At 54.1% G+C, this 136,789-nt stretch overlaps 7 protein-coding genes across 26 annotated transcripts in view; 2 read left to right on the top strand and 5 right to left on the bottom strand.

The window, feature by feature from the left end:
- Window positions 1-13,449, top strand: part of CHAF1A (chromatin assembly factor 1 subunit A) — a 34,129-nt gene extending 20,680 nt beyond the window's left edge. The window contains exons 8-15 of one of the 2 annotated variants that reach the window (XM_059697128.1): window positions 259-485; window positions 1,028-1,196; window positions 1,372-1,452; window positions 1,959-2,048; window positions 2,794-3,046; window positions 3,636-3,906; window positions 12,208-12,304; window positions 12,965-13,449. In XM_059697128.1, coding sequence (XP_059553111.1) covers window positions 259-485; window positions 1,028-1,196; window positions 1,372-1,452; window positions 1,959-2,048; window positions 2,794-3,046; window positions 3,636-3,906; window positions 12,208-12,280 — 1,164 coding nt within the window. In that variant the 3' untranslated portion in view covers window positions 12,281-12,304; window positions 12,965-13,449. Of the gene's footprint in view, window positions 1-258; window positions 486-1,027; window positions 1,197-1,371; window positions 1,453-1,958; window positions 2,049-2,793; window positions 3,047-3,635; window positions 4,127-12,207; window positions 12,305-12,964 lie in introns of both variants that reach the window. The other variant, XM_059697127.1, reaches the window with a different exon arrangement.
- Window positions 13,450-15,504: 2,055 nt separating this feature from the next.
- Window positions 15,505-26,981, bottom strand: UBXN6 (UBX domain protein 6). 2 transcript variants are annotated; one of them, XM_059697130.1, is made up of 11 exons: window positions 26,821-26,960; window positions 24,882-25,009; window positions 22,137-22,300; window positions 21,649-21,713; window positions 20,235-20,363; window positions 19,046-19,143; window positions 18,106-18,181; window positions 17,381-17,465; window positions 16,908-17,258; window positions 16,579-16,727; window positions 15,505-16,061 (listed from the first exon to the last, which is right to left on the bottom strand). In XM_059697130.1, the coding sequence occupies exons 3-11, from the start codon at window positions 22,222-22,224 to the stop codon at window positions 15,933-15,935; spliced, it is 1,170 nt and encodes a 389-aa protein (XP_059553113.1). In that variant the 5' UTR covers window positions 22,225-22,300; window positions 24,882-25,009; window positions 26,821-26,960; the 3' UTR covers window positions 15,505-15,932. The 2 variants fall into 2 exon arrangements, with proteins under 2 accessions (XP_059553113.1, XP_059553112.1); XM_059697129.1 differs by lacking the exon at window positions 24,882-25,009 and having other exon boundaries at window positions 26,821-26,981.
- A 9,470-nt stretch (window positions 26,982-36,451) lies between these two features.
- On the top strand, window positions 36,452-53,923 carry HDGFL2 (HDGF like 2). 5 transcript variants are annotated; one of them, XM_059697120.1, is made up of 16 exons: window positions 36,453-36,632; window positions 39,052-39,128; window positions 39,220-39,358; window positions 45,721-45,912; window positions 46,384-46,500; window positions 46,607-46,678; window positions 47,765-47,930; window positions 48,070-48,145; window positions 48,245-48,560; window positions 49,774-49,877; window positions 50,878-50,951; window positions 51,112-51,182; window positions 51,535-51,636; window positions 51,842-52,055; window positions 52,779-52,911; window positions 53,361-53,923. In XM_059697120.1, exons 1-16 carry the CDS (start codon window positions 36,561-36,563, stop codon window positions 53,458-53,460), a joined length of 2,025 nt encoding a protein of 674 aa, XP_059553103.1. In that variant the 5' UTR covers window positions 36,453-36,560; the 3' UTR covers window positions 53,461-53,923. The 5 variants fall into 5 exon arrangements, 4 of the variants coding, with proteins under 4 accessions (XP_059553103.1, XP_059553101.1, XP_059553100.1 ...); XM_059697118.1 differs by having other exon boundaries at window positions 53,358-53,923; XM_059697117.1 differs by having other exon boundaries at window positions 46,607-46,684.
- Window positions 53,919-67,640, bottom strand: PLIN4 (perilipin 4). Of its 5 annotated transcripts, none has more exons than XM_059697111.1 (8): window positions 67,506-67,640; window positions 67,318-67,385; window positions 66,692-66,839; window positions 65,778-65,839; window positions 59,091-64,119; window positions 58,803-58,990; window positions 56,103-56,165; window positions 53,919-56,030 (listed from the first exon to the last, which is right to left on the bottom strand). In XM_059697111.1, the coding sequence occupies exons 2-8, from the start codon at window positions 67,366-67,368 to the stop codon at window positions 55,698-55,700; spliced, it is 5,874 nt and encodes a 1,957-aa protein (XP_059553094.1). In that variant the 5' UTR covers window positions 67,369-67,385; window positions 67,506-67,640; the 3' UTR covers window positions 53,919-55,697. The 5 variants fall into 5 exon arrangements, with proteins under 5 accessions (XP_059553094.1, XP_059553096.1, XP_059553097.1 ...); XM_059697113.1 differs by having other exon boundaries at window positions 65,778-65,836; window positions 67,506-67,639; XM_059697114.1 differs by having other exon boundaries at window positions 66,731-66,839; window positions 67,506-67,639.
- Window positions 67,641-70,574: 2,934 nt separating this feature from the next.
- On the bottom strand, window positions 70,575-78,722 carry PLIN5 (perilipin 5). 6 transcript variants are annotated; one of them, XM_059697121.1, is made up of 9 exons: window positions 78,641-78,722; window positions 78,170-78,302; window positions 77,800-77,880; window positions 76,832-77,027; window positions 75,835-75,917; window positions 75,051-75,231; window positions 73,520-73,719; window positions 72,123-72,239; window positions 70,575-71,599 (listed from the first exon to the last, which is right to left on the bottom strand). In XM_059697121.1, the coding sequence occupies exons 3-9, from the start codon at window positions 77,857-77,859 to the stop codon at window positions 71,072-71,074; spliced, it is 1,365 nt and encodes a 454-aa protein (XP_059553104.1). In that variant the 5' UTR covers window positions 77,860-77,880; window positions 78,170-78,302; window positions 78,641-78,722; the 3' UTR covers window positions 70,575-71,071. The 6 variants fall into 6 exon arrangements, with proteins under 6 accessions (XP_059553104.1, XP_059553106.1, XP_059553107.1 ...); XM_059697123.1 differs by having other exon boundaries at window positions 77,800-77,864; window positions 78,641-78,716; XM_059697124.1 differs by having other exon boundaries at window positions 77,800-77,861; window positions 78,641-78,716.
- Window positions 78,723-79,926: 1,204 nt separating this feature from the next.
- On the bottom strand, window positions 79,927-82,510 carry LRG1 (leucine rich alpha-2-glycoprotein 1). The gene is made up of 2 exons (XM_059697110.1): window positions 82,358-82,510; window positions 79,927-81,578 (listed from the first exon to the last, which is right to left on the bottom strand). Exons 1-2 carry the CDS (start codon window positions 82,408-82,410, stop codon window positions 80,489-80,491), a joined length of 1,143 nt encoding a protein of 380 aa, XP_059553093.1. The 5' UTR covers window positions 82,411-82,510; the 3' UTR covers window positions 79,927-80,488.
- Window positions 82,511-85,861: 3,351 nt separating this feature from the next.
- Window positions 85,862-109,767, bottom strand: SEMA6B (semaphorin 6B). Of its 5 annotated transcripts, none has more exons than XM_059697108.1 (17): window positions 109,649-109,767; window positions 96,601-96,742; window positions 96,343-96,466; window positions 94,789-94,849; window positions 94,562-94,624; window positions 94,014-94,115; window positions 93,528-93,618; window positions 93,039-93,158; window positions 92,281-92,369; window positions 91,484-91,701; window positions 90,566-90,697; window positions 90,192-90,341; window positions 89,570-89,752; window positions 89,341-89,487; window positions 88,277-88,354; window positions 88,106-88,164; window positions 85,862-87,708 (listed from the first exon to the last, which is right to left on the bottom strand). In XM_059697108.1, the coding sequence occupies exons 2-17, from the start codon at window positions 96,719-96,721 to the stop codon at window positions 86,825-86,827; spliced, it is 2,622 nt and encodes an 873-aa protein (XP_059553091.1). In that variant the 5' UTR covers window positions 96,722-96,742; window positions 109,649-109,767; the 3' UTR covers window positions 85,862-86,824. The 5 variants fall into 5 exon arrangements, with proteins under 5 accessions (XP_059553091.1, XP_059553089.1, XP_059553090.1 ...); XM_059697106.1 differs by lacking the exon at window positions 109,649-109,767 and adding an exon at window positions 109,093-109,474; XM_059697107.1 differs by lacking the exon at window positions 109,649-109,767 and adding an exon at window positions 109,188-109,474.
- Between the last annotated feature and the right edge of the window lie 27,022 nt (window positions 109,768-136,789).

Below are 136,789 nucleotides of genomic sequence, written 5' to 3'. Positions count from 1 at the left end.
AGATCTGCAGTGTTTCCATTATTCCTCATGGCTCCCTCATAGACAGTCTCCTCCTTCCCCCACCAGCCCCTGGCCACCACTCCTCTGCCCCTGGAATATTGCCTGTTCCAGAAACCTGTGTTAATGTCATCACACAGTATCTCTTCTTTGACTTGCCCACCTCAATGAATCTGAAATGCAACGTGCTGTGGCTCACCCATGCCTCTGCTGATGGCGTCCATCACCCAGGTGTGCCATCCCATATCATTTCCATTTCAGACGCTGGCCGGCTCCTGTGGGAAGTTTGCCCCTTTTGAAATTAAAGAGAACATGGTCCTCGCCCCTCTTTGTCGGACCACCTTTGACCCAGACCTCTGTGATCAGTTAGACCAGCTCCTGCAGCAACAGAGTGGCGACTTCTCCTTCCTAAAAGATCTAAAAGGCCGGCGGCCCCTCAGGTCTGGACCCACCGTGGATTCTAACCGGAATGCGGACATTTTTAACAGGTTAGTGCCCGAGAAGGCTGTCCTATGCTCGTTGGTGAAATCAGAGCACAGTTGGCCAAGCTCTAGATTCTGGTTCACTGCTGACCCATTGTGGCCTGGGCCAGTCGTCTCCCTTCCAGGCCTTAGACCCTAGTTTCAGTGCTTTGTCTCATCTCTCTCCTGGCTTCCTGTGAGCCTCCGAAATCTCGGGTGTGCTTTTGGAGGGCAGACTGCCTATTCCTGTGTTCCACTCTCTCCTGGGAGGGATCCATTTCCATACTGGCCTCCCTGGAGGGGTGTTTCCCTGTTCTTGCTGATTCACTTACTGCTCTCCATGGCCCTGCTCACAGACATGCCCTGGGGCAGCAACATGGTGGCACTTCCGTTTCCCCTGTTTTCTTTATGTCTCTGGAGTAAATGTTCCCTTAGCCTTCTTCAGGAGTAGGTGCTGCTGCTTCATGGTTACCTGCCTTTGTAGACTGTTGTGACCTGGTTCCGTGGGAAGATGGGGTGGCCGCATCACCTGGGAGGCATATGAGTGAGCGCAGTGTCTTACTCCTCAGTGACGTGGTGATAGTGGAAAGCAGCAAAGTAGACGGCATTCCTGAAAGGAAGAAGTTTGGCAGGATGAAGCTCCTGCAGTTTTCTGAGAACCACCGACCAGCCTATTGGGGGACATGGAATAAGACGACGACGGTCATCCATCCAAGGGACCCCTGGGCCCAAGACAGGGTGAGCATGCAAGCAGAAGTGCCAGTGGTCTAGACACACCTGTCTTTCTGTGTTTCCTTCTCAGTTTGCCTTTACACTGGTCTCTTTAATTCCGTAAGTATTCTATTTTCTGCTCTGCCCTTTCCTCCCAACCCTGAGAGGCGGCAATGACGCACTGCATGTCTTGTTTTCTCAGAAGCTCCTGGACTATGAGGTGGACAGTGATGATGAGTGGGAAGAGGAGGAGCCAGGAGAGTCTCTCTCTCACAGTGAAGGGGTGAGTGCAGACCTAGAATGATTGCCGCTTCCATCAGAGGACCGCAACAGCCCTAGGCTGGATTCCTTTACATAGTTTCTGTGTTACCTGCAGAGTTGTCTGAAAATGTCAGCCAACAGTTTACATCTGGATTCCCAACTTCTCTTGGAATACCTTATTTGGCAACACTAACCCGCTCGCCTAGCAGTTGTGGGTTGTTACTGAGCAGTGTTGCCCCTTCTAGATGGGGCACATCCATTCTCTAGTTCACCCAGGCCCCCACCACTGCCTCTTGCCTTATTGGGTGACTTGACTTGTTTGTGTTCTCCCCCTCACACACCTCATCCTCACACACTGCAATATAATCGGATTCCTTTATGGGGCTTTGGTTGATCCTCATGGTGTCCATAGGAACAGCAGCAGTTTGTGGCTTTTTTTTTTTCTTCCTTAGACATATACAGATTTAAATTTTTAATGAAGCATGTATTCTGTTTCCACATGTGAACATACTTTTTTTTTTCTTTGAGGATGATGATGATGAAGTAGAAGATGAAGATGAAGATGATGGTTTTTTCGTGCCTCATGGATACCTGTCTGAGGATGAGGGAGTAACTGAGGTGAGTGTATGCACAGGGAGGTGACTGGCTAGGAGAAGAGCCCAGTCAGGGGCTGGAGCTTGGTAGCTGCCTGGGGACAGTGCCCAAGGGTCGCAGTCCATCTATGGCCGGTCCCACATGTATCTCACTTCTCATAGCCATGAAGGTGAGCCCCAATGTGTGATTGGTTGTGGAAATGCTAGACCCTGAGCTGGAGTTTGTCTGGAAGGGTGGGAGAATTTGCAAAGGTGAGGGAAAATTCACTGACGGGAGCGCATGAGAAGAAACCCGGTCAGAGAGTTACTGTGGTTTGTGGGTCAGCTCACCAAACTTTTTAAAATATTTGTTTGGCTGAATGTAATTAGCGTACATTTATTCAGTTTAATGAGTTTTAATGATTGACAATATTTGTGGAACCACCACTGGATATAAAATACAGAAGTTTCCATTTTTCCAGAAGGTTCCCCCATTTCCCTTTAAGTTTACCCCACCAACAACAGCAGCAACAACTTGCTAAATTTTGCCACGTGGTTAAACTTTTGAGTAAGCCATTTTTAGGGCTCCAAAGGCCTATCAGTTGTGAAATGATTTTGTCTCAAAGTCATACTTGAAGGGCATATGTCTCATACACATTTCCAACCAATGAGGCAGGCTGGTGTGCCCATAAGCATATCTGCCTTAAAGAGTGGTATCCTCTGGTGTGGGAGATGCCCAGCCCTGTGGCTGTACTGGGCATGTAATTTCGACCTGTTCTCTCACCTGCAAGGAGTGTGCCGACCCTGAGAACCACAAGGTCCGCCAGAAGCTGAAGGCCAAGGAATGGGACGAGTTTTTAGCCAAGGGAAAGCGGTTCCGCGTGCTCCAGCCCGTGAAGATTGGCTGCATCTGGGCGGCCGACAAGGATGGCAGCGCTGACTTGAAGGTGCTAGAGCAGTTCACGGCATGCCTTCTAGAGACGGTTCTCCCCGAGGAGGAGCAGACACCTAAGGCCTCCAAGAAAAAGAAGAGGGACCAGCACAGTGAGTGCTGCTCGGGGCAGGGGTGGGCGTGGGGTGGGCTCCCCATTGCACCGAGGCCCAGATCTGTCCAGGGCCAAAGGCAGGCGACTTCTTAGGCAAATGAATTAATAATTTAGAAGTTGTTTCAACAAATCACAAAGGCTAGCACTCACTGGACACATCTGTTTCTTCTCTGATACTCACAACAGCAGCACAAGGCAGCTAGTTTAATTAGCCCATTTTACCAACAGGGACACAGACCCAGAGTGCTTGGCCCAGGGTCACTCTCATTCCTAACTCCTGGGCCTCCTCACTATTCAAAGCTGGGGAGGACCAGTGACTCAGAATGAGAGTACGATGGCCGTTACTAAGGAAACAGGTGCATAAAGTCAGTCGCAATGGTTTTATCTGAATGAATCTGCCTTGTGAAATTTGGGCTTCACAGAATCTCTTTCAGATCAAGTTCATATATCTAAAAGCTATCCTTAAAAGGCCATCTGAAACTGATTGTGTCCCTCAATCTTGGTGACAGGTTCAGGAACCATGTGCAGTATTTATTGCTATTTTCCCATGTCTGACACCCACTTGTGTCCTCTCCTCTCCCTGCCAGTCTTGGCCCAGTTGCTCCCGCTGCTACACGGGAATGTGAATGGAAGCAAAGTGATCATCCGGGAATTCCAGGAATGCTGCCGCCAAGGACTGCTTGGCAAGGACACTAGCAGTCTTGAGAGCAGCTCTGCCAGCCCTCCAAGCCCTGGCTCTTCCCGCCCGCAGACCCCCACCACCAGCGAGGACAATGCCGTCCCCTCCAAGGCCAGGCTCAAGCGTATTATTTCCGAGAACTCGGTGTACGAGAAGAGGCCTGATTTCAGGATGTGCTGGTACGTCCACTCACAGGTGCTGAAGAGCTTTGATCAGGAGCACCTGCCTGTGCCGTGCCAGTGGAGTTATGTCACTATGGTGCCCTCAGCCACCAGGGAGGACAGTGGCAGCATCCCCACCCCAGGGCCCAGCCAGGGGACACCCATCTCCCTAAAGAGGAAGTCAGCAGGAAGCATGTGCATCACTCAGTTCATGAAGAAGCGCAGGCATGATGGGCAGGTGAGCAGTGGGTGCTTGAGGGCCTGGGTGGGGCAGGGAGGCCTCCAACGTGGCTTTTTTATTCTTACATTCACAGCAAAATTGAGGCAACAAAATTGTTCAAAATTGAGGGGAAAGTACAGAGATTTTTCATATTTCCTACCCCTCATCACACACATGCACATCCTTTCTGGCATCAACATCCCCCACTAGAGCCCTATGCTCGTTAGAGTCGATGAACTCACGTTGACACATCATTAACATCCAAAGTCCAGGGTTGACATTAGGATTCACTCTTGGTGTGGTACATTCTGTGGGTTTGGAAAATATGTAAGATGTAACCACCATTACAGTATTATACTATACTAGGGGCCCAGTGCATGAAATTCGTGCACCGGGGGGGGGGGAGTGTCCCTCAGCCCATCCTGCCCCCTCTCACATACTGGGAGCCCTCAGGCATTGACCCCCATCACCCTCCAATCGCAGGATCGGCCCCTTGCCCAGGCCTGACACCTCTGAAAGAGGTGTCAGGCCTGGGCAGGGGACCCTCATTTCCCCCCATCACTGGTTCTGCCCCCAGCCCAGGCCTGATGCCTCGGCCAGAGGCGTAGACCCCCATCACCCTCCGATCGCCTGATCGGCCCCTTGCCCAGGCCTGATGCCTCCACCAGAGGTGTCAGGCATGGACAGGGGACCCCCATCTCCCCCCGATCACTGGCTCTGGCCCCGCCCAGGCCTGAGGCCTCTGGCCCAGGAATCATGCCTGGGCAGGGGACCCCCATCTCCCTCTGATCGCTTGCTCCACCCCCCACCCAAGCCTGACGCCTCTGACCCAGGCTTCAGGCCTGGGCAAGGGGACCATCATATCCCCCCAATCCCCGGCTCCACCCCCCACCCAGGCCTGATGCCTCAGCCAGAGGAGTTGACCCTCATCACCCTCCGATCACCAATCACCGGATCGGCCCCTTGACCAGGCCTGAGGCCTCTGGCAGAGGCATCCGGCCTGGGCAGCTGCAGCGGCCCCGTGATCATGGGCTTCGCTTTAGGCCCAGGCAAGGGACCCCTAGCTCCTGGGACTGCCAGCTTCAACCGTGCCCAGCTCCCATCGCTGGCTCCACCCCTACTTCCTGCTATCACTGGCCAGGGCGGAAAAGGCACCTGATTCTCTGATCATGGCTGGGGGGCAGGGCAAAGGCGGCCCCAGGGCCACCTTTGCCCTGCCCCCCAGCTCTTAGCTCCCCCCTGGGTTTCCGATCACTGTCAGTGGCAGGGGGCTTCTTCCTGCTTTCCCTTTTGCCTCCCTGCATTGTGCCTACATATGCAAATTAACCGCCATCTGGTTGGCAGTTAACTGCCAATCTTAGTTGGCAGTTAATTTGCATATAGCCCTGATTAGCCAATGAAAAGGGTAGCTCGTACGCCAATTACCATTTTTTTCTTTTATTAGTGTAGATAGTTTCATTGCCCTAAGAATCTCCTCTTCTGCCTATTCATTCTCCTCCCCTCCTAACCCTTGGCAACCACTGATCCTTTTACTATATCCAATGTTTTCTCTTTTCCAGAATCTCACATTGTTGGACTCATACAGTATATAGGCTTTTCAGATTGGCTATTTCACTTAGTTATTTGCATTTAAGCTTCCTCATATCTTTTCATTGGCACCTCAATATTTGGTCCTCACTTTAGGTCAGCATCTCACAGAGTTACAGATTTTAATGAAGGTGTGGTAAGAGCTGGGTCTCCCACTCAAATCAGAGCCCCTTTGAGGAGAGCGGTGCTGCTCTGGGAGCTGTGCTCTGAAGATATAGCTGTGGTGACAGAAGAGGAGAGTTGGTATACGCCCCCTTCACTCCCCGCTCCCACTCCCTGATCTGACATGAGTTACTCTGAGGCTTAGAAAATAAAATCAGGGCTTGGAGGCAAGAGAAATTGCTCCTGGAATGTGACAGTAAACTTTAAACTCACAGCAAGAGGGACTATCAGAACAGTACAGTGTCAGCTTGACATTCCTCAGAGCACCTACCCATTAGCATTTGTGTGCAAAGCTCTGCCTGCTTATGGATGCAGCTTGGTGCTGTTGGGAGCCCACTGGATGAGGAGGGGGCTCCAAACTGCCAAACACTTCCCTCTCTGGGCCTGGGCCCAAAATGATGGGCTTCATTAGATCCATTAGGTGTTTGAGCCACACAGTATCTTTTGTGGTTGATGTCATTGCTAACCCAGCCTTAGAAGGAACCCACATGTGGCTATTTTGGTTGAAACAAGCTGGGGATCCCAATTTGAAAATGGGTGGTAATGGAAGACACCTTTTGCGTGAACTCATAAGTAGCATTCGCAGGCCTCTGCCCCATCAGCCCTCCCTCGGTCACCTTTGTGCTGTTGTCTGCTTCATTGGGGTGGGGTAGAATCCCACACAGTGTGGGGGCTCAGCCGCATTTCTGAGCTTCGCTTCCCTTGTGGTCAACCTCGTTGTGTTCATAACCCATGTTTCCCTACATGAAAAACTGGTTTTGCCCCATTACATTCCAGGCACTGTGCTAGGCATCTTATGTGAATTCCTGTGTTCAATGGTGGTAAGAAGCTTCATTCTCTAACTGAACCTCCAGGATAGAGAAATTAAGCCAGGAAGTGCTCTCCCAGGGTAGAGATAGATATGGGAGAAAGCATGTGCCTGGGAATCAGTGAAATGAGGCATGTCACCCGATGATACACATGCAGCAGCAGCCCTGTGCAGTTGTATGGATTCCACTCCCTGTTACAGAAGCACTGCCCAGGAAAGGGGTTAAAAACCTTAGGAGATCTGGGTATGCTGGCCCCCATAACTGATTCATCAGGTGGTTAGGTGGTTAAAGTCTGCATTTCAAAGCCCCTTCTCACGGAGTCCTTTGGAAAGAATCTAAGACCATAGCGTGGGGCAGCATAGTGGGTGCTGGCTTTTTTTTTTTTTTTTTTTTAATATATTTTTATAGATTTCAGAGGGAAAGGGAGAGGGAGAGATAGAAACATCAATGAAGAGACCCATTGATTGGCTGGCTCCTGCACGCCCCCTACTGGGGATCAAGCCTACAACCCAGGCATGTGCCCTTGACCGGAATCAAACCCGGGAGCCTTCAGTCCGCAGGCTGATGCTCTATCCACTGAGCCAAACCAGCTAGGGTGGGTGCTGGTTCTTTGGAATGTTGTAGGAGTGGATTTGTGGACATTGAGCCTCACCCCTGCTCCTTGGAATGCTCAAGTTTAGACACCCTGCTTGACAGCCCTGAGTCACCAGGACTATGTCCGACCTCAGGTAACAGAGCTCCTATTTTTGTGGGGGTTTACCTCCAGCAACTAGTCCTGAGCTCATGTAACATCCTAGTCCAGTAGCCGGGTCCTCCTGCCCCCCCTCCCCCCCCCCTAGTCTGTGGCCAGCAGTAACTGGAAAGGAATGCTCAACCCATCCGACTTCCATTGGTGTCTTTCTGGACAAAATGCTTAGGCACAGCCACTGTGAGTTGCAAGAGAGACTGGGAAATGAGAACTGACCACCCTCCGCCCCTGCTTGGCGGGGGGGGATGCATGGGTAAGGCCTGCTACCACATAGCACCTACACAAAGTGGGAGACAGGCACAACTTTCTAGAAGGGAAGATTGGAGGGGCATGTAGAACACTTCCCCCTACATTTTGGCCAAAACTGGTTTGGCTCAGTGGATGGAGCGTCGGCCTGCAGACTGAAGGGTCCCGGGTTCGATTCCGGTCAAGGGCATGTACCTGGGTTGCGGGCACATCCCCAGTGGGGGATGTGCAGGAGGCGGCTGATCGATGTTTCTCTCTCATTGATGTTTCTGACTCTCTATCTCTCTCCCTTCCTCTCTGTAAAAAAATCAATAAAATATATTAAAAAAAAAAAAAAAAAGAACACTTCCCCCTACATTTTGGTAAAGCTTGCATATTTCTGCACCCTTGGAAGTAGTTGTAGCTAAACTATAAATGTGTGTGAGTGTTAAGAATATTTAAATCTTTATTTAGAGTTCAAAAATCATCATAAGCCCTGAGTTTACAAGGTATTATGATCTAGTTAGATAAACAGGCTAAGGTGAGACTCCAGCTCTGTCACCAAGTGTCTCTGGCACCAGAGCGACCCAGATTTGTGGGCCTTGGTTTTATTTTAAAATGGGGAGAGGTTCTGTTTCTCCTTTATTTATTTATTTATTTATTTATTTTTTTATTAAATCTTTATTGTTCAGATTATTACATTTGTTCCTCTTTTTCCCCCCCCCATAACTCCCCTCCTCCCAGTTCCCGCCCCACCCTCCACCCTCACTGCCCACCACTGTCCTCATCCATAGGTGTATGATTTTTGTCCAGTCTCTTCCCGCATCTCCCACACCCCTTTCCCCCCCAAGAATAGTCAGTCCATTCCCTTTCTATGTCCCTGATTCTATTATGATCACCAGATTATTTATTCACTAGATTCTTAGATTCACTTGTTGATAGATGCATGTTTGTTGTTCATAATTTGTATCTTTACCTTTTTCTTCTTCTTCCTCTTCTTAAAGGATACCTTTCAGCATTTCATATAATACTGGTTTGGTGGTGATGAACTCCTTTAGCTTTTCCTTATCTGTGAAGCTCTTTATCTGACCTTCAGTTCTGAATGATAGCTTTGCTGGATAAAGTAATCTTGGTTGTAGGTTCTTGGTATTCATCACTTTGAATATTTCTTGCCATTCCCTTCTGGCCTGCTAAGTTTCTGTTGAGAAATCAGCTGACAGTCGTATGGGTATTCCCTTGTAGGTAACTGAGTTTCTTTCTCTTGCTGCTTTTAAGATTCTCTCTTTGTCTTTTGCTCTTGGCATTTTAATTATGATGTGTCTTGGTGTGGTCCTCTTTGGATTCCTTTTGTTTGGGGTTCTCTGCGCTTCCTGGACCTGTAAGTCTATTTCTTTCACCAGGTGGGGGAAGTTTTCTGTCATTATTCTTCAAATAGGTTTTCAATATCTTGCTCTCTCTCATCTTCTGGCACCCCTATAATTCTGATGTTGGTACGCTTGAAGCTGTCCCAGAGGCTCCTTACACTATCTTCGTATTTTTGGATTCTTTTTTCATTTTGCTTTTCTGGTTGGGTGTTTTTTGCTTCTTCGCATTTCAAATCTTTGTCTTGATTCTTGCTCTCCTCTGGTCTGCTGTTGGGAGTCTGTATAGTATTCGTTATTTCAGTCCGTGTATGCTTAATTTCTAGTTGGTTCTTTATCATAACATCGAGGGTCTCATTAGATTTCTTGAGGATCTCACTACATTTATCGGCGGCTTCTAGACAGTTCTTAAGAGACCTTAAAAGTGTGGTTCTGAACTCAATATCCTCCATTGACAGTTTTGTCCTGTTTCTTTGTCTCCGCATTTTTTATGCTTTCTTGGTGCACCCCCTAGTGGTCTTTGCGCGCAGTCTTGTTGTAGTTAAGCCTTGATTGTTGTCGGCAATACAGGGGATGATTTGACCTCCAGGCTAACTGGCTATGAGAGTCTGCTGTGTCTGCAGTGGGAGAGCTTCTGTCTGTTTCTCCTTTCTAGTCAAATATATTCTATGATCAAAACAAAACTAAAACCCCAGCCGAAACCGGTTTGGCTCAGTGGATAGAGCGTCGGCCTGCGGACTGAAAGGTCCCGGGTTCGGTTCCGGTCAAGGGCATGTACCTGGGTTGCGGGCATATCCCCAGTAGGAGATGTGCAGGAGGCAGCTGATCGATGTTTCTCTCTCATCGATGTTTCTGACTCTCTATCTCTCTCCCTTCCTCTCTGTAAAAAATCAATAAAATATATTTAAAAAAAAAAAAAAAAAAAAAAAAAAAACTAAAACCCCAGCTGGTTTGGCTCAGTGGGAGTGTCGGCCTGTGGCCTGAAGGGTCCCTGGTTCGATTCCGGTCAAGGACACATGCCCAGGTTGCGGGCTTGATTCCCAGTATGGGGTGTGCAAGAGGCAGCCAATCAATGATTGCCTCTCATCATTGATATTTCTATCTCTCTTCTTCCTCCCTTCCTCTCTGAAATCAATCAAAATATATTTAAAATGAAACAAAAAACAAAACTAAAAGCTGTAGTTCTTGACAGTTGCCAAATATCTAATTCCTGCCCAGTTTACATGTTCCCCCTTTTCCATCTCTGCATCTACCACATGCAGCAGTGACAATGGGGTGACAGGCTTTCCCATTACAATCAGCTGCTGACAGCTCAGCACAGTGGATTCAGGTGTCATCCTAAATTCCCACTGTAGAATATTTTATAGCCTGTCCTGTGTCTGGAGAGTTATGGATAGTGGTTCCACTATAATTGTGTTTCCTGTCTTCTGTTGAGCCCAGTGACCAGGGGAGGCTATGAAGAAATCCCTCTGTTCCTTTTGCTTAACAGACCCAAACCAACATCCCCAAATCCACATAGTTGAGAGCTGAGCTGTCTGTTCTTGGTCAGTCAGTTGTTGTTTTTTAGTTCTCACCCAACAAAATTTTTGCATTGATTTTTAGAGAGAATGGAAGAGAGAGGGAAAGACAGAAACATCAATGTGAGAGAAACGCATCGATTAGTTGCCTCCTGCACTCACTCTGACCAGGGCCCGGGCAGGGGAGGAGCCTGCAACTGAGGTATGTGTCCTTGACCAGAATTGAACCCGGCACCTTCAGTCCACAAGCCGACGCTCTGTCCACTGAGCCAAACGAGCTAGGGCCGTCAATCAGTTCTTTAGAATAGGTAGTTAGAAATCGCCGTCAGCATCCTTAGGTGGCAGCTCCTGCTTTTGCTGTGGGACCATTCCTATCTTAGTGACGCTCCAGCCACCAAAGAGTCTGGGCATGGAGCGTGCACACCAGGAACTGTGATGTTGCAAACTTGAGCCCAGTCTGCCAGCCAGGCCAGGAACCCAATGTGCAAATCTTACTGCTCTGTCATTCTTTTTCCAGGCAAATGGAGATTTTTGTAGCAGAGGAATTTCAAAGTGTTTTCAGGAGTAGCCTCTCTGTTTAAATAAGTCTGTTCCTGCCTCCTCTGCCAGTTAGTTCCCTTTGTTCATTTACAGAGAAAGTGAGCCCTTGTGTGGATGGTTGGTGTTTAAAATCAGTCCTGCTACGTTCCTCCTTGTCTTTCTGTCCCCTCTGCTGAATGCCAATGAAAACGCACCAGGAATCTTTGTTGGAAAGTCTAGCCCCAGTAGAGGCCTTCCCGCTGTCCCCTGTCCTTCCTGACTTCTGTCCACAATTGCCCAGATGGTAGCCACACTGGCCAAACTGGTGTAAGCATAAATTGAGTTGTCAAGCATCAGGCAGAAGGTACAGAGAAAGCACTAACCAACTGGGCTCTCAATCGTTTATTTCAAATAATAAATTCAAAGAAACTGTATGCTTTATCAATTTCCCTTCCAAACCAACCCAGAAACCCAATTCTAATTCAAAAACAGTTCACAAGTTATTTTTGTGATAAGGTAAATATGATGATAGTTTTCGAAGCTCTGAATTAGTTCATTGAAAGGAACTTGCCAAGGTTTGCTTGGTCATCAGCTATCAAATGGACTCCTCCATGTGTTATTAAAACGGTAGAGGAGCCCTAGCTGGTTTGGCTCAGTGGATAGAGTGCCAGCCTGCATACTGTAGGGTCCCAGGATTGATTCCGGGCAAGGGCACATGCCCAGGTTGCAGGCTCGATTCCCAGTAGGGGGCATGCAGGAGGCAGCCGATGAATGATTCTCATCACTGATGTTTCTCTCCCTCTCCCTTCCTCTCTGAAATAATAAAAGTATATATATTTTTTTAAAATATTTTTTTATTGATTACAGAGAGGAAGGGAGATAGAAACATCATTGATGAGAGAGAACCATGGATCGGATGTCTCCTGCACGCCCCCCGTGGGGACCAAGCCTGCAACCCAGGCATGTGCCCTTGACCAGAATCGAACCCAGGACCCTTCAGTCCGCAGGCCGAAGCTTTATCCACTGAGCCAAACCGGCCAGGGCAAAAAGTATATATTTTTTTTAAAATGGTAGAGGAGGCCAGTAGTATAGACACGTGTAGCAGGAGCGGTTACACACTGGTCTGCCCAAAGTGCCCATGCTGATGGCCTGTGCTCCCTTGCCTGTTCAGGTCGGAGCTGGGGACCTGGATGGCTTCCAGGCAGACACGGAGGAGGAGGAGGAAGAGGATGGTGACTGTGTAGTGATGGACATCTCGGATATTGCTGGTGAGAACAGCCCCAGTCCCTCTTCTCATGCAGGCTGGCAGCAGGGGGAAGAGCACTTGCACTGTTACCTTTTCACTGGCTCTCTTTTGTACATAATGGGGGTTGAGTTAAAAGATTCTGAAAGGCACTGGGCAGGCTGGTTTAATGGTGTGGGTGGTCAGTTGGGTCCAATCCAGGCCCTGGAGGATCTGACTTTGTTTCCTAAGCTACATTTAGGAAACCAAAGAACTGAAGGTTGGTTGCCACCTTGGTGGGTGATGCATGGGCTGTGTTAGGAAGAGTCGTGGAGGTGGGGGTCCTGGCACAAGTGAGGTACCTCTGAACTAAGCTGCTCCAGGGAAAAAGAAGCAAGCAGTGATGCGAGGCTCGGGGAGCCTGATGTCCGGTGACCCTTGACAGAGCCACTTGGCTACCGTGTTCTAGTTTCTTCCCCTTTGCCATGGGGCTTCGGGCCTAGATTTGGCTTTTCCCCTGAGTGAGCTGAAGAGGGGACAGGGAGTACATGCGTCTAGAAAAGGGAGACGGGTCTGGGGGCTACAGCCATGCTTCTCTAATCACGGTCGGATTGGGAGATCTTACCCCAAGAAGGCTCTCAGAGTTGTTTCAGGCCCTGGTGACACAGGTACAGACACTAAAGCCCCTACCTCTCTTGCCTTGCAGAGGTCCAGGACCCTTGTGTAACCACTCCCAGTGCTGGAAGGCCTGTAGGAATGGACACCAGCGAGAGCCCCATGCCCTCCAACTCACTCAGCCCCTCCTGAGCACCCCAAACTGGCTGGCGTGTGTATGTAGAATGGTTAGGGTTTTCTCAGATGCTTCTCAGAGATACTTGAAAGTCCTATGATTCCTGTGTAAAGAGCACTTTGTCCTGCTTCGCATACGCCCCCTCAAGGGTTGGAAAGTATATAGGATGCTTGATTCATTCTTTTTTATATTGTAAAAATTTCCCCTCGAAGCTGCATACTAATCTGCCCTTTAATAAAGCATTATCGCAGTGTGTTAGCCTGTACGGGGAATCCCAATTGTGCCCTAAGGATCCTGAGCAGGCACTATGATGAAATGCTTATAAATGAACTGGAGCCCTGCCGGTGTCGTGTGGCACCAGGACTGACATGGATATGTATAAACTTATTGTCTAGCCCTGACCTGGTGTGTCTGTCATCTTTTCAACATATGGTTTCTGTACCTTCACCTGTGGCCTGAGCCCTATGTTGTGCTCGCAAGTGTCCATTCCTTCTACCCCACACGTGGTACTGTGGCATCTGTATCAAGCTTTCCACTTTGCAGAAGCACTGTCCCAACTTTGTTGTAAAGTCCTCCGCCTCCGCAATGACCTAGTTCAGGGTGTAGCTTCTCAGCGGGTGCTTGTGCCCGTCAGCTCTTCCTGCTCCTTGGGAAGTGAGCAGGGCATATTTTGGGCTTCTAAGCCCTGAATCCTGGCTTCCAGATGGACTTCAGGGTCAGGCCACGTCACAGGAGAGTATTGAAATAGTGGAGCCAACTAAAGATGCTGGAGGCTTGGTCCATGAGGCCCTGGAGCGGCCCCACATTGGGGCGGTGATAGTCCCACAGAGGCATTTGAGCATGTGTGAGCTGAGATTTTGGCTGAGTTCACATACTCCATCCAACCTGGACTCCTGCTGACCCCTCATATCTAGACAGTAGAGGGCTGATTTTGTTCCTACTGCCCCCACGGGAGAAGAGCCAGCAGGCATATCAGTGTGCAGAACAGTTCATATCAGCTGGATACAACCAGACAGGGCAACTGAACCCTGTGGCTGTGTGGTGGCCAAGACTCTTCAGGTTTTTCGCTCCCACAAACACCCTGATCCTCCTCCAGGAGCCCCATAAGGATTTGGCTGAGAAACACCCCAGTTGCGGGTGAGAACATGAGCCTTGGCCAGAACCTCCTACTGGAGGTAGGGTGCAGCTGAATACAGGCTTGTGCTCAGGATAGAGGCACATGTGTTAAACCTGTGGACACGACTACCTGTAAAGTATCCTTAAGCCTGTTTTAGTTGGGTATCTGACAACTGACAGTTGAATCCTAGCAGCAGTTGGGGACAGGGAAGGGATGGATCTAAGTGACAGAGTGAGACCATGCTGGGTTCCCAAGATATGGCAGCAAAGGAGACAGGCCTAGGTCCAACATCTGCTGGTGGCCTATGTGTGAGGCAAGGGCAGGCATGGGGGCAACTTGCTTGCTGAGGTTACAAGGGATTATTGCTTTTAAAGTCACATTCGGGGCCTTGAAGCTTCATGTCTGTCACATAGCTGGCAGTGGCCAGAGGACCAGCCACCAGGTCTCCATGTAGGGGAGAATCTAACAGAAACCGAGCCAGCAGCCCACCTGGGGCTGAGAGAGGAGGGGACGATCCAGGTGAGTGATTGAGGGGGCATCTCCCAGCCTGGCTATGACCAGGAGTACCTTTGACACTCCTGGCCTTGGTTTCCATTTTAGTTCCCTGTAGCTGTAACCCCGTGGTCGGCAAACTGCGGCTCGCGAGCCACATGTGGCTCTTTGGCCCCTTGAGTGTGGCTCTTCCTAAGCCTTAGGAGTACCCTAATTAAGTTAATAACAATGTACCTACCTATATAGCTTCAGTTTAAAAAATTTGGCTCTCAGAAGAAATTTCAATCGTACTGTTGATATTTGGCTCTGTTGACTGAGTTTGCCGACCACTGCTATAACCCATCACTACAAATGGTGGCTTAAAAAAAACCACAAAACTTGTTCTTACAGTTCTGGGTATCATCAGATATGGGTCTCACTACTTTAAAATACAGATGTGAACAGGGCTGGTTCCTTGCGGAAGCTCCAGGGGAGAATCCATTTCTGTGCCTTTTCCAGCTTCTAGAGGCCACTGCATTCCTTGGCTTGTGGCCTTATTCCATCTTTGAAAGCTGCAGTGTAGCATCTTCCCATCTCTTCTACCTCCTCCTCAACATATAAGAACCCTTCTGGAAAACCCAGGACAATCTCCCATCTCAAGGTCCTTAATCAACACAAAGTTCCTTTTGTCACATAAAGTAATATTCACAGGTTCCAGGGGTGAGGACGTGGACATCTACAGGAGCTGTTCTGCAGGGCCTAAGAGGCCCTAGCTCCACAGCCCAGGATCCCTGGGGCACCCTCCCTCAGCAAGGTGGGCTCATCCATGGGGTGCCCTACAACACATGGCTGGAATTCACCACCAGGAGACTAGTCAAACAGCCTGTTTATTTGGATTCAGAACTTAGTGTTACAGAACTCTGCCCAGGCCCAGCATCTCTATCTTATGCCACTATCACCAGCAGTTCCACAGGACAGCCTCAGGGCCAGCCATGGGGCAGCCCCAAGCTGCAGGCCTATTCCTATCCAGGGAGGTGCCCGGGTCTGTCATGCCTGGGGTTCCGTTAATTAGGTTAAATAGCAGCTGGAGAATGCTACCAAGGACAGCACAGCAGCTGTTGCTTGAAAGCCCTCAGTGGCAGTCACAGGCCAACCAGCGGCTCTCCCTTGCCCATGGGCTGGGCAGTCCCAGAGGAGGCTGGGAGGCCTTGAAGTGGAGGGAGAATGAGGACGTGAGCAGAGGTGGAGGAAGCAGGAGACAGACCCATGGGGGCTGAAGCCAACCCTGCTTTTATTTCACGAGAGCTGCTCGATGGCCAACAGGAGCTCGGGCTTCAGGATAGATGAGTCTGGCTTAGCCCCCGCGGCCTTAATGTCCTCTAGCACCGCCATGTCCCACGAGAAGGTCAGGAGGGCTGAGGGCACCTGTGGTGGGGAGAGAAATTTCAGCTTTGTTCTGGCCTTTACATGCCAAAGCTCATCTCTTCACCTTCACATCTTCGTGTTGGAATCAGGGCCACACACTCCCAGGACTACTCCCCGCTGGCGACACCAGGACGGCCTTCACACAGTCAGTCTGTTCCTGAACCAGTGGCTCCTCCTACAGAGGACCCGGGCCCAGGGACACCTCAGATTTGGCTAAGACTGTCTCAGTGCTAGGCGGCTGTCAGGAAATCCCCACATTTTCAATCCCATCTGGGTCCTGCTCCTCAGAGGACTCGAAATAACACACTTGCTTCCTTTCCATTTTAAAGGTGGGAAACTGAGGCACAGAGAAGTTAGGGTTACACTGCTAGTAAAGAGGAAGGTACGACTGAGGGAGCCTGGTTCTGGGACCCCTGCTCCTAGCACCACCCCGTACTGAAGAGGGCCACCCTCGTGGGGAACCTGTGCAGATTCAACAAGAACCTGGAGATCCAGCATGCAGGAACTCCTCACTCACCAGCCCACACTCATTGAAGGCCAAGTTCTCATCCTCCGACAACTTCTGCCCACACGAGGCCAGCAGCTCAAAGGGCAGCCAGTCGTTCTGCAGGGCCTCCCGGACAAAGCTGTACAGTGCTGCCACCCGCTCCCGGGCATAGAAGGTCCCTGAGGGGTGGAACAGTCAGCGTGGGGCAGGAGATCCTGGGAACCCCCAGCCCAGACCAGCTGCGCCCAGAGAAGCTCAGACCAGAAAGGCCTTCCACTCCTGGAGGCACAGCAACCCACAGCTGCAGTTGTACCACACCCAACTCGGCCCCATAGCAGACACCACCTCCCAGGCCTCACCCTGGAGGAGGCAGCCATCGGGGAGACGGACGCGCAGCAGTGTGTACGTGTACTTGCGCATCTCCCTCTGCTCCTCCTTCTCCCGCATGGCCTTGGTCCGCAGCATGCTCAGCCGCTCCACCGCCTCAGACCTGAGCTTCTGCTCCCGTTTGGCCTCCTCAGTCGTGAGGTTGAAGAAGTCGGGGGGCAGGTCAAACTGGGAGGCCATGGGTGAGGGCCGGAAGACACGGCGTTGGCGGATCAGTGTGGCCCGCACAGGCTCGCCGCACAGCAGCTGCTCCTTGTGTCTTTCCAGGCTCTCGGGTTTGGCCAAGGCGGCCTCGCTTAGCACGTAGAACTCTTCGGGGCCCTCTGGGATACGCAGGGATGTCATTGTGGTGTCACTGTGCCACAGCAGGAAGACCCCGCGCTGGCCCCCCCGCCCCCGACTCCCACCTCTCAACGTAGCCAAGGCCCTTCTCTACCCAGCTTACCCTGATCCGGAACTGGTAACAATGTCTTCTGGAAGCCAATGGCCTCGAAAAACTCGTGGGCCCCTTCCAGACAGTTAATGCGCTCCTGGGAGCAGAACCAGAAGTCATGCAGGGCCCTTGGGCCTCCTCAAGCCCAACCAGCCTTGCTGCCCAGCCCATTCCACCAGGCCCAGCATTCCCCACTTAGAGCAGCTGCTGCCTACTGGGCGGGATGAACCCTCCTCCTAAAACTGCCTAAGGACAGGCTCTCACAGCTGGTAACAGGATGTGGGACCCCAAAGGCCAACAACGGGAGAAGAGGAGCTAAAGAGCCAAAGAATAGCATGGGGGGGAGGGGCAGAAACTGGGGGAGGGCTGCATATGAGGGGGGGCAGTAGGTGTCCTGCCAGCAGCACAGGTAACATGGGCGAGGGTGGCGGAACCCCTTGATTTCTCCACAGAAGCCAGAAGTCTCTTTGTATAAGAAATCCCCCCAGTGCTGACGTGATCCCAACTAAAAAAAAGTCAAAACATGCCACGGGTGGTGGGGAATGCAGATTAAATATAGATGTGGTGTATGACCTATATTCATAAAACCCCCTCTCCACATGCCACCTCTGCCTACCTCAACCAGAAACCCCTGGAGGAGCGCTCCCACTGGCCCCACCGCCAGACTGGGCCCTATGTAACTGGAGGCCCGGCCACGCTGGCTACACAGGCTAAAAGTCACTCAGCACAGCCCTCACCTGGAACACCTTGTTCTGCAGCTTGATCTTCCGGTACTTCTCCTCCTCGGGGTGCAGATGGATATTGTCCAGGTACCTAGGACAGAATTGGGGATCCGAGACAGGCCAGGGTTGTCTGACTGGCTCCTCTGTACCTCCCACCCCCAGATGGATAGCAGCTCAGAGCCACACCCAGGCTTGTGGTAAGAGAGATGTTGCGGGGGGGGGGGGGGGGGGGGGGTGCCATCAACACCTCGGACACCTCATGGAGCCTGACCCCTGGTGCCAACAGCCTGGGCCTGCATAGGACACCGCTGCCCCCACCACCATTGCCACCTGGGTCCTATCACTGTTCCTGCCTCCCCTGGAGGACACCAATGGGGGACAGGGCCAATGGGCCACCGGTGTCGGCTTGGGGGCTCATGAGCAAAATGGACTTCCAGCCCTGGCTGGGTAGCTCAGTTGGTTAGAGAACCGTCCTAATACACCAAGGTTGTGGGTTTGATACCCAGTCAGAGCACATACAAGAATCAACCAATGAGTGCATGAATAAGTGGAACAACAAATCAATGTCTCTCTCTCCTCTCTCTCTGTTTCTCTCTCTATCCCTTCCTCTCTCTCTCTCTGTCTCCCTCTCTCTCTCTAATCAATAAAATTAAAAACAGACTTCCAGCACTCCCCGATCTACTCAGTCAGGGAAGTGGGGTGGGAACTCACCTACTTCCCATTCTTCTGATGATCCCAAAGGGAAGCCAGGGTTGGAAATCCCCAATTCTGTAAACCCTTTCGTTTTACAGACAAACAGAGGCCCCAAGAGGCCAAGCCCCTTTCTCATGGGCTCAGGGGCAGTGAAGGGTGGGGCCTGGCTCCCAGGGCCAGGATCCTTCTGGGCCCCCTCAGCAGGTTATGCTGGAAGCCCAAGAGGCTGGCCTCCCAGTGGGGGGAGAGGGCACCCACTCACTTGGCGATGGTGTCCACACCCAGCTTCACCCTGTCCCGGTCTTTGTTGAACGTGTGGATCTTCATGATGGAGGCAGCTACTGGGTCAGTGGAGAAGTGCTGGGAGGAGTGAGGAAAGCATGTCAAAAAGTGCTTACCTCATGGCCTGGAGGCCTCACTACTCAGGAGGCAGCAGTAACAATACTAACAGTCTCATGGTGGACCGGCCAGTAGTATTTAACTCAATTCTGTGGACTCAGCAGGAAAAAAGAAAAGCCCTTTGACAACTCCTTCCTGGGCCTCAGCTCTGCCCTCACCTCTAGGGAAGATGGGGTCGTCGGCAGCCCAGAATATGCAATAGAATTATGGCTGCTGACCAGCAGACCTTAAAGTGGGACATTAGCCTGGACAATCTGCTAGGCCAGGGTAATCATAAGAGTCCATCAGGAGAGAGAGCCAGAGAGATGGCAGCCGGACAAAGACTTTGCCTGGCATCGCTAGATGTGAAGGTGAAAGAAGGAGCCACATAATACAGGTGACCTAGAAGCTGGAAAAGGACAGGAAATGGACTGTCCACAGAGCTTCAGGAAGGAATGCAGCCCTCCTGCCACTGGTGAGAGCCATGTCACACTCTGACCAGAATTCTAAGAGACTAGACGTCTATTTGAAGTTCCCGAGTTTGTAGTAATCTGTTATGATGGTTCATGAGAAACTCAGACCCAGGGCAAGGATATTCGTGTGTTCTTTTTGTTCTTCTAAGTTTGAAATTACTTCCAAATTCAGTTTTAAAGAAAGAAAAGTAACGGAGTTCTTGTTGTACTGATATAATAGCTGGCAGTTCCTATGTTAAACGTGAGTGGTACGTTACCTTTTATGGAAAACAAAACAAGTGAAGGGGAGATACAAGTATGTCAGTAGTTTGTTCATATTTGAAATGTCTCTGAAAAGGAACTTCAACCACCCACAGAGGATGCATCCTGGAAGGGTAGCTGGGAGGTGGGGGAAGGTGGTTTTTGTCTGCCTACCCTTTTTGTATCCTGAATTCTTATCACAAGTAAGCTTACCTCTTTGAACAAGTGACAACAGACACAACATACACAGGTGAAGACACTGCGAAGGATCTGTACCACCCGGCCTTACTGGGGCTCACTGAAGGCAGCCCTGACCTGAAGCCTCTAGGTGAGGGATGGGGGCACGGGGCCTCTACTCACTGAGAGAATGGCCTCCTTGATTCGGGTGTCCCGCTGGTCCTTCCTCAGGATGGCCCCTGTGAGCGGGCAGGTGAAGTACACTCCAGGCGCCGCCAGGTGAGTTGAGCCTTCCTCTTTGGGCTCAGCTATCTAGGGCGATGGGGATGAAAGTGTCTGAGCCTAGACAGTGGACAGAAGCCACCTCAAGTCACTGAGTGCCACGGCCTTGAAAGCATGGCCCTGGGAGTCAGACATCCCTGGTCCCAGCGCTGTCCCCTCTACCATGAAACACCTTGGCCTGTGACCGAGCCCCTCTGAGACTGTTTTCTCATCTGTGAAATGTCTCTGCAGGACCAGCTCAGAATCCAACAGGGTAAGGAAGGAAAGAGGTGTGTAGCAGCCTTGGACACAGCACTCAATCAATGGCTTCTGCTGTTCCGGTCCCTGCTACCTGGTAGAGACGGGGCTTTGTGGTGAGGAGCTGAATGATGGTGCCCTGGATGAGTCCTGGCCCCTCTCTGAACCTCAAGTCCTAGGCAGTATCTAGAGCAGCCGTGGGCAAACTACGGCCCGCGGGCCGGATCCGGCCCATTTGAAATTAATAAAACTAAAAAAAAAAAAAAACCGTACCCTTTTATGTAATGATGTTTACTTTGAATTTATATTAGTTCACACAAACACTCCATCCATGCTTTTGTTCCGGCCCTCCGGTCCAGTTTAAGAACCCATTGTGGCCCTCAAGTCAAAAAGTTTGCCCACCCCTGCTCTAGAGTCTCTTCCACCCTAAAATCCAGTGAGAATTCAAGGGGTGAACTGCAGGACTATCCTTTCTGCAGCGCTCTCTCCTTCAGGAAGGCCTCTGATTCCACCAGTCTCCAGAGAGCCCTCCCACCTCCCAAGAAGGCTACAAAGGCCAGTGCTTTGGAGTCCCAGAGATGGGTCCCCATTCTGTCCCTGATGATTTTGAGGTGCAGGACTAAGGACAACTGCCTTCACCTCTCTGAACCTCAGTTTTCTCTTCTGAAAAGTATGAACTATAACAGCATCCACCCTCATGGGATTAGGAAGCCAGGGGCAGGGGGAGGAGTGAACCAACAAGCTAATAAGGTCCAATCCTACCCTCAACACCCAAGCCTGGCATCATTAGGTGCTGAGCGTGGAGGTCCCAGTCAATACTGCACTCAACCACAACCTGCCTCCACCTTTCAAAGCAGGGGTCCCCAAGGCCAGAGGTGACCTCTATCCACCCTGACATCTCTTCTGCCTCCCCACCGCTCCAGCACCAGGTGCTTACAGCCCTGGGCTGGGCACTTAGCTAGTGATGAGGAAATGGCCGATTAGACAAATGCAGGCAAGAACTTGGGGGGGCGGGATCCTAGCTCCCCTGCCCCAGGTCACCCCTTGAAGTATCATGCTGCCCTGTGGATGCTTTTACCATGTTAGTCCCTGAGGCTTGCGAACTCCCACTCACAGATGCTTCAGCTGGAAGTTCCTTTCTCACTGGAGGAAGAGGCAGAGAAGGGTCAGTGTGTGGCCCCACCGGGGCTGGCCCTCAAGTCCTAGTCCTTCTAGCTTAAGGTCCTTACCCATCTTCCTGCAACAATGCTCCATGCCCCAGGCTTCACCTGACCACCTGATGATGACTTTCAACCTCCTCCTCCTCCCTCCCTCCCTTCTTCAACTCCCTGACCTACATGGCACCCAGATGACATCGGACCGTTATTCCTTTCACCCTTAATTTCCCCACTCTCACAACTGTGATTTTAAAGCCCCTCAAAGTCATGGGGGTTATGTAATTATTTTCATCCAGGGCCAAGCACAGGATCTGAGGCCTGTGAACAGGCCTCAAGAACGAAGGGGCAGAGGCCTCCCTCCACCTCCACTCGCCTCCCCCCACTGCGACCCAAGGACGGCGCAGGTCACCCTGGTTCCGGATGAGGTCCTGTGACGTGGGGCCCCGAGCCCTGGGCTGCTTCTGCTCAAGTCGGGCCAGGGCTGCTGCTGCCGCCATCTGTGCCTCATTGGTGGGTCCCTGGCGGGGCTGCTGGCGTGCCGGCTGGCTGGTTTTTTCTTTGGGGGCCTTCTCCCTGGGGAGAGACATAGGGGAAGTGAGGTGATGTGGGGCCAGACAGAAGAGCCTCTGCCCCTCTCCCATTTCTACTCCTGCTCCATCAGACAGACATGTCCCTTTTTCCCAGGCCCCCACTCTGCCCCACCCCATGGTTCTAACACAGACAGCAGAACCACGGGGGCAGATTTCACTCCCAGCTCGGCCCCTTTGGGCAAGTCCTGCAGTGGCCTGGATCTCAGAGTCGTCATCTGTTAAATGGGGTAACAAGTAACAGCACCCACCCCCTACAGGAGGGCCATCCCGGTGAAGCGTGTGTGACAGCACCCTACTGTCTTCAGGAACTGATGAGACTCAGGTGTCACTCCTCTCCTTGCTCCCTCCTAAGCATCTCCACCCTTACTGTCTAAAACAGTGAGCAGTTGCAGGTTTTGTTTTGTTTTTTTAAGAATATTTTATTGCCCTAGCAATAAAATATTCCCCACTCTCACAACTGTTTGAGCTGGTTTGGCTTAGTGGATAGAGTGTTGGTCTCTGGACTGAAGGGTCCTAGGTTCAATTCCAACCAAGGGCACATGCCTGGATTGCGGGCTCAATCCCCGCCCCCAGTAAGGAGTGTGCAGGAGGCAGCCAATCAACGACTCTCATCATTGATGTTTCTATCTCTCTCACTCCCTTCTCCCTTCCTCTCTGAAATCAATAAATATATATCCTATATAATAAAAGAGAAACATGCATATTAACCATCCCTCCACTACACTCAAGCCACGCCCACAAGCCAATCAGGGGCAAGTATGCAAATTAACCCAACTAAGATGGCAGTGGCCATGGAGCTGGAACAAGCAGGAGGCTTGGTTGCCCCTAGCAATGGAGGAAGCCAAGCTTCCTGCCTGCCCTGGCCAGCCCTGCGCTCAGCTCAAGGCTACAAAGTTTCAATTATAGAAGATAACTAAATCCCACAAAAAAGAAAAAAAGGAGAGGCTGGGAGCTTGGGTCACCAGGGGGCATGGCCAGCCTGAAAACGGCCATCAGCCCCTCTTCCAGGCTGGCCAGGCACCCCAGTGGGACCCCCACCCTGATCCAGGACACCCTTCAGGGCAAACCAGCCAGTCCCCACCTGTGCACCAGGCTTCTATCCTATATAATAAAAGGGTTATAAGAAAATTGACTCCGACTAGGAATGGCTGGTCACTATGACACATACTGACCACCAGGGGGTAGACGCTCAATGCAGGAGCTGCCCCCTGGTGGTCAGTGCGCTCCCACAGGGGGAGCTCTGCTCAGCCACAAGCCAGGCTGATGGCTGCCAGCACAACGGTGGTGGCGGGAGCCTCTCCCGCCTCCTCAGCAGCACTAAGTCTGACTGCAGCTTAGGCCTGCTCCCCCCTGGCAAGTGGACATCCCCCGAGGGCTTCCGGGCTGCCAGAGGGATGTCTGACTGCCAGCTTAGGCCCAACCCCCGGGGAGCAGGCCTAAGTCAGCAGGTGGACATCGCCCAAGGGGTCCCAGACTACGAGAGGGCACAGGCCGGGCTGAGGGACCCCCCCGAGTGCACAAAGTTTTGTGCACCGGGCCTCTAGTGTGTGTGTGTGTGTGTGTGTGTGTGTGTGTGTGTGTGTATGTGTGTGTGTGTATAAAGACATCCTTTAAAAAAAGGAATATTTTATTGATTTTTGGAGAGGGAGATAGCGAAACATCAATTGGCTGCCTCCTGTATACCCCTCTACTGAGGATCGAGCCCAAAACTTGGGCATGTGCCCTGGCCTGGAATCAAACAGACAATCTTTTGGTGCACAGGACAAGGCCCAACCACCTGAGCCACACTGACTAGGGCGCAGTTGCAATTTCATTAACTGAGCACCTACTGTGTGCCAGGCAGCACACAGTACGTTTTCCTCATACCAACACCCCTCTGAGGGCAGTCTTAAGATCTTTTGCAAGTGCCAGCGGGACACAGAAGCTCAGACACCACGCAAGCCCTGGGTTAAGCAAGGTACAAAGATCTGGTTTAATCCTCCTCTACCCACTTAGGAAATAAGTGATGTGATGACCCCAGGGGATGGATGGCTTCTTAATCTACTTAGCAGGAAAATGAGCTTGTTTTGAATGTGCCAGCAGAGAAATCCTTCTTCCCACCCTGGTCTTATTCACCTACCTCACCAACCTTCTTCCTCAAGGGTTCTCCCCCAGCCCCAGTAACTGGGATCATCTGTGCTAAGTTTGTAACACCTTCCCAAGAGTTCACGGCCTCACTCCTCCCACTCTGCTCAGATATGAAGCCCCCTCTTCTTTGTTCCAAGGCTTCTGGGACCTGCTTCCTGCCCATCCCTGCCCTTCTCGCCAACCTTCCCCACAGCCGAGAATCTAATGTTGAAGAAAAAATGAGTCACATAGACCCACCCTAGTCCCATGTGATATTCCAATCTTTCTATAAAAATGCTACTTTTCAAAACACCTCACCCATTCCCTTCATGGCTCCACTGGGCAGCCAAAGGGATCCCTCTAAAACCTGTCAGTGCTATCACACCTCTGCACACAGTCCTCCCCACACCTGCACAACAGAATCCTAAAGCCACCATGTCCCCATGGGCCATGCACACCTGCCTCTCTCCCTGGTCTCCCTGCTGCTGTTCTCACAGGGCCAGCTGGTTCCTGCCACAAAGCCTTTGTGCTTCCTGTGGCGTCTGCCTGGAATGTTCCACTTGGGGGTGGGGTGAGGAAAGGAGGTCTGGGAGAGGGTAGAGAAGCTTCATTATATGCACGTGCAACCTCACTTCATCCAGCTCTCGGCTCCTATGTCACCTTCTCAGAGAGGCATTCCTGGGCGACCTAAAGGTTCCCCCCAGTACTCACTAGCCCCTGCCCCTGCTCATATTTTTCATGGCCCCAAGCACCACCCAATATTTATAAGCTAAACCATGCATGGGTTTCTTTTCCCATCTCCTCCCAATAGAAGGTGAGCCCTGAGAGAATGAGAATTTTGTCTCGTCTGTGCTGACAGTGCTTGACACACCCACCCTCCAGCACCCCGCGTCTCTCATCTCACTCCAGGCATGTCACAAAAGCCCGCACCTCCAATTACTTCCTTCCCTCTTCTCCCTGGCCCCCACTCTGGCCCAACAATCACCCACATCTTCTTCCTGTCACACAGACCCAGCTGCCCCAAGCCCCAGCTCTACCCCCCACTTGTCAAACAAATGAATGGACCCCCTTGTCTGGTCCACCACTCCCCCTGGCCCCCTCTTAAGCTGCCCTCCCCTCCCCGCTCAGGTTCCCAGGAACTGATTTTGTCTAATCCCTCCCTTACTCACGGACCTGGGCCTCATGGACCTTTTCTGTCCCATTCAGCACTCTCCCAAGAATCTCAGGAACCCCCAATCCTTACGACGGATGCCCCAAGGTCCTGGCCCTGTACCCACTCTCCCTCACCCACCTCATGATTCCCTCACCACCCTTCCTGCCCTCCTCCCTGCCTCTCCCGCTACCCCTCCCAGCCCCTACTTCTTCACAATCCCTTCCATTATTTCTCACAGCCCCCTGCCCGGGCTGGTCTCCTCGGCTACTCCCCACAGCCCCCTCTGCAGCTCCCCCAGCAGCCTCAGCACCGCCCAGGCTCCCTTTGCCAACCCCACCCCCAGCGGAGCCTCCTGCTCAGCCCACCAGCCCTGACAGTCTAGCATCCTCCCCTGCTCCACCATTTCACGCCCCCTCCCTGGCCCTGGCCCTCCACGCACAACCCCACTGAGGTTTCAGTCTTGCCCCAGGCCCTTCCCTTCTCCAAGTCCTCCCCAGAAAGCTCCCCGAGGCCTCAGGATGGGCACACCACCCCCTGTCCCTTCCAGATCTCCCAAGGCCCTCCAATTACCTCATCCACACCCACAAGGCCCTCATCTCCTCCCCCCATCTCTCTCTCTCTCTCTCTCCATACACACACACACACACACACACACACACACACACACACACACGGATTCTCACCCCCCACCCCGACTCCCTTCTCCTCCCACACATTCCTAGGCCCCTCGCAGCCCCCTCCAATTCACCCAGGCTTCCCAAATCCTTGCTGACCCTTCCAGCAATGCCCCAAGACCCCCTGGCCTCCCAGGCTCTTATCCAGGCCTCCCAGGCGCTCCAGAGCCGGGGCCCAGACCCCTCACGCCATAGACGCTAAGCCTCTCGATGCTGCTTCCCCAAGGTCAGCCCCCAACCCCCGTCACCTAGATCCCCCCAAATCTAAATGCTTCTTCAGGGGCCCTCCTCCGCTCCTGGCTTTTCCTTGATCACACTGCCTTCCTCCCTTCCCGGGACTCCGGGTTCCCCACCGGCTCCCTTCAGCCCCGCCCCGCCCCCGGCCCCGCCCCGCCCCTCCCGCCCCGCCCCCGGAGGCCTCCCCTCCCCCTGACCCCCGCCGCTCCCCGGGCCCCGGCCCGAGGCCTCTCCCCACTCCCCGACTCTCGGCCTCCCGTCCTCGCCCCTCGCCCTCTGTGGCCTCCCCCGACTCTCCGCCCCCGGGCCTCACGCCCCAGCCCCCGCACGCACGCCGCCGACTCCGTGAGCTTCTGTCCGGCACCCGCACTCTTAAACTTGATGTCAGCCTTGATCTCCTGGAAGAATTTCTTCATGGTGGTGGCAGGCTCCGCGGCGCGGGGCCGCGGGGGGGCGGGGGGCGCGGGGCCCGGTGGAGTTCGTAGCAGCCAACAACCGGAAAAAAATAAAATAAAAAAAATAGGCGCTTCCGGAAGTCCCGCCCACGTGACAATCGGCCCGGCACGCCTTTCTGGATTTCCTCGCTCCACGACCCAGCGGGGACCGCTCTGCACTCTCGGGCTGCGTCTCTGTGGTTTTTCCGGAGTCTGTTGCCAGGGGCGACGAGCGCGCTTCTAGCTGCAGGCTGTGCCCGGGCACCTTCTACCGCGCTCCTCTTGGAGAGGAGGGACAGGCCGACTTGGCCCCACGGAAGGATCGCGGGCCCTGCTCAGAAACCAGCGAATATGTGATAAAGTCCCAATTCAATTGTGGGCGCTTTCTAGACCCCCCCCCAACCCAGCCCCGTGGCCATCCCCAGTTTCTCGCCATCCCCCCTTAACCTTCCTGAGCTTCAGTTTCCTAGCTATGAAATGGGGCTAAGAATGGCACCCACTTCCTAGGAGGATTGTAAGCACGATAATGCAATTGGAAGGCTCAATAAGTGGCAGACTTTATATTTTACCTCTTTAATATTTCTTGAAAATCGGCAATGTATCAGCAATGAGAAAAACACAAAATTCTCTGACTTCGCAGAGCTCCTGTTTTTTTCCGATGGGATTGGGTTGGGACAGACAATATGATAAAATCTGTGGTATGGTAGATGTTATGCACTATGGGAAAAAAAGTGGAAAACAGGAATAGAGGAGGGCAGAGTGGGAGCAGTTTGCAACATCAAATAAGAGGGTCAGGCACAGGAAAAGGACAGTTTTGAGGCCACCACTGCCCAACCGTCCTGGTTCAGTAGTTGAGCTTCGACCTATGAACCAGGAGGTCACTGTTGGGTTTCTGGTCAGGGAGCATGCAGTGATTGCAGGCTCGATCCCCAGCGGGGGACCTGTAGGAGGCAGCCAATCAAAGATTCTCCTTTGTCATTGATGTCTCTATCTCTCCCTTCCTCTCTGAAATCAATAAAAATATTTTTTAAAGAAAACTTATCCTTAAGAGAGAGAGAGAGAGAGACACCACCACTGACATTTGAATGTGTCTGAACATTAGATGATACAAAGGAACTACTGTTAATTTTGCTAAGGGTAATAAGGTCATGGTAGTTATGTTTAAGTATATTTTTGTAAGAGATGTAGTCTGAGGTATTTATGGGTGGAATGACATCTAAGATATGCTTTTAAATACTCCAGAAAAAAAATTATACAAACGTACTCACACACACACACACACACTTTAGGTAGGAATGATCATGGCTGTATTTTTTCCAAGTGGTAGAATATGAGAGCAGTCATTCCCCAAACATTAACTGAGCACCTACTGTGTGTCAGGCCAGTAGAGTCATCGCAGGGAACAAGACAGGCAAGATCCTGCTCTTGAGGGGCTAACAGTCAAACGGAGACACAGCTATTAAACAAGTATATGGCACCAGACAGTGCTCACTTCTATTAAGAAAAATACAGTAGGAGAAAGGAATCAAGAGTTATGGGAGTCCTGTTTTAAATAAGCTAGTAAGTCTGACATTTGAATAGGAACCCCTGAAAGAGACAAGGGACCAAACTACAAGTATATCTAGATCATTCCAGGCCGAAGGAAGAGCGAAGGGTCCTGAGATGACAGCTTCTTCAGGGAACATGGTGAGTGAAGGGAGTAGGGTGAGTGAAGGGTCTGAGAGTAGATTCTCTGCTAAAATCAAATAATGTGTGGTCTGATCATACCCTCTATAGAATCTACACTAATAAAAGAGAAACATGGTAATTGGTGTACGACCGCTACCCTTTTCATTGGCTAATCAGCAAGATATGCAAATTAACTGTCAGCCAGGATGGCAGCCGGCAACCAGGCAGCTTGAAACTAACATGAGACTTGCTTGCCTCAGTGATGGAGGATCGTTGGAGGAAACCAACTTTCCCCGCCTGCGGCTGCAGGCCTCTGAGCGGGCAGTTTAAGAAACATTGTAACAGCCCTAACCCGTTTGGCTCAGTGGATAGAGCTTCGGCCTGAAGACTCAAAGAAACATTGTAACAAATACCCCCCCCCCACTTCAGCCAGCAGATTCGCAACATTGTAAGCAAAAGCCAGAAACCTACTTTCAGCCCGGAGGCCGAAGAGCTGGAGCCAAGCCTCAAGGTAAAGCTGGCCCAGAATAAAAAAAAAAAAGAAAAAAAGGAGCGGTTGGGAACTTCAGTCACTCCCAGCCTGAAAACAGCCCTCAGCCCCTCACCCAGACTGGCCAGGCACCCCAGTGGGGACCCCCACCCTGATCCAGGACACCCTTCAAGGCAAACCAGCCGGCCCCACCCATGCACCAGGCCTCTACCCTATATAGTAAAAGGGTAATATGCCTCCCGGCACCGGGATCAGCATGACAGGGGGCAGCGCCCAAACCCCCTGATCGCCCTGCGGCTCTGTGTGTGACAGGGGGCAGCGCCCAAACCCCCTGAGCAGCCCTGCTCTGTGCCTGATAGGGGGGAGCTCCCCAACACCCCCCCCCCACGGGCCCTGCTGTGTGTGTGATGGGGTAGAGCCATAACCTCCCCATCAGCCCTGCCCTGAGTGTGAGAGTGGCGGCACCCCAACCCCCTGATCCGTCCTGCTTTGTGGGTGATAGAGGGCGGTGCCCCAACCCCCTGATTGGCCCTGCTCTGTGCATGACGGGGCGGTGCCCCAACCCCCCAATCGGCCCTGCTCTGAGCTCGACCAGGGCCTCCACCTAGGGATTGGGCCTGCCCTCTGCCACCCGGGAGCAGGCCTAAGCCAGCAGGTCGTTATCTCCCGAGGGGTCCCAGACTGCGAGAGGGCACAGGCCTGGCTGAGGGACCCCCCTCTAGTATTCTAGTATTCTATAACCACCAGAAATTGTGAATATGGGAACTAAACAGCAGCAGTGATAATAGTAATTGCTGCATAGCCAATTATCTCCCAATTTATAATAACAACATCTCATAATTTCTGTGCTCAAGACTCTCATTATGTTGCAGTCAAGCTGTTGGCTGGGGTTATGGTTTCACCTAAAGCAGTGGTTCTCAACCTTCTGGCCCTTTAAATACAGTTCCTCATGTTGTGACCCAACCACTTCGTTGCTACTTCATAACCGTAATGTTGCTACTGTTATGAATCATAATGTAAGTATCTGATATGCAGGATGGTCTTAGGTGACCCCTGTGAAAGGGTCGTTCGACCCTCACTACCCAAAGGTTGAGAACCGCTGATTAAAGGCTTGACTGAGGGAGAGTCTGTTTCAAAGCTCACTCAAATGGTTATTGGCAGGCCCCAGTTCCTTGCTGGATTTTTTTTTTTTTAATCCCCATCCAAGGATATTTTTTCCATTGATTTTTATTTTTATTTTTTAAAATATATTTCTTTATTGGTTTCAGAGAGGAAGGGAGAAGGAGAGAGAGATAGAAACATCAATGCTGAGAGAGAATCATTGATCGGCTGCCTCCTGCACACCCCCACTGGGGATGGAGCCCGCAACCCAGGCATATGCCCTTGGCTGGAATCGAACCTGGGACCCTTCAGTCCGCAGGCGGACGCTCTATCCACTGAGCCAAACCAGCTAGGGCTCCATTGATTTTTGGAGAGAGTGAAATTGAGGAAGGAAGGGGAGAGAGAAAGGAGAAACATCGATGTGAAAGAGATACATCAATTGGTTGCTTCCGGCTCATACCCCAAGACTGGAGTAGGGATCAAACCTGAAATGCAGCCAAAACCCGTTTGGCTCAGTGGATAGAGCGTCGGCCTGCGGACTGAAGGGTCCCAGGTTCGATTCCGGTCAAGGGCATGTACCTGGGTTGCGGGCACATCCCCAGTGGGAGATGTGCAGGAGGCAGCTGATCGATGTTTCTCGCTCATCGATGTTTCTAACTCTCTATCTCTCTCCCTTCCTCTCTGTAAAAAATCAATAAAATATATTAAAAAAAAACAAACCCTGAAATGCAGGTACCTGCCCTCGAGCAGAAATTGAACTCATGACCTTCCCGTGCACAGGCAGACGTTCTAATGGTTAGAGTCTAACTACTGAGCACACCGGCCCAGGCTAACATAATATTTTTGAGGTTCATCCACATTGCAGTGTGTATTAGTGCATTTCCTTTCATTGTTGGGTAGTATTCATCAAAGGATATACAAGGTTTGATTTATCCATTCAGCCATTGATGCACATCTGGGTTATTTCCTCCTTTGGGCTGTTAAATAATGCTACTATGACTGTGAGTGTTGAAGTTTTTGTGTAAATATTTATTTTTATTTCTCTTGGGTAAAGAGTGATTTGGCGTTCCATCACCTTTCTTTTTTTCTTTCTTCCTTCTATATTTTAAAATTTATTTCAGAGAGAAAGGGAGAGGGAGAGAGAGAGCTAGAAACTTCAATGATGAAAATCATTAATCAGCTGCCTCATGCACGCCCCCAACTGGAGATTGAGCCCACAACCACAACCAGAGCATAGGCCCTGAACAAAATTAAACCGGGACCTCCTGGTTCATAGGTCAATGCTCAACCACTGAGCCACACCGACAGGGCTGCCTTTCTTTTTTTGCTTTATTTATTTATATATTCATTTTTTTATTTTTTTTAGTTATTTATAGAAGCGTCAATTTGTTGTTCTACTTATTGATGCATTCATTGCTTGATTCTTTTTTTAAAAAAATATATTTTTATTGATTTTTCACAGAGAGGAAGGGAGAGGGATAGAGAGTTAGAAAAAGCAGTGAGAGAGAAACATCGATCAGCTGCCTCCTGCACACTCCCCACTGGGTATGTGCCCGCAACCAAGGTACATGCCCTTGACCGGAATCGAACCCGGGACCCCTGAGTCCCCAAGCCGCTCTATCCGCTGAGCCAAACCGGTTAGGGTGGTTGATTCTTACATGTGCCCTGATCTGGGATGGAACCCAAAACCTTGGTGTAATGGGAGGACTCTCTAACCAACTCACATGCCTTTCTTGATTCAAAGGAACCTAGCAGGGCTGGATCCAGGGAGCCCCATTTGCCTGTTTATTTTCTTCTTGAGCGTTTCAAGATATAGAAGACTTATCTGGAGAAGGGAAAGATGCAACCGCCCTTTGTTCCAACAACATCCCAGCCCCAGCCCCAGCCCTCAGTGTTTGTTGATGTCGAAGAGATGAACCCCTTAGAACGGAGGCAATTTAGGCATCAGTACGCTGAGTGATGAGGCTGTGTTGATGAGGAAGTGAGCTGCATCATACTCAGTGTGGAAGCTGGCCAGGAGGTACAGGACAACAGGAACTGTGGGCAGAGGTAAACTGGAGGCAGCAGTCCACCAGTTCCCGGTGTACCACTAGCGGAGCCTGTCCCTGGAAAGGGGTTTCAAAGGGTGTCCCTTTCGCTGTATGTAGGAAGACACACATAGGCTGCCAGCTTCAGAAGCCTCCCAGCTTGGGGTGCAGCACTTGCTTCTAACCATAAAGATATTTTTTGAGGCTAAAGTAATTTCTTTGTATCTTGTGATCAAATCCCTCCAATATTTTCCCAAGAAGGTAAAATAAAACCTAAAATTCTCTGTACCTAGGCTGTAAGCTCAATCCCTGGCCCTGGTTGGGGGACATGCAGGGGGCAACCAATTGATGTGTCTCTCTTACATCGATGTTTCTCTCTCTCTCTCTGTCTCTCCCCCTCCATTCCACTCTTTCTAAAAATCATAGGTCTGGCCGGCTTGGCTCAGTGGTTGAGCACTGACCTATGAACCAGGAGGTCACAGTTTGATTCCTGGTCAGGGCACATACCCAGGTTGTGGGTTCATGGGGCGTGCAGGAGGCAGCCTATTAATAATTCTCTCTCATCATTGATGTTTCTCTCTCTCTCTCTTCCTTTCTGAAATCAATAAAAATATTTTTTAAAAAAATCAATGGAGCCAAAACCGGTTTGGCTCAGTGGATAGAGCGTCGGCCTGCGGACTGAAAGGTCCCAGGTTAGATTCCGGTCAAAGGCATGTACCTGGGTTACGGGCACATCCCCAGTGGGGGGTGTGCAGGAGGCAGCTGATCGATGTTTCTCTCTCATCGATGTTTCTGACTATCTCTCTCCCTTCCTCTCTGTAAAAAATCAATAAAATATATTTAAAAAAATCAATGGAAAAATATCCTTGGGTGAGGATTAACAAAACAAACAAACAAAGCCCTAAAATTCTTATAAGGCACTATGATGGGTCCTTAATGGATCCCTCTAGCATTACCACTCTCCCCACTCTTACTCCTTCATCCTAAACTCAGATGTTTGCAATATCTTGCACCCATCTCCTATATATGCCTATTTCTATTTATCTTTTAAAATGTTTTTCTTAATTGATTTTAGAGAAACAGAAAAGAGAGAAAGAAAGAAACACCGACTTGTTATTCCACCCATTGATGCAGTCATTGGTTCATTCTTGGATTCTTCCTCACCAGGGATTGAACCTGCAACCTTGAAATATTGGGATGACACTCTAACCAATGGAGCTGCCCCACCAGGGCTCCATTTATCTTTGAAGTCTCTGGTTAAACCACCTCCTCCAGAAAGCTCTCCTGGTCCCTAGGATAGACGAAGTCTCCCTCAGTATTCAACTTTTTCTTAAACACTCTGGCTTTTTGTTTTTTTTAACCTTCACCTGAGGATAATTTTCCATTGGTTTTTAGAGAGAGTAGAAGAGAGAGGGAAAGACAAACATTAATGTGAGAGAAACGCATCAATTGGTTGCCTCCTGACCTCGACCCAGGCCAGGGAGGAGCCTGCAACCAAGGTACGTGGCCTTGACCAGAATTGAACCCAGGACTCTTTGGTCCACAGGCCGACACTCTGTCCACTGAGCCAAGCCGGCTAGGGGCAACACTCTGGCTTTTTCTTTTTATTTGTTAAATGTATTTTTATTGATTTCAGAGAGGAAGGGAGAGGGAGAGAAAGATAAAAATATCAACGATGAGAATCATTGATCAGCTGCCTCCTGCAGCATGTGCCCTTGACAGGAATCAAACCCGGGACCGTTCAGTCCTCAGGCTGACACTCTATCCACTGAGCCAACCCGGCTAGGGCAACACTCTGGCTTTTTCACTCTGAGTTCTTACCAGGTGAAAATTCTAAGATGTCTTAAATTACAGTAGTCCAGAGGGTGGAAAGAAGAGACCAAAGGGGTTCATCAGAAAACAACTGCAGTGCAAAACGAAGGATTACACATATTCTTTAGTGCAGTGGTTCTCAACCTTCTGGCCCTTTAAATACATTTCCTCATGTTGTGACCCAACCATAAAATTATTTTCGTTGCTACTTCATAACTGTAATGTTGCTACTGTTATGAATCGTAATGTAAATATCTGATATGCAGGATGGTCTTAGGCGGCCCCTGTGAAAGGGTCGTTCAACCGCCAAAGGGGTCGCGACCCACAGGTTGAGAACCGCTGCCTTAGTGTATGTTGAAATTATTAAATTAACTTCCAGGCAGATATTTCTCAGATTAGCTAAAAAGAGAGAACAGCCCCTGGAACCCTAGGAGCCTCTGCTTCATGTTTACATATGAGATTTAAGCACTCTGCTGCGTCTATCCTAGAACTAGCCCCTAGCTCCACTTCACTTTCTCCCACCCCTTTGCCTATAACTAATGTAAATTTTTTTTTATTTTTTTAAAATATATTTTATTGATTTTTTACAGAGAGGAAGGGAGAGAGAGAGAAACATCGATGAGAGAGAAACATCGATCAGCCGCCTCCTGCACATCACCTGCTGGGGATGTGCCCGCAACTCAGGTACATGCCCTTGACCGGAATCGAACCCAGGACCTTTCAGTCCGCAGGCTGACGCTCTATCCACTGAGCCAAACCAGTTTCGGCGTAAATTCTTTTTTTAAAAAATATACTTTTATTGTTTTCAGAGAGGAAGGGAGAGGGAGATAGAAACATCAATGATGAGAATCATTGATTGGCCGCCTTCTGTACGTCCACACTGGGGATTGAGCCCAGTATTGATTGAACCGTGACCTCCTGTTCACAGGTCGATGCTCAACCACTGAGCCATGCCAGCTGGGCAACTAATGTAAGTTCTTTCATCAGACTGCTTACATCTTTCTTTCCCCTTTTCCCTACTTGATGTGTAAAAATGCTTGCAAGCTCCAAGATGTATGGTCATGTCTTTCCTACCAAGCTATGCTGCTGGTGGTTTACACTCCATACCCCAAAATGGGTCTCTTCTTCCTTTTCCTTTCCTACTCCTTCTCCTTCTTCTTTCTCCTCCTCCCCCTAATTCTTCTAATTATTATTATTATTACTAGCTAAGGCCTTAAAAAAAAGATTTTAAAAAAATGATTTTTAGAGAGAAAGGAAGAAAGAGAAACATCCATCGGCTGCCTCCTGCACGCCCCCTACCGGGATCGAGCCCCCAACCAGGGCATGTGCACGGACTGGGAATCGAACAGGCAACCTTTTCGTGCTCCAGAAGATGCCCAACCACACAGGCCAAAGCTAAACCATTTCTCTTAAAAAGACATTGAGCTGTGGAAGTTAAATTCTTTTATTTAACATTGAGTTCTTGGAGGGCAGGCTAACAATACCAATGCTGCCAGTATTTCCTAATGCCGGGCACAGTTGCCAGCGCCTTAGGCGTGAAGTTATTTAATCCTCGTGCCCTTATCAGATCAGTACATTATGAGTTCCATTTTACAGGTGGGTAGGCTGAGACACAGAGCCATTAAGTAACTTGGCCACGCAGTGCTAAAAACATTTTTCTTGAATGAATCAATATAGATTGGGTACTTTGTAGCTCTGGCACATGGTGTTCAATAAACTTTTTCTAAGTGTTTTGTGCATTTTCTGGGTGTCTGACCTAAGGACCCACTCAATGGTCCGCTCCTTCTAAGCCCCGCCCCCTGGGGGGTAGGCCAAGGCACCTCCCTATTTTGCACTTCCTCTCTTACGATATCCAATGGCGGACAGATGCATAAGCCACGCCTTCTGTGGTAGTCAATGGCCGCTCCCTACCTTGAGAGACTTCTTGTTTGGCATCCAACGGCCTGCAACTCTCTTTTAAGCCCCGCCTCTGGGAGTGGAGGCTATCAAACAACCCGCCGCCTACATTGATTGGGCCTTCTTTTCTGTGGTATCCAATGGCTTGCCTCCCTCATAAAGCCCCTCCTACTATGGCGACCCATGGCCCGCCCCTCTACCCTAAGCTCCGCCCCGAAGAAGTCTGGCCCCTCTCCACCCGGCTCCTGACCGCCTCCGTTTCCCTCCTTCCCCCTTTGCCCTTTCACCTCCCATAACCTCCTCTCCCTTCAATTAGGCCTCTGGGTCACGCCCCTCTGCTCTACCCGTTATCCAATCCCGTTAACGTGTTCTCCAACCCCCCTCTTCTCATTGGTCTCTGCGCTCCTCTATCCCGGCACGTGGTTCTGAGCGACCTTGTCTCCCGCCGGTGACGGCAGGAAGGTGGGACATCCGGCGGCGGCGCGCGGTCCAATGAGCACGCGCCGGTCGCTGCCCAAGCGACCGACTCCGCCCCCTGGGTTCCCTGCTCCCGCCCCCGGCTTCGCCTCCCGCTGCCGCCTCCACCGCTGCCGCCGCTGCCGCCGCTGCCGCCGCTTCCCGCGGCCTGGGCTTCCCGCCGCCAGCATGCCGCACGCCTTCAAGCCCGGGGACTTGGTGTTTGCCAAGATGAAGGGCTACCCGCACTGGCCGGCCCGGGTGAGGCCGCGCGGGAGATGTGCCAGGCGGAGGGTGGGGGGGCTGGGGGTGGGGCAGTAGACGGCCAGGGCCGGAGAGACTCGTGCGCCCGGGTTCTGGGGGGCGGGGGGGGGTCCCTGGTCCGAGGAACCCGCGTTCTTGGAAGTCTGGGGGTCCCGGGCCTGAAATACCACACGCCTGGTGTCTGGGAGCTGGGGGCCTGGGGAGCCTCGGGCCTTGTGCACTCGAGAGGTCTGGGGGACCCTGATTCTGGGGCACACACGCGCCGGGGGTCTGGGGAGGTCCCAGGCCTGAGGATCTCGCGCGCCGTGTTTTTATGGGCTCCCGGACCTGAGGAAAGCAAGCCGCGGGCCTGGGGGTCCCGGGCTGAGGTACCTGTGCTTCGGGGAGTCCCAGAGCCGAGGGAGGTTGGGTTTGAGCGATCTGGGCCCTGAGCGGACATGGTTCGAGTTGGAGGGAGACCCGTGAGTCTGCGGGGAACTGAGGAACGTGGAGTTTGAGGAGAGTGATCAAATTGATGGAAAGGGGACGTCCCGCCGAAGGACTTCCTGGGGGAAGCCAGAGAAGCCAAGTCCTGAGGGCTCTGGGGCCTTGTGTGAGGGTGGCTAGGGATGAGGGGTGCAGTAAGGGAGGAAGGCTTGAGGGTCAAGGCTGAGGGTGGCGAGGTCTGGAAACAGGGCTGGAGGCTCTGTTCCTGAGGTCACTGGAGCTGAGAGGGCTTGATCGGATCACGTCTGGGACATGAGAGGTTGGAGTAAGACTTGCTTGGGGAGACTCCCCCCCCCCACTCCCAGAGCCTGGTGGAGGAAGCTGGAGGGAGGGCTTGGGGTGTGGCTGTCCTCCCAAGGTGCTTGAATCAGAGACCAGCCCCTTGCAAAGGGAGATCGGTTCCAAAAGAGAGCGTATGAGGGAAGGGGGCTGGGCCAAGGGGACTTTGGGGGACCCCCTTTGCAGGAAGCTGTGATCCAAAGAACCCTTGTGGTCGAAGGATTCCATCCAGGTCTGAAAGGTAGTCCTGAGCCCAGGGTCCCTTATCAGGTCTGCAGAGTGAAGTTCTGGGCACTCTTCAGGGCAGGTCCGTGTGGAAGAGGACCTGGAGGTTATGGTCAACCCCAGGTCTTAGGGCCAGAGTTGCCCCCGGGCTGAGATTGGTGGACTGTGCTTGGTAGGACTGAAGGAATTTGGGGGTTGGGAGGACGAGGCTCAGGCAGCAGCCGGGGACAGTGAAAGGATGAGGTGGAAGATTTGACTAGAATAGAAGGAGTGCAGGGAGTCGCCAGAACAGTGCTGTGAGACTGCTGGAGTTTTCAGACTGGACCTTCCCTCCCTGTGGGTGGAAGTAAGCAGACGGTCAGCACTTGGAGCTGGGGGTTGGGGTGCAGGGAGGACACCATAGGATGTCAGGAGAGGCTCGGGGACCCCTGCCCAGAGACCAGTCTGGAGCTGGTGCTGTTACTAGGATGTCTGGGCTGTGAGCTCAGAGGCGGGCCCTGGGTGAGGCCAGAGCAGAAGATGGCCTGGAAGGCATGTTGGGCTGGGCCTCAGCTCAGGGTGCTGGAGTTTGGGGATGCTTCTGTGTGGGAGTGTGATGCTTGAGATGGATGCCAGAGATCCACAACCCAGGGCCAAGGATTTGAAAAGTAGCCTATAAAACAGGAAGGAAGCTGAGTGAGGGGAGCAGGGAAGATCTCAGCAGTCCCCGGGTATTGAGAATGTTAAGGAATTAACGGGGACCAGAGAACCCATTTTAACCTGATTGGCTCACTGTTATTTTCTTGGGGGGCACCAGAGCAATGAAACTTTATGGGCACTTCCCTTCTTTCCAGAGTACCAGCTTCTCCCTCTCCAACCCCCTTCCAGCTGGCTCTCTTCAGCCCTGAACATTTCCAAGCACCTGATTGGAAGTGCAGGGGCTGCTAACCTCCTGTGGGATGTGACTGACAGCTGCTAGAGCCCATGGGCCTGTAGGGGAGGGTGGGACTTCCTGGATGCTCAGGGCCTGTCTCCTGCAGCCCACCCCCCACCCTCTGCATCCTTGGAGCTGCCTGCTGCAGCCTCTGGGAGACCAACCACCCCACCACCCGATCCCCTCTTTGAGGGAGGGGTTCTTGTGGGAGGGTCCTGGTAGTTCATAGAAGCTGAGCTTGGCCCCACCCCCGGCTGATCAGAGGACTATTTTTGGCTTTGCTCAGGTATCTACCTTGGGGGCAACCCTGTGTGTGGAGGAGGGGATAAATATGCAATTGGGGGGCGGGGTACACAGGAATGCAGATGCCTAACTGGAAGGTGATGCATCTTCCTAGGTTGAAGGCTTCCCTTCTCCCAGCATGCTTTCCCTTAAGTAACTTGGCTAATTTCTGGGTTAGTGGGTGAACTTGCCCTGCCCCTCAGCTACCCCCTTACTGGCCTCTCACTGCAGATTGATGACATTGCTGATGGTGCTGTGAAGCCCCCACCCAACAAGTACCCCATCTTCTTCTTTGGTACACACGAAACGTAAGTGTCCCTCACTGGGCTTGATTTCCCCCAGGGGCGCCTCGCAGGGTGGCCTGGCTCACCTAGGACCGGCTGTGGTTTCTCTCTCCAGAGCCTTCCTGGGACCCAAGGACCTATTTCCCTACGACAAGTGGAAAGATAAGTACGGGAAACCCAACAAGAGGAAAGGCTTCAATGAGGGACTGTGGGAGATCCAGAACAATCCCCACGCCAGTTACAGTGCTCCTCTGGTGAGTACCTGGGGGTTGGGGACAGCTGGCGTGGGGTCTGCAGAGCCAAATCAAGTGGTGCTCACGTGCACTGGAGACTAGAAGTAGCCTTAGCTTGTCTCATAGGAAAAGGAGAGGCCTCTGGGACAGGGCTTCTCCCTCTTGGTGCTACTGACAATCTGGGCTGGATAATTCTGTGTGTGTGGGGGCGGGGGGTGGTGGCGACTTGGGCACTATAGAGTGTTAGGCAGCATTCCTGGCCCCAACCACTCGGTGCCAGGAGCATCCTTCCTCCCCCTGCTCCCCCCCCCCCCCCCGCCCCAGTTGTGACAACCAAGTATGTCCTCAGACATTGCCTTGTGTCCCTTGGGTGGGGTGGAGGGATGTGGGCTTACCCCTGGTGAGACCCACTGCTCTGGGATTAGTGTGAATTTATAATAGTGTTAGCTCTTATAAAACCTTTTGTTTTCTAAGAAAAACATTTTTCCTTTTAATAATAACCCCCACTTCTGCCATTACTGCCAGATTTTAGACTTGGAAAAAGACAGCAGTTAGCACATGTGAGAGTTCTTGCTTAAGTGGAAAAAAAATGCCAAGGATCATAGAGATGACATCTTAGTGGCACATCGGTATCTGAAAACATTCAGGGAAGGGAAAGATCTAGAAAAGTTGAAGTTAAGTTCATAGAAAGCTGTGGAAGGCTGCAGAAGGATGGCAGAGGGGTGCCTTGCCCTGGGTATTTTGGGGTGAGATGCAGATGAAGGGAGGCTAGGCTGGGGTTCTCCACTCTGTTGTTAACCACTGCTTTTGGGGTTTCTGTGGGTGGCGTAGGGAGGCGGAGTAGCCTGGCTTCAGCATGGGTGGGCTCAAGATTGGCTGGAAGCAAACTGACCAACGTGGCCAGAGCTTGGCTGGAAGAGAGAAAAAGTACTACCAGCAAGGTCTATGGGGAGGGAAGCAGGAGTCAGAGAGGGCTTGGTTCTGTGGGGCCAGGTCCTGCTTGAGAACTTCGGATCTTAAGATGGTTTGGGTGTGCCCCCTGTGGCTCAGTCCACCAACTGATCCAGCAGACTACTGTACTGACACCTGCACCAGCTAGGGACCAGGAATTCAAAATGACTCACACACTTCTTGCCTTCCAGGAGCTCATGGCCCAGAATTTAGGGTTCACTCAACAGGTGGACCAGGCTCACATATTTAGTGCATGTTGGGGGGTATTTGACTTTTACCTCCAGTGATGGGTCTGGGAGACAGAGGTCCCCCTGCTTTGATACCCACTCTTTTCCTTTGCTTTGCATGTCCCTAACTGGGAATCGGAAGGTCTTTAAGGTAGTTGAGTTTCATGAGCTCTTTTTCTGGCCCCACCTCAAGTTCTGTTTGGTTACATCCTAAGCTTATTGCCTCCTGGTGAATCATCACTCCATTTAATATTTATTGCACACCCACAGCTTGCTAAGTACTATGTAGATGCTTGCCCTCGAGGAAAGAGAACTCAAAAATGGTATGACCTTGACATTAAACTAGGCCCATGCAGGCTCCCCATGTTGAGAAGTAGCTCTGAGTGTGAGAGCTTATCACTGCTGTTTGGTTCTCTAACCAGTCTATGCCTACAGATGGAATATCGGTTTAAAGTCTAGATCCCTGGACCTCACCCCTACTCCCCTAGAGGTTTAGGTTTAGTAGTTTAGGTCGGAGCTCTGGGGACCTTGGGGTTTTTCTTCCCAGGCATCATCCTAGATGCTTCTGGTGGAGCCAGTCTACAGACTTAGAGTCATTGCTTTATGGGTACCTGAACAGTCTCTTTTTTCATCCTCTAAGTTTGCAGTTTATTTTTACATTTTGAGTGGGAATACAGTGTCATGGTACAAAATTGAAAAGGTACAAAAGGGGTGTACAGTGAAAAGTAATTCCTGCGTCCTGGTCACTCTGTTTCCATTTCCTCTTAAGACAGCCACAGCTACCAGTTCCTTATATATCCTTCCAGGATTCTTTATGCATATAAAACCCTATAGCTTTCTTTTTTTAAAGCATATAATTCTCTACTTTGCTTTATCCCCCCAATAATATAGCTTGATGACTGGCCCATGGCAACATGCAGAGAATAGCCTCATTCTTTCTGACAGCCTTAACTCATCTGGTGCTCCTACCAGGAGTGTCTGGCAAGGCCTGTTCCACATCCCTTGGCCAAGCCAGGAGGTGAAAAATGGTATCTTGCTATGGTTCCAACTTCATTGTCTTTTGATCCACACAGTAATCCTAGAGTGGGGTGGGCCAGTGGCATTTTCCCCATTTTACAGATGAGCAAACTAAGGCCCAGAGAGTTCACTTGATTGCTCAGAGGGACCCAGCTTGAATCTGAGACCTCTTTGGGGGAGGCTGTCCTAGGCACCATGGAATATTGAACAGCTTCTCTGGCCCCCATGCACTCAATGCCAGGAGCACCCCATCATGAATGTCTCTAGACGTTGCCAGATGAGGGACAAAGTCACCCTTGGTTGAACACCATTGACCCAGAAGGGTGCCATTTACTGTCTCTGGTCACTGATACAGAAAGAGGTAAGGGGACCTATCTAAGGTTCTCAAGCTGGTTAGAGTAGAGCTGGGACTAAAACCTAGGCCTCCCGCCTTCCGGGGTAAAATTACTTTCCCTCTGGCTGATAGAAGCCATGATAAGGGCCTAGAGGATGAGAAGGAAGGCCCCAAGAATAACCTCTATACATCAGGGGTGGGGAACCATTTTTCTGCCAAGGGCCATTTGGATATTTATAACATTCGTGGACCATACAAAATTGTCAACTTAAAAATTAGCCTGGTAGCCTGGCCAGTGTGGCTCAGTGGTTGAGCATCAACTCATGAACCCAGGAAGTCGCGGTTTGATTCCTGGTCAGGGTACATGCCCGGGTTGCAGGCTTGATCCCCAGTGGGGTCATGCAGGTGATAGCTGATCTATGATTCTCATCATTGATGTTTTTAGCTCTCCATCTCTGAAATCAATAACAATCTTTTTTTAAAAAAAGGGCAGTGCTATGTGGCATCTGAACCTAGGTTCAAGTGAGCAAATGTGTGTCAGGTATCTTGTAAGTGCAAGATAGTAGTTGGGAATGAGGAGGCCAGGCTGGATTTCACCTTCCCTTTCCACCTCATTCATATCTAGATTCAGTAAGACATTGAGAGAAATGAGTGCTCATCTCATCACATAGCCACTGGATGTCCAAATGTCCCCCAAACTTCTCCACATGGATCAGAGTTCCCAACACTTAGATACCATGGGCTGACCCAGATCAGAGCTCCTGGCTCTACCCACAGGCACAGTGTAGGGCAAGTCACTTAGTGTCCAGAGTCTCGGTTTCCCTAATTGTGGACCACGCCCATTCATCCCAATCACCTGACTGGGCCACGGAGGCACAGTTGATCAAGAGCTCGGTAGAAGCGAGGAGGCATCTAGTCAGCACTAGCTGTGTGCGGGACCCAGGCTTCGTGGCCGAGGGGAACCTGCCTTGCATCCCGTCTCTGACACTTGCTGTGCTGTCTTGTCACACCAGCTTTTTTCTCATCTGCAAAATGAGGATAACAGCTTCCACAAGTTACACACAGAGAGAAAGAGAGGGGGAGAGAAGAGAGAGGATGAGCTCAGTGTTTGGTGGTTTGCACTTGACTTAACACTTGCAAATGCATTGGACCAGCCAGTTAGTCACTTACTCTCCAAGGGACAAACAGGATAGCATCTCCTTTCTCTGTCTACCAGTGGTGCTCCTCAGTCCTGGAGGACAGTGTGACAGAAACCCACCATAAAAGCGTGATTCCTCTAGCGTTTTAGGTGTGGGCCTTAGCCTACTTAGTTTTATACTTTTTAATCTTGTCAACCATACAGACAAGGCCCTGCCTCCCTGCCTAAGGTCACAGTGATGCAAGGGAGACAAAAGGTGTTTGGTGCTGAGTTGCCAAGTCCTGTCAACACATGATTCTCATTTTTCTCTCCTGTTAAATAGGGATTGTGGTGAAGGCCGGGGGGGCTTATGACTTCAGTTTCTCGGAGGGGGAAGAATGTGGCTCTGTACCCGGAGTGAGCATGGAGTGGGGAGTAATGGCGGACTGAGTCCCTCCCAGCCATTCCATCCGCTCGGTCCTTCCTGTGTCACTGCCATCCCCGGTCTGGCTGTGGCGCCCACGCTTCTACTCTCACATTTCCATTCTCTTCTATTTGATGTGCTGCTGGGACTTGGCCTCTACCTCTGTCCAGCTGTTCATGACCCGTCTTCCCTCCTCCTGGCCACCCAGGCACACAAACCTCCACCTCTCCTTGCTCCTCTTTCTAGTCTCACTTAGTTCGTCCCGTTGGTGCAGCCCTCTCCTGTCCTCTCATGCCCTTTTGGTCCTCCTCGCTTTTTTCTTGGCCAGCGTGCATGCCCTGTTCCAATCCATAGAACTGTCATCACACCAAGGGAATGTGGCTTTTTGGGGGTAGTGTCTTTTTTCTTAATTGGGGTAAAATTCACATAACATAAAATTCAGAATTTTAAAGCATACAGTACAATGGCTTTTAATACTTTCACAATGTTGTGCAACCATCACTACTATCTGATTCCAGAACATTCCTATCACCCCCAAAGAAACAACCTTCTTCATTAGCAGTCACCCTCAATTCTCTCTTGCCCAAACAGTAGGAACTACTAACCTACTTTCTGTTTTGATGATTTTGCATATTCTGGACATTTCATATGAATGGAATCATGTATTTGGCCTTTGTATCTTCTCTCACTGAGCATGCTTTCAAGGTTCACTCGTGTTGGTTAGCATGTGTCAGAGCTTCATTCCTTTTTATGGCTGAATAGTATTCCATTCTATAGCTATCCCACATTTTATTTACTCGTCAGTATATAGACATTTGGGTTGTTTCCACATGATTCCAGAGAATGTAGCTTTTAAGATCTCAATCTTGTTCTTTAAAAAATCAGTTATTTAGAAAAGAGGTACATACTGTGAAAAAACCTGGTCAGATTTTACACTTGGATTTGGCTGGGTGCCTCCCCTCATGCTGTGTTGTAATTGCATTTACTTGTCTGTATCCCCATTAGACTATGAGGTTCCCAAGAACAGGGACCCTGTCTTACTCGTCTGTAGCCCCAGCACAGGCCCAGGCATATAGCAGGTATTCCGTGATGTTCATTGAATGACTGAATGATGGCTATATATGACCGGGCCCATCCGTCTTCCTCACACAAACATAAAACATACAGAAGTTCAAAAAGGGACCCGAGAAAGCCCTGTGGCCTGTCATTGTGCCATCTGCTGACCGCCTCGAGCCTTGATCACCCCTGCCTCACCTGGCCGGGCCTAACCCCCCCAGCCTCTCTGCTGTCATTTGCTTTTCTTTCGCTGTGCCTCTCCCCGCCCCGCACCCTCCCCCCCTACTTGTCCAGATTCCTTAGGGGAACCTTCACTTATGCCAATCCTGTCTTCCCAAATGCCTCTAGCCCCTATCCCTTTGCATGCTTGGGACAACTCCTCAGCTCAAATGTCATGTCTTCTGAGGTCCCCCTCCCAGTGCAAAATACTCCCACCACCTGGCATACACCTCTCTCTGATCCTTCCCACTCATGTGCTGATATCTTCATTGCTGCCCTTCACCACAGTGTGACATTGGTCTGTCCAGGTGGCTATGGTTGGTTTCTCCCATTAGATTGTAAGTTCCCCAGGGGCAGGGACCATGTTCTGTTCATATCTGTGCACTTACCATCTACCTAGCACAGTACCTGACACCGAGTACCTCCTCCCAAAAGTGAGTTGTAAATGAGCCTAGCATATGGTTCGAGTAGAACAAATGCCACACATAAGGTTGTGTCAGAGCTTCATCCCGCTTTATGGCTGAATAGTATTTCATTCTATAGGAATTTGGGGTAAAGCAGAAATAACAGTGCCTTGAAGTTTAAGCCCAGAGGTCCTGTGTTAGGTCAGCTCCCTTCTCTTAATTATGAGAATAATAATAATAGTAATAGTAATAAAAAGCAAGCCTTGATGGATCTCTTGCCAGTCTGGGCACTGTTCTAAGTACATCACATACCACTTGTGTCTCATCCCTGTGAGGCCAAAGCGGTGACATCCTCATTGCTTTGATGTGGAAACTGAGGTACAGAGAGGCTTAAGTCACTTGCCCAGGGTTTTACCATGAGTCCCACAGTGCTTGAATCATAGTTTTGTCCATCTCAGCCTCCTGCCTCAGTTCTCAGGGCTTTCTGGGCCTCAATTTCCCCATTGGGAAAGTGAGGAGGCCCTGGCATTTGAGACACTGCCACTGGTGGGTGCTGTCCTCTGGGTCGCTGCCCTGGTTGGGAAATCCACCCAAGCCTGAGAATGAACTCACTGTCTCTGCCCCCTCCTCCCAGCCGGTGAGTTCCTCTGACAGTGAGGCCCCTGAAGCTGACCCTGCAGGGAGGAGTGAGGACGACGAGGACAGGGGCGTCATGACTGTCACAGCCGTGACTGCTGCAGCTGCCAGCGACAGGATGGAGAGTGATTCAGACTCAGACAAGAGCAGTGACAACAGCAGTCTGAAGCGAAAAGCATCAACCTTGAAGGTAGGGGTGGGGTGGGGCAGGTGCACCTGGCCTGTGAGGGGCTGGTGGCCCAGCAATGCCCTGACTCTTTCTCCTTCCAGCCTGAAGTTGCATCCTGCAGCTTATTTACCCACTCCTGGTTTTTTAATCAGATTCTTGAAGGGTCCCAGTTGACCTCGTTAAAAGTTCTAGAGCAAGGGTGGGGAACCTTTTTTCTGCCAAGGGCCACTTGGATACTTATAACATTCTCGTGCCAAAATTATCACCTTAAAAATTAGCCTGCTATATTTGGTCAAACATTTAATTAACTCATCTCTAATGCCTTGGCAGGCCAGACCAAATGATTTCTTGGGCCTTATATGGCTCTTGGGCCAGAATTCCACACCCCTGTTGTAGAGTTCGAGCTCTTTCCCGGGATAAGAGGGGTCCGGGGGAGACGGCTCTGCTGAGCACATATGCTTTTCTGGTCTGTTTGGGTTGCTCTCCCTCCAGATGTCGGTCTCAAAACGAGCCCGGAAGGCCTCCAGTGACCTTGATCAGGCTAGTGTGTCCCCGTCTGAGGAGGAGAACTCTGAAAGCTCATCTGAGTCAGAGAAGACCAGTGACCAGGTGAACAGGTGGTTTGCTCCGTAGGTGGGTGGGGAGAGATACACAGGTGGGAACTGAGCAGTGGCCAGCCAGTTGAATTCTGTTCAGCTCTCTTCTCTCTGCCCAGGATTTCACCCCTGAGAAGAAAGCCATGGTTCGGGTGCCACGGCGGGGCCCCCTGGCAGGACGGAAGAAAAAGGTAGAGGTGTGTTGTGTGGTTTTTTTAAAGTATGTTTTCATTTAACTTATTTATTTTTGTTAAATACGGATATCTTTATTGATTTCAAAGGAGAGGGGGAGAGAGAGATAGAAACATCAATGATGAGCGAGAATCATTGATTCGCTGCCTCCTGCACACCCCCTACTGGGGATTGAGTCTGTAACACAAGCATGTACCCTGACCTCTTAGTTCCTGGGTTGACGCTCAGTCACTGAGCAACACCAGCCAGGCTAGAGGTGGTTTTTTGTTTTTTTTTTTATGCTCACCTGGGAGAAACTCTTAGAGCTTCTCTCAAGGTCACCAACGACTGTCCACAATTAGAGTCGGGTCCTTTTTGAAGGAGGATAGGGCATAGGCCAGGGCACTGCTGACTTCCACCTCTGGCTTCACTGATGGCCTCAGCCCCTAGTTTCTGAGTACCATGTGTGCAGAGCACTTCCCTGAGCAGATGACCTATTTTTTTGCCACTCCTGTCTTTTACAGGTGTTGGCATCAGAAGGGAATGAAGCACTCTTAGTTGTCCCTTGTGTGTGTGTGTGTGTGTGTGTGTGTGTGTGTGTGTGTATGGATGTATGTATTGTATGTGCTTGTGTGTGTGTGAGCATGTGCATACCTGTACAAGTGTGCATGTGTGGTGTGTACAAGTACATGAGTGTGTTGTCTGACATGTATGAGCTATGTACGAGTTATATACAAGTGTTATGTGTATTGTGTACATGTACACACGTGGATGTGAGTGTATATGTACAAGTGTGTGCTGGGGACTCAGGAGCTCGGGGGCAGAGACAGTGGAAGAGGGCAGCACATCTAATTGGGCCTCCAGGCAAGATTTTAAAAAGCTCTTGCCACTGGGAAAAATCCTTGCACTTCACCCAGGAGGAGGGAGGTCTGGGGAGGTTATGCACTGTGACCAAGGTGAAGGATCAGGCAGCTGTAGGCACATCCAGGGCTGCCTATGATGCTAAGCCTAAAAAGCTTTTTTGGGGGAGGTGAAATGTTGTGGATTGGGGTCTATAGGGGGTGCTGGGGTCTGCTCTCTCACCTCCATGCCCCGGCCTCTTCCAGAAGCCGCCATCGGCCTCTGACTCAGATTCCAAACCAGAATCTGAAGGGGTCAAAGGTGAGCCAGTGGCCGTGGCCAGGTCGGCCTCTTCCTCCTCTTTGGCCTCCTCGTCCTCCTCCTCAGACTCGGATGTGTCAGTAAAGAAACCTCCCAGGAGCAGGAAGCCAGGTAGGGTAGCTGGCACCGGTTCTGACCTGGTTCCCTGGGGCCTGCCCCACATGGGCCCTCGCCTCTGGGCTGGGCTGTGGGGGTCCCCTGCCCCGCCTGGAGGACAGTGCAGAAGAAGGCCACCCTTTCTTTTTCGTAGCTGAGAAGCCTCCCCCCAAACCCCGCGGGCGGAAACCGAAGCCTGAGCGGCCCCCGAGCAGCTCAAGCAGTGACAGGTGGGTTGCTTCTGATAGGGTCCTCAGCCAGGCTGTGGGTGGGTCTGGAGCAGTGCCTTCTGAGGACAGGCCCCCTCTCTAATTGGCCTGCACCCCCAGCGACAGTGAGGAGGTAGACCGAATCAGCGAGTGGAAGCGCCGTGATGAGGAACGGCGACGTGAGCTGGAGGCCCGGCGGCGCCGGGAGCAGGAGGAAGAGCTGCGGCGGCTCCGGGAGCAGGAGAAGGAGGAGAAGGAGCGGAGGCGTGAACGGGCTGAGCGTGGGGAAGCCCTGCAAGGGGGCAGTGGGGGAAGCAGCGGCGATGAGGTCAGGGATGAGGAAGAGCCCGTCAGGAAGCAGCGTGGCCGGAAGGGTCGGGGACGGGGGCCCCAGTCCTCCTCTGACTCGGAGCCGGAGGCTGAGCTGGAGAGAGAGGTGCGCCCCACCTGGCGGGGGTCATGTAGCCCATGGGGGTTGGCGGGGAAACATGGGTAACTGAAGAGGCTTCTCCCTAACACCCACCCCTTCAAGTCCATTCCTTTATCCAGCATGTTTATTGAGCACCTGCTGTGTATTAGACCCTGTTCTGGGTGCTGGGGGTGTGGCACGAAAGCAGTGGGTGACACACAGAAACCCCCAATGTTAAGGAGCTGATATCCGAGGGAGGGAGAAAGAGTGTAAACAACATTAAAATGTTACATGGTGCTTTCCGGAGCATTCTGTGCTAAGAGGAATAAGGCAGAGGGGAGGCCATGAAGTGCTGGGATGGGAGGGTTTCTATTTTAAATGGGGTAGACCCTAAAGGCTTCAGTCAAGAAGGTGACATGTAGGGATCTGAGTTAAGTGGGAGGTGATCTGGGAAGATAACTTGGAGAACAACTTCCAAGACTGTGGGCATAGCCTGTGCAAAGGCCCTGGGGCAAGACCATGCCTGGCATGTTGGAGGAAGAAGAAGGGCTGTATGGCTGGATCAGAGTGAGCCAGGGGGAGAGAAGAAGGTGAGGTCAGGGAGGGAATGGAGTCAGGATGTGCAGGGCCTTGTGGACTGTGGGGAGGACTTAGACTTTTACCCTGAGGGAAGTGGGAGACCTGAAGGGCTGTCTGCAGACAAGGGGTGGATCTGACTTAGATGTCCACATGTGTCCTCTGGCCACTATGGGGTAACAGCTTGTGGGGTGAGCATGGGAGCAGTCAGGAGGACTCTGATGCCAGCAAAGGGCAGTGGTGACAATCAAGCCCCATGTGTTGGTGTGGGCCTGAATCCGAGAGTCTGACTGACTTCCAAGGTCCATCACATTCTAGACCAGGATCCCACTTTACGTGGGAATGGGGAAAGCCTGACAACACCCTGTTCTCTCCCAGTTGCTTTCCCTTGTCCCAAAGGGGGGACCAAGTTCCCTGCCTCAGGAAGTGTCCTGCTGGGAAGAAAGAATACGAAGGGCTGCCCCACTGTTGGTGGGCCTTTCAGAGCCTGAGATCTGCTGCCAGGGATGGATGGGACACAGGGACCTTTCCCATTCCATCCTGTCCATTCTACCAGCTCCCAGCAGTGTTAAGGTGGTGGCAGGAAGTGTTGTCTCCCCAAGGGGGAGTTCAGGAGTTCAGAGCCAGCCCCTGCCGCTCCAGCCCCTCTATTTTGCTGCTGCAGGTGAAGAAATCAGCTAAGAAGTTGCAGCCACAAAACACAGAATCCATGAAGAGACCCAGCCAGAAGGAGAAGAAAGGGCGCCCTGAGGAGAAGCCCCGATCCAGGTCAGCACTCACTTAGCCTGTCTGCCCTAGCTCCCCGAGGCCCATCCTGGTCCCCAGGTTCTCACTCCTTATTGGAGGGGCCCAGCTTCCAAATTTAGTTTGCTAAACAGATCCTGTTGAAGTGTCCTCTGTTCAGGATTGTGGTCCTTGACTGGGGTGTTCCAGACATCAAGTGAATGGGGGCCAGGGATGCTGCTCGACACAGCATAGAATGCAGGATGGCCCCCACAGAGAATGACCTGGCCCTAATGTCAGTAGTGCCAAAGGGGGAACTGTCCCCAGACCAGTGGTTCTCAGGCTTTTTAAGTCCAAGACCCACTGTGGGGCCAGCACATCTCCCTGACATTTTGAAATGGAATTCCAGCCACTGGTTGGAATCTACCCCCTGGGAACTTGCAGCCTGACTGTCGAGTAGAGTATAGAACTGGAACCATGTTTTGTTTTGTTTTGTTTTTTAAATATATTTTATTGATTTTTTACAGAGAGGAAGGGAGAGGGATAGAGAGTTAGAAACATTGATGAGAGAGAGACATCCACCAGCTGCCTCCTGCACACCCCCTACTGGGGATGTGCCCGCAACCAAGGTACATGCCCTTGACCGGAATCGAACCTGGGACCTTTCAGTCCGCAGGCCGACGCTCTATCCACTGAGCCAAACCGGTTATAGCGAACTGGAACCATGTTAACGAGTGTTGCTCTTGTTTATGAGTGTCCAAGTGGAGCGCCTTTTAATAACTCATTCACTGGGTCTTACATACTAGACATTAACCCGCAGCCACATAAAAAAAAAAAAAAAAGAACTTTGAGATTTCACATGGTTTGTCCTAGGTGCCTGTCTTAGACCAGGTCACGAAGATCCCTGACCCCTCCTCACAGCTTTGGGGCCTCCTAAAGGTTTTCTTCTGTAGCTCCCGGCCCTTAGTGGGGAGGATGGCAGTGGTTAGGGCAGGGTGGCTTCGTGGATGTTGGTCAGAGGCCTAAAGGGATTGAGTCTTCACAGGCCCATGAAGGTGGAACGAACCCGGAAGCGGTCAGAAGGGTTCCCATCCGACAGGAAGGTTGAGAAGAAGAAAGGTGAGGGCCCAGCTGTCACAGTCGCTGCCAAGGTCTTGCAGCCCACAGTTGCTGAGGTCGGGAGGGGGGCAGGTTCTTCTGTCACGTAGTGGTGCTCAGGCCCTTGGCCAAGTCGGCTTGGGAGCTGAGGCCCAGGCAGTGCGTTCTCTCCTGGCCACAGAACCTTCCGTGGAGGAGAAGCTTCAGAAACTGCACAGCGAGATCAAGTTCGCCCTAAAGGTCGATAATCCGGTAAGACACACCTTGGGGTCATGAGAAGCCCCTTTGCCTGATGAAGCAGTCCCTGCCACCCCTGCATGTCTGGAGCTCCCTTAGAAGTCTCCAGGAATTGAGGCAAATCCAGGGTTCCTTGGGGTGGATGGGGCGGGGTGGGGCGGGATCCATTGTTTTTATTGTGTGTCCCCTAGCTGATGTGCAGTGCTCAGTGTCCCTGCCAGCTGGTGCTGTGGGCGGGCCCCAAGATCCCTCCAACTCTGGGTCTTTCTGCAGCTCTTTCCACAGGGAAAGCCCTGAGGTGCCCTACTCTGACCTATTGGGTCGCCTAGGTGCTATCCCTCCTTACTTCTTACTTTCCCACCCTCAGGATGTGAAGAGGTGTTTGAACGCACTAGAGGAGCTTGGGACCCTGCAGGTGACCTCGCATATTCTCCAGAAGAACACTGATGTGGTGGCCACGTTGAAAAAGGTACAGTTGGAGCCCAGGGTTGGAAGCAGGCCGGGGTCTAACCACAGCTGCCCTTGGTCAGTGAGGAGAGGGCCGGTGGACTGCCCAGGGGTGTGCCAGTCTCCGTGGGAGGTGCCCAGGTGGTGGCAGCAATAGGGAGGGTCTCAGGGCGGGGAGGGGGGGTGAGGCCAACTACACTCCCTGAGCCAGGGCTCTTGGCGGGCAGATTCGGCGTTACAAGGCCAACAAGGAGGTGATGGAGAAGGCTGCGGAGGTCTACACCCGGCTCAAGTCTCGGGTCCTGGGACCAAAGGTTGAGGCCATTCAGAAGGCAACCAGGACTGGAGTGGAGAAGGAGCCAGCGGAGGCAGAGAAGCCTGAGGAGGCTCCGGTTGGAGAGGAGGCCCCGTCGGAGAGGCCGGAGGATGAGGCCAGTGCTGGTGAGCTGGTGGGCTCCTCCCCTGACGACAGTGGTGGTGTGTCCTGGTGCTCTCTGCGCAGGCCTGGCTTTGTCCCCAAGGCAGCTCGTGGCTGGTACACGCACACACCTCTGCCCCTCACGGTCTCTGGACTCTCAGAGTCAGGCAGTGTAGGAGGGCGTGTGTGTGTGTGTGTGTGTGTGTGTGTGCCAAGTGTGTGTGAGCCAAGTAAGGCACAGGCCTTGGGCTGCAGCTGGAGGGTCATGGGTGAGCTGAGAGGAAAAAGGATGTTTCCAGCAGGGACAGTGGCCTTTGGGAGCAGGAGGTGTTCCTGCTGGCGTCACCTGGTCCTCATGACAGATGCTTAGAGTAGCCCTTCAGACTGGTGTTAAGTTGGCTCGGCTGAAAAAGCCTCAGCAGCCGGGGGCTAGCCCGGCGGGGTGTTACCTCTGCCCCAGCCTCAGCACTCATTTACTGGCCCCTCCCTTCTTCAGGGGCCTGGGCCTGGGCCGGCTGCAGAAGCACATGCAGCCAGCCGGGGCCTGGTGGAGCTGACAGTCCCCATGCGACTGGGAGGCACGGAGGTAGAGGTGATTGTGGACACATGGGGCCAGGGTCCTTCAGGGGTGTCGAGGGTCCCCTGTCCCAGAGCTGGCTTGCTCTCCCACCTGCTCTCAATGGGAAGGGGACAGGGGTCCTGGGCAATAGCACCACAGTGTCGTATGCCCCCCTTCCCTCCCCCAGATCTCTCAGCCTCAGTGAATGGTGAGGCCACATCCCAGAAGGGTGGGAGCACGGAGGACAAGGAACAGGAGGAAGGACAGAACTTGGAAGAGGGGCCAGTGGGGGGCTCCTCTGAAGACTTGTTACACAATGAGTAAGTGTCCCTGGGGGCTGTGGCACTGGGGGTGACTTTCTAAGAAAGCAGGGGAGGGGGGCAACTTGCTGAGAAGGCACCCTGATGTCTGGGCTGCTTATCCTGGTCAGGGTCCCAGAGACTTGGCCCCCAGGTGCTGGCCTCCCATCCCCTACCTTGGCAACAGACCCCTCAGGACGCCCCAGGCGAGGGAGCTGAGCTGCCCTGGGTCAGATCCTAGAGACAGCGGCTTCCTCCCAACTCCCCAGGAGTGGGTGCAGGCAGTCTCTTTCACAACCACCCTCGAGTGTGGTGTGCGGCCTGCTGAGAACCCCAGACCATTCAACACACACCCACTGCATCGGGCACGGTGGGATGGGCCTAGGGCTTTTAGTTTGTCAGTGCTAGACGGAGATAGACAGACAGAAAGGCAGTTTGCTCACCCCCACCGTGCTGTGCTTCACCAGCAGCGCGAGGGAGGGCCCCGACCTGGACGGGCCAGGGAAGGACCGGCAGGAGCGCCAGAGGGCGCACGTGGACTCTGAGTCCCTGGACGACGAGGACAGCTGAGCCCCGGGCAGCCCGGCGGCCAGGCCCCGCCCGTCATGTAGATGCCCGTAGGCCTGCCCCACTCCTTCCCGGCCGCCCAGGGAGCAGAGAACTGTTGGGGAGATGCTGTGCTCTTCATTTGTATTTGTCCCTCGGGGTTTTTTTTCTGCCCAATTTCTGTGATTTCCAACCGACATGAAATGACTATAAAGGGTTTTTTTAATGAAAAAAATCACTTTTATTGGCTTGGTTTTCTAGTGTTACTGGTGCAGCTGGGCTAGAATGGGGAGAGGTCTGTAGCTGTCAAGGGCCCTATTGGGGACAAAGGGTTTAAGCCATAGTGTCACCCTATACAGTGAATGTGAGCTTGGTTTTAATGGTGTTCCCTGCCCGGCAGGCCTGATGGTGAAGAAATGGGGTGGGAGCAAGGCCTTTCCAAAAATAATAAAGGAAAAATAAAACTCTCTGAACTTCGAGGCTCAAATGGAAGCTGTGGTTTGATGTCCTGGGTTTGGCTGCCCAGTGCCCAGAAAGGAGAAACAAAGAGGCCAGCGGGGGGGTGGGGGGGGGCGTGGAGGCAGGTCCCGGACAGTGGCTACCATGTTCTCCCCAGAAGCCGCTGCCTTGCTCCACTGACTCAGTCGTTTTCCCTCTTGCCCAGACTGCAGGTGGCACTGCGAGCCCCCCTCCCTCCACCCCCCCCAAGTCAAGAACCAGTGTGCTTGGCACTGCCAGTTCAGGGCATTCAGGCCAGGAAGTGTCCTGTGGGTTGTTTCCTTTACACATTCTGAGAGCATAAGCACTGGGGGCAGGCCTCCCTGTGTGACATCAGGCAAGTGGCACTCCCGCTCTGGGCTTCTCTTTTCTCACCTGGACAGGGGCTGACTAGCCTCACAGGGAAGTCTTGTGGATTTAGATGGAGGATGTGTGTGTGACTCCCGGCCAGGCACCTGCCCTCGGCGGTTTCTGGCTAAACAGTGGCCCCCTTTGTGTCCCCCTGTCCCGCGTGAGCCCACCATCCTAGCCGAGAGGGAGACTGGTATGGCAGGGATTTCTTGAGACCTGCCCGCCCCCCATTTGGTTTGGCTGGACTTGAAGTCAGGTCACTTTGCTGGGTTTCTGTGAATAGCTGAATTCCCGGTGTCTTCACCTCTGATAACCTTATGTGTTGGAGGTCGAGGAAAGAAAGTCTTGGAAGGTTCACTGACTGGTTCTTTCGTCAAGCCAGGTGCCAGCACCCCAGTGCAGAGTCCCTCCCAGATGCTGGCAGCCTTTGGTAACCCTTAGGGAGAGTGAGCCCGTTCATCCTTGAGCTCAGAGCACCTGATCATTTCTGAGAAGAGGGTGCAGTGTGGGGGCGTGCTGTCGGCATGGTGCAGGTTCTGGGAAGATGGAAGCTGGACCCGGCTTGGGCTGCTGGTGTTCTGATGTCAGCTCCCAGATGGAGAGAGGCCTAGGCCAGTGAGGGGGAATTTCTTGGATGGACATCCTGAGTTTTCACATCTCGGGGCAGGGGCAGGGGGCTTGGCCCTCTGGCTGGGGTTGCAGGGATGTTCCCACCATTGCAGGCCCTCGTCTCCAGCCTGGAGCAAGTTACCAAGACCTGAAGGATCACTCAGCACCTTTTGTCCCATCCTCCCTGGGCCCTGCCCCTGTGGGGAAGCCCTTTCATTCCGCCATAGGCAGCCTCTGGGCTCAGATGCCCCAGGGACCAGAACCTCAGCTCTGTGATCCCGTGAGTGGCCCGTAGGACAGGGCAGGTGGGCAAGCAGAAGAGGCAGGAAGGGACTTGATTTGTAGCCCCCCAAAGCCCCTCTAAACAATGCAGTTCCCCAGAGCCCTTTAGGCCACATTCAGCAAAGGCAGTTGGGACACTGCCTCCGGATGGTGGTGGCATTCTGGTACATTGCGGTGCAAGGTGTTTGCTAGGTCTGGGGTAGATGCTTTCAAAGTGAGTACAGAGGAGCAGGACTACCCGCTAAGCTGGTAGCTGACGGCCCAGACTGGGGTGGAAGACCCCCATCCCCTGCAAAGATGATGGGGCTCCTAGTGGGGACTGCTAGGAGAATCTTCTAGACTCAGGCACATTTCACTTCTCTTTCGTAACTGGAGTGCTTGCTCAGGTTCTTCAAGTGCAGGCCCTCTGTCAATGGTCTTAGCAACCCTGGGCTCCTAGGCCAGCCATGCTTGGGAAGAAAGGTAGATGGGGCAGTCCCAGAGCTTCAGGGAGTTGGGGCTGGGGAGGCTCTGAGAAGGACCTACAGTTGCTGCCCACTAGGGTGCAGGTCAAAGGGTCCCACCAGCCAGCTGAGCGGGGGGCTATGCTGCACGCTCTCCAGCAGCTTCTCCAGCCCTTGCCAGGCCTGGCCTACACTCTCACGGCTCTGAGCCAGGCGCTCGGCTGGCAGCTCTGCAATGGAGCTGGCGGAGGAGACGACACCATACAGCTCACAGAGGCTGTGCCTCGCCTGCCTGACCCGCTGCTGGAGCTCGGCTGGGAGACCCTGGAGGCTGGAGGCTAGGGTGCTGTAAGCCACGTGGAGCTGCTGGATGAGTCCACACGTCCTGGACAGAGCCCCCAAGTCTGACACCTGCAGGAAGAGGGGGAGAGGTGAGCAGGGGTCAGAGAGGAGAAGACCCTGGGAGCCTTGTCTTGTACATACCTCTTGGGTACCGGCTTTATCTGTCCATGGCTGTCCTTCTGGAGCCTGCTTGGCCTTTTCAATCTGTAAAGAGCCCAGCAGAGAAATGAGGGCTTTTGGCAAGGACCTTTCACACACTATCTCCTAAGAATGGCATGAGGAGCTGGGGTGGGTACTCCCTGGCCTGGAGCTGTGTGGCATGGTGGGAGTGCCACAAGTTTAGAGCCAGCTATCCCTGATAGGCCTGTCTTCTCTTGTAAAGTGGCAATAATCTAAATTCTCATGAGGTCTTCAGGGAAATCAAATAACAGATGATGCAATCTTGTCACCCCCCAACTCTAAGCCCTCATGTGGCCCCCCATTCCCTGTTGGATAAAAAAAACACCTCCCTCTGGTCTGCACAATCTGCCCCCAAGGCATCTCAGACCTCATCTCCCGCTAACACCCCATCATGATCACTGTACATCACTGAACCCTAGATCCCTGGGCTCCCTCTATCCCGTCCCCACCTTCACTTCATCCTGTCACCCCAGCTGCCTTTCTGTTCCTTGAATACATAGCTTGTTATTGGGCACTCTGGTGTTGTTTTTTAATTGATTTTAGTTTTTAAAAAAACGTTTTTATTGATGAGAGAGAGAGAGAGAGAGAGAGAGAGAGAGAGAGAGAGAGAGAGAGAGAGAGAGAGAGAAACATCAATAAGAGAGAAACATCAATTGACTGCCTCCTGCACACTCCCTACTGGGGATGGAGTTCACAATCCGGACATGTGCCCTGACTGGGAATCAAACCCATGGTTCATAGGTCGATGTTCAACCACTGAGACATCTTGACCAGGCTTACATTGATTTTAGAAAGGAAAGGAGAGAGAGAAAAAAACATTGATTTGTTCCGCTTATTTATACATTCACTAGAGGCCCCGTACACAAAATTCGTGCACGAGGGTGGGGGTGGGGGTCCCCTCAGCCCAGCCTGCAAGCTCTCCAATCCGGGACCCCTTGGGGGACATCCCTCTCACAATCCTGGACTGCTGGCTCCTAATCGCTCACCTGCCTGCTTGTCTGGTCGCCCCTAACTGCCTCCCCCACCGGCCTAGTCATCCCTCATTGCCCCCCCTGCCAGCCTAATTGCCCCCAACTGCCCAACCCCCCCCATCCTGGTTGCCCCCAACTGCACCCCCCCCTCGCCGGCCTGGTCGCCTCTTACTGCCCCCCCCCCCCCCCCGCCGGCCTGGTCATCACCAACTGCCCCCCTCTGCCAGCCTGGTTGCCCCTGACTGCCCCCCCTGCTGGCCTGGTTGCCACTCACAGCCCCCCCCTCCCCCACCGGCCTGGTCGCTCCATGCAGCCTGCTGTTCAGTCGTTTGGTCATCCCTCACTAACCCCCCTGCCGGCCTGGTCGCCCCACACAGCCTGCTGTTCAGTCGTTTGGTCATCCCTCACTAACCCCCCTGCCGGCCTGGTCGCCCCACACAGCCTGCTGTTCAGTCGTTTGGTCATCCCTCACTAACCCCCCTGCCGGCCTGGTCGCCCCACACAGCCTGCTGTTCAGTTGTTTGGTTGTCCCTCACTAACCCCCCTGCTGGCCTGGTCGCCCCACACAGCCTGCTGTTCAGTCGTTTGGTCATCCCTCACTAACCCCCCTGCTGGCCTGGTCGCCCCACACAGCCTGCTGTTCAGTTGTTTGGTTGTCCCTCACTAACCCCCCTGCCGGCCTGGTCATAGGCAGCCATCTTGTGAGGGTGTGAGGGTTAATTTGCATATCACCTCTTTATTATATAGAATTGGTTGATTCTTATATGTGATCTGACCGGGGATTGAACCTGCAACCTTGGCATATTGGGATGATGCTATAACCAACTGAGCTACCCAGTTAGGACTGGGCACTCTCTTCTTATGGTCTCCACTTCTCCCCAACTCTGCATGGCTCTCTCCTTGGCATTCACAATGTGGCTCAAAGGGGCGCTCTCCTGCCCAGCCCAGACCCTCTGTCTACATGGTTGTCTTGTTTCCTTCTTTGCATTCCTTTTTGTAGGTACAGCATTCCCCTCTTATGGTGAGTTTCACTTTCCACAATTTCAGTTCCTGCAGTCAACCACGGTTCAAACATATTAAAGGAAAAACTCCAGAAATAAAAAATTCATAATTTTTAAATGGCACGCTGTTCTGAATAGTGTGATGAGATCTCAAATGGCCCTGCTCGGTCCCACCAGGGGCGTGACCCATCCCTTTGTCCAGTGTCTCCACTCTGTAGATGCCCCCACCTATTAGTCACACAGTAGCTGTATCAGTTATTAAATCAATTATTGGGGTATCACAGTGCTCATGTTCAAGTCACCCTTATTTTACTTAATGCCACAGTAACATTACTTATAATATGTTATAATTGCTCTATTTTATTATTACTGTTAATCTCTCACTGTGCCTAAATTATAAATTAAATTTTATCATAGGTATGTATGTATGTGTAGGAAAAAACAGTATATTTAGGGTTCAGTCTATCCATGGTTTCAGGCATTCACAGGGGGTCTTGGAATGTCTCTCCCAAAGAAATGGGGGACTACTGTATTTGGTTTGGTTGTACATCTCCCTCTCTGGGACACAAGCGCCATGAGAACAATCTATGGCCATCTTAGTGGCTGAGATGTCGGGTCACTGCCTGTGGTAGGGGAAACCATGGGGAGATATTCTGAGAAAGGCACCCTGGAGAGGGGAACACTCTTACCAGCCTGATGGAGTCCTCAAGCTGGGCCATTGTGGCCCTAGCCTGGAACTGGCCATGCTGCAAATGGCTCAGGGTATGCTCGAAAGCCCGCTGGCGAAAGCCGTGGGCCAGGTCACCAAGACGCACGAAGTAACTGCTCTGGTCTGCTGCGGGCACCCTGGGCCCAGGCTCAGAAGCCACCAACTGAGCTGGAAGGGAAGATGGGATTACTCAACCTGAGTCCCCTTGTGGCATCCAGATCTTGGGTTAGACAGATGACAAGCACCCACTAGGACCGCTAGTCCTTACCTTGCTCCTCCGCGTTCATGGGGTGGAAGATCGCCCCCAGTTCCTCTGGGAGTGTCATGAAGCCCATGACACCTTCATGGCTGTGCATGGTGGCCATGCACCCCGCATCCTCTGTGCCCAGTGAGGTTCCTTGTGTGAATGCTGCCACAGTGGAACTAAGGCTCTGGGTACTTGCAATGGCTTCTGTGGCAAGGACATGGCTTGCACAGAGAGTGTCTGGGAGGCTGGAGACCATGCAGGATGAAGCCTCCAGGGGGTTCAGCACAGTTTGTTGCCCAAATTTGTCGGTCTCCTGGTCATTGGTGAGTCCACCATAGGAGCTTTCCCCAGCACCAGGTAACCAATTCTGTATAGTGCCCAGACCAATCTGGACAGCGCCCTTGGTGAAACCCATTGCCCCATTGAGGCCAGTGGATACTGTGTCTTTGGTGCCAGTCAAGAAGGTCTTGGAGGTGTCCACACTAGTCTGGACAGCACACTTGGCCATACCCGTTGCCCCAGTGAGTCCAGTGGACACCGTGTCTTTGGTTCCCTTAAGAACAGTCTTTGAAGTATTTATGCCAGTTTGGGCGGCACCCTTAGCTACACCCATTGCCCCGGTGAGGCCAGCGGACACTGTGTCTTTGGTGCCAGTCAGGACTGTCTTGGAGGTGTCCACACCGGTCTGTACGGCACTCTTGGCTACACCTACTGCACCGGTGAGGCCAGCGGACACTGTGTCTTTGGTGCCAGTCAGGACTGTCTTGGAGGTGTTCACACCAGTTTGGATGGCACCCTTAGCCACACCCACTGCTCCGGTGAGGCCAGCGGACACTGTGTTTTTGGTGCCAGTCAGGACTGTCTTGGTGGTATCCATGCCAGTTTGGACGGCACCCTTGGCTACGTCCATTGCTCCCGTGAGGCCAGTGGACACTGTGTCTTTGGTGCCAGTGAGGACCGTCTTGGTGGTGTCCACACCAGTCTGGACAGCACACTTGGTCATACCCATTGCCCCGGTGAGGCCAGCGGACACTGTGTCTTTGGTGCCAGTCAGGATGGTCTTAGAGGTGTCCACACCCGTCTGAACAGCACCCTTGGCCATTCCCATTGCCCCGGTGAGGCCAGCGGACACTGTGTCTTTGGTGCCAGTCAGGATGGTCTTAGAGGTGTCCACACCCGTCTGCACAGCTCCCTTGGCCATTCCCATTGCTCCAGTGAGACCAGCGGACACTGTGTCTTTGGTGCCAGTCAGGATGGTCTTGGAGGTGTCCACACCAGTCTGGACAGCACTCTTGGCCACACCTACTGCACCGGTGAGTCCAGTGGACACAGTGTCTTTGGTGCCAGTGAGAACCGTCTTGGTGGTGTCCACGCCAGTTTGCACGGCACCTTTGGCCACACCCATTGCTCCAGAGAGTCCGGTGGACACTGTGTTTTTGGTGCCAGTTAGGATGGTCTTGGAGGTGTCCATGCCAGTTTGGACGGCACCTTTGGCTACGTCCATTGCCCCCGTGAGGCCAGTGGACACTGTGTCTTTGGTGCCACTGAGGACTGTCTTGGTGGTGTTCACACCGGACTGGACAGCACCCTTGGTCATACCCATTGCCCCGGTGAGGCCAGCGGACACTGTGTCTTTGGTGCCAGTCAGGATGGTCTTAGAGGTGTCCATGCCAGTTTGGACGGCACCCTTGGCCATTCCTATTGCCCCAGTGAGGCCAGCAGACACGGTGTCTTTGGTGCCAGTCAGGATGGTCTTAGAGGTGTCCACGCCAGTTTGCACGGCACCTTTGGCCACACCCACTGCCCCGGTGAGGCCAGTAGACACTGTGTCTTTGGTGCCAGTCAGGATGGTCTTAGAGGTGTCCACACCCGTCTGAACAGCACCCTTGGCCATTCCCATTGCCCCGGTGAGGCCAGCGGACACTGTGTCTTTGGTGCCAGTCAGGATGGTCTTAGAGGTGTCCACACCCGTCTGAACAGCACCCTTGGCCATTCCCATTGCTCCGGTGAGGCCAGCGGACACTGTGTCTTTGGTGCCCGTCAGGACTGTCCTGGTGGTGTCCACGCCAGTTTGGATGGCACCTTTGGCTACACCCACAGCCCCAGTGAGTCCAGTGGACACTGTGTCTTTGGTGCCAGTCAGGATGGTCTTAGAGGTGTCTACACCCGTCTGAACAGCACCCTTGGCCATTCCCATGGCCCCGGTGAGGCCAGCGGACACTGTGTCTTTGGTGCCAGTCAGGATGGTCTTAGAGGTGTCCATGCCAGTTTGGACGGCACCTTTTGCTATGTCCATTGCTCCCGTGAGGCCAGTGGACACTGTGTCTTTGGTGCCAGTTAGGATGGTCTTAGAGGTGTCCACACCAGTCTGGACAGCACTCTTGGCCACACCTACTGCACCGGTGAGTCCAGTGGACACAGTGTCTTTGGTGCCAGTGAGAACCGTCTTGGTGGTGTCCACGCCAGTTTGCACGGCACCTTTGGCCACACCCATTGCTCCAGAGAGTCCGGTGGACACTGTGTTTTTGGTGCCAGTTAGGATGGTCTTGGAGGTGTCCATGCCAGTTTGGATGGCACCCTTGGCTACATCCATTGCCCCCGTGAGGCCAGTGGACACTGTGTCTTTGGTGCCAGTGAGGACTGTCTTGGTGGTGTCCACACCGGTCTGAAGAGCCCCCTTGGTCATACCCATTGCCCCGGTGAGGCCAGCGGACACTGTGTTTTTGGTGCCAGTCAGGACTGTCTTGGTGGTGTCCATGCCAGTTTGGACGGCACCCTTGGCCATTCCCATTGCTCCAGTGAGACCAGCGGACACTGTGTCTTTGGTGCCAGTCAGGATGGTCTTGGAGGTGTCCACACCAGTCTGGACAGCACTCTTGGCCACACCTACTGCACCGGTGAGTCCAGTGGACACAGTGTCTTTGGTGCCAGTGAGAACCGTCTTGGTGGTGTCCACGCCAGTTTGCACGGCACCTTTGGCCACACCCATTGCTCCAGAGAGTCCGGTGGACACTGTGTTTTTGGTGCCAGTTAGGATGGTCTTGGAGGTGTCCATGCCAGTTTGGACGGCACCTTTGGCTACGTCCATTGCCCCCGTGAGGCCAGTGGACACTGTGTCTTTGGTGCCACTGAGGACTGTCTTGGTGGTGTTCACACCGGACTGGACAGCACCCTTGGTCATACCCATTGCCCCGGTGAGGCCAGCGGACACTGTGTCTTTGGTGCCAGTCAGGATGGTCTTAGAGGTGTCCATGCCAGTTTGGACGGCACCCTTGGCCATTCCTATTGCCCCAGTGAGGCCAGCAGACACGGTGTCTTTGGTGCCAGTCAGGATGGTCTTAGAGGTGTCCACGCCAGTTTGCACGGCACCTTTGGCCACACCCACTGCCCCGGTGAGGCCAGTAGACACTGTGTCTTTGGTGCCAGTCAGGATGGTCTTAGAGGTGTCCACACCCGTCTGAACAGCACCCTTGGCCATTCCCATTGCCCCGGTGAGGCCAGCGGACACTGTGTCTTTGGTGCCAGTCAGGATGGTCTTAGAGGTGTCCACACCCGTCTGAACAGCACCCTTGGCCATTCCCATTGCTCCGGTGAGGCCAGCGGACACTGTGTCTTTGGTGCCCGTCAGGACTGTCCTGGTGGTGTCCACGCCAGTTTGGACGGCACCTTTTGCTATGTCCATTGCTCCCGTGAGGCCAGTGGACACTGTGTCTTTGGTGCCAGTTAGGATGGTCTTAGAGGTGTCCACACCCGTCTGAACAGCACCCTTGGCCATTCCCATTGCCCCGGTGAGGCCAGCGGACACTGTGTCTTTGGTGCCAGTCAGGACTGTCTTGGTGGTGTCCACGCCAGTTTGGATGGCACCTTTGGCTACACCCACAGCCCCAGTGAGTCCAGTGGACACTGTGTCTTTGGTGCCAGTCAGGATGGTCTTAGAGGTGTCCACACCTGTCTGAACAGCACCCTTGGCCATTCCCATGGCCCCGGTGAGGCCAGCGGACACTGTGTTTTTGGTGCCAGTCAGGATAGTCTTGGAGGTGTCCACACCAGTCTGAACGGCACTCTTGGCCACACCTACTGCGCCGGTGAGTCCAGTGGACACAGTGTCTTTGGTGCCAGTGAGAACCGTCTTGGTGGTGTCCACGCCAGTTTGCACGGCACCTTTGGCAACACCCATTGCTCCAGAGAGTCCGGTGGACACTGTGTTTTTGGTGCCAGTTAGGATGGTCTTGGAGGTGTCCATGCCAGTTTGGATGGCACCCTTGGCTACATCCATTGCCCCCGTGAGGCCAGTGGACACTGTGTCTTTGGTGCCAGTGAGGACTGTCTTGGTGGTGTCCACACCGGTCTGAACAGCACCCTTGGTCATACCCATTGCCCCGGTGAGGCCAGCGGACACTGTATTTTTGGTGCCAGTCAGGACTGTTTTGGTGGTGTCCATGCCAGCTTGGACGACACCTTTGGCCACACCCACTGCCCCGGTGAGGCCAGTGGACACTGTGTCTTTGGTGCCAGTCAGGATGGTCTTAGAGGTGTCCACACCCGTCTGCACAGCTCCCTTGGCCATTCCCATTGCTCCAGTGAGGCCAGCGGACACTGTGTCTTTGGTGCCAGTGAGGACTGTCTTGGAAGTGTCCATGCCAGTTTGGATGGCACCCTTAGCCACACCCACTGCCCCGGTGAGGCCAGCGGACACTGTGTCTTTGGTGCCAGTCAGGACTGTCTTGGTGGTGTCCAGGCCCCCCTGAACAGCCCCTGTTGCCATATTCACAGCACCGGTCACTCCACTGCAGATGGTGTTCTTGGTGTCAGTCAGCACCATCTTGGTGGTATCCACACCAGTCTGAAAGGTCCCTTTGGCTATATCCACTGTCCCTGCGACCCCACTGGCCACAGCCTCCTTGGTTCCAGTGTGCTCAGGTCGGGACACGCCACGAGCTCCCTGAAGCACACCTTTAGCTGAGTCTGTCACGTTGGCCACTCCGGAGGAGATGGCGTCTTTCGTTTTGGTCATCGTGGAGCACACCTGGTCCTTCACCCCAGAGATCATCTGATGAGAAAGGACATGTGTGGTCAAGAGCAGAGCTGGGAGGCAGACTTCTGCCAGCCTGATTCCTGATGGGCCTGGTAAGTGATATCTGTCACCCAGAGGCCCTGCCTCCTTCTTCCCACCCGCGAGGCACCCATGGCCTTTAGGACACAGCCTTCACAAGCCCATCACTACGTCAAATCACTCCTCTGATCCAATAGGTCCCCTGCTGACAGCGGGTCCCTAACACCTCTGCAACCCTTGACAAGGTGCCTTGGTGGTATCCATGCCTTAGGCTCAGCAAGCCATTGAATTACGTTTTTTTCTTTTTTAGCAGAATTTGAGCCTGGTTTCCCCATTACAGTGGGGAGACCAAATTGTTCGTTAAAATGAATGTATTCAACTAAGAAGGGAATAAACATTTGGGAAAGTGGTAACCACACAAGTACAGGGACAAGTATTGGGTTCGAGCCATAGGAAATTGTCAATAACTAATTATTTTTAACCTACCCAATGGAAGTTTCAACCAATACCAGGTTCAGCTTCCCCCCCCCCCCCCATCTCCCCGGAGACATTGGGCAAGTTTGGGGACATCTGTGATTGTTGTGACTGGGGCACAGGGCGCTACTTACATTGATTGCCTGTGGGCCTGGCATGCTGTGCAACACCCATAGTGCCCAGGACAGACCCACAACCAAGAATGAGCCTGCCCCAAATAGCCACAGTACTGACATTGAGAAGTTTATTCTCACTGCCTGCTTCCTGCCCAGGATTAAATCAAGTGGGCACCTTGGGATCTGTGCCCACAGAGACCCAGGTTCAAATCTCGGCTTTACTGCACTCGCTGTGTGAAATCCACATTCCCCTCTCTGAGCCAGTTTCTGAAAAGTGATTAAAATAGCACCACTTTCAAGGATTATCTGCACTTTGCAGATAGTAGGTGTTCAGTTAACATGAGTGGAGAGGAGCAGAAAAGAATTGCATAAATGGAGAAGGGGCGAGGGGTCTGTTTTAATTTCAGCCAGAAGGACCTGTCGAGGTTCTTCCCCTTCTGAGATGCTCCGATCTGCTTGGGCTGAGGGCAGAGGGAGACTAGGAAGACCAGAGTGGGGCCATGTGCTGGGCGGAAGAGTTCCTATCAGGGCTCGGCACCCTCTGTGGCTCAGCTGGCTTACATCAGTCCCTCCACTTGGCCCAGCCTTGGGGACAGGATAACATGGGCGGTCCCCATGTATTCAGGACCAAGGGTGGATACAGCGTTGGTGTAGTTCAGCCTCTGACTGCCCCTGGGTTCAAGTCGCAAACTACCATGACCTGCTATATGACTTTTGGCAGGCGGCTCAGCTTCTCTGTGCCTCAGCTGTCGTGCGGGGTACTACTTACTCCCTTCCTCACAGGGTGGTTGGGAGGATTAACTATTAAGCAGTACGTATAAAGCACAGTGTCCAGAGCCTGACACATGGTGAGTTGCTGCTGTTTGGTTCCCATCATGCTAGACAGAGAGTGAGGGGCGGGCTGTAGTTTGGAGCCTGTCCATGTGGGCAGTGAGGCAGTATTGCACCCATTTCACAGATGTGGCAGTGGAGGCTTAGAGGGATGTCTGCTCTCTCCTTGGGCAGGAACCAAAACATTCCCGAGGGAGGCAGAGGCCATCAGACCAGACTCTGACAGCCACTCACCTTGTCTGAAGGCGACGGCAGCTTTTCCACCTCCCTGGCCATCTGCTTCGGGTCGGTAGCTGCTACGGGGACAGAAGCTGGTCAGGCACCCCAGGGAATGCGAGGGAAGCGGGCTGGCATCAGCTGCTCTGGTGCCCATTGCGCAATTGGCGGGCACAGCCCAAAAGGTCAGGAATGTCCCAGCCACTCCGCCAGGGACAGCAGGAGGTGACATCTATGGCCACGGGCTTGGCTCCTTTTGACCCCCCAGGACCTCAGTCCCCTGGAACCGAGGATCTCCCTAGTGTTTTCTCCACCTGAGTCCTGGGTGCTGGACACCCACCCCGGGAGATTGCAGGGAGAGGAGTCAGGGCCCCGCCCCACCTCTGCTACAGCTGGCAGTTGCCTGTCAGGCCTGGGTATGTGGAGCAGAAGTCAGCTGCCAAGGGCTCGGCCCAGAATGAGGCCCAACCCGGGCAGCCACCCAAACCTGGGTCGTCTCCCCCTCCCCTACGCCTGCACCAGCCCCCCGATGTGTCCCGAGTACTCTGGCTGAGTAACGAGGGTGGGGAGACCCCCAGGATTGCCATCCCTAACAAGGTCTGCCCGCAGAACACCCAGGCCCTGGTCCACAGGCATCAGAAATGGGTGATGGGGAGGTGGGGTGGGGGTGGAAAGTGTGGGTGGTACTGAAGGGAGCTAGGCTGTGTTCACACCCCCACTTTTGCTGATTATGCACCTTGGGCCACTCACTTGCCATATTTATGCCTCAGTTTCCTCATCTGGTGCTAAATGAGTGTTGGCAGTCATGCAGTGTCTATTTAGATGATGCAGGCACATAGGAAATGTCCCAAAGTGGCCCGAAGTCCCTGCTAGGGGATTTCCTATTCCTGGAGTCTCCCCAGACCCCCCACCCTATCGAGCTGTGTACTCACCCTGGGCCTGGGGATGGGCGGCCTCGGGGGTGGGAGTACCTGTGGGATCAGCTACTGGCTGGGCCTCTCCTGCTGAGCTGTGAGCGTTGGCCACCAGGTTCCGGGCAGAACTGAAGCCAGGCAGGAACCCCAAGAAGTTGCTCAGGGTCTATGTGGGGAGGGGACAGCATGAGCAGGCTGGGCCGAGACGGGATGGGGTGGGGGAAAGCATCAGGCAACCCTGGGCTTCCACACCTCTCAGGCTCTTGTTTTTGGGTGACCTTGAGTTTCAGGCCTCAGTTTCCTAGTCTGGACAATGGGCAGATGCAGCCGGCCTCCCATGGAAGGAGGAAAAGGTCCTCCTTTGAGTCTCCAAGGCCTTCTTCCACAGCCCCCATTTCACAAATGGGGAAACTGAGGCTGAGAGAGGTGCTGTGGCTAGCCGAGGGTCACAAAATAGGAAAGGAGCTGAAGTCTGCCCCCACCCCCAGCTTGGGACAGGAGGAAGAGTTAGCACCTTGGCTCTCAGAGCCCTCCCACCCCACCCAGAAAACTCCCAGATCTGAGGGCTGTGGCGGTCACCTTTGTAAGGTTCTGGGGGTCTCCAGGCCGTAGCAGGGATCTCCCCCTCCCATACCTCTCCTCACCTTGCCCTTGGATTTGTGGGGCTTCCGGCCTCCTTCCTCTTGAGCAGACATGTTAATACTCTAAGCAGCTGGGAGGGGGCAGAGATGGTTCATAAATGGGGTTCCCATGCCTCCTGCCCCACACCCATAGCCCCCAGACTTTCCCTGACACCCACCTGGAGACCTTGCCTCACCCTGGCATTGCTCACCTGGACTGCGAGAGGGTCCTTTGGAGTGACTGGCGGCGCAGCTGGCAGCTGGCTCTGCTTTCAGCTCCCAGGCCTTATAGGGTCTGGGGCAGGCGCAGGCCTGGCCTGCAGAGGCAGGCAGCCAGCCTGCTGGGGGAGGGCCCTGGAGGGTCACGTGCCTGCCTGCCCGGCCCAGCTTGCATGGGCCCCGGGCCCAGCACCTTTCCCCTGCTCTCAGTACTGGGCCACCTCTGCCCACAGCACCCGCCCCACCAAGCTGAGTGATTCCCAGGCCATCCTATGTTCCTGAGACACAGCCTATATGCCCTCTTGGTCTATTCTTTCCATCCATGAGATGGACATGGTTCAAATCTCAGTTCTGGGATGCCTTGGCTGCAGTTTCCCCTTCAGACTCCTCACTGGCCCACAATTTTGTGCCCTTCATTTCCCCTGGCTCTTACCTCTTTGATCAGTCCAGCCACAGGGGCCTCCTTGCGATTTCTCCACATCTTTGGGCATGGTCCTGCCTCAGGGCCTTTGCATGGGCTATGTCTTCTGCCTATAGCACTTTCCCCCAAACATCCACATAGCTGCCTCCCTCCCCGTGTTCCCTGCAATAGAACAGTACCTGGTACACAGTTGGCACTTAATAAATGTTTGATTAAATGGGCCAACTCATAGGGTGGTTGTGAGTGGGAAATGAGGTCACACATGTAACCTGTTTATCCCTGTGCCTGCTACCCAGCAGGTGCTCAGCAGACATTAACTTAGCATGGTCCAGGCAGAGAGGAGCAGCGTCTGTCCTCGGCAGGGATGGGACATGTCACTCTCCGGAAGGGACTTCCCTTGAGAAAGGGGACAAAACAGACCAAAACAGCTCCAACAGAGCCTGGAACATAGGATGGCTTGTGACTCACTCAGCTTGGTGGGGGCGGGTGCTGTGGGCAGAGGTGGCCCAGTACTGAGAGCAGGGGAAAGGTGCTGGGCCCGGGGCCCATGAGAAGCAGGCCTGGTAGGCTTGGGCCAATCCAAGGTGGCTTCCTGGAGGAGGTATTTTGTACCTAAGGCCACAGAGCCAGGAAGTGGCAGAGACAGGATTTAGACCCAGACCCTGAGCCTGTGTGTAGAGTGGGCTGTCTGTGGATGGGTGCCCAGATGAGCAGAGGAGTGACTGCCATGCCCTTCCTGGCCTGCCCCTGAAACAGGGATCACAGTCATGCTGGTGGGGGTTGGGAAAGATCCAGCTGGTGGCTCTGGGCCCTGAGCTGGGAGAAGGGAGGGTCCTGCTGTTGGGCCTGATGACCCTCAGGCTGTCTCCTTGGAGTCAAACAGTCAAGCAACAAAAAGGGGGATTCCCCAGCCTCTCTCCTTAGCCAACACTTCCTAAAGGTGACATTGCAGGATTGGGGAGCTGGATCCTGGGTGTGTCCCTCCCCCCAGCAAAAGTAATAAAATGGCCTGGCCAGTGTGGTTCTGGTTGAGCATCGACCTATGAACCAGGAGGTCACGGTTCGATTCTCAGTCATGACACATGCCTGGTTTGTGGGCTTGATCCCCAGTGTGGGGCATGCAGGAGACAGCCAATCAATGATTCTCTCTTATCGATGTTTCTATCGCTCGCTCTCCTCCCTTCCTCTCTGAAATCAATACCAACTCAGGTTTTGTCCCCTTTCTGGCCACAGCTCTCCAGGGCTCCCACCTCCCTTGGCCCAAGTTCTCCCTGTGGCCCATAGGCCCTGGACGACTTGCCCCTGTCCTCTCTCCCTGCCTTCATGTACTCCCTTTCCCCCCCACCCTGCTCCAGCCACACAGGCCTCCTTGCTGTTTCTCCAACAGGCCAGGCAAGGTCCTGCCCGGGGCCTTGGCGCAGGCTCTGCCTTCTACCTGGAATGTTCTCCAGTCTTTGCTCATATGTCACCTCCTCAGAGAGGCCTTTCTGGAACCCCTCTTTTATTTAAGAATATACATCTCTCCTCAAATGCCCACATACTACCCATTGTCCTCCCCTTTTATTTTTCTTATTCTACTAACACTAAAAATAGTAATTTACTTATTTTTCTTGTACATTGCCTGTTCCATACTGTATTGTCAGGTCATAGAGGGGCAGGAATTTTATCCATTTTGTCACTGCCATGTCCCCAAGGTGGAGAACTGCCCAGCACACAGCACGTGCTTTATAAATACAGGTTGTTCCAAAAAAATGTTTACACACTTTTAACAGCTGATAGCTCAATTGATGTTTCTTTTCAGATTTAACCCATTGGAATTAGTAATTATTCAAAGTGTGTATACATTTTGGGGGATACCCTGTATTTGTTGAATGAATGAGTGAATAATAGCTTCTGTGGGTGAGGTGTTTACTGGGATTGGGCATGACTTACCCATTTCTCAGAGGAGAAACATGTTTAGAGGAAAAATAAGTTGCCTAACCACCTGCCAGCAAGGCTGGGACTCAGCCCCAGGGCGACAGGGAGCCAGGCGGTTCCGAGCAGGGGCAGGGAAGTGAATCCCACCAGTGGGAAGTGGTCAGGGCTCCCAGAGCTGCCCCTGGGCTGGATCCCAGGGAAGCCAGGGGCCATCCTGACCTCACCGAATCATGCTACGGTTTCCTAACATCCTCCCTGGCCACTGGGGAGTCTGAGGGGCAGCCAAGAATGTGGTCAGAAGATGGGAGGGCCCCCATGAGACTGGCCCAAGGCCCTTGCCCTGTCTCTGTCTCCCCAGTCCTGATCAGTGGAGAAACCACAGCAAGATCAGCAACGGTGGGTGCAGGGAGGTGGGCATAGGAGGACTGACCCCTCTAACTTCTTTCTCCTCAAGATCCTGCTCCCTGCACTTCCAAGACATTCATTTATACTAGTGTGAACTTTCACTCCAGGAAGCTACATCTGAGTGCAATGCTTAAGCCAGGTGGGCTGGACACTAAAGGTGGAAGTACAGACAGGATGGCAAGCGGGAGGGAGGGGTTGGGGGGGAAGTAGGCATCACTCCTTTCAAATCTCGAACCCTGGCTTGCGTCATACATCACACCTCTGAGGCCCCCCGGGCACCCTGTAACTGAGACTCATTCCAGCCAGAACAGAGGCCATGGGCCTTTGAACAACATGAAGCACCTTTATTCTGGAGAGCATACCCCAAACAGCAAAGCAGGTGGGTCCGGCTGGCCCAGTTGGTGCAGCCCGGCATCTTTGGGGACCCCTCAGTCCAGGATGTACAAGCTGGGGGGGCAGGTGGATGCTTGTTTTTCAAAGCCCCAAATAGAAGCCACTGGGCAAAATGTGTTTCTCTGAGTAGCTTTGATCAGCTTCTTGGGGTGAGGAACAGGTGACTACAGACAGATGAATCCAGCTGGAGACTAGTCAGACCTGACTTAGGTTCATATCCTCATATGTCCAAGGGAAAGATTGGGAAGGGTCTGATGTCAGAGTAGCTGGTCCAGAGTCAGAATTCCCCGGGAACCCCCAACTCCGTGCCTGGGCCAGGGTAAAGGCATTGGCTGTTGTGCTTCTGTGTGGCCACTAGAGGGCAGCAGGCTATGGAAGTGTAGGGCAGCCTCCTGCTGCCACTGGCAGTGAGGCTCCAGGGGATCAGAAGTCCAGCTCTGGCATCAAGGTGTGTTTGGGGCGACTGGGGGGCTCAGGCTCCTCTGGAATGTCCTCTGGGAAACCTAGCCCATTCCGGTGCTGGGCCTGCCAGGCTCTCTGCTGGGCCGGCCAGTCCAGATGCGCCCAGCGGGGGTCAGGGCCCCCCACGATCTCGTCCACCAGGTTCTCCAGGCCAGGTGGGGGCTCCGACCGCTCTATGAGGATGGGCGAAAAGGGCCCCACGAGCCAGGGCAGCGGCATGGTCTGCACCACCAACTCTAGCAGCTCGTCCACGCAGGCATGGGCCCGAGCCACTCTGCCCCGGCCCTCGGCCAACACCGAGGCTGACACATCCCTGAAGCAACGCGCATCAGCGAAGGCCGCCTGCAGGGTGTCCACGCTGCGCCGCACCTCGGCCACCTTCTCCTGGGCATCCCGGGGCAGGCCCCGCACGCTGGTTTCCAGTGCGTCCACTGAGCTCTGTAGCTCCCGCATCAGACTTCGGGACAATACCAGTGTTTCCAGCTCCACCTGTGGGGAGGGGAGGCAAGGGGGGACTCAGTGTTCCAGATGGACACATGCTGAGACGGCTGTCCCGCCTCAGTTTACTCATGGACACACCGCGACTGTCACCCTGCCTCAGTCTCCCCATAGGTACACACTGGGACCGAGCCCTACCCCCCTTATCCCATGGACACAATGGTACTGCCACCCTGTCTCAATCTCCCCATGGACACAGCGAGACAGCCCTGCCTCCCAAAAGCAGGAATCGGGAAGGTTTCCCTCCAAGACCCACAAAGAGACTTTCCCTGCCTCAGTTTCTCTAATGGATACCCAACAGGACTGCATCACCCTGCCTCAGCTTCCTCCCTGCACACCATAGACCAAGCCCTGCCTTAGTTTCTCCTGTGGGCACCCAATAGGACGGTCAACTTACCTCAGTTTCCCCATGGGCACTCCAACCTGCTACTTCAGCAGTTGGTTATTCATAGCTCAGTCATGGCCCCTGGCAACCCCGGGGGGATCCAGAACCACTCCCATCCTACCATCCTACCTGACTACGGCGGCGGCCGTTCTCCAGGGTGCTCAGACTCCAGTCCCCCCACAGCTCATGCACTTTCCCAGGGCGGGCTGGGGTGGTGGGGGTCATCCCACACTGCACGAGGTCAATCTGTGGGAACCGGAGAAGTGTTCATCAGAGGGGGAGGACTTGGGGGGTCGGGGGAGCCGGGACGGGTCCTAGCTTGGATCCGGCCTCAATAAGCATTTCGAGAACACTTGCTGTGTGCAGCCTTCTGCACCTGCTGACCCAGCCTGGGGCCTGTTCATTGAATCCTCTGCCTCTGGCTGACCCTGTGACCTGTGGTTCTCCTGAAGCTCAGACTCACCGCCAGGCATGTGCTCCTGCTGGTCCCTCAGCCACGTACACTCTTCCCTCTGCCTCATCTCCCCCGCTGGTTCATTCCAGTTCAAGTCTCAATGTGGACACCACCCCCTCCAGGAAGCCCTCCCTCCTCCCCTTCTGGCTGCGTGATCCATCTTCTGGGTCCCAGAGCACCTGCCGTGTTCCCCATTTTGACCCTGATCCCCTGACTGGCCTGTGAGTGTCCTGAAGGAGCACTGTGTCTTCAGTACCCACCCAGGACAGGGCATGTGTTAAAAGATGAATAGAAGTAAATTGTGGCCCATCCATATGGTGGAATATTATTGAGCCATTAAAAAGGAGGTTCTGATACATGCTACAAAATGGATGAACCTTCAGGACATCGTGCTCAGGTGCTCACAGGTGCCCTCTGTTGGCTGCTGTGGGAGGACAGACGGGTCCAGGAGGAGAACTGGGTGACGGTGTGCAAGCATGAGAGCTGGAAGCAGGTGGATGGAGGAAGCAGAGGGAGGAAATGTGGGCAGATTCAGGATAGACTTTGAGGGCAGAGCTGACAGTATGGCTGATGTGTCGGATGAGGGAGGGTTTGAGAACAGAGCTGCTGGCGATTGAGATGAGAGGGATGCGGGACAGGCAGGCTGCGGCATCTGCACTTAGCCCAGTAAGCAGGGGCTGCCATGTTCCTTTGGAGCAGGGAGGGATGGACGGTGAGACAAGAAGCTGGGTGTGCACTGGAACCTAAAGGGTGCAGAGGATTGGAATTGGTGGCAGGAGAGCAAGGGAAGAAGTACCTTCTCCCTGTTCGGACCTACCTTAACTGCCTATAAATTGCAGCTCCTACGTCTCCACAAAACCCCTTCTTTACTCCCCAGGCTGAGTCTCAACACCCCGTAAGCTCCTCCAGCCCCAGGCACCCTCTTCCCCAGGCCTGAACATGCGCAGCTAGAGGCAGCTGAGACCAGTTCTGCCTCCCCCTTCAGTCTAGCACGGGACCAGGTACTCGGCTGGTGTTCAATCCATGCTTACTGGCCAGCATTACAGGGTGGGGGCAGGCAGAGGGCTCTCACCAGCTCCAGTGTCTCCTGCAGCTGGGCCAGTGTGTCCTGGGCATGATGTTTCTTCTGCCTCAGTTTCCCCAGAGAGTGCTCATATGCCAGGTGGCGGAGTCGTGTTGACAGGGAGCCCAGGCGCACAAAGTAGCCCTGATGTCTCCTCTGCTGTTCCACTGAGCCCACTTCCGGGCCCTCAGCTTCAGCCGCCAGTGCCGCTGGAGGGCAGGATGGGGGAGAGGGGGTCAGTGTGGACACCCCTTCCATGTCTGTTCACCCTCCTTCTGGATGGACAAGCTCATGGGCTCCCAAATTTGTAGTTTCCCTTTACCAAATTTAACTCTCAATATTCCCTAAACCCTATGATGTAGGCACTATTATTAGCCCCATTTCACAGATGGGGAAAACTGAGGCAAAGAGAGGTGAAGTCCCACAGTGTGCCAGAAGCAGAACCAGGATTCAAACCCAGGCACTCTCACTGCCAGTGGTTCTCCACCTTCCTAATGCCTCGACCCTTAAATACAGTTCCTTATGTTGTGGTGACCCCCAATTTCATTGTTACAAATGGAACATAATTAAAGCATAGTGATTAATCACAAAAACAATATGTAATTATATATGTGTTTTCCGATGGTCTTAGGCGACCCCTGTGAAAGGGTCGTGACCCACAGGTTGAGAACCACTGCTAGACTGGCCTTAACCACTCTAGTAAACTGCCTCTTAAGGATATATCACAAGTGCCTGGAACAGTCAGTGCTTCATAAATGCCTTACAGCCTTTCCGCTGAGAACAAAGTATGTCAATATGTTCTTCCAGTGCCAGAGCAGGGGTTGAGAAGTCAGATCGACTCCAGAGCCAGCAGACAATGTTAGAACATTGGAGAAGGTGGGCTTTAAGGGGGCAGATGCTATTCAACCCAAGTGTCTAATTTTTCAAGGCAAGCCAGAAATTGGGATTTGTAGGGCAAAATCTGATTGTTAAGTGCATGCAATGAATTAAAACATTTAAAAGGCATTGTACATGTCAGATAATACAATTAGGAGGGCTACAGCTCTCTCAAGTCTTTAAGCCACTTATGCCCTTGGGGTCTGGCCTGTCTGGTTTCTAGTAGGATGAGGGCTGGGGGGCCATGGAGGTGGAGAGGGAGGGCGGGCCTGGCTCTAGCTCCATGTTCCTGCTGATCTGTTGTGGTCGAGTGAGTCCTGAACCTCTCTAATCTGTCTGGGGTTTTTTGTTAATCCTCATCCAAGGATATTTTTCCCATTGATTTTTTTTAAAGAGAATGGAAGGGAGGGGGAGAGACACACAGAGAGAAACATGGATGTGAGAGAGAGACATCGATTGGTTGCTTCCCACATGCACCCCTATGGGGCTGGGGACCGAGCCTGCAACCAAGGTACATACCCTCGACTGGAATCGAACCCATGACCCTCCAATCTGTTCTATCCATTGAGCCAAACAGGCCAAGGCACCTATCTAATCTGTAACCTCTGGGGATGGGGACTGGGCAGGAGGATTTGGGGGCAGGTGGAGAGGACACCAGCCTCACCGAGTTCCTCCTCAGTCATGGGCAGGAAGTGGTCCACCAGCTCCTCCGACTTGCCCAACACGACGTCCATTGCGTGGCTCATGGAACGCTTCAGCTCCACGCTCCAGCGCCGGCCCTGCCGTGCCAAGCCCGCCATGCCTGTCATACTGCTGGCCACTGCATCCTTGGCTGAGGTTACCACCTGGTGGGACGGACCCCGATCCAGGTGCTGTCAGTTTTCAGCTCCCTTCCCTGGCTCCTGGGGCTGGGGGTCAAGGACCCCTGGCTCTTTCCCAGCTCTAGGTCTCAATTCCCCTGTCTACAAATTGGAGGAAAATAAAATCTCTCCCTCACAGGGTGGCCGAAGGGGTTACCAGCACCTACTGGCACATAGTAAGTGCTAGATAAATATGGGTGCCGATTATTTTTTTAAAACACATTTTTATTGATTTTTTTAGAGAGAGAGAGGAAAGGAGGGGGAGAGAGAGAAACATCAATGTGAGAGTGGAACATCAATCAGCTGTCCTGCACACCCCGCACAGGGGATGGAGCCTACAACCCAGGCATGTGCCCTGACCAGGAATCGAACCAGCAACCTTTCGGTGCACTGAATGATACCGTCAACGGAGCCACATCAGCCAGGCTGGGTGCTGAGTATTCTCATCTGTGTGGTGTGTTTGCATTGACCAAAGCCTGATTTGGTCCTAGAGTCCAGCTGGCAGAGGGGTTCTGGCTGGGTCTGAGGGCGGCAGCCCTCCTCCCTCACACTCCCACCCCCTGCAGATCCCCATGATCTGTGCCATACCATCTCTGAAGGTTGCTGGAGAAAGGGTAGCTTCTCCTCCAGCTTGTCGAGGCCCCTGCAGGCAAGATCGTTCACTGTAGCCACTGGGGAGAGAGGGAAAGGCGGAGAGTGAGAATCTGGGAGATGATGAAGGAGAGGGACACAGGAGGAGGGAATACTAGAGGGAGAAGCAGAGAAAAAAGGGAGAGAGGGAGAGGGACAGATAGGGAGAGATGAAGGGAGGCCTTCGTGAAAGGGGTGACCTGGCTGATTCCCTGAGGGGCTGGAGACCCTGAGGGCGTGGCGGGCCCCCAGGCTGGGCCCCGCCTCCTCTGCTTTCCACACCTCTGCCCTGCCACAGACTCCTGCCAGCACCAAGGTGACTCCACACCCACGCTCAGCGCAGATGCCTCAGGGAGCAGGCTCAAGGTCACTCAAGCCAGCTAAGAAGGAAGTGGGGAGGCCCTGGGCTGGGAAACTCAGGTGGCCCCCTTCTGGAGTTAAGAGTCTCTGTCCCCACCCCCATTAGGTTGTCAGGTTGGACTCGAGAGCTGGTCACAGGTCTAGGAAGATATGGGGACCCGGATAGGTGGGGGCAGCCCTCAGGACAAGGGGGCAGACGGGGAAGGGAGGTTGGACAGGTAAAGGGGGCCCAAGGCCTAACAGGCCAACCAAGAAGGGAGAACTTCAAGACAGATGGAATGCGACAGAAGGAGGGGCCACAAATAAGCTGCTACGGGCAGATGATGACCAGGATGTAAGACATAACATGCCAACAGGTAGAGGGGAGGGCCCGGCAAAGAGGGACTGGGAGATGGCACTGGCACAAGGACTGAGCAAGGATGACACAGGTGGTTGGGGGGCGGGGGGAGTCAGACTAAAGGCACAGAACAGGTAAGACTGAGGAGGGACACCACCCAGGTCAGGGAGTCCACACTTCAGGCCTTGCCACGTGGATGAAGCATGAGAGGGTGAAACCATGAGGCAACCACAGGACTGCCTGGCCAGGGGGACTCACGCTGAGGCTGCAGGTGGCTGAGCAGTGGCTGGGCGTGGTCCAGGGCGCTGGTGGTGAGGCTGCACACGCAGTGTTCAGCCAGGCGGCAGGCAGAGCCCAGGAGCGGGTGCCTGTCCTTGGCTGCGTTGTAAACATCAGAGACAGCGGTGCACGTGGCCTTGACCAGGGGCAGGGCCACCACTCGGTGGACCACATTCTGTGGGAAGGGGTGCAGTCAGAGGGGCCCCCAGGAAGGTGGAAGGCTCAGCCTCACTTTAGCCCACTTCCTCCCTAGGGGCCAGACGGGGGTGGGCCAGAGCTCTGGGGGAAAGCATGTGGAGCGCCTGGCTGTGGGCAGTAGAGGGGCCCACGTGAAGGTGCTCACAGGCTCCTGTTGTCAGTAGCACACACACAGCGTGACAAGTTCTGAGTCTGGTGGCTTTAAGGGTACATGCCCCTGGGGCAAAACTGTCCGCATTCAGCTCTGGTTAGGCCACCTCTGAGCTGTGTGAGCTTGGGCAAGTGAGTGAACTGCTTTGCTTGGTGCCTCCGTCTCTCATCTGTAAAATGGTTTTCTGGGGCTGTGATGGGGATTCTAGGAGCCAATGTATGTGAAGTGCTTGGAACAGTGACTGATGCAGGGTGGATGCTGTGAGTGCTGCTATTATTGTTGCTGATGAGAGTGCCACGATGGCAGACACAGAAACAGGGAGATAGAGGCGGAGACCCAGAGGTGGGAGGGGGAAGGTTGGGCAGAGGCCAGGTAAGCCAGCTGGGTGTGCTTGAAGAAATGCTCCCCTCCCAGGCCTCACTGTGCCCCTCTGGGAAATGGGTAGGAGGTGCAGAGATGCCAGCCTCCATGGTCCCAGATGCCCTGAGAGTGAGGTGCTCAAAGCAAAGACAGAGGTGGGAGGGGTACCCAGCTGTTCAGGGAGGGACTGTCCCCCGCCTTCCCCATGTGCTGCTCCATGGGAGGTGCAGCCCCTCACCTGCTGGTCCTGCTCCCACAAGCTGGGTGAGTGGGTCTGAGCCGCCTCATCTTCTGACATGCCTGCTGCAAATAGGGTCACCTTGGGGGACAGGACAGAGTGAAGGGGGCCAGCCCACCAAGTCCCTCCCAAGCCCTGGGTTCTGTCTGTCTGGGCTCTGTGACTCCAGGAAGTCTTGTTCCTTCTTGGGGCCTCAGTTTCCTCATCCAAAAAGTGAGGTAATGATAATACCCTACTTCAGAATGTCATGAGGAGCACAGACAGTGCACAAGACTCTGCACACAGTAGGTGCACACTAGAGAGCCTCTGGCAAAGTGGGGCCCCTGTGGTGACTCAAAGCACGGGCTTAGGGTTTCAATCCTGCCATTACCTGCTGTGTGACTTTGGACAAGTGCCTTCACCTCTCTGGGCTGTTTCCTCTTCTGCAAAGCAGGGGAGGTCCCTGGTGCCCCTACCCTGGACAGAACTGCACGAGCAGCCCCATACAGGGATGCCGGTGGTAACTGTAGAATCCCAATAAACCCAGTCAGATCGACAATCGGGGAAACCGAGGCACACAGGGGTCCATGCTGCGCTCAAGGTCACTCAGCTTAAGCTGACTCAGAGCAGGGAGTTTGACCTCAGACTCCCCGCCTGCAGGTCATCCCTACCCCGTGCCTTCGGAGCTGTGGTCCCCGCCCAACAGGGTCCTGAGCTTCAGCCAACTGGGCCAAGGGTCTCAGCCACCTGCTCCAGCCCGTCACCCCCTCCTCTCCCCACGCCGCTGAGCCCTCGCCTGCCCACCCAGTTCGGGCCCCCGGGCCTGGTGGGTGCTCCTGGACGCCACCCGGGTGACACTCACCTGGGCGCGCGCAGCCTCAGCCCCCAGGTGCTGCCGCCGACCCCAGACTCTGGCTCCAGTCTCCGCCCTCTGCCGGCCCCGCCCGCCTTATAGTGGCTCTGGAGGCGGAGCCTCCTGGGATTGGCCAATAGGGAAAGGCTGCCCAGGGGCGTGTCAGGGGTGGGGCTTCAGGACCCCACGCTCTTGAGCCCTTGTGCTCCCGAGAACTGTGCGGTTGCCAAAGCAGCTTGGGGATGGTGGATGCCCCAAAATTGAGCTACTTCCGTAGGCCAAGTTTGGCCACTTGTCACCCTCGCTGCCTGGGAGGGGGGGGTGGGGGCGACCACAACTCCCACCTCCTTCTCCAGTGACCTTGGGCAAGTCCTTCATGTCTTTCTATTTTTAAAAAATATTTATTTATTTAGGAGAGGGGGGAGAGAGAGAGAGAGAGAGAGAGAGAGAGAGAGAGAGAGAGAGAGAGAAACGTTGATTTGTTGTTCCACCATCTATGCCTTCATTGCTTGATTCTTGTATGTGCCCTGACTGCGGATTGAACCTGCAACCTTGGCATATCAGGACAATGCTCTAACCAACTGAGTTACTGGCCAGGGCTCTTTCCATTTTATTTTATTTTTTTAATCTACCACTTAACTAGGAGCCAAACTGGCCCATTCTCTAAGATCCCTATTTTACAGATGAGCAAATTGAGGTTCAGTACACTTAAAACCACTTTCCCTGGGTCCCACAGTGACTGGCGGATTTGATTTAAATTCAATCAAATCAAGCTCCAGACCCTGGCTTTTTCATCTTCACGCCTGGAATGATCACCAATGTGGTCATGATACTCCTTCCAGGGGGCTGAAAAAACCGAGCATGGCCCAAACACCCCTGGCCCCCCAAATCTGACCCTGGCCCCACTATGCCCAACATTGTCAGCAGGTGGCTCTAGGTCCTGAGTTCTGAGAGCACAGCCCTGGCTTCTGCCCATGCTTGTCCTAGGTGGCTGCGCCCTGGGCTATCACTGGCCAGCATGACGAATTGTTTGGAGACCTGAAGCAATCTGGTTTAATTTAAACCTTCCCCAGGGCACAGGCTCTGGCAGGAATCCACCAGTAAAATGACACCCCAGCCAATAGTCAGAGTTTTATTTCCAGTTAAGCCTCAGGATAGGAGAGAGGAGGAGGAGGAGCCACAGGTCTTCAGATTTCAAGTCCAGCACCCCACACCCTGTCATGCCTATTTCCTCCTTCATCCTGGAGAAGTAGGAAGTTGACTTGGGAGATGCAGGAACACAGTAAATGCCAATTTGTCCAATTCCGTTGGACATTTATTTTTATTTTAAAAAATATTTTACATTTTATTTTATTTTTATTGATTTCAGAGAGGAAGGGAGAAAAAGAAACATCAATGATGAGAGAGAATCATTGATTGGCTGCCTCCTGCACGCCCACTACTGGGGATCGAGCCCGAAACTCCCATGTGCCCTTGACCAGAATTGAACCTGGTACCCTTCAGTCCCTAGGCTGACACTCTATCCACTGAGCCAAACCAGCTAGGGCTGACAATTATTTATTAACCCCCTCGGGTCTGACACCTAACTGAGTGAGACACCTCAGCCCCAGGCCCTACACTCAGAGAGCCCCCCAAAAGTGGGGGAGCCAGAGTCAGAGATAGCCCCAGTGTGGCCAGGGTTGTGCTGAGGGAGCTGGGAGACCAAGAGATGTGGGAAATGGGAAGGCATTCCTGGAAGAGGAATGAGCAAAGCTTGAGCAAAGGCAAGGAGGCCTGTGAGCCTAAGGGGTGTTTTGGGAAGCAGGGGCAAAATGGGTCTAGCAACTGTGGAAAGCCTGCCTCACCCTGCAAAGGGAATTAATTGCCTAATGGGGTGCAGTGTTCTGCCAGGCCGTTCCTATCCATCTCCACCCCAGCCTTAAGCTTCAAATGAGACATGGCCGCGGCCAGGAGTGTCTGGCCATGCATGGCTTTAGGCTCAACGCAGTATGTGTTATTCCGGGAGAACATCTTGTCTTTATTGCACACAAGCCACTCATAGAAGTCGTCCAAGTTCTGGTCGCAATTCCAGGGGTTACCAGAGATGTCAAAGCCATCCTTCATGTCCCGGCCTGCCCCGGGCTGCCCCACAGATGCCCAGAGCCCCTTGGGCACGCTGCTCAGTGAGTTGTTGGACAGGTCCAGCATGTCCAGCTGCTTCAGACCTTGGAAGGCGCTGGCCGCCACCGTGGCCAGACGGTTGTCACTCAGGAAAAGGTAGCTCAGGTTTGGCTGGGGCTCCAGCAGGCCCTCTCCGAGGGCTTGCAATCTGTTGCCCTCCAGGTGCAGCCGTTCCAACTTCAGGGGGCCCCTCAGAAGGTCAGAGGGCAAAGACTCCAGCTGGTTATTGCCAAGGTCAAGGATGCGCAGGTCGGTGAAGTTGGCCAGCAGCCCGGAGGGCAGTGTCCGGAGGTGGTTCCCGGACAGGTCCAGATGCCTCAGGGCTTTCAGGCCCTGCAGCCACGAGGTTTCCAGGACTTCCAGCTGGTTTTGATTCAGCACCAGGGTGTGGAGGGTGGCTGAGCCCTGGAAGAGGCCGGGGGGCAGCTGGGTCAGGGCGTTGCGGGTTAGATCGAGCACCTTCAGCTGAGGCACAGGCAACAGAAACTTGGCTGACAGCTTCTCCAGCCCATTGCTGGAAAGGTGCAGTTCCTGGAGGTTAGGGATGCCCAGGAGGGTCTCGGGTGGTAGCTGGGTGAGGTTGAAGAACTCCACAGAGAGGAAGATGGTGTCGGCTGGGAGCTGCCGGGGGAATTTGGCAGGCGGATAGCAGTTGACGGAGCTGCCATTGCTTGACTGGAACACCTGGCAGGCTTCAGGGTTTGGAGTGGCCCCGTGGACTGAGGGGGCCACAATTAGTAGCAGCAGGAACAGGGCTCTAGAAAGGTGGGGATCCAGGACCCCTGGGCTGGAGGCAATGACAGAAGGTGCTTAATGAGCCAAAATAAAAACATAACCAACTCAGGGAAAATATACCCAGAAAATGTCCACTTCTTCCTATCCACTTTTGCTCCCCAGAACCATGCCTCCTCATTGCTCCTCTGGACTAGTGCACTCACCTCCTCCTCCTCTTCATGTTTTGAAGGCAGAGCCAGTGAACTCCTACACATCCTGCAAAGCCCCCAACTCCAATGCCCCTTTTTTCACGAGACTTTCTCTGACTTTCCCAAGCAGAACTCATGGTTTCCCCCTCTGTGCTCCTACTCTTTCTTTCCAACCCTGACTAAACAAGGTCAGGTGATCTGTGTCCAGTTCCATCTTGCTTCAAGCACCCAGGCACAAGCCAGGGCTCCGGGTGCAAATGGGACTTTGAACATGAAAAATGTCCAAAGCAAAATGAATAAATAAATAAATAAGTGCCCAAAGCAGGCTCGGGGGCAGGCATTTGGCCTTGATATTGGATGGTTTGCAGTTGGCACTGTAACCCTTGAAGGGCTGGGGCTTCTGCTGCTCCCGGTCCCCCTCCAGCAGGCCTCTGAGGCTGGGGGTGGGTTCTCACTCCCTGCTTGGGATGTCTGCAGGTGAGTGTGTGTAAGGGAGCAAACCTGTCCTAGTTAGAGCCTGAGTGTTGGTCTGTTCCAGCCAGGAGGCCAACGCCTGGCCCTGTGATTTCAGTGGGTCAGAACGGACTGTCCATGCACTGCCCGGTGTCCAAGCCTGCCCAGGAACAGCAGGGTGGGGACCTACCTCTGGTTTCCCTCTGGGCTCCAAGAGGACATGGTGGCCTCTCTCTTTTCCATCCAGATTCCTTTGGTCTGCTGAGGTGGCCTTATACCTACCTGGGCTGGGGGCAGGGGCACCAACCATAGGGAAGTCCCCACCCACCCACATCCTGTTCCCGATAGGGCCTGAACTTGAGCCAGGCACAGGAAAGGGAGGAGTCAAGATTGCAAAATTGTTTCCTGGTGGGGGAGGACAGCAGAGGGGCTGCCCACCCCTTCTTGTCCCTGTTTTTGTCCAGTTTTCCTTCCCCTGATTCCTGCTATTGGAAAGTGGGCACCCAGAGTCTCTGGGAGTGAGTCCCCACTCCCCCCACCCCCCGACCCAGGAATCAAGGGTCAAGCTTGCAAGGTGCCAGTCCTGGAGGATGGGGACAAGAGGTACTATTTGCGACACACTTGAGCAATCAGGAAGTGCAGTGATGAGAACAAAAAACACTTGTCGTGAGTTTATGACATGTTGTTGGATATATTTTTATTGAAATAATTTTTAAAAAATAGAATATAAAAGCGAGGGATGCCAGAAGTCTTTGAACAATGAGCTGGGAGGGACTAAACCTATTTCTGAATCCCAGCTGTGCCAGGACTGCTATGCTTTGTGACTGTGGCAAGTGGCTTAACTTTTCTTGGCCTCTGTTTCCCCATCTGTGAAGTTGAATTCACTCTCCAAAGCTCCCATCTGCTCTTTTTTAAAAAAATTGAATTTATTGGGGTGACATTGGTTAATAAAATTATATAGATTTCAGGTATTGCTCTTTCTTCATCCTAAGCTGATGCACCATTCGTTTTGGGTTGTTTGTTTACTAATGAATACATTAGGAGGCTATACATTTCCCTTTGAGAATGGCTTTGGCTGCATCTCATGAGTTTTGCTATTAAGTGCTTTCATTCTGGTTGAGTTCTAAAAATTCAGGTGTGCATTGTTATCTTATCTGTTATGCCTGGTGATGGCCTCTTCTCCCTGCCCCATCTCTGAAGGGTTTATCCCTACTCAGCTGTGATGATGACTGAGTTCTGTCTTAGAGACAGAACATACAGGCTCAGAGATAAACACACAGGTTGACAGTGACAGGCACAGATGAAGAATGAAAGATAGCCCTAGCTAGTTTGGCTCGGTGGATAGAGCGTCGGCCTGCTGACTGGAAGGTCCCAGGTTCGATTCCGGTCAAGGGCATGTACTTTGGTTGTGGGCACATCCCCAGTGGGGAGTGTGCAGGAGGCAGCTGATTGATGTTTCTCTCTCATCGATGTTTCTAACTCTCTATCCCTCTCCCTTCCTCTCTGTAAAAAATCAATAAAATATATTTTAAAAAAAGAATGAAAGATAGATACACATGAATCCACAGACATAGATACTGACAGAGATAAAACAAAAATACATAGACAGAACCTAACAGACACACGGACAGAGCAGGACACACAGGACAGAATGGCAGGCCTGCAGAGACAGCCACACAAAACAGGCACACACCAAAACGGGCAAAAGGCCTGAAGAGATATTTTTCCAAAGAAGAAACACAAATGGCCAACAGATATATGAAAAGATGCTCAGCATCAATGATCGTCAGGGAAATGCACGTCAAAACCAACATGAGACATATCACCCACACCTGTTGGAATGGCTATTATCAGTAAGAAAGAAGTAACAAGTATTGGCGACGATGTGGAGAAGAGGGAGCCCTGTGCTCTGGTGGTGGGAATGCAAATTGGTGCTACAGAGAACAATGTGGAGGCTCCTCAGAAAATTAAAAAATCCAGCAATTCCACTTCTGGGCATTTATCCAAAGTAAATGAAATCACCATCTTTAGATATCTGCTTCCTCCTGGTTACTGCATTATTCACACACACACACACACACACACACACACACACACACTTCAGCCATAAAATAAGACACAAATCCTGCCATTTGCAACAACATGGATGACCCTTCAGGGCATTATGCTAAGTGAAATAAGTCAGATAGAGTGAGGCAAATACTGTGTGATCTCATGTATACGTGGAATGTAAAAATGAACTCATAGGCACCGGTGGTAGGATGGTTCTCGTCAGGGGCTGGGTGTGGAGGGCAATGGAGAGGAGAGACGTTGGCCTAAGGGTACAAACCCGCAGTCATGAGTAATTTCTGGGCCTCTAATGCACAGCACGGTGACTATTGTTGATGATACTGTATTGTGTACTTGGCAGTCGCTAAGACAGTAGATCTTAAATGTTCTGCTCATACACTAAAAGGTGACTGTGTGAGGCAATGGATGAGTTCATCTCCTTGTGGTGATCATCCTACAATATATCCGTACATCAGATCATCAAGTTGCGTACCTGAAACTTACACAATGTTATATGTCAATTATAGCTCAAGCTGAAAAAACAGACACACGCAAGTTCAGGAGGAGCTGTTAGATGCCGTCAGAGTATTTGTGTTTCTTTATTATCAGTTTCCCCCCATGTCAAGAAGAAACCAGGTTTGTCTTGTTCACACAGTAGGTGCTTAATTGACATGGGCTGGAAGGAAGGGCTGTGAACTGTAATGACATAACACGAGAGCGACCTCTTAGAATGAATTCAGATCATGTCCCCTGCTTAAAATCCTCCGGTGGCTCCCTGTCCAACTTAAAATCCACAAGGCTGGGCGAGTGGGGGTGGGATAAGGCCTTACTATTTAATGAGGACAGGGGTTTAGTTTGGGAAGATGAGAAAGTGCTGGAGATGGATGGTGGGGATGGTTGCCCAACAATGTGAATGGACTTCATGCCACTGAAGTGAACACTTTTAAAAAGGCTCAAATGGCACATGTGAATTTATGTGTATTTATGCATATTTTACCACAGTTAAAAAAACTGTACTCTTCACCTGCAAGACCCTGCCAATCTGGGGCCCTATCCTCTTCTCCCTCTTCATCGCCTCCTGATCTTCCCTCACCCACTGCTCCACCTACACTGGCTGCCACCTGTCCTCCAAGTGAATTCCCACCACATGGCCTTTGCACTGGCTGTTCCCTCTGCCTGGAAGGCTCTATCTGCACATCTCTCCCAGGCTGTCCCATCTCCCCTGTCTCAGCTCAAATGTTACCCCCGGCAGACCCTCCTTGACCCCCCTCCTTCTCCACACAGTCTCCACTACTGAGCATATTATCTGGTTTTATTATATTACACATATTCCTGCTGCAAATCAAGCACTAATTGCTTGTATGTGGTCAGTTTCCCCACTAGGCTGTGAGCTCCTGAGGACATAGTGCCTGGCACATAGTAGGTGCACAATAAATATTTGCTGAAGGACCAGTCAGAAACTGGCCCCCAGGCATATGAAGACAGGGAGTCCCCCCAACTCTCTGCATTCCCACACTCAGCGCCCCAGAGTTCTGTTGGCTGCTGTGGCCCAGCCGTGAGTCTTGCGGGTGCTCCCAACTGTTCAGGGCCCTGCCACTGCCCAGGCCCCACCCCTGGGAGACAGAGCAGACCCAGAGCCTTGGGGGCCGGTGGTTGTAAACAGTTTTATTGATCGGGAGGGGGTTGGGGAGGCAAATTCCAGAGAGGGTCCAAGTCTCAGCTGGCCACTCAGCTGGCATGCATGGTCAGCTGGAGGTCGGAGGGGAGGTCACAAGGGGACTGGTGGTGTGGGACCCTCTGACCACCCTGGGGCCATATTTACAGGGGGCCACCCACCTTTGCTGCCCCCCAAGACGTTTACACAGCTGCTGCCAGGGTGGCTAATGGGCAGGCCTCCTGGCCTCTGTCCCTGAAACCCCTTCTCTGTCTCCCCTCAAATTCCTGACCGGCAGCTGGAGGCCCCCCTGGCCTTCTGGAAGCCCCTGTGTTGGCTCAGCCAAACGCCCAGGCCTCTGGGGCCGCCGCACTCACACACAGACACACACCCTGCATGAGTGCCCATCGCCACGCACACGCCGGCAGCAGCCCTCGTGGGCATTCACACGCACACCTCCCTCCCCTTCCCGGCCCCTTGCACACGAACATGGCATGCACACACACACACACACACACACACACACACTCACGCACGCCAGGAGCCTAGGTCAAGGAGGGGCCTGGAGGGGGGGCACTTGGGTCTGCAGCTGTGGCCCCCTCCTCATCCCGCCACCTCCAAGCCCTGGGCCGCCACCCCAAGAACGGAGTTGTGCAATTGGGTAGAAAACTGCAAAAAAAACAACAATCGCAAATTGGAAACAAACCCAAACCCACGCACAGAAGGTCAACCTCAAATCTATAGCACATCCTCCCGCCCCCCCCAAACCGCCTCATGTCCCGCGGCCCCGGCAGGGTGGGGGGCCAGGCCTTTGTGCTTCCTGTGGCGGAGGCCCCTCCCCTGCGCACTGGGGGGGGGGGGGGTTGCGGTCTGGAGCACCCCACTCGGCGTTGGGCCGGGTCTCTCGCTCCTGTTCCCCGTGGCTGGCACAGCGGAGGCGTCCGGGGCCCCCGCCTAGGGCACGGGAGGCGCAGTCCTGTCTGTGCCCCCGTAGGCGAGGAGGTGCGCCAAGTCCGTGCTGGGCCGGGCGTGGCGGCCGCGGGGACGGTCACCCCGGCCCTCGCCGCTGTTGAACGTGTGCGTGCGGCGCAGGGCGGCGGCCGCGGGGCCGTGGGGGCCCGGCCGCCGGAGGCTGCCCGTGGGCGGCGGGCTCCAGGGCCGCGGGAGGCTGTCGGAGGCCGTGATCGGGTCCAAGGGGCCCGTGGGCGCTGACACCACCCGCCGGCGGTCCGGGCTGGCGTGGGGCGTGAGTGGGAAGTCCCCGTGGGGGGCGCGGCCCGCGGGCTGCTCGGGGGCCCTGGCGGGGGCGAGCAGCAGCAGCGAGGAGGAGGAGGAGGCGGAGGCGGGGAGCAGGGGGTGGCTGTGCTCCCAGGCGCGCGGGCCCAGGGCGTGCGGGTGCGGGTGCGGGTGCGGGGCGGGCAGGCGCTTCTGCGGCAGCGGCGTCTGCTCGGGCGTGGGCAGCAGCCCCGAGTCCAGGTCATGGGGTCCGCCCTGCAGCAGGGTGGCCTTGGCCCAGCCGTTCTGCATCAGGGGGGCCAGCAGGGCCTCCGGGGGCCCCCCGGCGCCGCCCCCGCCCCCGCCCCGGCCCCCGGGGCCCCCCGCGCGGCGCTCGCCCAGCCGGCTCACGCTCAGCACGGCCTCGCCGCCCCCGTGCGCCAGGATGGCCTCCTTGTCCTTGCGGCGGGCCAGCTCGCGCCGCTCGCGGAGGCCCACGTACCAGCCCACGCTGAAGCCCGACACCACGGCGCCCACCACGAAGGCCGCCACCGACGAGGTCACCAGCAGGTTCACGGACACCAGCCCGGCGCGCTCCTCCGCGAGGCTGGCCCGCAGGAGCCCTGGGGAGAGGGGCGTGAGAGGGGCGGCCGGAGGGGGCCCCACCCAGCCGCCGCCGCTCTGCCCGTCTGTCTGTCTGCCTGCCTCGCGGCGCCTCTGTTTCTCTGGGGTCTGTCTGTCCTCTCAGACTCTGTTCATCTGCTTGTCCTGTGGCATCTCTGTCACTTGGCATCCGTCTCCAGCCTCTGTCTGCTCTCATGACCTCTCCGTCCCTTTCGAAGCCTGTCCCTGCCTCTGTCTGTCTGTCTCTGGGCCTCTCTGTCCCTCACCTACCTCCCTACCCGGGAGTGGGACCCCCTGACCTTCCAAAGCTAGTCCGTGCCCCCCACCTGGACATGGGCTGCGAAGGGCATGAGGACCCCAGGGGAGGGTCCCCAGGTCTCCCGTTCCCCCACTTACCTGTGCAGTCCCCTAAGCCTGAGGTGCTGGACCCGGACACGTCCTGCTCAAAGGTGGCCCTGATGGGGGCAAGGCAGAAACAGTCAGCAGAAGCCCCGCTCAGGGAGCCCGAGGGGAGGAGGGGCCCTGGTCACCAGGCGGGTTACACCCCCTCCCCTCCCGCCCCAGTACCTGGTGCCAGGGCTGAGGAAGATGCAGGAACCATCGGGGGCCCACCCGCAGTAGGGGTCCTGACTGCCAATGCAGTTCCTAGGGCAGACAGGGGACCGGCATCAGCCACGGCCTCCTGCACCGTGCCACCTCCTGCAGCCCCGAGTCCTGGCCAAAGTCTCTGCGGTGGGGGCTGTTCCTTCTCCATTTTACAGATCAGAAAACTGAGGCCGGGGAAGTTCACTTTTGCCCGAGCAGCAGAGCCGGGGTCGGAGTCCAGCGGGCTTGCCCCAGAGTGTGTGTCCGGCTCTGTGCAATGCCGTCACTCCTGCCAGGACGGCGGTGCGGGCGGGGTGTCTCAGGGTGGGGGGCTCCCACAGAGCTCAGGGCGGGCCAGTACTTTGCATCTGGTTTCCACCCATTTTACAGGTGGGAAAGCAGCCCCTTCCTGGTCCCCAGCTTCTGCTCCTGTTGCTCTTAAAAATGTCACTCAGGCCCTGACTGGTTGGGCTCAGTGGATAGGGCGTCGGCCTGCGGACTGGAGGGTCCCAGGTTCGATTCCGGTCAAGGGCATGTACCTTGGTTGTGTGCACCCCCAGTGGGGTGTGTAGGAGGCAGCCGATCGATGTTTCTCTCTCATTGATGTTTCTAACTCTCTATCCCTCTCCCCTCCTCTCTGTAAAAAGTCAATAAAATATATATTTTTAAAATGTCACTCAGGTCCCACTCCTCCTCTGCCCACAGGCCTCCAGGGCCCCACCTCCCTTGGGGCAAACACCCAAGTCCTCCCCATGGCCCACAAGCCCCTGCATGACCTGCCCCCATCCTCTCCCTGCCCTCACCCCCTCCCTCACTGACTCCTCTCCAGCCACATGGGCCTCCTCACTGTTCCTCTAAAACCCCAGTCATGGTCCCATCCAGGGCCTTTGCACGTGCTGTGCCCTCTGCCCCACGCATCTTTCAACAAGTCAGGCTGCTGCTGGGCCCTTTAACTCAGACTCAGCTCTTCCCCTCTTCCCATGCTCACCTCCCCTCAACCCCCCCCCCCCACATGCACCCCCAGCAGTGGGCCCGGGGGCACTCACTTCATGCACCCTGAGTGCTGCTGGCAGCGGGCCACGGGCACACGGACCACACAGTGGGGGAAGGCCGCCAGCAGGCCTCCTGAGGCCACATCCAACTCCAGGCTCAGCAGCCGTTGCCCTGTCTCACTGCCACCTGGCCGGCCACACCTGGGGGTGAGCAGATCAGTAAGGCTCAGGGGCTGTGCCCCACCTCCACTGGCTCTGCCCCCTGGCCTCTGCCAGACCCCACCTGTCTGGCCGGTAGGTCTCGAACTCCTCGAGGAAGACACTGGGCCCAGAGGTGCCCAAGGCACTGGCGTTGGGCCAGACCAGGAACTTGAGGATGGTGCCCGCCTCGGAGCCCAGGAAGACGACAGTCTGGTTGCCCCAGGGGCCGGCGCCCACATCCACAGCCACTCGAGTCAGCTGGTGCCTGTGGCAGGGGAGGGGGGTCAGTCTGGCACCACAGCCCCCTCGGTCCCACCTCCACTGGGCAGACACAGAGACACCGCCCACACCAGGCAAGGTGGGCATTGGTGTGGGTACAGAGCTACACACAACACCGCTGGGCTCCCACTGGGCCTGTCTCTCTCTTTCCTTGAATCTCTCTGTCCCTCACTGTGTCCCTCTCTGTGACTCTGTCTCCTTCTCTCTGTGTGTGTCTCTCTCCCTCTCTGTGTCTCTGCCCCTCTGTGTCTCTCTGTGTCTCCGGCCAGTCCTCAGAGCTGTATGCTGTCTCCAGCAACACTGCTCTCCACCACCCACCTCGCATCCATAGCCAGCCCTGCCTTCCTTCCCCACCCACCACCCTGTCCTGGGCTTTCATCTTCACCCTGCGCCCCACAAGGATCCCAGCCACACGTGGGACTGACCGTGTCAGAGTTCGTACTATCCAGGGCGCATGGCCCAGTGAGGGCACCGCCTCGTCCATCAGGGGGTGGGTCTTGACGAAGTTGAGGATCTCATCAGGGAAGGCGCTGGAGGTGTTGTACTGCATGCCGGGAGCTGCACAGCACCCAGGCCTGGGGGGTGAGGGGGTGGTCAGGGCAGTTCAGGGGTCCCCATATAGGGGCTCTGATTCTCCATGGGACCCAAGGCCCTGCCCCAAGGCTTGTTTCCCTCATCTGTGTAATGGGTGCAGCTGAGCCCGGCAACAACCAGATAACTGCCTGGGAGTCCCCAGCCTTCGGTCGGTCTTGGGGACAGGCCCACCCCGGCACCTGTCTGGGGATGGAGGGGCGCTCACCGGGGCCGAGGCACCTGATCCTCGGGCACAGGTGTCCAGATGGACTCCGGGGACTTCTGCTCTCGAAAGCGGCCTTCAAACACAGCAGCCACCTGTGTCATGTCAAAGGCGCAGACGGCAGAGCCGGGGATGCTGGGGAAGTAGATGGAAGGGAGCGGTGAGCCTGGTGGAGGTGCTGCCTCAGGCAAGTGTGTGGAGGAGTCCTTGTCCTCCGGAGCTGTCAGATTTCAGTCCCCTGAGCCGGCGTGTCACCCGCCTGCCCCATCCAGTCACTGCCGCCTGAACCGTGCTCAGACGGGATCCTATTTCAGCTTCTCTGCAACCACCCGTGTCCTGGCCTCCACTGTCGTGTGCCTGACTGTCCAGTCTCCCAGACATCACCCCTGCCCCCTTACAACCATTCCTTCTTCTGCTCCTCGCTCTTCCATGGCTCCCTAGTGCTCCAGGATAAAACCCAGGCTCCTCTCTGCAGCCCGTCACCTCCCTGCCCTCACACTCTCACTCTCCCCGTTGCTCCCTCTATTCCAGCCACATGGGCTCCTCTCTGTTGTTTAAACACACCAAGTTCATTGTATCCTCACAGCTTTGCACATGCTGTTCCTCCAACTTGGAATGCTCTTCCCTTTTCCTCCATCTCACACCCACTGAAGCCTAGTTCCCATGTCCCCTCCTCCAGGCAGCTCTCTCTAACCCCCTCCTTCAAAGGCAGGGGGTGTTGATGTCCCCCACCTGCCCAGTTCTGACCAAAGGCTCTTGGGGGGGGGGGTCAGTGTGGCTTTGTTCTACTGCGGTCTGGGGTCAGTGCCCCGTGGGGGTCCACTCTTGCCCAGCCTAGGACTATAGGCAGCGAGTGAATGCGGGACCTGGCCACCCCTGTCCACCCGGGGCCCCGAGTCCACTCGGCCAATGTTCACTGACCTGTTGCTGGGGGTGGAGAAGATGGCGAGGACTATGGGCCGGCCCCCCAGGCGGACCACACCCGTGACGGCCTGCATCACATTGAAGTAGAAGTGGGGGTCCCCGGGCACGGAGCAGTTGAGCCGCGCCTTCAGGAAGGACGTCCACTGCTTCTCCAGCACGCGCGGGGAGCCCCCCACATCATTCTTGCACACCCGGGCCACGCGGGACACCACCACCTGGGGGGACAGCGGACAGGCGGGGCCTGAGCCCTGAGTTCCGAAGGCCACCCTGCCCACCACCCGGGCTGGGATGGAGGAGCCTGGCCCTGGCTCACTGTGGGGTCCTGTGGTCACTGCACCTCTCTGGGCGGCAGAGTCCCCGGTGGAAATATGGGGATTGGCACTAGGATCCTAGCAACGTGGCAGTCATGATACTCACCAGGCACACTTACAGACCGTTCGCTTTATTCTCATCAGCTCTTACTTTCCTCCCAAAGCCCTACCAGGGAGGGCCTACTGATATCCCCATTGTATAGGTGGAGAAACTGAGGCACAGGGGAAGGGAAATGACCAGCCCAAGGTCACACTAGTGGGAAATGGCAGTCTTTGCACCTACTGTCTGGCTGCTGCAATGGATGGGCAGGTAGAGGGATGGAGGGATGGATGGAGGGATGGATGAATGGATTAGTGGATGGATGGATGAAAGATGGGTAAATGAATGATTTGAAGGAGATAATGGTGGTTGATGAAGGAGATAATGAATGGATGCATGCGTGATGAATGGATGCCTCTCTGGGAGGGGAAGTGGGGCGTTACCTTCTCCAGGTAGTTAAACTCCATTGCGATCTCCCGGAAGAAGAAGTAGATGTGGCTGCCCCACTCCACCGCATGCACAAAGTAGGGCTCTATGGGAGAGGAGGGGTCAGCACCCAGCCCCTGACCTGAGAAAGGTGCTTCTGGGGCTGGGCACACATCAGCCCGGCTGGCTGCTCTTATGGTGAAGGGGGGACATGCGTGATCGCCCAGGCGAAGGGAAACAGACGCAAAGCTTTGGGGTTTTGCGGGCAGAGGAAGTGTCAGAATCCTAAAGTCGCAGTGTCTGCCTTCCACAAACAGCAGCAGCTACTATTTTCTTTCACCTTCCTCCCTCAGGTGTCAAAGACCTGAGCTCCTGCTCTCTCCCTCTTGTAGCTCCATTTTGGGCTCCCAAGCCACCCATTCCCATCAAGTCCTACTTTAGATCCAACTTCAATCTTTTTATAGCCTTTTAAACATCGATTTTAGAGCGAGAGGAGGCGGGGGGGGGGGGTGGAGAGATGCTGATTTGCTGTTCCACTTATGTATGCACTCATTGGTTGATACTAGTGTGTGTCCTGACCCAGGATCGAACCCACCCGCAACCCTGGCACATTGGGACGATGCTTTAACCAACTGGCCAGGGCCAATCTTGTCTCTGGCTTTGTCTTTAAAGAGGCCAGTAGGTTCCAAAGATGAGATGGGAGTCCCCTCCCTGTCTCCTCTGGGACTCTTATTCTGGTGGGGCGGTGGTGGGATTCGACGAATGTCCCTCCCACCTTTAAACCACTTGGAGTCGTGTTTCACGGTGCGCAGAGTGGGTCTGTCTCCAAGGCTGCGGTAGATGACAGCATCGATGGCTAGGAAGTCGGTAACGGTGGCTGTGAAGAGCATTCCTTCTGGAAGGGAGTGATGGGGGAGAGCAGGTGAGCGGCTGGGTCGTAGAGGCCAGAGGTTGTGTGGGTCAATACTTGATCTTCCAACACTCTCAGTCTACCTCCCTGAGCCTAAGCGAGCCTGCCTCTAGGCTGGGCCCTGACCCCATCTAAACCCTGAGCCCAGGCTGAGCCCCAACCCTGCTGAGGCCCTGAGCCCCGCCGAACCCCAGCTCCCACTGAGCCCCGACTCCAGGCTGAGGTTCTGCCTGTTTCACAGCTGGACAGTCTCCCAGCCACCGTCTACCTGACCCCAACTCCAAGAGTGGAACATGCCATGCCTTGCTCGGGGCTGGGGCCTTATCAGATGGCCAGAGCTGGGGGGGCACTCACCAGAGAAGAGGGCGACGTTGGCGTGTTTGGGGTCGTACGGGCAGCGGGCCATGCCACTGATGTTGTCCCCGAGGGGCTGTAGTGTGTCTATCTGCAGGGGGACAGGGCCTGAGCGACAGAGCTCGGCCACGCCCGGCGGCCCCATGGCTCCCCCAGACCTCCCTCCAAGGGGAATCCTGTCTCTGCCTTGGATGCTGTGTGACTTGGCGAGGCACTGAACCTCTCCGGGGCTCAGTTTGTTGATCTCTAAATGGGTCTAAGAGTCGACTCCAGTTAACCCTATTACTGGGTCATAGGTCAAATAACCAGGGCTTCCCTGACCTTAAACGGGCCTCCCTGGGAGGTCTCCGGAGCTGTGGGTGAGGCGGGGGGAGGACAGACCCAGTAAGGCTCTGGTAGGAGGCTCTGTGGGCGGGGGGGACGGGCACGCTAGTGGAGCAGGTGAGCAGAGGTCTGGAAGCTGGACCTGGGGCCGCCGGGACTCACACTGTAGTTGGCGCACAGGGGGTTGAAGGCGTTGGAACCGCACACGAAAAGGGTGGACTCGTCCCGCAGGAGCAACACCTTTACAAAGTTTCGACACTCGCCCTGGGGTGGGGAGGGAAGAGAGAAGTGTGGTCATGTTGGGGGGCACGGCATTGCTGTGGGCCTCAATGCGGGGGTGGCTAGGGCAGAGGAGAACCAGGACCGAGGTGGAGATGTACAGGGCGGGGCCGTGTGTGGGCGTGCCCAGGTCTCAGCACCATCAGGGGCGTGGTCACAGCTAGAATAGGCCGAGATGGGGCGTGGCCATGCCTACTTTCCATCCGCGGCCATTGAAGGGATGGGGCGATGGCAAGACCTAGCCTAAGGACGTGGCCATGACTGGGACCCTTTGGGGGTCGTGGCCAGGCTCAGGGCGTAGCCATGACAACACGGGGGTCCAGGCCTGGGATGAAGGGGGAGGAGGATTTGCCTTGGGTGTGGCCAGCGGAATTGGGGCGTGGCTTGGGCGTGGTCATGGCCGATGGGGGGCGTGACCAAGGCCCACTCACCTCCTGCTTGCCCTTCATCCGACACACATTGATGTCGCTGGGGTTGGAGCGCCAGGTCAGCTTCTGGGGGCACAGGGAGCTGGTGAGGGGTAAGGGGTACCCAACAGCCCTAGGAACCCCTGCCGGGTCGGCCCGAGTCCATCTTGCTCCCCATTGTCATGTCAGCTCCCTCCGGTGGGCGCCCCAAGGGCTGTCCCCTCCTCCTCCCACCTGCGCCCCCTCCTCACCCTCTGGTACCGAAGCTCCGTGGAGGTGGGGGGCTCCAGCTCTACCCGGTACAGGTTGTCCCTGAGGGAGGGGTGCGGTTAGTGAGATTGGGGGCCTCCACTCTCCCCACATTCCACGCCCGGGGCATGGACACAACACTGGGCATGCCTCACATGCTTGCGTGTACCCCAGCACATGTCCTCATGCCCTACAAAGACTCAGTTCCAGCACAGCCACCTGCCTTCGCATGCCACCTCGGGCGACACCCGCTGTCCTGGAGTTACACTGACATGATGAACTGTCCGATGCCTTTCATCAGGTGCCCCCTCAGCACCTCTCAGTCTACCCCAGGCTCACCCCACCCTCATGTCATGGAAACCTGCCCTGCTAAGGTCATTGGCCAACTGGTGTGAAGTACAGCAGTCACTTCTCTGTCCCCCTCCCCCTCTCCACAGTGTCTGGCCCCTGCAGGTCCCCCCTCCTCCTGGGAACTCGTTCTCACAAGGGCCCGGCCCCCCAAACTCACTAGGCTTCCCTCCTACCTTTCAGACTTTCTCTGGCCTCCTGCCTCCCCCACCCTCCCGGGTGGCCTCGTCCACTCTGATACTGACTGCACCCGCATGACCAGGCCCGCAGTCCTGTCTCCAGCTCGGCCTCCTCCGAGCTCCAGATTCGGGGGCCGGGGGCTCCTGGGCGGCGCCACGCAGAAGGCTCACAGGCATTTCACACTCAGTGCGGCCATTCTGAGCCTGACTGTTCCTCCAAACTGGGACCCCGCTTCCCTCTGCCTCCCACCTCTGACTTCCTCTGTCCGGCTCTGTCCTCTGAGGGTGCAGACCACAAGTTGGAAGTCACCCTCAACTCCCCTCCTCTCCTCCCTCCCACATCCAACACATCAGTCTCCCCTGCCTTTAATGTTTATTGAGAATTCACCTACTTCTCACCCCTCCATGGCCACCCCCCATTCCAGCCCCATGGTCTCCCACCTGGACCAGCTCAGTCTCTCCAACTTGCCTCCCCAAAGAAGCCACCAGAGGGCGACTGTGAGCACCTAAGTCAGGCTCCCTCCCTTCACCTACAGCTCCTCCAGGGCTCCCGCCTGCCTCCAGGTAAAAACCCGCCTTCCCCTCCAGCCAGGAGGCCCTGAAGCATCTGCCTCTGTCTCCTCCTGCCCTCACCTCCTCCTCCTCTCTCCCCCCCTCACTGTGCTCAGCCATGCAGACTTCCTTGCTGTTCTAACCCACCAGGCACAGTCCTGGCCTCTGCCCTCTGCCCTCTGCCCAGATGTTCCCCTCCCCCAGATCTCCTCGCGGCTGCCTCCTCATCATTTAGGTTTCAAACCAAATGCCACCTCCCCAGCACCCCCTGGAGGCACCCGGTGACTTTTGACCGAACAGTTGTCCCCATCTGCTAACACCCCATAGCAGGCACCCGGCTCCAACCACACCCGAACCCAGCACCCTTAAAAGTGCCACCCGAGGTCCACACATTCACACCTGGCCCAACCATAAGCCCCACCATGGAACCTCCCCCAAAGGCTCCCCGCCCTGCGTTCTGCCGGACACTCCCCATACCTGTCCCCAATGAACAGCGTCCTGTTGACCCGCAGGACCCGCTGGATGTTGAGGTCCTCGGCGCCCTCTGTGGGGGTCAGGCGTCCGGGCCCGCTGCCCACGAACACAGGGTAGTGGCTCAGGTCTGGGGAAGAGGAGTGTGATTTAGGGCCGGGGTGAGCCTGGCCTCGTGAGTCCCTGAGGGAGGGGGGCAGCGCGCTCAGTTGGGGAACAAGACCGTCCTTCCGGAACCCCCCCTCGCCCAGGACCCCCACTCACAGTCCCTGGGGGCCACGCTGAGCGGCGGCGGCTCCTCAGGGAAGAGTCCGTGGGCGCCCCCCAGCAGCAGCAGCAGGAGCAGTAGGGCCAGGCGGGGAGGGGGCGCTCGCGGGGTCCGCATGGCGAGGACAGGAGGTGACACCTGCGGGCGAGGGGAGGGGCGGTGAGCGGCGTGGCCTGTATCCGCCACCAGATGGCGCTTATGAGCCGCAGCGGCCGGGACCTTCATTATTCCCCCCAAATTCCCGTCGGGATAATAATTTAAAATAACAACTTCACCGCCAGCCCCACTCTTGCCTACCCCACCCCCTTCCCCTACAACACCAGCCAGAGTACCCCTTTTCTCTCCGGTGCTCTGTCTGCTCCGTGCCCTTTTTTAAGAAAAACACACACATTTTTAACATTTATTAATGATGGATACTTTTCCCATTGATTTTTAGAGGGAGTGGCAGGGAAGGAGAGGGAAACGGGGGGGGGGGGGGAGAGAGAGAGAGAGAGAGAGAGAGAGAGAGAGAGAGAGAGAGAGAGAGAGAAATGAGAGAGACATATGGATTGGTTGCCTCCCACAGATGCCCAAAGGGGGAGGAAGGAACCTACAACCCAGGAACGTGCCCTTGACCAGAAATGGGACCCGTGACCCTCTGGTGCTCGGGCTGATGCTGTACCACTGAGCGACACGGGCAGGACCACCCTAACCACTCCTAAGTGTCCTGTGCAGTGACAGTAAGTCCATTCACAATGTTGGGCAGCCATCCCGTCTCCAGAACCTTCTCACGTCCCCACACTGAAACTCTGTTCCCTTTAAGCACCAACTCGCCTCCCCCAGCCTCTGGCACCCCCATCCACTCTCTGTCTGTGGAGCTGACTCCCTGGGGGCCTCCTGCGAGTGGAGTCACACGGCCTCTGTCCTCCGGCGTCCGGCTGACCTCACTGAGCGCCATGTCCTCAAGGCTCACCCGTGCCGTGGCAGGCGTCAGGACTGACGTGTGTGGATGGGTCGCGCTGTGTGTGTCCATCTGTGGGTGGACACGGGCTGCCTCCACCTCTCGGTTCCGGTGAATAACGCTGCTGTGAACAGGGCCGTGCGAATCTCTTTGCGACTCTGCTTCCCATGCTTTTGGGTACGCGCCCAGGAGTGACACCGCTGGGTCATACGGTAATTCCATGTTTGTTTCTCTTTTGGAAAAAGCCATGCTGTTTCCACAGTGGCCCCACCGCTTCACGTGCCCACCAGCAGCGCCTTGTCCCGATCCCCCATCCTTCCCTCCACTTCTCTGCCTGTTTTCTGGCCGTCGCCATCCTGACGAGTGTGAGGCTGGCGCTGTGTGTCTTCACGTCAGTTATTCTGATGGTGATGATACAGAACTAACCCCCACAGACTCCTTTCGGGGCGTCCGGGCTACTTCAGGGCCAACCCACTGCACCTGGCCTCAGCCTACCCCCCCCCCCCCGCCACCTGGGGTTACCAGAGACCTTAGCACCTCCCCCAGGCCCCCTAAGACCATCTGCTTCTCTCCATGAAACTTGAGGCGCCTCCGCTAGCAGCCGCCTGGCGCCCGCCTGCCGGGAAGCCGCCCCACCACCTGCCCCGGCACCTGGTCACCGGGAGCTGCCACCAGGCATGGAAGTGTGTGGCCAGCATGTGCACCCCATGCCATGCAGGGCACCCATGCACCCACACATCTGCGTGCCTGCAGAGGGGCATGCTTCCTGCCTGCAGCCTTGCGACATGCATGCATGCCCACGGGGGCGGGGAACAGTGCCTTGTCCTGTGCATCAATTTATAAATTGATAAAGTGATAGGTCCCACCCAGAGGGCCTATCCTCTGTGGCTGGGCCTCTCAGCTTGACCCCTCAGCTACCACTCCAACTCGGGCAGGCCATCCCACTGGACTGCCACTCTCAGGTGAGGAAACTGAGGCAGGGATGGGCGTTCCTCAAGGCCACCCGACTTCATCTCCTCCCATCGTCAAGGGACTCCCAGGCGTTACACTGCCTTAGTGACCATAAGTTTGTCAGAAGCTGGAATTTCCTTCTGGAACATTTCTCCCACTTCTTTCTGCCAGGGTGTCTGGGTTACTCTTTATATATATGTAGTTTAGAGAGAGAAGGGAGAGGGATAGAGAGATGGAAACATTGACGAGAGAGAAACATCAATGGGCTGCCTGCTGCATGTCCCCTCCAGGGGATGAAGCCTGAAACCCGGGCATGTACCCTGACCAGGAATCGAACCAGTGACCTCTTGGCGCACAGGACAAGGCACGTCCCACTGAGCACGTTGGCCAGGCATGGGCTACTCTTGAAACCCACAGCTTCAGCATAAATTTTTGGATCAGCTGATAAGTCCCAAAACAAACAACAGATAAAGCATAAACCCTGTCAGGATTTTCACCGGAAGGAGCTGAACGCGTAGATCAAATTGAACTACTGACTGACAGCTGTTGCTCCCCCACCCCAACCCCTGCTTCCCTGGTCCTGCCTGTGTCAGCTGAGGGCTCGACCACACCCCGGAACCGCTCTCGAGCTCCCTCCAAAGCCTGCGCTGCCCCCAGCCCTGTGCTCTCACCCTCACATCCAATGCCAGCAAGTCCTTCTAATTTATCCAGAACTCTCACCCCTTCCCAGTCCGCTCCCTGGCCAGCCCCCAGCATCTCCCATGTGGACCAGTTCAGTACCCTCCATCCACCCTGGCTCCCTGGCTCCTGTCCTTGCTTCCCTCAGCCCATTTCCCCCAGCAGCCACCAGAGGGCCTGTGTGAGCACCTATGTCAGAGCTGTCTCACCTCTGCCTCCAGGACTCACCTTCCACCCGGTAAAAGCCAAAGTCCTCCCAGGGGCCCGCAGGGCCTAGTATGACCTGCTTTCATCTGCCCCTCCCTGCCCTCACCTCCTCCCTCTCTCCCCCTTGCACACTCTGCTTCAGCCACACGGACCTCGCTGTTCCTCCATCATGCCAAGCACCGTCCTGCCCCAGGGCCTTTGCACAGGATGTTCCCCACACCTGGAAGCCTCTTCTTTCAGATACCCACAGGCTCCCTCTTTATGTCAGGTCTCTGCTAAAATGCTGTCTCCTTAGAGTCTCCCCACCCCTACCACCCTGGACCCCTCCCCAGGTCCCAACCCCGCCCCCACATGGTGTCAGACTCTCAAAGCAGCCTTTAGACCAGTGGTTCTCAACCTTCTGGCCCTTTAAATACACTTCCTCATGTTGTGACCCAACCATAAAATTATTTTCGTTGCTACTTCATAACTGTAATGTTGCTACTGTTATGAATCGTCATGTAAATATCTGATATGCAGGATGGTCTTAGGCGACCCCTGTGAAAGGGTCATTCGACCGCCAAAGGGTCGCGATCCACAGGTTGAGAACCGCTGCTTTAGACCCTAGACTCTTTGCTTCTCCAAATAATGGTCCTTCAACCAGCAGCCTCAGCCTCATTTGAGAGCTATTAGAATGCAGAGTCCCGTGCCCCCTCCCAGCCCACCCAACCAGAGCCTGCGTTTTAGCAAGATCTCCAGAGGCCTGTGTGCACAATAACTCAGAAAATCCGCTTATGCACAGATTCCCCCAAATGAACTAATCACCCACATCATAGCTCATCCAGAGCCTTCTGCCCCCTGGAGGTGAGCCCTGTGAGGACAGGCCTGGGTGTATCTTGGCCGGTGACATGTCCCCACAGTGTCCGGCACACCACTGGGCTCAATAATGGCTTGTTGTATGTTGATGAACTAAGTGTCAGCGCAAGGAATTGAACCCAGATTGGACCTCTTGCCTGATTCAACTTGGCTCATCACCTCCACATGCATGGGTGTCCGCCGGTGGGTGGGTCCCCCCCGCGCACGCCCATGGGCCCCCACGTCTACCGCGTGTTATGGCATCTGTGTGTTCACACGTACCCATGGATGCAACCACAGAACAAGTATGTGCCCAGCAGTGGTGGGCGGTCCACACGTGTGTGTGCACAGGCCTGTGTGCCCGAGTGTACACACGTTACACCCAGGGAGCGTCCGTCTGCACCCCCCTATTGATGACTTCCTGGCTGTTAGTTTCCAAGGACCCCAATTAACTACTGACAGGCCATCTACCCACCCACCCGCCCTTCCCTGCCCTTTCCACTCTCGCTGGCAGGTTGGGGACACTGAGGCCCAGAATGAGGGCCGGACAGGCGACAGTAGCCGCCAAGGAGCCTCAGTTAGCAGCCCAGTCTCCGAAATGCACGGTCTAGGTTCACATCCCGGCTCTGCCTCTCACCAGCCTCGAGCGCTCCGACAGTCACTTCCCCTCTCTGGGTCTCCGTTTCCTTACCTATAAACTGTGGGTGAATATAAGTCCAAACCTTATGTTGCTACGGGGTTGAAAGGACAGAGTGTCGACCAGCAACGTACAACAGAAAACCACGCACGCACGTGTGCGGTTTTAAATTTCCTCGCGGCCCCATCGCAGAGAAGACTCAACGGCGGCCCAGCTCCAGGTGAAAGGCTGCGCGTGGGACGGATGCGCAGTAACTGGGACCGTCGAAGGGACAGAAGAAGGTCCCGCGGGTCGGGGAGGACGCCTGGGACTCTCCCCCTCGGCCCGTCAAGACGATTCCCCTTCTGTAATACAGGCACTGGGACAGGGCCTGGTCCACACGCTCACTCTATGTGAAGTGACCTTGCTGGATGACCTTGGACCAGCAGCTAGCCCTCTCTGGGCCTCGGTATCATGGCAGGAACTCAGTGACCCTGGGCCAGCCTCCGAGCCCATTTCTCCCTCTGCCGTGGCGAAGGTTGGGGCAAGATGCCCATTTCCAGTTCCATAGAAGGAGCTCCTGTCAGCCCGGCCATCCCAGGATTCCAGCTCCGGGGCCAGGCGTCCCTGAGGAGATCGAGTAACCTGGCCTGGCAGCCAGGCCCCTGCACCATCCAGGTCTGGTTACCAGCTCTGCTTACAGCTGCCTCCTCCAGCTGCCTCAGTCGCCCCCGTCGCAGCCTAGCTGGGCTCTGGAGCTGTCTAGGAACTTGGCTGAGCAGCTAGAGGGTGTTCCTGGGGCTCTGGGCATGGTGAGGCGGCTGTGGAGGGACCCCCTTGGCCCCCGATGCTCTCTCAATGCCAGTTAACTCATCTCTCCCCAGCCTGGGAGGCGGAGAGTGAGTCCTCCTCCATTCCCCACCCTCCTCCCTGTTTCTCCTTCATGATAACCATCACCATCTGGTTATCATGAAAAGTAAATGAGGTACGCATAGTAGGCGCTAAATAAACTGTACGGACTGCTGTGCATCCTTGAGTTACATCCTCCCTCTCTCTGGGCTTGCTTCCTCCTTGGTGAATCAGACGAAAATGTCAGCTTCATGACAGCAGGGGGTCTGGCACACAGTAGGTGCTCAACAAGCACTAGCTGAATGAATGTCCCATAAACAGTCCCTACTTATAAAAGAGCTACAAGGATATATTTATTTTCTGAGCACCGACTGTGTGCCAACACGGCCAGGGGTTGAGCCATGACCAGGACTGTGTCTCAAGAGCTTGACACAGAGCTGGGCATGCAGTCAGCACTCCGTGAATGCAGAGTGTCTCTTTTAAAGAGGACAGTACTCAGAGTACCTGAGCATATCTACCCCACAGAAGCCCAGCAGAGCAGGCATTTCAACTAAGATGTTATGAAGCCCCTACTGTGTGTGCACCAGGTACTGGGCCAAGAACTTCACATGCATGAACTCGTGTCCTGTCCACACCGAGATGAGACAGAAACCAGCCCCACCACCTCTGTCTTACAGATGGAAAAATGGGGACTCAGAGAGGTGAAGTCACTTGGCCAAGGCTGCACAGCACAGAAGGGTACAGCCAGCATTTGAACCCAGGCATGTGGCTACACTGCCTCTTGCCGACATTTATTGAGCACCCACAGTGTGCCATCTGTCTATGGGGCTGCACAGTCTGGAGACCCAGAGAGAGGCTGTCCTGTCCCCAGGCCACTCGGGGAACCAGAGCGGAGACCAGGTGGTAGAGGCAGGGCCTGGAATGGGGGAGAGGTCCCTGGGACTCCGGGCCCAGATGGGGAGGGGCTGCTCCCGAGTAATTAATTTAATCAGTTTGGAAATTGGGCCACCAGGAGGCAAATCGGAAGCAGCAACTTGTAACTAGGAATGGGGAAGAGGGGGCTGCGTTCTCAGTGATGCTGAAACCATTTCGAGGAAATTCGAGTGCCATTTATTCCCCGTGAGTCATTAGGGGGCCCAGAAACAGACTGCCCAAGGGGGCTCGCTCCTAGGGGTCTGGGCTGGGGCTGGTGGGCTGGGCACCCACAGATTCCCAAATGGGGGTGGCCCTGGGCAGACCCTGCCCTCAGCCCCAACTTGGAGAAAATACAGTCAGGCCCTGCTCTTGGGGCCCAGTTTTGGGAGGCGGAGGGAAGTAAGGTTTGGCTCTCAGGGCCCCATTTAGGGAGGATAAGGAGATCTGGTCCCCGCCCTCGGTGTCCTCCATCTGAGAGCAGAAGATGGGGACCCCAGCCCCGCTCACTTGGGCTTCTGGGAGCCCTCCTTTACCCCAGGCTGAGCCCCCACCCAGAATTCCTCCAGTCACTGCCCCTCTCAGAGGCCCTGTCACAGGGAGGACACAGGGATCCCACGTGGGAGGGGGCAGGAAAGGCAGGGGGACAGACCACTCAGAGATGCCGGGCTGGACGCAGGCAGGGCTATGCCAAGTGCTGCTGGGAACGGAAGACCTGGCCAATGAACTTGAAGACAAAAGCGGGAAATAGGTCCCAAGGGAAGGTCCTGGGGTCAGAGCGGACCACAAGTCCAAGTGAGTCACAGCTCAGGAATGGCAGAATCACGGGCAGAGCGATATGGGCTCTGGGGGATGGGTCATGAGAAATGTGCATGAATGGAGAGAAACAGCCAGGGGCCCAGGGCTTGCTGGGCGACCTCGGGGAACGTGCCACCCAATCTGTGCCTCCTTTCTCTTCCCGGAGCCTGAGGATTAGACATTCGCAGGGAGGTAGCAGCAAACACGTACAGAGAATCGGCTGTGTTCCCAGCCCTGTGCTATGGGGCTTTATAGGAAATCCTGGTGGGGGCCCAGTCGGCGTGGCTCAGCGGTTAAGCGTCGTCCTATGAACCAGGAGGTCACAGGTCCCAGTCAGGGCACATGCCTGGGTTGCGGGCTCAATCCCCAGTAGGGGCCATGCAGGAGGCAGCCGATCAATGATTCTCTCTCATCATTGATGTTCCTATCTCTCTCTCCCTCTCCCCTCCACTCTGAAATCAATTAAAAAGATCCTGGTGGGGTAGGTGGGAGGGGTTCTTCTCACCATTTTACAGGTGGGAAATTGAGGCCCGGTGTGGGTAAGCGATGCGCCCAAGGTTGCACAGCTAGGAAATGGCCAAGCTGGAATTTAAACCCAGGTCATCTAGTCCAGACACCACACTTTTAATCATAGCATTACCTGCCCCCAGAGAAAGAGGTTCTCAGTCCCTCCCCACATCCATCCATCAGCAAGTCCAAAATCTGCTCCATCCACCCACTTCTTTCCCCCTCTACTGCCTGAACCTGGCCAGCCCCCATCATCACCCATCTGGACCAGTTTAGTCACTCCACTCCCACCAACGGTGCTGGCCCTTGCTTCCACAGCAGTCCTCCTTGCAGCAGCCAGAGTCACCACTGGTCACCTGAGTCAGGTCCCACCCTTCTCTGCCCACAGCCCTCAGGGCCCCACCTCCCTCACAAGGCTCTGTATAACCTCCCCCAACCCCACCCTTGTCCCCTCCCTCTCACCCCTTCACTCACTCTGCTCTAGCCACATGGACCTCCTTCCAGTTCCTCCAATACGTCAGGCACATTCCTGCCCCAGGGCCTTTGAACAGGCTGTGCCCTCTTCCTGGAATGCTATTCCTCTAGGTCTCTGAGTGACTGCCTCCTTCTTATTTTCCAAGTCTCAGCTCAAATGCCACCTTCTCAGACACCCTCCCTACTCCATCAGCTCTGCCCTTCTCAGCTACATCATCCAATATTACTGTCTTCAGACCACTCATTATACTTGACTTACTTTCTCTCTCTAGTTAGGGTCCATATCCCCACCCGGCTGTGAGCATGACAAGGGCAGGGCCCAGTCAGCCTCGGTCACTGCTGGGTTCCTAGCACCTAGCGCATAGTAGGTGCTCATTAAGTACTTGTCAGCTTATCAAATGAGAGCACAGACCCATGGCTCCCATTGCAATCAGGGCCAGAGGACACACCTTCTGTTTTTTCAAAGTAACTCCTTTTATTGGAGTAAGAAAAAAAAGACAGGACTATGCCTGGCATTTTGCCTGCATCCTCTTGTTTAAATGTTGAACCCTAAGAGAGAGAGAGACTAGCATCTGTGATTTACTGGTGGGGAAACTGAGGCTCAGAGGAGGGGGCCTGAGTGAGTGAATGAAGAGATGGACTCAAACTTAGGTAAGTCTGATCTGACGGTTGTGGCCATCTCTAAGGGCAATCATTCAGAGCGGCTATTTCAACTGCCCGAAGACTCTTGCTCCAGGAAAGGAAGGCTGCTCTTCTGAAACTATCAGAGAACGTGTGGTCGCCTCTGGTGAACTCCTATACATTCATCATGGTCCTAGATGCAATGCCCCTCCAAAGTGCATCTTCTCTGATCCAGCGGGCAGAACCCACTTTCACCAGACCCATTTGCTCACTGTGCCCAGGCCCTGACCCCATGTAGCAGAGGGCCAATGCCTGCGTCTGTTTCCTTCCCCCACTGAGGGCCAAACAGAGCAAGGCCTCCTCCTCGGGGACCCCAGCATCACGCAGCTGGGGCACAGCACGTGGAGGCCGCTGGCAGCCTTTGTTGAGTAACTGGTCTCCCCATCTGCCTCGGATGAGGGCTCCCCTAAGAACCCACCACCCTTACTGGACTCCTCCATTTGGGAAGTTCTCTCCTAGGTCTGCCCTTGGAATGCTGGCTTAGCCTGGGCCAAGGTGCATCCTGGGGAATGTAGTCCTCACTCAACAGGGTCTCCCTCCCTGCAGGCCCTGGGGTAGCCACCTTTGGACCCTGGGACCAGACAGTGAAGGGTCACCGAGGGCGGCTAGTGAGGGGCCCGTATCCCTGCCCAAAGGTGGGGGTCCTGGCCTCCCAAGTCTCCTCCTAGTGCTTTAATGCTACCACCACTTTATCTGGACATTCCGCAGGACAGGTGATGAATGGCCGTGGAAATAAAAGATAATTCTGTGGCTCAGGTCCAGACCTCTTAGGCCCTGGCTCTCGCCTGTGTCTGTTGGGGGCTCCCTGGAGCCTCAGTTTTTCTATTTCTGCTAAGTGAGGCTCCACCCACAGTCAACCCCAATCACTGTTAGGTCTTAGGAATTAGTCTGAGAATCTGCAGCCCTTTAAATGACTTGGGATTTCAGAATCATGGTATCTTAAACATTCCAGTTCAGAAAATCCACAGTCCCTGGAAATTTAGAAGGAGTCTGGAGGGTCACCTGGACCTAACCGATACCAGAATTATTTTTCCAGGATTCTGGAAAGATGGCTGTACGACCCCACTTGCCTACCTCCCAGGATGGGTGGCCCACCACTGTGCCAAGCAGCTAACTTGGTTTCCAGGAGCCTGTCTCCTGGTAACTACTCTTCCTCACTGTTGCTCAAGGTCTGAGATATTGCCCATTCACTCTCCCGCTCTAAAACCTTCTATGGCTCCCTGTTCCCCTTGGGATAAAGCCCACTCCTTATCTTGGCATTTACAGCACCTGCTAACTCTCAGGCTTCATTATCCATGGTCTCCCACCCTTAAAACAGCCCAGCCACTCAGGACTCCCAGCAACTCACCATGCAGCCGCTATCCTTGCTGCTCCTTCCACCTGGAATCCCTGCCTCCCTCTTCTCCTGGCAATATCCTTGTCATCCTTCAAGCCCAGTGTCAGCATCCTCTCCTCCAGGCAGCCTTCCCTGCTTCCACCTGTCATAACCCTGGCTGAGTCCTCTCTGGGCCCCCAGCATCACCTGGCAAAGGGCCAGGCACAGAGGACAGGGCCACACCCCAGGTTCAGCCAGGGACACCCTCCATCCCAGGAGACTGGGCAGCAACCAGCACGTCCTTCAGCCCCTGGGGACCCAGCTCCCCTGTCCCGCCGGCTGACGTCAGGGTCACCTTTCCAAGGACAGTTTGATTTCTATCTTGCAGGTCCAGCCCCAGGTAACCCCAGCAACTCCTGTCACAAGCCTTCGGCGTCCACTGCAGATGCCAAACTCTTCTACAGCGCAAATCTCCAGCACCTTCCTCACCCAGTGGACAGAGGTGAAAGCTGAAGCCTAGAGCAAGAACGGCCGCTCCTAGGTGACTCAATACCTCCGCTGGCTCAGAGACAGCTTCTCACCTCAAAGCAGGGAAGGTGACAGCACCCTGAGGACCCGTGGGTGCTCGGCTCTGGCAGGAGGCAGGTGGGAAGTGGAAGGGCGATGGCGAGGTTACAAACCCAGGGCTTTCTTACGTGACCTGTCTCTGCCTCATCTCCCTCCACTGAGCTCCTGAAACCCGAAGAGCACCTCCTGGGGAGATGGAAGCCCAGAGAGGGCGAAAGACCTGCCTAGGGCCACACCTCTCACTCTCCTGCCTTTTCCTCTATGCTGATTTTTTTTTTTTTTTTTTTGAGAGGGGTAGGGCATTGGAAGCTCCAGGCCTAACTTCTGCCCAGCCCAGGATGGTGACCTTTGGGAGAGCATTTGGGTTTCATGTGGGGGCACCTTTCCCCGGCCCCATCTAGCAGTCCCAGGAGCGGAGGGGCCTGGCTTCCCTCTTCACCCTCTCTGCTGCCTCTCTGGGCCTCAGTTTCCCAATCTGCTCTTGGGAATGAGCCCGTACAGGGTGGACACTCCATAGTTCAGTGAGGCTTCTGCAGGCTGCCACCTGCCCGGTATCCAAGGGGTTTCCTAAGGGCCCCACCGACCCCCAGCCACTTTCCTGTAGAGCTTGGCACCTCCTCTCAGGTGAGTCCTGAACCCCACCCACGACCCCCACATGCTATACTCTCTCAAAATAGACTTTCAGCAACTGCCCAGACACATCTGAAATTTTTATCCTTGAAAGAAACCGTGTCTACTAGGAAAGGGGATGGGGGCCAGGGAGCTTAAGGGGTAGGGGTGTCCCAGGGCACTGAACTTTGATCTTGGGCCCCTTGGGAAGCTGAGGGAACCCAAAGAAATATGAAGAAATGCAATTTTGCAAATGAGGTGGGGGTTCCTTCTGCAGCCCCAGTCATCGGTCCCCCCTCCTTCCTCCTTAAATCCAAATCCAGATCCCTAAAACCCCAAGCCCCAGTTCCCCTCAGATCTGGGGTCAGAGATGACAACCTCAGGGGTAAGATGCCAAAGATCTCAGCCAGCGAGGGCTGACAGGGCTGAGAGTGAGAACTGCCCCGGTCCCGGGACTCTTGCAAATACTTCAAGCTCCAATGCCTACACATTCTGGGCAGGGGCAGGGGTTCCCTATGGCACCCCGTCTGGGGAGGTGCCCCCAACTGGAGGGAACCTGGAGGTAGAGAGTAGGACAGAGGGCAAGCGACCCCCTTCTGGGGACCAATGAGCACTGCACGAGTGGAGGGGTCACACTCAGTGCCCCCCACCCTGCCTGGCACTCTCAGAGAGAGACGCTTTCTTTGTCCCTTTGTCAGCTCTTGGGGGCCCCCTGAACCCCCCTAGGTCTCCACTGCAGCGAGGGGTATCCAGACCGTATCCAGACGGGCTCTCTGGGCCCCCCGCGGCCCCTCCCCTGTGGCTGGGGCCCTGGACTCGATCTGAGCCAGGCAGGAGGCTGGAGAGGGCTCAGGGGCGTCCAAGGTGCGGTGGCTGACGGTGAAGTGGGATGGAGGGGCCTCACCACGCTGGGACCACCACCCAGCCCTGGGTGGCCCTGTTTAGCCCTCAGGGCCCCGCCCCCCCAACACCCAACACCCGTCCTCATCGCCGGCCAGCAGGCCCCCTGCCCGCCCCGAACCGCCCCACCCCAACCTGGGCCCAAATCCAGCTCCCTAGCGGCGCAGCCCTGAGCCCCCATTATTGTCTCTTAAGCGCCCCTCCCCGGACAAATTACCCGCTGTGGTGCCGACAGAACCCCTATTATAGCTCCACATACAGGCCCCCAGTCAACATCCAGTCGTCCCCCCCCCAGCTGCGGTGCCATCGGACACCCCCATGACGAAGCCTCATTCAGCACCCCAGGCCCCAATCCAGCCTCTTCAAGGCGCTGCCATTGGACCCCATGATAACCCCCCACACAGCAGCCCCTCTAAAATCCAGCCCCCTCTCCAGCGGCTTTGCTGACAGATCCCCCCCGTGATGGTGCTCCACAAGCCTCCCGGCTCCAAACCCAGCCCCCTCCCCATGGCGGGTCCTCGGGACCCCCCCAATCACCGCGCCTGACCCGGCCGCCCCAGCCGACAATGAACCCCCCCAGCCGCGCGCCGACAGACACCCCCAGGGCAGCGTCTCCCCAGCCCCCGCTCGCAGACGCCCCGGGCGCTTACCTCGGAGCCGCGGCCGCCGCGAGTGCGCGGGAGGGAGCGCGAGGGCGGGAGGGCGCGGGCGGACGGGGGGCGGGGAGGGGGGTCGGTGCGCGCACCTGTCCTGGCCTGGCTGGCTCAGCCGGGCATCCCGATGGGGAGGGGGCTGGGGGCGCGCGCTCCCCCGCCCCCGGGCCGCGGCGCTGCGCTGGGGGAGGGGGCTCAGCCCCGGCTCCCCGGGCGCTGGCGTCCGCTCCGGGGAGGGCGCTGCGGGGCGGCCGGACCCGGGGCGCGCCGCGGCCGCATTTTTCACGCCCGCCGCGGCGGCCGCAGCAACTCGCGGCTAGCCACCTCCGCCCCCCCCCCAAGTCGGCCACCTCTCCCCCCCAAAAACCGGGCCGGAGCCACGCAAAACGCGGCCCGGATTGACAGGGGTGCGGAACGGAGGGCGGCAGAGCTGGGTGGGGGGCCGGAGGCACTGGGGACGGGATGGGGGGTGGGGGTGGGGGTGGGGAGGGAGATCCAAGCGAAGGCTTCCTGCCTTTGTCCGGGTGGGGCACCGAACTGCGCACCCTCCTACCTCCGGACTTCCTGCTCTGGTCCACTCGGGCCAGACTCACATCCTCAGGACATTCCCAACCACACTCGTGGATGAGGGGGGCGGTGTCAGACACCCCCGTGGTCTCCTGGGTCCCCTTCCTATGAGGGTATTTATTCAGTCTCCAAGCATTAACTGTAACACTCAGCAGACACGTGAGACAACTGAGGCGCAGGGAGGCGTCTTGTCCAAAGTCACCTAATAAGAACTCGGGGATTTGAACCTGAGCCAGCTGGCTGCAGAGATCATGGTACAGAGGCTGTCCTCCGTCCCAGCGTCCTGCGGGGCCTGGCGCAGAAAGAGGTTCCTAGGGGGCCCAGGAGGGGCATTCCTGCCCCTGGCCTTTGGGACTGCAGGACAAGCTGGTCTTCTGATTCCAGAGACATCCCTGTAAGCTCCTGGACCCTCTGTGACCTGAGGACAGCGGGAGCCCCTCTCAGGGCCTCAGTGTCCCTGTCTGTCCAAAGCACCTCCCCATGCAGGTGAGACAATGTACCCCCCCCCCCTTGTTCCTCCAGCACCTCCAGTATGCAGTAGGCAATCAACAAACGTTTTACTATGATGTATTTATCTAGCCACATGTCTTGCACACCTACTGTGTACAGGGGCGACTTCTGAGCCCTTGATGCAGAAGTGACCTCATTCACTCCTCAGGGCAGCCCTAGAAGGCTCCCACAGATGGGAAACTGAAGCACAGAGAGGCCAAGGAGCTTGCCCAAGAGCACAGGCAGATGGGAAGGGAACATTGTCCTCTTGCCACCGATTATAAAGCACCTTCTCTGTGGGCATTACCCATTGTGTCCCATCTTTGGACCCCCAACAGGCTATGTGGCTTCCCTGCATGACATCAAAACATAAGCCCTGCCCTAGCTGGTTTAGCTCAGTGGATAGAGCGTCAGAGCGTCGGCCTGCAGACTGAAGAGTCCTGGGTTCGATTCCAGCCAAGGGCACATGCCTGGGTTGTGGGCTCGATCCCCAGTAGGGGGTGTGCAGAATGCAGCCAATCAATGATTCTCATCATTGATGTTTCTATCTCTTTCTCCCTCTCCCTTCCTCTCTGAAATCAATAAAGAAATATATTAAAAACAAAACAAAAACTTGAACCCTGCTCCATGGGATACAGTCGGTCCTGAGCAACTGGGTTCTTCCAGGGCCTGGGCATCTGCCCAGGGGCCCTCCTGGTGACCACAAACCTCCGCCAGCAGCCAGGCCTTCCTGCCAGTGGTTCTGCCCTGACCTGCTTTCCGGCAGAGCCAGAGTCCCAGGCAAATCAGCCTGCACCTGTCACCCCTGTGTCCTGCCCACCTGGGGAGATGACACCCGTCAACAAGGAGCGGGCTAAGACACAGCACCTCTGGGTAGCAGCCAGGCTCTACACCTTCCTCCGACCTCCATACCATTACCTGTGCTGTGCCCACCCTCCGGTATGCCCTCCTCTCTGGCAACCTATTCCTTCCATAAACATTTATTGAGCACCTACTGTGTACCAGGCCCTGGGCTGAGCAGTCAACAAGACAATCCAGCTACCTGCTTTCAATCTAGCAGGGAGACAGAGGAACGGAGGCTGAGATGACTGGGCACTGTGATTGGGTGGGGGCCCCGGAAGACCATGAGAAGGTGATTTGGGGAACCACAGAAGGACAGTAGATGGATTTGGCAAAGCACATGAGGTGAGGGGTGGGAAGGGAATCCTAGGCAGAGGGACCTGCTTGGACAAAGGCCCTGAGGGAGGCCCCACCCCCACAGGCCAGCTCAGCTGCCACCCAGTCTTCAGCAGCCATGAATGGGTCTTTCATGCCCTGGACCAGGGCAAGGTCAGGCCCGGCTGCTCATTTCCCCTTCCCGCCCCTTTCCTCCCCCAACTCCCCCCTCACGCCTTGGGCTCCTGACTGTCTGAGCCCTGACCTGGAAGAGGGTGGCAGGAAGTTCACGGCTCCCCCTGGGGTGAGTCAGGGAGGCCCGGGGAGGGGCAGGGCCTCACCCAAGGTCACCGGAGCCAGCAGCATCCTCCGAGTTTGTGACTTTAAGCGAAGTCCCGCCCCTCTGGGCCTCAGTTTCCCCATCTGAGCTGCCGGTGGGGCAGCACTGAGCTCCCGTCCAGATCCGACCCGGGAGGAATCCGGTGCGGGTTTTGCGGGCGCCCGCGGCACTGACACCTCGTGCCCAGCGCGGCCGGGCTGCGGCCCCGGGTCGCAGGGGCCGGGAGAGACCCGGAGGGGCCCGGAGGCCCCGCGACGGGCAGAGGCTGAGCCCGGCCCCGGTGCCAGGCGCCAGCGGGGAAAGGACAGCCCGCCCGCAGCCCGCGCGCCCCCGTCCGCGCTCCCGCCCGCCGCCCGCTGTGTGACTCCCGCCCGGGCTGCCCGTCTCTGGGCCCGCGGGAGCCGGGCCTGGCAGCCGCACACCGGCCCCGCCCCCCTCGGGCGGGTCCCAGCCGCGGTCCCCCCGCCGGGTGCGGGCCCCCTTTTGAGCCCCGGGGGGAGGGTCGTCACGGCTGGGTCTGGCCCCAGGTCCCTGGTGTGGCCCGGGAATCCCTTTGGGGCTCGGGAAGGACAGCTCCGATTGGCCGGGGCCTCCTGTGACGTCAGGGCCTCCCCGACGCCCCCTCCCCCAAAGGCACGTGGGGGCGGCCGCCGCAGGGGAGGGGCGCGGGGTCCCGGCGGATTTGGGGTGTCCCCCCAGCCTGAGCCGGCAGCTGGGCGGCGCAGACGCAATTCTCCTCGGACAGATTTTCCCCTCGTCCCACCTCCCCCCCGGCCCCCCCAGAGCGGCAGCTGCTCCGGCGGCAGATGCGCCGGCTAAATCCGCACAGCTGGTCCCTCCGCAGAGCTAACCGCCTGGAGTCCTTGGGGTGTGTGTGTGGGGGGGGGGGGTGGTTGTGTGCGTCCTGGTCCTTACCCTTTCCCGCCCCTGCCCTTTAACCCTTGCTTTCTTGCAGGGGAGGGGAGTTCTCTCTTGGACGCTTTTCCAAGTTCAAATACCCTCCTGGAGGATTTCGGTGTAACTGGTGCCCAGAGAGGGTGTGGACCGTCCAGAGACGACATGGCACCGAGGGCCTGTGCCAGAACATGGCCCGTCTTGTGCATATATTAACCGTTAGAAGGATGAGCTGACATTTATCGAGCAGCTACTGAATGCAGCCCGGCGACTCCAGAACAAGGCTACTGTTATGATCCCATTTTCAGGCGTGGAAACTGAGGCCCAGAGAGAAAAGGCTTGGCCACTCACACAGCCAGGAAATGGAACTGGATTTGTAAGCCCACACTTTTCATTGTCTCCATGGGCTCTGGGACCCCTAGCTGGGAAGGCTCTTCAGGCAAATGACTTGGGACCTGGGCTGAGTGAGTAGGGTCTCGGCGACCTGCTTCCTGCACCCTTTCTAGGCACATCTGAACCTGGATGGACCCTCCCTTCCTTGCTTCTTCAGCCCCATCACGAGTACCACTCTCACCTGGAAGCTCTGAGGAGCTCTAGGGGGACTTCGGGAAGGAGGAAGCATCGCTCAGAAGTGTTGGCGGTACAGCTGTTAAGGGTCTGACGGTGTCTCTGAATGTGTAACTCTATACCTGCCCCAGGGCCTTTGCACTTGCCATTCTCTCTGCCTGCAATGCTCTCCCTACAGATTTCTTTTTTTTTTTAAAGGGGAGAATGATGATTTTTTATTTTTATTTTTTAAAATATATTTTATTGATTTTTTACAGAGAGGAAGGGAGAGGGATAGAGAGTTAGAAACACCAATGAGAGAGAAACATTGATCAGCTGCTTCCTGAACACCCCCTACTGGGGATGTGCCCACAACCAAGGTACATGCCCTTGACCGAAATCGAACCTGGGACCCTTGAGTCCGCAGGCTGACGCTCTATCCACTGAGCCAAACCGTTTAGGGCTCCCCACAGATTTCTATATGGCCCCTCTTTTCCTCTAAGTCTCAGCTCAAATGTCACTCTGCAGGGAGGCCACCCTGACCTCTGCATCTATAGCAACACCCTGTCCTTTCTTTCCTCTCATCCTGCTCTGTTTTTCTTCATTTTATTTTCACAGCCAAGCAAGCATTGCAGATTGCCTCTCCCACAGCACCATTTGTCCCCTGCTGGATTCCCATCGCCTAGAACAGGAGTGGGGGACGTCTGGTCCATGGGTCGCTTAAGGTCTGAGGAATCATTTGGTCTGGCCTGCCAAGGCATTAGGGGTGAGTTAATTAAATGTTTGACCAAATAGAGCAGGCTAATTTTTAAGTTGATAATTTTGCATGGCCCGTGAATGAGGTTATAAATATACAAATGGCTCTTGGCAGAAAAAAAGGTTCCCCACTCCTGGCCCAGAACAACCCTGGCACACAGTAGGTACTCAATAAATGTTTGTTATCCAGAAATCTCAGGGACCTGAGCATGAATGGAGGCGGGAGGGCAGCGGAAACCACGGGGGAAGCCATATGGGAGTTCTGTCTTGGTGCATGTGGCTAGGAGCCTAGGCCATGGCCCTGTCCTGTGCCGCCTTCATCCAGAAGCCCTCTCAGGGCCAACCCCCTCCCACCTTCCCACCCTCACTCTGCTTCAGCCACATGGACCTGCCCCTCCTCACCATTCCTCCAGTAAGTCAGGCACAGTCCAGCCTGAGGGCCTTGGCACGGGCTGCTCCGTCTGCTTGGGAGGACCCTTGCTGTGCTTGGCCAATGTCACTTTCTCCAACAGGGCAGCTCTTCGTCACCCAGTATTTTTCTCCTAAGATCATCTTACTAATTCATTCTTGAATCAGTGATGGAGTGGTGAGCTGCGCCCCCTTAGAGGCAAGCCAGCAGGAGGTGGAATAGGTGTGCCCGCTGCGGGCTGGGGTCCAAACCTCGGCTTTGCCACTTCCCAGCCGTGAGCAAGTTGTTTAATGTGAGGATGTTTCAAAAGATGCCAGGGCCTGGCACATAGTAGGTGCTCCACGAAGATGGGTTTCCTTCTCACTTCCTTCGAGGTCCTAAAACTCCACATTTCTTCCTCTTAACTCTTTCCTTGGAAGTTGTGAGGAGCTTTGATGCCCTTGGCATTGTTCAGGGCATTGTCTACAGAGGGGGAAAAAAAAAAGACAGAACAGACACCTGTATGTCAGGAACAGGTTTTTGCACACCTGTGTTCATACCAGCATATGTACAATGGCCCAAGTGTCACGGATGATAAACACAATGTGGTCCATCCAGACAGGGGAATATTACTCAGCCTTAAAGAGGAAGGAAGTTCTGACTCCTGCTACAACATAGATGAACCTTGATGACATTGTGCTCAGTGACATAAGCCAGACACAGAAGGACAAATACTGTGTGATTCCACTCACAGGAGGTCCCTAGAGGAGTCAGATCCACAGAGACAGGAAGTAGGTGGTGGGAGCCAGGGGCTGAGTGTGTGTGTGTTTTGGGGGGGGGGGGTGCTGGGGAGTTAGTGTTTCATGGGGACAGAGTTCCAGTTTGGGAAAATAAGAAAGTTCTGGAGGCAGACGGTAGGGATGATTGTACAATCATGTGAATGTGTTCAATGCCACTGAGATGTCCATTACAAATGGCCAAAACAATAAGTATTATTATGTATAGTTTACCCTGATATTTTTTTTTTTTAAAGAAAAGCTGTTTGGAGGAAAAACCAGATGGTGACAGTGGAAGGGGTGTGAATGACCTCAGCCAGTGGTGATTCCATCACTGCCACCAGGGTTAGCGACTCAAGTGATGCTGACGTCAGTGGGTGGCAGTGCCCTCAGCAGGTGCTGAGCTCAGGAACTCCACACCACGCTCTGTGTACCCTCTTGCCCTTCCTGGAGCCAGCTTGGCTCCAGCTACCAAACCTCCAATGTCTTCAGGAAGTAGAACCCAGCCTCATCGGCATATTTATTCAGCTAACTTTATTGAGCACCTACTGTGTACAGGCTCTAGGCACTGCTGGGAACACAGCAGGAACCGAGGCTGAGCTGGTTATGGGAGAGTTTATGGTGAGCCAGTGGGACTGTCTGATTGAACTTTTAAAAAGATCCCTCTGGCCCTAACCTGTTTGGCTCAGTGGATAGAGCGTCGGCCTGCGGACTGAAGGATCCCAGGCTCGATTCCGGTCAAGGGCATGTACCTTGGTTGTGGGCACATCCCCAGTAGGGAGTGTGCAGGAGGCAGCTGATTGATGTTTCTCTCTCATCGATGTTTCTAACTCTCTATCCCTCTCCCTTCCTCTCTGTAAAAAATCAATAAAATATATTTAAAAAAAAGATCCCTCTGGCTGTCTTGTGGAGAAGGATGCACCCTGGACAGCAGTGGCTCAGGGGGACCAGGAGAAGATGACTGCCTTAGACTCAGGGAGCAGCATGGGACCCCGGAGCAGGGAAGGGCTGTGGAGGTGGAAAGTGATAGAAGGATTTGAGAGGCATTTTGGAGGCACAGGACTTGGGGAGCAAGGAAGAGGGAAGAACCCAGAAGGATTCGGAACTTCTTCCCCTCAGCCTCCGCCCCAGCCTGGCTCTTGACTTCTATCTTCCCCATCCTCCCTGGTCTCAGCACATATCACCTCCTCCAGGAAGCCTTCCTGACCACCCTGACTCAGTCTGAACTGTCTGCCTTGGTCCTCCCAGCTTCCCAGCTCCCAACACAATGTCGAAGTCCTATGTGTTCCCTGAGAGAAAGAAGGGAGATTCCAGAGTTTGGGGATCAAACCAGCAAGCTTCACCTCTGGCCTTAAAATCTCATCTGCATCTCCCAGGGACAGTCCCGGCGATGCCCCTCTTTCCTTACACATCTGGCAGGCGGAGGCAAGGGCAGAAGTTGTGCTCCTTGGGGGAAACTGAGGCTCTCTCAGTTGCTTCCCTCCACCGTTTTCCCGTAGGGGATCCTGGGGCTGGGGGCTCTGACCCAGCAACTACCGGGGTGGGCACCTCGCCAGGAAAGATTCGGAGTGGGAGAGAGGCAAGGCTGAGAAGAGCTAGCAAAGTGTCTATTTTTCCTCCTGCGGCTGTATTTATAGATTCCCTTTGATGTCCCAGCGGTTGGCTGACCTGGTTCTCTGCCATCATGGGAGGAAGACAGGTTCTCCGAGCTGCTCCTTGGAGCGGGGCGGGAGGGGCCTGGGTGTGCAGAGCCTGGTGCTCCGTGGCTAGGCTCCTGGGCTGGGGAGGGCGGGGAGGGAGCAGGCCTCGGTTGGCATGCCCACGTTTTTGGTAAGTTTTCTTAGCAGGTAGAAAAGTAATAATGCAACAGCAGCCGTAATAAAGCAGTCCTATTCACGGAGTGCTCCCAGTGGGTCCCTCTTGTACAGCGTTGTGACTTGGGGCCGATTGCTTAGCCTCTCTGGGCCTCAGTCTCCACGTCTATAACAAGAGCCCTCTATTAGCGGTCCCCACCACCTCATTTGGTTTTGGGGAGAATTTAAGGAGCTGATCCATATAAAGAAGGCACACAATAGGTGATTTCTGTTGATATTGATTGGATTATTCACCCTGTGAGTCATAGAGCCTCGCTCTGTGCCTCAGTTTCCACTTCTTGTGAAACTCAGAATCCTGCTCTAAGACAGAGTTTACTGATAGAAAGACTCTAAACATGGCCCCGGGCACATGCACGCACTGAGGGTGTGTTGGCTCTCGTCGTTATTGGCTGTGAGGGTGACTAGAGAGGTTGACGGGCTTTCCCCAGGCCACACATCGAGGCGAGGCCAGCGCTGGGAGTCGAAGTAGGGTCTTTCCAGCAAAGGTTGGGAGCAGTGCCAGGTTCCCTGTGGGGTCAAGAGGGCCGAGGGTGACTAGAGAGGTTGACGGGCTTTCCCCAGGCCACACATCGAGGCGAGGCCAGCGCTGGGAGTCGAAGTAGGGTCTTTCCAGCAAAGGTTGGGAGCAGTGCCAGGTTCCCTGTGGGGTCAAGAGGGCCGGCATTGGGCCTCTGAGGACCCGGCGCCCAGGCTCCAGGGTTAAGCCCGTGCGGCAGCTGAACTTCCGCGCATCTACTCCTCTGAAATCCCTGGGAAGCAGGGCATCAGGTGTTCCGGAACAGGCGCCTGCTCTTGACAGACCGGAGCACACATGGAAGGACAGCTGGTGGAGGGCTGGTGGGCCGCGGGGAGAGGGGCCCGGGGAAGGGGCACCTTGGCCAGGAAAAGGTCACGAGCTGCCCCAACCTGCGCACCCCAGACAGGGACCAGGAGCCTTCTGTTTCGTGACAGTCGTCTAGAACCTCAACTTTTCACCCACATCTGGCAGATACCGACGGAGTGCCGGCTGTGTCTCAGGTGCCCCGTTGGGCCTTTAACTTGAGTGTGAAACTGAGGCTCAGAAAGAGGCGATCACTTGTCCAGATCACACAGCAAAAGAATGGCCAAGCTGGAGCCAAAGGCAGGACTCCTGCCTCAGGGCCTTTGCACTTGCTGTTCTCTCTGCCAGGAACAGCCTCCCTTAACCCCTAATGCCTTTAGCCCTCAGTTTAGATGGCACCTTCGGCAGGAAGTCTTTCTGGACCCACCAGCTCCCGGACCCCCACAGCTGCCTGTGTGCCCCCATCACATTCCTCTGACCCCCATCACCCACTGGACCGTGAGCCCCCTACTGTGGGACTGTACCCTGGGCCCCCAGCACAGGCTTGCAGACAGCAGGTGCTCCATGAAATGTTTGTTGAATAATGTGAATGAATGAATGAATGAATGAATGGTTGGATGAGTGATGTCCACATTCCTACCCACCCCCCATTTCTAGATGGGCTTCTAGCTGGGAAGTGAGGTGGAGAGGTCTGTGCAGGGATGTGAAGCGGGGAGGGGTGTGGACAGCACGGTTTTGGATGAGGAGCCTCATCCAGGACCCGGGGTCCCAGGTCAGTGGTGTTTGCAGATATTTGCTGGGTAATCAGCTGCAGGGAACCCCTCAAAAGTTCAGGCCGTTCTTCATATCACAAAATATGAGGGTGCTGCCACAGCTAAGGAGGTGCAGGGAGGTCCCCACCAGCCACAGGGCCGCCTTTCTATCTGGACTCTCTGGGAAGGGCTGTCCAGGCCACCCCCGCTGAAGGGACTGAAAGATGAGGGGGGTGCTCAGGAAAAGGGGGAGAGAGAAGGGGATTCAGGAGGGGAAGGGGCTCAGGAAGGGGTGGGGCTGAGAGAGGGGAGGGGGCTCCATGAGACTGGGGGGGAGGGCACCGGAAGGCCCGCCAGCCTTCTGCCCTCCCCTGGGGCCCCCGGACACCAGGTCCCGAGTGTATCTTGTCTCCGGAGTTTCGTGTCCATCCAGAAACCTGACCGCGTCCCCAGGTCTCAGCGTAGCCCCCCCATCCCTCCCCCTCCGCCCCCTTCTAGGGTCCTCCAGGTTCTCTAAGATCGCCCCTCCACCCCTAGTCAGCTGTGTCCATATTTATAGCGGTGCGACCAATGTCACTTCACTTCCGAAATGGATTGTGCCCCTTATCCTGCCTTCAGAACCCCTCACACCTGTCCCTGGGCGAGCCTGGGGCCCGCGGGTCGGCGCGTCTTTCTGGAGCCGCAGGGGGAGAGCTAAGGTGCTGCCCGCACCAGGCGCCGCCCTCTCCTCCCCGAGGCCCCGCCCCCCGAGGCCCCTCCTCCGGGAGCCCCTTGTGTCCCCCCCACCCCGCCCAGTGCCACCCCCACTTGGAGCCGCGACTGATCGCAGGCCGCCCTCCCTGCACCCCCCCCCCCCCAAGCCGCCTCGTTCCCAGGCCCCCACGGCCCCAGCTCCGCCCTCGCCGCTCCGGTCCGGGCCAGCTCATTGTCTTGGACCCGGGTTCCAGGGGGCTGGGCTGGCGGGGTCTGCGTGCGGGAGCCGTCGCCTGCCTGCTGCCCACCCGTCTCTGGGCAACGCTGGCAAACCTCGACCCCGGACACAGAGGCAGCGCTGTTTCCTGGGAGGTTCCAGGGGCATTAGGTGAACCCCCCACCCCCCGGGAAGGGGGACTGGGCAGGGGGCAGATCTAACTGCCCAGGTTGGAGAGGGGTGGTGAGCGGTGGCCACGGGCCAGACTTGGGGTTCCCGATTGCGGCAGCTGTGTCTGGGACTGTCCCCCTTGCCCACTGAGTGGCCGGTTCCCGCACAGCTCCCTCCATCTCCCTGCCCGGGCTGTGTAGGCCACCCCGAGCCCCTGAAGTGGGGAGACCCACCCAATTCTGACCCTGTCTGGATAGTCTCTAGGGAGTGGAAGCAAAGCCCCCCATCCCCCCATTGTGGCTCCCCTGATGCAGGGGCTGCAGGCAGGATCCCAGCTCTCCCCCTCCCAGCAGAGGTGGCGGCAGCTCTCCCCTGTGCAGAGAAGGGGCCCAGCCCCCTCCATCTGCCCCATGGTCACCAAGGTGGGTGCTCCTGCCACTGGCACCCTTCCCAGTGCTCAGTGTCCTGGTGTGAGTGTTTGGGGGGTGAGGGTGGGGGTGGGGGGGCAAGAGAGAGTCATTGGAGCAGATTCTAGAGGGAACATGAGAAGGGGGAGTGGGGACAGTGAGTGTGGACAGAGGACTCTCGGGAAAACCGGGTGGTCACTGGATAGGCATGTGGGATCAACAAAAGAGTTTTAAAAAGTGCTCTGAACAGTGTAAACGCTCACCAAATGGGTGCTGCTAAATATACTTTTATTAAATAATAATTAAAATCATTATCCTAATGACAGTTATTGCCAGTTCCCGATGCTTCGGCAAATCCCCAACTGCTCCCAAGTCTGCCAGCCCTTCAACTCACAAAGGAAGGGCTTAAAGTGACAGCAGGTGGCCAGGGGCTCCCAGCCCCCGGCTGAGCCCAAGGTGTCCGCGTGGGGGAGGCGTTGGTTCTGATTTAATGTGTGGCTTCAAAGCCCAGGAGGCTGCAGCGTTCTGCCTCTCGGGCTGTCAGGGAGCAGTAATGAGGCCTCCCCAGGGAGGAGGAGAAGCTGGAAACAGCTTCTGGAAGCATGGCGGCCAAGGGGGAGAGCCCGAATCCAGGCGGGAGGTGGGAGGACCCGGGCCTGGCCTTCCCCAGCTGCCAGTTGGCGGGTTGTCTGGGAAGGACTGCACCCAGAGCTGGGCCTGAAGACTGGTGCTATCAGTGAATGCACATTTATTGAGCACCCACTGTGTTCTAGGCTCTGGGAACACAGTGGCACCTGTAACGTTAATGAAAGAAGCTCTCGGAGAGCTTCATCAGCGGCTCCGTGTGAGTGAGGAGCTGAAGGAATGTCCTGAGGAAGTGATGCTTTTTTTTTTTTACAGAGAAGAAGGGAGAGGGATAGTTAGAAACATCAATGAGAGAGAAACATCGATCAGCTGCCTCCTGCACACCTCCCACTGGGGATGTACCCGCAACCAAGGTACATGCCCTTGACCGGAATCAAACCTGGGGCCATTCAGTCCGCAGGCCAACGCTCTATCCACTGAGCCAAACTGGTCAGGGCGGAAGTGATGCTTGATCTGAGAACAGAAGGAAGAGGCGAGGGAAGGGAGCCTGGCAATGGAACAGCAAGAGCGAATGCTCTGGGGTCACACAGAACGTGGAATGTTGCGGAAACTGTGTGGCCATGAACAAGCCCATTTCCTTCTCATCTCAGAGCCTCATTTATCCCACCTGTGAAATGGGAATCATCGCAGAACCTGTAGAAACTGCCTCTCCAGGTGGTGTGTGTGTCTGTTATTAGTCTTACTCTGTCCCTCCCCATTCAGGTGTCAGCTCCCCAGGACAGGAATTTGTGCATATCCTGTTCACTGTTGTAACCGTTAGGTCTGCCATGCAGTCGGTAATGCTTGGTGAATAGGTAAATAAGAAGCATTGGAGAACACTGAACATATTCTGGGCCCCAGTTTAAGCATTTTCTATTATTTCATTCTTCTAGAAGCCCCATTGGTGTGTGTGTGTTGGGAGTACTGTTACAATCCCATTTTGCAGGTGGGAAGACTGAGGCACAGAGCTGTTATGTGCCCACTCATCTCACCACCATGCGACACTGCCTCTCTGCCCGATCTGTGTGCTGTGGGTTCATCTGCATGTGTTCGTGTGCCTGCAGGTTAGTAGGTGCCTCAGACCTGGGGGCCAGAGCGGGGAGGGCAAGTGGCCAGCAGGGCCCCCTCCTGCAAGGCAGAGGCCAACCTTCCGGCCTTGTTTCCCTCTCCCTGAGGGGCCCCTCCCACCTGTCATGGCCTGGCCCAGGGCCAGCTGCTGACCTGAGGAACTTGAGTCCACCCCTCCACCCCCATCCCCTTCAGCCTCCACCCCTGGGATATAGGCAATCAATTAGGATTGGCAGCACCTGCCTAAGTAAAAGGCTTGCTTTAACGACTCCAGAAGGAGCTGCTGTGGGTGGCAGGCACCGGGCTGAGCCAGGCAGGGCCAGGCAGGGCCAGGCAGGGCCAGGGCTAAGGGGTCCCCCAGGCCACCAGTGCCCACCCAACTGTCTAGTTCGTGAGTGTCTGTGTTTGCTCTTATTATGTTTATTGCCATTAGGCTGGCTCTTTACAGACCCAAGTAGAGCAGCCTTCAATTCCTGCTGGCCACAGGCATTTATTGGGCACCAACTGTTTGCTAGGCCCTGTACGGGGTTCGGGGACACAGCAGGGACAAGACACAGCTCCTGGGGCCTTGCAGTCCAGCAGGGGTGATAGGCACGTCACCAGGTAACCCCCACAGGGTGGTAAGGGCTCTGATGGGGACACACAGACAGCAGTGGGGACCAGAGGGGAATCAGGGTGGGCTTCCTGAAGGAGGTGATACACAAGCAGAGGATTGTTGAGTGTTTCCTTCCACGACTCGCGTGGAGTAGGGTTCGGTATCTGAAAGAGGAGCCGCACAACGAATGAGAGAAAAAGACACGAGATAATTTTGCAATATTGGGGGACCAGGCGGCAAGTCCCTAAGGACTTCCTCCCTGTGCTCAGGCCTCACCAAGCTTTTATTGATCTGGGATTCACCCATAGCATAGCCCTGAGCAGGTGACCCCCTGCAACAGGCAGACTAGCCTATCAGCAAGGATTTACATAATAATAAATGGGGGAGCAGTTTCAGCTACCACTGTCTGGACAAACAGAGGTGGCGCCTAGCTCCGACCTTTGCTAGGGCTTCAAAGGCACCCAGCCTTGGGGGGGGGGGGGCAGTTCTCTGTCTCCGCTTATCAGATAGTGAAGGCAATAAACAGTTTCCCACAGAGGATGATTAATAGAACAGTCTGGAAGGAGGAAAGGGAGGACTACTGTGGCATGGTAACAACATGCTTCAGTTGTTTAAAGGTTGCTAATCAGTTGACATTAAGATAAGTTGAGCCCAGCCGGTGTGGTTCAGTGGTTGAGCATCAACCTGGGAACCAATAAATCACCGTTCGATTCCTGTCAGGGAAGGTTGGATTCCTGGTCAGGACACATGCCCGGGTTGCAGGCTGGATCCCCCCAGGCGGCAGCCTATGGATGATGTTTTTCTCTCATGGATGTTTTTCTTTCTCTATACCTCTCCTTTCCTCAGAAAAGAGAAGAGAAGAGAAGAGAAGAGAAGAGAAGAGAAGAGAAGAGAAGAGAAGAGAAGAGAAGAGAAGAGAAGAGAAGAGAAGAGAAAGGGGAGGGGAGGGGAGGGGAAGGAAAGGAAAGGAAAGGAAAGGAAAGAAATAAAAACATTAAAAAAAAAAAAAAAGATAAATTGGCGCCCTGGCCAGTGTGGCTTAGTTGGTTGTGTGTCATCCCATGCACCAAGAGGCCCCAGTTTCAATTCCTGGCTGGGGCACATACCCCAGTTACAGTTATGGTTAAGGGCTCGATCCCCAGTAGGGTGCATTCAAGAGGCAGCCAATCAATGTTTCTCTCTCTCTCTCTCTCTCTCTCTCTCTCTCTCTCTCTCTCTCTCTCCCTCTCCTTTCCTCTCTCTCTAAAATTAATACAAACATTTTTTTAAAAGAAGATAAATCAGTTACCTTGGATCATCCAGGTAAACCCAGTGTAATGATAGGGATCCTCATAAAAAGGGAGACAAAGAATTGGAGTGATGCGACGTGAGAAGGACTCCACCCTCCAGGGCCCGCTGTGATGAGAGGCTGGGAGCTGAGGGTGCGGTGCCTCTAGAAACCGGAAGAGGCACTGAGAAGTCTCCCCTGGAGCCTCCAGGAGTCAGCCCTGCCAACACCTAGATTTTAGCCCTGTGAGACCTGTCAGGCTCCTGACCTCCGGAGCTTTAAAATAATAAACTTATGTTGTTTTAAGCCAGAGAGAGAGAGAGAGAGAGAGAGAGAGAGAGAGGCTCCCAGCTCATGCCTTGCTTGTCCTCTCGGGACAATCTGGTACTTGAGACCACCTCCCTGAGGGGCCATAGTTGCTAAAATGGGGTCTCCCCACCACAGAGGTCCCGGGCTCAGCCCTGGAGCTTGGAGACCATGGCACCATTCCTCTTGATATGGGGTTATCTACACACCCAGCCCTGAACTGAGGGGGAGCCCACAGTCATAATGCCCCTACTGTGTGCAAGCACCACAGCGGTTTCCCTCCCTTCTCTTACCACTCACCCTCAGCCTTGGTGGGAGGGTTTCACACCACTTTACAGGAGAGGGAACCAAGGCCCCCAAATGGAGGGGGAATGTCAAGGGGCATTCGCCCAGAACAACAAGGACCAAGCACCTACTGTGTGTGCCAGGCCCATGCTGGGGCCTGGATTTACTGTAGTGGCAGAGGTTATTTGGATCTCTGTCCTCTTGGCTCTCATAGCCCCATGGGAGTGACAGATGCAAAATCAGGCAGTTACCAGAAGGTCATGAAGGATACCCAGGAAGTTTGGGGGTGTACATGAAGCAGCTGGCCCAGTCTGGAGAACAGAGAAGGCTTTTTAGATCAGGGTCCATTGAATTTGAGACATTGAAGGCCCAGTGAGACTCGTAAGTGGAGAAAACCTGGTCCAGGCAAGGGTTATAGCATGTGCAAAGGGCCTGGGGTGGGAACCAGAGAACGGATTCTTTTTTTTTGTTTTTAATTGATTTCAGAGAGGAAGGGAGGAGAGATAGAAACATCAATGATGAGAGAGAATCATTGATTGCCTACTGGGGATCAAGCCTGCAACCCAGGCATGTGCCCTGACTGGGAATCGAACCATGACCTCCTGGTTCATAGGTCAATGCTCATCTACTGAGCCACCAGTTTGGGCAAAAGGATTCTTTTTAAGAACTGAAGAAGGGAATATGAAGGTGCATAATGTTGGTAACAGTCAACCCTGCAGGGGTGGATCTGGTTTATTGTTTTGAGGTCTTTTGGGGGTTTATATTTGCCTGGTAAATCTTTTTATATTCCTTGACTTTGAAGCTTATCTGCACCATTTTTTTTAACATTTTATTATGGGGAATTTCAAACATATATGAAAGTAGAGAAAATAGAGAAACCAAGATGGCGGCATAGGTAAACACCAGAAATTGCTGCCTCCCACAACAACTTCAAAAATACAACGAAAAGACAAAACGGACATCATCCAGAACTACAGGAAGGCTGGCTGAGTGGAAATTCTATAACTAGAAGGAAAAAGAAAAGCACACTGAGACTCAGAGGAGCTGCGGAAGTAAAGTGCAGAGGTACGGAGGCTCGAGCACTTGCGGAAAGGGGCTGGTACCTGAGGAAAGGCTGTCTTTTTGAATCGGGAGGGAGTCACAAGCTCCCGACTGCTCTGAACTCCCGTTCCGGGAAGTCTCTGGGGACCCAGGGCTCATACGGGGAGAAACTGGACTGTCTGGCAGCAGGTAGAACTCAGAACTTGAGGGCGGCTTTCCCTCAGAGGTGCTTGCACCAATTACCAGGACACTGAGACTCATGGCTCCTTAGGGCAGGGCTGAAGATCAACCATAGCTGCTTGCTCCGCCCTTTGATTCCCTGAGACCCCGCCCCACCCAGGCTGCGGCAGAGGCTTTTGCATATGAATGCCCTGGCCTTTTGCAACCTGAAAATTACCTAACAAATTGCAGCTGGGCCAGACAGACCCAGAACTTCCAAGAGAAGGCCCAAGGCCCCACATCAGCTTGCATTGCTTCACAGCTGGGCCTCATCTGGGCACCTCCAAACCCCAAAAAAGGAAGGGGAATCTGCAGACCTCTTTGTAGCTCCTGCTGGGTAACCTCAGGCAGAGGCTAAATTAGCACCTCCTTAGATCCAAGAGCCAGTGTACCCAGTGGTCAGAGGGGGACCATCCAGATTACAACTCCTCAGATCCATAAGGGACACACTCAGGGGGCAGACTCAATGAGCACCAAAGCCCCACTGAAGCAAGTCTTGCCCCAGAAGGGTGTCTCCAGTACAGAAGTTCTCCCACTGCAGACACAGCTGATTCTCACAGCCAACTGGCCTGGAGGTCAATTCCTCCCAGTGATACCTACAACAATCAAGGCTTAACTACAACCAGACTGTGCACACAGCCCACAAGGGGGTGCACCAAGAGTGTCCACCTCAGGTAACTGGGGAGGCTGAGCCACTGGGCCCTACAGGACACCTAGCACACAAAACCACTCTATCAACACAGGGAAGCATAAAAAATGCGGAGACAAAGAAGCAGGTCACAAATGACAGAAATGGAGGAAAGCAAATGACTGGATATAGAGTTCAAAACCACGTTATAAGGTTTTTCAAGAATTTTATGGAAACCGCCAATAAATTTAGTGAGACCCCCGAGGATATGAAAAAAGACCAATTAGAAATTAAGCATACACTGACTGAAATAAAGAATAATATATAGAGATCCAACAGCAGACAAGAGGATTCTAAGAATCAAGTCAAAGATTTGAAATACGAAGAAACAAAAAATACCCAACGGAAAAAGCAAAAAGCAAAAAGAATCCAAAAATATGAAGATAGTGTAAGGAGCCTCTGGGATAACTTCAAGCGTACCAACATCCGAATTATAGGGGTGCCAGAAGGAGAGAGAGGGCAAGATATTGAAAACCTATTTGAAGAAATAATGACAGAAAACTTCCCCTACCTGATGAAAGAAATAGACTTACAAGTCTAGGAAGCACAGAGAACCCCAAACAAAAGGAATCCAAAGAGGACTACACCAAGACACATCATAATTAAAATGCCAAGAGCAAAAGACAAAGAGAGAATCTTAAAAGCAGCAAGAGAAAAAAAGTCAGTTACCTACAAGGGAGTACCCATACAAATGTCAGCTGATCTCTCAACAGAAACCATGCAGGCCAGAAGAGAGTGGCAAGAAATATTTAAAGTGATGAATAGCAAGAACCTACAACCAAGATTACTTTATCCAGCAAAGCTATCATTCAGAATTGAAGGTCAGATAAAGAGCTTCACAGATAAGGAAAAGCTAAAGGAGTTCATCACCACCAAACGAGCATTATATGAAATGCTGAAAGGTATTCTTTAAGAAGAGGAAGAAGAAAAAGGAACTCTTACCATTTGCCACAGCATGGATGGAACTGGAGAGCGGATAAATACCACAGGATCTCACTCATTTGTGGAATATAATGAACAACATAAACTGATGAACAAGGACTGATCCAGAGACGGAGAGGCATTGATTGGACTGTCAGGCCTTGGAGGGAAGGTAGGGGAGGGTGGGGGCAAGGGGGAAAGATCAACCAAAGGACTTATATGCAAGCATATAGGCCTAACCAATGGACACGGACAACGGGGGGGGGGGGGGGTGAGGGCATAAGCGGGGGGCGGGGGGGTTAGGGGGTAACGTGGGGATAAGGACACATATGTAATATCTTAATCAATAAAAAATATATTTTAAAAAAGTAGAGAAAATAATACAGGGTAGAGAAAAAGTAGATTTACAGTTGTGAATATGCAAAACACGGAGTTTATCTTATATTATTATTTATTAACTAGAGGCCCAGTGCATGACGTTCATGCACTGGGGTGGGGGGTTCCCTCAGCCCAGCCTGCACCCTTTAGCAGTCCGGGAGCCTTCAGGGATGTCCGACTGACGGCTTAGGCCTGTTCCCCCTCAGGGAGCGGTCTAAATCACAGTCGGACATCCTTAGTGCTGCCACGGAGGTGGGAGAGGCTCCTGCCACTGCTGCTCCGCTCGCCAGCTGTCAGTCCGGCTTGTGGCTGAGCTGTGCTTCCCTGTGAGAGTGCACTGACCACCAGCTCCTGTGTTGAGCATCTGCCCCCTGGTGGTCAGTGTATGTCATAGAGACTGGTCAAATGGTCGGATGGACACTTAGCATCTCAGGCTTTATTATACAGTTTATAGATAATATGCTATTGTATATATGTACCACAGCTTCTTTACCCAATCACCTACCAGTGGACACTTAGGTTGCTTCCATATCTTGTTTATTGTAAATAATGCTGCAGTGAACTCGAGGGTGCATATATCTTTTCAAGTCAATGCTTCATTTTCTTTTGATAAATGTGCAGATGTAGAATTGCTGGATCTTATGATTGCTCTATTTTTAGGGTTTTTGTTTTGTTTTGTTTGTGTGTGTGTGTGTGTGTGTGTGTGTGTGTGTGTGTGTGTGTAATTTCCATACTGTTTTCCACAGTGGCTGCACCAGTTTGCAGTCCCACCAACAGTGCACTAGGGTTCCCTTTTCTCCACAGCCTTGCCAACACATGTTTGTTGATTTGTTTTATTTTTTTCCAGTCAATGACAGGGAATTTTACTGAGGACCCAGGGCCATGGGGTTAGCAGGAGGCCGCCCTGCAGGCCGAGGTGAGGGAGGGGCCTTACTGGACCTTCTCGGTGCACAGGCTGTTGGTGTGGCTGCGCTTCTCGCAGCGGCTGACAGCCCGGGGGTGCAGCTGGGTGTAACACTTGCATCAGACCATCTTGGTGCGTAAGCAGATGTACTTCTGGGCGAGCTGGCAGAGGGAGTGCCCGATGACACCTCTTCACAGAGGAAGGACGAAGCACAGAGCGGGCTCTCTCTGGACACTGTAGTCTGAGAGAGTGTGGCCACCCTCCAGCTGTCTGTCCCCCAAAATCAGGTGCTGCTGGTCTCTGTCTTCAGTTTTAGCTTTGACATTCTCAGTGGTATCACTGGGCTCAACCTCAAGGATGATGGTCTTACCTATCAGGTTCTTCACAAAAATCTTCTGTGTCTGCTGGGCAGGCTGTTCGGCTGCCTCATTGAAGAGAAAGAGCGTTTATTGACTTTGACTTACTTTTTTTAATCCTCACCCAAGGATACTTTCCACCCATTTTCAGAGAGAGTGGAAGGGAGAGGGAGAGACAGAGAGAAACACTGATGTGAGAGAGACACATTGATTGGCTGCCTCCCACATGCCCCCAACCAGGGCCGGGAGCCTACAACCAAGGCATGTGCCCTTGACCGGAATCGAACCCAGGGCCCTTCAGTCCGCAGGCCAATGCTCTATCTACTGAGCCAAACCTGAGAGGGCCATTTATTGACTTATTGATGATAGTGGTGTGAGGAGGTATTTTCTTTTTGTTTTTAATATATTTTTATTGATTTCAAAGAGGAAGGGAAAGGGAGAGAGAGATAGAAACATCAATGATGAGAGAGAATCATTGATCAGCTGCCTCCTGCACGCCCCTAACTGGGGATCGAGCCCGCAACTCGGGCATGTGCCCTGATCAGGTATCGAACCAGCAACTTCTTGGTGCCTGGGACAACACTCAACCACTGAGCACACTGGCCGGGCATCCACTACCTATTTTATTTTTTATCAGATTGTTAATTTTTTTTGTTATCGAGTTGTGTGAGTTTACTACATTTTTGGATATCAACCTCTTATCAGATGTATCATCTATATATATAAAAGGCTAATATGCAAAGTGTCCCCTCGGGAGTTCGACTGGAAGGCTGGGAGTTTGCTCGCTCGCTATGACGTGTGCTGACCACCAGGGGGCGGTGCGGAACGAAGGGAGGCCCCTGGCCAGCAGCCGGAAGGCCCTGATCAGCTCTGATCACCAGCCAGGCCTAGGGACTCTACCCATGCGAATTTCGTGAACCGGGCCTCTAGTTTAGAAATATCTTCTCTCATTCAGTGGGTTGCCTTTTGTTTTGTTGAAGGTTTCCTTTGCTGTGCAGAAGCTTTTTAGTTTGAGGAAGCCCATTTGTTTATATTTGCTTTGGTTTCCCTTGCTCCAGGGGACATATCCAAGAAAATGTTACTCAGACTGATGTCAAAGAGTTTACTACCTATGTTTTCTCCTAGGGATTTTATGGTTTCAGGTGTAACATTTAAGTCTTTCATCCATATTGAGTGTATTTTTACAACTGGTGTAAAAAAAGTGGTCCAGTTCCATTTCTTGGCATGTATCTGTCCAGTTTTCCCAACACTGTTTATTGAAGAGACTGTCTTTAACCCAATGTATATTCTTGCCTCCTTTGTTGTAGATTAATCGACTGTACAGGTGTGGCTTATTTCATTCGGCTCTCTACTCTGTTCTTTTGATCTCTGTGTCTGTTTTTTGTGTGTCAGTACCATCTGTTTTGATTATTATAGCCTTGTGGTATAGTTTGATATCGGGGAGTGTGATAGCTCTAACTTTGTTCTTTTTCAAGATTGCTTTGGCTATTCATGGTCTCTTGCAGTTCCATATAAGTTTTAGGATTATTTGTTCTGGTTCTGAGAAAAATGTCATTGGTATTTTGATAGGGATGGCGTTGAATCTGTAGATTGCTTGGGGGAGTGTGGCCATTTTAACTTCCCTGATATCACTCCTTTCAATCCATGGGCACAGTATATGCTCCCACTTATTTGTGTCCTCTTCCATTTCTTTCCTCAGTATCTTATAGTTTTCTGAGTACAGGTCTTTTACCTCCTTGGTTAAATATATCCCCAGATATTTTATTCTTTTTGATGCAATTGTGAATGGGGTTGTTTTCTTAAATTCTTCTGACTATTCAGTATTAGTGTATAGGAACACAACAGATTTCTGTATATTGATTTTGTATTCTGCTACTTTACTGATTTCTTTTATTAACTCTATTTTTTTATGGATTCTTTGAAGTTTTCTCTATATAGTATCATGTCATATACAAACAGTGACTATTTTGCTTCTTCCTTTTCAATTTGGACCTTTTTTTTCTTGTCTGATTGCTGTGGCTAGCACTTCAATACTATGTTGAACAATAGTGGTGAAGAGTGGGCATGCTTGACTTGATCCTCATCTTAGAGGAAAATCTTTCAGCTTTTCACCATTGAGTATGACAAGTGGACTTGTCATCTATGGTCTTTATTATGTTGAGATAAATTCCTTTTGTTATAGGCACCTCTCACCGACACCAGAGAGGTGTCATCGGGCACGAAACCTTCTCCCCCCACCACCCCCAGGGTCAGTGGAGAGGGCTGTCCCTAACCTCGATCCTTGTCTTCTCATATAAATGAATTTATATGAGAGAGCTTGACTGCGTTGTGAAAAGCCAATTTATTAAAGTAAGTAAAGCATGCACCTTTATTGAAAAAGCAAAGCAAGCGAACCTATGCATCTGGCTTATGTAGCACAGAGGGCTCTCAGCTGATCTGAAGAGCACGTTCATGAGGGTCTGAGATATTGAGATATTATACACCCTCCTGTCCATAGGTCTCAAAATTCCTCCACTGAATATTTTGGTACAGATTAATTCTTAAGGTCCCCACCCTTTTTTATTTTAACTTTGTCGTGGCTTTCCCGAAAATCATGAGAAGCACCTGGCAACTTTGTCTTGCCAAGTCTTGAGGCTGCTGGCTTCTCTGCTTAGGCCCTAAGTGATGGCATGTCAGAGGTGACACGCGAACTCATTTTTTTTGGTTTATTTTTCTTTGTTAAATGGCATTTAAATATATAAAATAAATATCACAAATATAAGTCTTTGTTTTACTATGGTTGCAAATATCAAAAAATTTCTATATGTGACATGGCACCAGAGTTAAGTTAGGGTTTTTCAAAATGCTGGCACGCTGAGCTCAAAAGGTTGGCCATCACTGGCTTAGGGAGTAAAACGTCCCTTTTTTTCTCTCCCCCTCCCCCCTCCCTTTCTGCAGTCTCTCAGTAGGGAGGTTTTTTAACCATTTGCTCTTGTGTCCTTGGCCTGGGAAAACAATGGTTTGTTAGTTACAAGCTGACTGCAAATCGCCCACACGGCCTGGCCTTGTTTTAACTTTCTTCTCTCCGTTTCCCTATTCCTCCTGCCCTGGAATCCTGTCGTACTCCTGTTACGGAGAGTTTTGATCATAAGTGGATGTTGCATTTTGTCAAATACCTTTTCTGCATCTATTGAGATAATCACATGATTTTAATCCTTGGTTTTTTTGAGGTGATAAATCACATCGTTTTGTGGGTGTTGAACAACCCTTGCATCCCTTCTCCCGGTTAAAGCAGGATCCAAATTTGATCCATGCACATAGATAGTTGGTACATCTTTGAGTCTCTTTTAGTCCACAGGTTCCCTTCAGCCTCTTTCTCTTTTCCTTGCTGTGTATTTGTTGATGATGCAGCATCTGTTACAGGTGTGTGTTCTCAAAAGAACATACAGGAGAGGTGGGATTTGTTTGATCTTGTTTCTAGGCATGTGACCTGAGCTCTGTGCCTTTCAAGTGGTAAGTTTAACCCATGTATACATATTGTATTTACAGGCATACTTGGGTATATTTCTATCACCTTTTATTGTGTTTTCTGTTCTATGTTATTTTCCCATTACTTCCTTTTTACCTCTTTTCAACCTTCTGCTGAATTTGTTAGATTTTTGTTTTTCCCTTTCTTATTGCCTTTAGAGATTTGAAAATTATTCATTCTATTTCTGTCCTCTGTGTAGTCACCCTCATACTTTTTGTTTTTTACCCTCATACTTTTTAAAAAAATTTTTATAGCCGAAACCGGTTTGGCTCAGTGGATAGAGCGTTGGCCTGCGGACTGAGAGGTCCCAGGTTCGATTCTGGTCAAGGGCATGTACCTGGGTTGTGGGCACATCCCCAGTAGGAGATGTGCAGGAGGCGGCTGATCGATGATTCTCTCTCATCGATGTTTCTAACTCTCTATCTCTCTCCCTTCCTCTCTGTAAAAAATCAATAAAATATATTTAAAAAAATTTTTTTTATAAGGTAGGTCATTCATTTTTTAAAAATATTTTTTGTTGATTTTTAGAGAGAGAGAAATATCAACGTGAGAGTGAAACATTGAGATCGGCTGCTTCCTGCATGCCCCTCTACCAGGACTCGAGCCAGCAAACCCGGGCGTGTGCCCCGACCAGGAATCAAACTAGCAACCTTATGGTGCACCAGGCACAGTCCTGCCCCAGGACCTTTGTATAGGCCAGTGATGGCGAACCTCTGACACGCATGACACGAGAACTCATTTTTTTGGTTGATTTTTCTTTGTTAAATGGCATTTAAATATATAAAATAAATATCACAAATATAAGTTTTACTATGGTTGCAAATATCAAAAAACTTCTATATGTGACACGGCACCAGAGTTCAGTTAGGGTTTTTCAAAATGCTGACACGCCGAGCTCAAAAGGTTCGCCGTCACTGGTCTAGGCTGTGCCCACTGCCTGGAATGCCTTTTACCCAACCAACGGAGCCACACAGGCCACAAGATCTTTGGATCTTGCACACCAGCATCCCCCATCACCACCACTCCGCATGTCACTACCCTTGTCTGGTATTTGAGTTCTGCCTCGACACACCCAGGGTGGAGATGGGGTGGGGGGGCGCGGTCAGCGTTTGCCTGTAGGGAAGGCAGAAGAGGTGGAAATGGGCTCCAGAGGCCCTAACTCTCTGTGTGGCTTCGGGCAGGCCCTGCTTAGGGAAGAGCAGAGCCCCTCGGTGCTAACATCTGAAGATTTTGTGCCCCTCCCTCTCTCCTTTGTTCCCACCCCTCAGGCAAAAGACTGTGCAGGCAGCTAGTACCAAGGGGGGGGGGGGGCCTTCCAGGAACTTGCAGGAGAAGCCAGCGTCGTTATTTACTTCACTGAACTAAATAATCTTGGAAACTGCTCATCGGGGCCTGATAATTCGATTGGATTTCGCGCACAATTAGACCTTCAGAGTCCAGGCATCTTCAGGGAAGAAGCCAGGCTGCTGCCGGAGGCTCCAGGTGAGGGGCGGCCGCAGGGTCCCAGCCCCGGCAGAGGATTGAATGCGCCTCAGAGGGAGGCCTGGAAGCCCCCAGGTCAGTGGGTTCAGCTGGGGCTGGAGTTGGGGACCCACCACTTGCATTCGGCTTGTCCTTGCTCAGCCATTCGTTGATTTATATTTGGTGAACATCTTAAGTAACAAAATCCCGGGCATAATACCACACGAGGACCGACCTTAGCTGATGGACAGTGCTGTCACTTTTGCCGGAGATTTTTGTTTCTCTCCTTATAGGAAAGAATTCAGAACGATCCGTTTACAATCTAAGTCACATCTATGCTGCCCACAGCCCCCCAGGACTCCCACTTCCCTCGGGGTAAAAGCCCAAGTCTTCCCACAAAGCCCTGCACAACCCGCCCGGCCCCTCTCTGCCTCATGCCCTCCCTTTCTCCCCCTCACTCACTCTGCCTCAGCCACATGGGCCTCCTCGATAGTCCGCCAGCACACCAGGCACCATCCTACCCCAGGACCTTTGCATAGGCTCTGCCCACTGCCTGTAATGCCTTTCACCCAAAGTCATTCCTTACTAGGGATCGCTTGCCTGTTCATCCTTTAATGCCCCAGCTCCAAGCCCCTCTGCTCTTCAGCCTTATTCTCCCACCCACACCAGGTCTCCCTCCCTGCTCCCCTCGAGCTCCACCCTTTCCACCCCAGCCTGACCACAAGGGGTCGGGGGTGGCCCCAGGGGGACCCCCTGGTACCCAAAGGAAACTGCTGGAGGAACAGAAACCAGCAGCCTAAACAACTATGACCTGAATGTCACTGAGGTCTTTCCCCGACCTCAGTGCCTGTCTCCCCGTCTGTCCTTATCTGCACGTCCCTGATCCCTGTGTGCGGCTGTGTGCACCCCTCTCCCTCTCTCCCTCTCTCCCTCTCTCTCCCTCTGGGTCTCCGTTTGTCTCCGTTTCTCCCGTGGGGCACCCGCTTCATTTACTGCCTCCCTCCTCCTCTCTCAACTTCCTGGCTCTCTCCCTCTCCCCCTCCCCCTGACTCTCTTCCCCTATACCTCCTTCACTCCCCCCACCCCCCCCCCCACGCGCCCTGCCACACCCCACGACACTGTGTGGGCTCATATATCCCTCTAGGACTAGCCCCAGGATGAAGGGAATGGTCTGGCCTCCCTCCAGCACCCCCCCCTACCTGACCCCTCCCTCCATCATTCCCCACCCCGCCCACCTCTCCTTCCCTCTCCTCTCCCCTGACTTTGTTTCCATCTCTGGTTGCAGGGATCTGAGATGTGCTGGGCGCCTCCCCAGCGCTGCCCTCTGAGCTCCACAGTCTCCTTTTCTCCTGGGTGGGGCCCTCCATCTGCTCCCTGCTTCCCCAGCTACTCAACTCAGCTGGGAGCAGAATTGAAATGTATCCTGTGACCTCACCTCTCCCAGCCTGGGAGTGGGGGTGGGGGGGGGGGACACGGAGGAAAGGAGGCCTCCCCAAAGTCACACAGCACCTGGCCTGGGACCCCTGCTGCTGCCGGTGAGAGGCCCCTCAGGCCACCACTTGCTGTATGATCGGGCCCTTCAGCCTCATGTGTAAGCGGGTAGATAAGGAGAGTGCCACTCGCTGGGTGACAGGGCAACACACGTCACAGGGCCGGCACCTAGAACACGGGAAAGATGGATGGAGGAGACCCGGCTCTTCCCACAGGGGATGGGGGGATGGGGAGGTGGGGAGGGCGGCTTGCTTTGGGACCCTCATCCAGAGGCTAGCCTGGTTCAGAAAGGGTGGTCTGGTGCATGGGCAGGGGGAGGGCGGGGGCGGGGGGAACAGCTTATCTGTTCCACCCAAGAAAGGAACATGAATTGGGGGCTGGGGGAGTCAAGAGCATTGGGTTGCCTAGCAACGAGGATGAAAATGACAGACAGGGTCAAGACCACTTCTTCCTAGTGTCTGGGGTGAGGGGAGCATTTAAGAAAAGGGGGCTGTGCTGGCTGGTGTGACTCAGTTGGTCCGGTGTTGCCCCTGTGCACCTAAGAGTTGTCTATTTGGTTCCCAGTTGGGGCACATGCCTAGGTTTCAGGCTTGATCGTTGGTAGGGCCAGTATGGGACAGCGATCCATGTGCTGCTCTTATGTGGATGTTTTTGTTTTTTTTAAAGGGGAGAATGATGATTTTTATTTTTTTAAATATATTTTATTGATTTTTTACAGAGAGGAAGGGAGAGGGATAGAGAGTTAGAAACATCGACAAGAGAGAAACATCGATCAGCTGCCTCCTGCACATCTCCCACCGGGGATATGCCCGCAACCCAGGCACATGCCCTTGACCGGAATCGAACCCGGGACCCTTGAGTCCCCAGGCTGAGGCTCTATCCACTGAGCCAAACCGGTTTGGGCTCTTACGTGGATGTTGCTCTCTCCCTTTCTCTCTCTAAAAATCAATAAAAATCTTTTTTTAAAAAAAGAAAGAAAGAAAAGAGGAATGGCCACCTTCCAAACAAGGAAGGAAACACAAACCATTTCTATGTTCTACCGAAGACTGCTGGCCTCGGTTTTCCCTAAGGAAGACGGTCTGAAACGCTGACCTCTGCATCCGTCAGGAGGCAACAGACCGCACACTGGCGTTAAGATGTACTGAGCACGCGTCATCGGCCAAGGACATGATGATCGAGGTGGGGGCGAGGGTAGGGACCCACACAGGTTAGTGCAGGAACAGGAAATGGCAGAGCACACGCTGCCCCTGGCGGGCTGTTGTCTGTGGCAGGAGAGTCCCTCCGTGAAGGTCAGGCCGAGAGGAGCAGGGACCTTGGGGACACTCGGCCAGCGAGAGGAGAGCTCGCAGGGGCGAGGTGGGAGGATAAATCCTCTCTCCTCACTCGCTCCGCTCCGGTCTTTCATCTCTCTGATCAACTCCCCGTTGGTCAAACCTGACCCGCAGCCTGAGAACAGGATTCGGGGTGTCCTTAGGATTCGGGGTGGACACTTATGGGTGGAGAAGTGTGGAGAGTGGCCCAGAAGGACAGCAGCCCAAGGCCAGACAAACTGCCCCTGTATGTCCTGATGACTGTTCCATGAGAAGGAGGAGAGACCCAGGGGCTTTGTGCTTCTTACGACCGGAACGGCTCCTTCTCCACAGACAGGGCCCTGCAGGGCGTGTTGGGGGTCCTGGGGGGGAAGGTTCCCCTGGGGGGCGTCGGGCTGTAAAGGCAGATGACCTAACAGAGCAGACC

The sequence above is a fragment of the Myotis daubentonii genome, chromosome 5, assembly GCF_963259705.1.
Source record: "Myotis daubentonii chromosome 5, mMyoDau2.1, whole genome shotgun sequence".
Taxonomy (NCBI): Eukaryota; Metazoa; Chordata; class Mammalia; order Chiroptera; family Vespertilionidae; genus Myotis; species Myotis daubentonii.
This window is presented reverse-complemented; position numbering and strand designations above follow the sequence as displayed.

Coding starts and splice junctions, on each gene's coding strand:
- HDGFL2 (XM_059697116.1), top strand. CDS start 36,561: ATGCCGCACGCCTTCAAGCCCGGGGACTTGGTGTTTGCCAAGATGAAG. Junction 50,952..51,111: donor GAAGGTTGAGAAGAAGAAAG/GTGAGGGCCCAG, acceptor TCCTGGCCACAG/AACCTTCCGTGGAGGAGAAG. Junction 52,056..52,778: donor GGAGGATGAGGCCAGTGCTG/GTGAGCTGGTGG, acceptor TCCCTCCCCCAG/ATCTCTCAGCCTCAGTGAAT.
- PLIN5 (XM_059697121.1), bottom strand. CDS start 77,859: ATGTCAGAAGATGAGGCGGCTCAGACCCACTCACCCAGCTTGTGGGAG. Junction 75,918..76,831: donor CAGCCACCTGCAGCCTCAGC/GTGAGTCCCCCT, acceptor CTCTCTCCCCAG/TGGCTACAGTGAACGATCTT. Junction 72,240..73,519: donor TGCAGGAGACACTGGAGCTG/GTGAGAGCCCTC, acceptor CGGTTCCCACAG/ATTGACCTCGTGCAGTGTGG.
- LRG1 (XM_059697110.1), bottom strand. CDS start 82,410: ATGGAAAAGAGAGAGGCCACCATGTCCTCTTGGAGCCCAGAGGGAAAC. Junction 81,579..82,357: donor AGCCCAGAGGGAAACCAGAG/GTAGGTCCCCAC, acceptor CATTGCCTCCAG/CCCAGGGGTCCTGGATCCCC.
- UBXN6 (XM_059697129.1), bottom strand. CDS start 26,903: ATGAAGAAATTCTTCCAGGAGATCAAGGCTGACATCAAGTTTAAGAGT. Junction 18,182..19,045: donor GGTGTGGACACCATCGCCAA/GTGAGTGGGTGC, acceptor ATTCTGTCCTAG/GTACCTGGACAATATCCATC. Junction 16,062..16,578: donor CCTTCAATGAGTGTGGGCTG/GTGAGTGAGGAG, acceptor TCCCCACCACAG/GTGCCCTCAGCCCTCCTGAC.
- SEMA6B (XM_059697104.1), bottom strand. Junction 90,698..91,483: donor TTCTCCACCCCCAGCAACAG/GTCAGTGAACAT, acceptor CTACTTCCCCAG/CATCCCCGGCTCTGCCGTCT. Junction 88,165..88,276: donor TTCCTCAGCCCTGGCACCAG/GTACTGGGGCGG, acceptor TGCCCCCATCAG/GGCCACCTTTGAGCAGGACG.
- PLIN4 (XM_059697111.1), bottom strand. CDS start 67,368: ATGTCTGCTCAAGAGGAAGGAGGCCGGAAGCCCCACAAATCCAAGGGC. Junction 65,840..66,691: donor CGCCCATCCCCAGGCCCAGG/GTGAGTACACAG, acceptor CTGTCCCCGTAG/CAGCTACCGACCCGAAGCAG. Junction 56,166..58,802: donor TTGAGGACTCCATCAGGCTG/GTAAGAGTGTTC, acceptor GGCTCTTTACAG/ATTGAAAAGGCCAAGCAGGC.